Below are 104,019 nucleotides of genomic sequence, written 5' to 3'. Positions count from 1 at the left end.
CGACTCCACAGACGAGCCCCGCCCGAGCCCTGCAGACGGGGCTAAACGTGCCTCGTGCCCGGAATGTAAGAGCGTCTTTAACGTCTTCACGGAGGGGCCTCGCGGGTGGAATGCTAAGCCTCACCAGGTGTGCATCGGCTGCTACAGGGCCCGCCGACGACAGAGGCGTCAACAGCCGGCATCCGACAGTCAACAGGCCGCCATGGGGTCGGAGCTGGTCTTCCAGGTCTCGTCGGTGCGAGCTGGAGCCCGCCCTGGCCGGCGTCACGGGAGCCATCGCCGACGCCGCGCCCCTACGTCGCACGGCTGTGCCAACAGGCCTGCACCTATCAGACTCGAGCACCACATCTTCTCCAAGGGCGAATGGAGACGAGCCAGGCTGAGAGACCACCCCCGAGCATTAATCACCATCTCGATGGACATGCCAGTCGGGCTGAGGGATGGCACCAGCAACCGGGGCTCGGCCGACGGAGCTCGGATATCCGCCGTCGCGGACACTGTCGTGCAGTCGGACCTTTGGTTTCTGGAGGAGTTCCTGGCTTGCGGTTTCGCGCGGGACGACCTGCGACCCGTCAGCCTCAGCCTGTCGGCCGCCAACTGCTCTCCTATAGCCATCGAGGGAGCGTTCTTCGCTAGGCTCTCGACAACCTGCAGCGGGGGGCGTGTTACATCCTGCCGTTCCATGGTATACGTGAGCAGCTCAGTCCGGGCCATGTACCTCTCCTACGAGTCGTTGCTCAACCTCGGTCTCTTGCCCATGAACTTCCCGTCGGACGACGTTGCAGGGGGGCCTAAGGACAGGCGTAGCCCTGACACGGCTGACACGCCAGACCAGCCCTTGTCCGTCAATGCGACGAGGTCAACCAACGGCGGCTGCGTGGGGCCAGGTGACCCCCAGGACGCCCAGTGCTCATGTCCTCAGCGCACGGTCCCCCCGGCGCGCCCCGCAGCACTGCCGTTCCCTTGTACGCCAGAGAACAACAACCGGATGAAAGGTTGGCTACTCGGGAGATATGCCTCGTCAACATTCAATACTTGCCCCCATTGGGCACTACCATGCATGGAGAGGCCACCTATCGAGATGCACGTGGACCCCGCAGCTACGCCTAAGGCATGCCACACCGTAGCTACAGTGCCTCTACACTGGCAGCGGAGGGTCCACGATGACCTCCTGCGGGACGAAGCCCTTGGGGTCATTGAACGCGTGCCATACGGCGAGCCAGTGGCGTGGTGCCATCGTATGGTAGTTACTCGGAAGCACGACGGTTCCCCCCGCAGGACCGTGGACCTCTCCCCCCTCAACAAGTTCTGCCTACGTGAGACCTTCGCCACTGAGTCCCTGTTCCACCTTGCACGCCGCACCCCGAAAGGCACCTGGAAGACCGCTACGGACACCTGGAACGGCTACCACAGTGTCCCCTTGCGTGAGTCGGATCGCCACCTCACTACCTTCATCACACCCTTTGGCCGTTGGCGCTACACCAGGGCATCACAGGGTTTCCTGTCATCAGGGGATGGCTACAACCGTCGGTTTGATGCCGTCCTCTCGGACTATGAACGCAAGGAACGTTGTGTGGATGACACCATCCACTATGATACCGACCTGGAGCAACACTGGTGGAGGACTATCGACTTCCTGACGCGTGTCGGCTGGTCGGGCATCGTGTTGAACCCGGACAAGCTTCAGTTCGCGGAGAGGTGCGTCAATTTCGCTGGCTTCAGGGTGTCGGAATCTACCATCGAACCGCTCCCGAAATACTTGGACGCCATCCGGGACTTCCCCACCCCAGGCTCCACGACGGACATCAGGAGTTGGTTCGGCCTTGTCAACCAGGTGGCTAACTACGCCCAGTTGCGTGACACGATGGCTCCATTTAAGCCGTTCCTCAGCCCACGCTGTGTGTTCCTATGGTCCCCCGTTCTGGAGGAGGCCTTCCAGACGTCCAAGCAAGCCATAATGGAGGCCATCTGGGAAGGGGCGTGGAGATCTACGACATGCAGAAGCGTACCTGCCTCCGCCCTGACTGGTCCATGCGTGGCATTGGCTACTTCCTGCTCCAGCAACATTGTCACTGTGCCTCGGGCATTCCGGACTGCTGTCCAGGAGGATGGAGGATCACCCTCGCAGGTTCGCGCTTCCTGTCCCCTGCGGAGCAGCGCTATGTGGCCGTCGAGGAAGAGGCCCTAGCTGTGGCCTGGGGTCTGGAACAGACGCGGTACTTCACGCAGGGGTCCGACAACCTCGTCGTGGTCACCGACCATAAGCCATTAGTGAAGATCTTTGGCGACCGTACGCTGGATGAGAAAACAAACTTGCGTCTGTTTAGACTCAAGCAGCGCACCCTCCCATGGCGCTTCGACATTGTGCATCTGCCTGGCAAGAGCAACTATGCCGCTGATGCCACGTCAAGGCATCCTTCCCCCTCGGGCTCAGCAAACGGCCTCTCACTGGGGCTGCCGAGCGGGCCTGACGCCGTGGAGTCAGCACTCATGGCCTCCATCCGCGACGACGCACGGGAGCTCGGAGCCGTCTCTTGGCCCCTCCTCGCACGGGAGACAGCGGCTGACGAATGCCTCGGCCACCTCCTCCAACTCATCGAGCAGGAGGGTGGGATTGACGTTAACGACCCTGCCCTGGCGAGTCTGTCATCGGTCTGTGAGTCCGTCTACGCACAAGACGGCGTCCTGTTCTATCGGGACCGCGTCGTGGTCCCCCCCATCCCTCCGTGGGAAAGTCCTTCGGCATCTCCATGCCGCTCACCAGGGGACCTCAGCGATGGGGCAGCATGCCCGTGCCATAGTTTACTGGCCCGGGATGTCCGGGGACATTCAGGCCACCAGGGACGGGTGTGCAGATTGCAACCACAATGCTCCGTCACAGGCGGCTACACCCCCCCGGCCGTCCTCACCCCCGTCTACGCCATTCGAGGCGGTGTTTGCTGACTTCTTCGCCTATGGGGGTGGCCACTACCTAGTTGTCGGGGATCGGCTCTCGGGCTGGGTAGGGGTCCTGAGCTCTACGGCGGGTACTGCCCTGGCGGGCTCAGCTGGCCTGGTCCAACACTAGGGCTGTGCAATTAATCGTATTTTAATCGCGATTACGATTATGGCTTGCGACGATTATGAAAACAGCATAATTGACAAAATACGATTATTTTGCTGGGTGCGCTTCACCCCTCCCTAAAAGCCCACTCGGCCACGTAGGAGTGATATGTGTTGTGAGTGTTCAGCGCAAGCGCAGATGTCAGAACAAGAGCAGCAACTCGTTAAAAAGAAGGGTACAACTATTTCCACTATTTGGAAGTACTTTGGCTTTCAGGAGTCCGACGTGGAGCAAAAGAAAGTAGGCCTACAGTGCAGGATTTGTTACCAGGTTGTGTTGGCACCACACGCTAACACAACCAATCTCTTTAATCATCTGAAATACAACCACAAAGTGCAATACGACCGGGCAATAATACAATAAAAAGCAGACCAAAAAGCAGATGCCGCTCGACTTCATTCACAACATCATCACAGTCATCGATTCAGGACGCATTGTACAGAGCAACGGCCTACGCGACGAGCTCGCAGAGACACAGAGATATTACAGGTGCCATTACATTTAACATCGCTAAAGATATGTGCCCAGTTAGCACTGTTAGCAACCAGGGCTTTAAGCAACTTGTCAACACGTTGGACAAGCGTTACGCGATGCCGTCTCGGTATTATTTCATTCGGTATTATTTGACAAATGCCGTGGGGAAGTTGAGAGAGATGTGGCTTCAGCTGACTACTTTGCCACCACAACGGACCTATGGTCTAGCCCAGGGGTGCCCAACCAGTCGATCGCGAGATGTGTCTAAAAATAGAACAACAATATTCTGTTTTATCGTTAATGTCCTGTAACATAATCTTCCTGTGCCAGAATAATGCACTTGAATGCATCCAAGCTTGGCCGGCGTCACCCATGTGTCGGGGCGTGGCTGAGGGTCTTCAGTACAGGTGGCAATATCGTCACCTGCCTGCGCTCATCTCTGAAACCAGACCATGTAAACAGCCTGGTGTTTCTTGCAAACAATCTTTAAGAGATGACATGAGCAGCCCTACCAGCATTTGCCATGGTGGCCTAAACATTTTTATTTGGTCTTAAATTGTATTTCAACATTTATTTCCTGTTACTTCTGGACCATGACGGTTGGCCAGCCTTCAACGTTTAACTGAGTGGAATATGTTGAATATGTTTTACCAAAATGTTGGCTATATGTTAAGGAGTTTTCAGTAGGTTGTGACAGTGCACTGCAACAATTTATTTTTATTTATCATATTAATAATATATGTTTAGTATGGTTTTGGAAGTGTGCTCCAACATATTTGTTGATCTTGTTTATTGGTAAAATAGTATTTGTTTTAAAGTTCAATAAATGGTCAATGAATAATCGTCAAAATAATCGTGATATCAATTATTGACCCAAATAATCGTGATTATGATTTTTGCCATAATCGCACAGCCCTATCCAACACCTCCGTTCGTTCTTCTCCACCTTCGGCGTACTGGAGGAGCTCTCGAGCGACGGTGGTCCGGAATTCAAGGCGAGCCACACTGAGGACTTCCTCCGCTTATGGCACGTCAAACACCGTGTGTCTTCCGTTAGCTTTCCGCAGTCGAATGGGAGGGCGGAAGTTGCGGTTAAGATTGCAAAGCGCCTCCTGATGTCCAACACCGGCCCGTCGGGCAGCCTTGATCAGGACCGCTTCCTGCGTGCTATGCTGCAGTTGCGAAACACGCCTGACCCCGACTGCAACCTCTCGCCAGCGCAGATCATCTTCGGCCGCCCCCTTCGTGGCTCGCTCTCCTTCGTGAACCGCCTCGAGAAGTTCTCGAACCCGCATATCCGCCTGCTATGGCGCGAGGCATGGGCGGCGAAGGAGGACGCCCTTCGGACCCGTTTGTCCCGTACCACCGAGTCTCTGGGGACTCACTCAAGACCGCTCCGCCCATTGGCACTCGGCGAAAGGGTATTCCTCCTAAACCAGCAAGGCCCGAGCCTTCACAAATGGGACAGGTCAGGGATTGTGGTGGAGTCGCTGGGCCACGACCAGTATCGGGTCAGGGTTGACGGTTCGGGACGTCTGACACTGCGCATCCCCAGGGGATTGCTCAGCGGCCGGCTGATGGACCCCGCGACTCGGCTATGGGCGCTTCCCCACCGGCGCCTGCTGATGAGGCGTCCTCTGACCTCACCGTTCCTACGGGTGCCTTCCTGGGCACACCGCTCCCGGTGCCGCAGTCGCCGCCGACGCTGCCCAAGCCTACACGGCCGGGCCGCCTGAGGAGGCCGCCTGCATGTTACGAGCCCGGCAGCTTGATACGGGATTTAGACCGTTAATCTATTCCAGCCCATAGCTTTCCGGTCTGGGGGGGATGAAGAGTTTATCGCCGGCCACTAGAGGGCAGCGTCTCACTGCTGTCGCTGACCGGATATGCCGTGCTCTGACCCGGTAGTGCCGAGCGGCCATTTTAGTTCGAACATTGTTCCTTCACTCCACCTCGAGTTGAGACGTTCATCCACTCATTCATGTAGGATTGTTTCCACTATTGTTTGGTGTGTCTATACTTTGTGTCGTTGTATATATTTGTGTTGTGTTGGTGATGACATGCATGGATGTAGTACTTATCGTAGCTTATCTTGCTGCATTGCTCTGTTTCAGGGTGTCATCCTTGTCAATAAACTGAAAACTGACATTGAGGAGTGTGTTTCTTCAATATGTGTAATTCGTGGCACAATTCAAACGGGATCGAGAGATAATCTTTCTCTCTCCATTGACTTCAATTAGGGATGCACGATAATTATCGGCCGATAATTATCGGTCCGATATTATGAATTATGACGTCATCCCGATAAACCCGATACCAGTATTAATAGCCCCGATAATATACAATGTCTTTTTTGGGTAAAAAAAAAGAAAAAAATACTGCGGTGTGGGTGGATTGGAATGAGGGGCGCTTGTTTTTCACTCGGCGCCTCCCGTTTTGCCAGTACTGTGGTATTAGTGGTTTAGGAAGAGGGGAGTTCTTCACAAATCCAGCGCTCCCTAACTCATGCCTGGCTGTAACGTAAATGGTGTGCGGCCGTGAAGCCAGGACAGTAAACAAACATGTCGTCGGTGGTATGGGCGTTGGAGCTATGTGCAACTCAAGGCATATGCTCGAACCGGAGCTGCCTGGACGCTGCAATCATGTTGCGCACTATCCGTGCTGAGTGTGCTGACTTTTCGTACAATGTCCCACTGTCTGGCTTCCTGCATAAAGTCAAGTGCTCGGCGCAGTTGTGGCGAAATGTCGCTCCTCTGTTTTAATTTAAACAGCTCCTTATATCCGTTAGCACAGCTAGCTAGCACCAGATGCTAACAACAACAATGCACGTAAGGTCTCTCGCTCGCTCGGGCCACACATACACACACCCTCCCGGTCCTCCAGATGGCCAGTCGGTGCCTGCCGGTGAGCGTGGAAGTGTGCTCTGCCACAAGCGGGCGGCAGGAGCGGGGCTGTCAGCATCAGCTTGTAGATGGTATTTTAAACTTGATGCGCTTTGAAACTACGGGGCGGCCAAGGAAAAAAAATACACATGCGTTAATCGCGTTAAAATAATTAGTGGCGTAAAAATGTTTTTATTATCGGTTATCGGTATCGATATCGGTCTTGAGAAGCAGGAAGTTATCGGTATCGGTTTCAAAAAACCAATATCGTGCATCCCTAAGTCTTCAATACTTTTTCCGAAATAGAGTGGCGAAGTCATGCCCATCTACTTCCGGTCCATGGGACCTTATTTCGGAAAAATAATGTATTGAAGTCAATGGAGAGAGAAAACGTATCTAAAGACTATGAAAAATACGCAACTAGAAAGACTACAAATCCCAGAGTCGCGTAAGTGATGTCACAATTGTTTTCCTCCACTAAGAGATAGCTAAAATCAGCGCCATATAGATATAATCTATCTATTACCTCATTCACACCAACGGTGTTTCAGGTCCGGTTCGAAGCTGGAGCTTGAAAAGCACCGGGTTTTCCTGTTCACACCGCAGCAGAGCAGCCTCTTAGCTCCGGAATCCGGTTTGTTTCAAGCACCAACAAATTGTCCGGCTAGAGCAAAAGCACCGCATACGTCACGCTTACGTCGAGGCGGGGGCAGGGGCGGGATCAACTCCTGAACAACAACAAAAAGCCGGCGTTGTATCCAGTTTGTACACAACAATGGAGAAACTTAACAAGCAGCAGTGGTCCACTGAAGAGACCAGCTACCTACTGGGAATCTGGTCTTCCGAAGAGGTACAGAGGAAGCTGGAGCACAATCGGCCATTGTTGTTGTTGTCGGTGTGAGCTGTGAGCAGTGGCGTTTCTAGGTGTACAAAACTGGGGGGGCAGAAAGAGGTCGGGGGAGAGAGAGAGAGAGAGAGGGGGGGGGACAGAGAGAGGGAGGAGAGAGAGAGGGGGGGAGGAGAGAGAGAGGGGGAGTGTCAAATTACATACTGAAGACCACAGGAGCAACACTGTGAGCTCATACATTTACGTACACAGCGTGGGGATGTCATAGTAATGCACCTTCATACATGGAGTAAAGGTCACCATCACAAAGTAATTCTTAACAATAACAACAACCGTAATGCTTTAGCATTAAAACACCATAGACTGTAAATATAAGGAAAACACAGACACTCATCATCGAGGTCACAATATCAATCGATCCAGCAGAGGCCAAACACAGAAGATCAACAAAATATATGACATAAATGAACTTACCAAAGCTGAAGGCTCACTTGAAAAGAAAAGCGGCACGGCGGTCCTTCCTCTGACAGAATGTGTCTATCACTTTGGGGATGAAGTCCTGTAGTTGCTGGATCAACTGGCTTTCAATTGAAAGCATGGCCAATGCGTTAAGTCGCGGCTGTCCCATGGTGTTGCGAGTGAAAGTCTTTATCCTTTTGAGGGTGGAAAAGTTCCTCTCTGACTCGGATGTCGTCATCGGAGTTGTCACTATTATTTTGACCAAAATAACAGTCTCAGCAAACGTTTCCTCCAAGTTGTTCTCGTGAATGGATTTCAACAGAGACAGGGCAGTGTTTCCAGTGTGAAGCTCACTGTGGCGGTAGAGCGTGGTCAGCTCAGACTTCAACTTCTCCTTGTTTCCCAACGCAGGCCACAGTTTCACGGCGCAGTCAAGCTCAGGTGTAGGAAATGACAGGACATGCTGTGGGAAGAATGAGCTGTCAACAAGCTTTGCAGCGATCAAATGGTCACTCTGTGAGAACCTCTGTTCCACCTGTGAGATGACTGTGTCACAGGCCTCCTTCATCACCGGCGCTGTGCTGCTGACTCGTCGGCCTGGCTCGTCTGTTCCATCATGAGCAGTGGCGGCCAATGCATCAGTTTTCTGCCTCATTTTCTGAACATTTTCCTTGAAACGGCAGAGCGCGCTGTTGATCCCAGGTGCATCGATGCTTCGTTTTTGCAGAGTGTTGTATAGAACATCCACTTCTGGCATAAGCAACGAAAAAAACTCCAGGAGCTGCATAAATGCTCGGTCCCGCAGTTTCTTTGACAGGCCGTATGCCTCACTTATGGTGACCGCATCCCATCCTGGTTGTGCACGTATATACTTCATACACTGAAGTAGTGCATCTCGGGTCTCCCAAACCGCGTTCACAGTTCTGCTTTTAAAGTTCCATCTCACAGCCGGTGGCCGTGGGATGCGTCTCTGTGTTGCCTCTGCAAGAGCTGCAACACGTTTTGGAGCACCGGAGAAAAAAGTGGAAAAAGCAGTTAGATCTGCAAAAAACACCTTCAGGATGCTCATCCTTGCTGAACACAGTTGCTGCAGGGTCAGGTTCAGTTGGTGGGCGTAGCAGTGAACAAACTGAGCGTTTGGGTACGTCTCCTTCATCACCGTCTGTACCCCGCGCACGTTACCGCTCATGACGGCCGCCCCGTCATAGGTCTGAGCGATTAGCTTTTCTTTCAGCTTCAGGGGTTCCAGAACAGCCTTGATGCTGTTAGAGAGACCTACACCAGTTTTGTCCTTTACTTCCACAAACTCCAAAAAACGCTCTGTAACTGTGAGGTCAGGCATAATGTATCGCAGCACAATCACCATTTGCGATTTACAGGAGACATCGGTTGTCTCGTCGGCCTGAACGGCAACAAATGATGTGTTGTCCACTTGCTTGGCTATTTCCTCCCTGTACACATCATACATGCAGTCCAAGAGTTCATTCTGTATGGTGCTTGATGTCCCTTTGAAAACAAGCTGAGCTTCGTAGTGCCGTTGAAGCCTGGAATCGCCCTCACACATTGTCTCGAAAATTGACCTGAATATCCCTGGATTCAGAGAGTCCGCCGACTCGTTGTGGCCCCGCAGTGCTGTCTCACATTTCCCACAGTTTAATACAGGTGATGATCCGACCAAGCACGTACCTGTTTTCTTCCACCTTCCTATTATGAGAATCAATGCCGCGTCTGTAGGCGCTGTCAATCTGAGCTGCAACATTCACCCTTCCAAGTAATCCCAATTTTATGGCATTTTCCAAATGACTGTTGCTGCTCTCATGCTTCATTGTCCTCTCCGAAAGATGCTTTAAGTCCTTGTAACCTGTCCTCGACCAAGTACCTTGATCTTCACCAAAAAGCAGGCAAGGAAAGCAAAAGAGGGAATTCTTCTGGATGCTCGCCGTTAGCCATTTCTTTTTAGCAAACCACTCAGCGTTAAACCCACGTTTAACTTTGCCCGCAGTCTGGACCATTTGGAAATCCGGTGGATGGTGGGCACCGAGGCGCTTTACCTCCAGTTTCTCTCCGAGACTAAGTGTCTCAAATGTGTGCTCCAGTAAATGGTCAACTTCATTCATTTTCTTTCAGTTTTTTACTTCTTTTAATCGCTGGTGATGTTAGCTACGAGATGTTATCTCTCGTCTCCTCTTCAAACTACACGTGACGTTTCGCAGCACTGCACACGTGAGTACTTACAGCCAATCAATTCTGAATTATGTGAGATGACGTATGGTGGGGATGGGAGCACTATGCCCCTACGGTCATTATTTTTTTGCCACACACATTAAATAGAAAAATACTCTGAGCATGCGCAGTGTAGTTTTTACAATCACCGTTCACTTAGACTGTGAGAGGGAGGGGCAGGATCGGGTTTTGTCCCACATGGCTCTAAACAGCTCAAAACGGCACTCTAGACACTAATTAGAAGAACACAGACTAAAACAGAAATGTACAGACGAATCAGATTATTAAACATGACCTTAAAATATATTTTATATGTTTTTTTATTTATTTTTTAGTATTTTTTTGTAATCATTATTTGTAATACTTTCTTCTGACACTAGGTGGGGCTGTGCCCCACCTGCCCCTAATGACCCGCCGCCACTGGCTGTGAGGGGTTTCCGCGCGGTTTGGTTTTGTGAAGCAGGCACGCAAACGGTTACGTCATGACGCAAAGGATGACGCAATGACGCAGCACCAGTGTGGTGTGAAAAGAGCCGGAGCTAAACCGAAGAACCGGTTCAGAACCTGAAAAGCTCTAGCACGGAGCTTGAACCGGAGTTGCGTTGGTGTGAATGGGATATATGGCGCTGGCTAAGATAAGATAACTTTAACAAGATGCCTGTGTGCTTAGTACCAGGTTGTTATCATACCAGCAATGGGTCTTGCTTGTTCTTTCGCTTCCCGTCTGATGAAAGGACCAGGAGTGGCTGGATTAGGTTAGCTACATAGCTAGTAGCTAGCACGTTAGTTAGCATTACAGCCATGTCATTTTTATTAGCCTTAATATGAAGTAACATTAAGTAACCCAAAATGTTAAACAGTAAGAATAGTAGCCATATTTCGTGAACCCTTTGAAGAGTACTGTCACCGGTGTGATCATTCTATAATACACAATTTAAGCCCGGGGGAGAAATGCTAACGCTAGCATCGGCGATCGCCGATCTTTTCTACTTCATGCTATCTGCACAAATGGTTGACTTTAAACATTAAAAAGACCAAGCAGTTCAGAGAGAATCAAAGGAAGGCAGGCAGGCAGCTTTGCATGACATTCTTCTGGACGTGTTTCATTGTGGTGATAGTGAGGGTAGTCAATCGTTTTTTGTTGACAAGATCGTGACGGCCATCTTGGTGACGTGTGTTGTTTGGGGAGACCAGAGATGTAGTTCATTGAGCGTTTCACACAAACAAATGTTTTACTTCACAGTTTTACGACACATTTTTTATTTGCAAAATTATCTTTTCAATTGACAAACATCATATGTGTAATTCGTGGCACAATTCAAACGGGATCGACAGATAATATTTCTCTCTCTCCATTGACTTCAATACATAATTTTTCCGAAATAAGGTCCCATGGAGGTCCACCGGAAGGGGAGGGACTTCGCCACTCTATAAGGTCCCATGGGTCGGAAGTAGATCGGCGGGGCTTCGCCTCTCTATCTTCTTATTATACATCCATGCTCTCTATAGACACCTGCAAGGGTTGCTAATTATGCTATCCTCCTAAAATGGTCACGATGCACTGCGGTTCCCATTTCCTACACGTTAAACAATACTAAACACATTTTTTTCAGCGGATTAGCTATAACACCATGTTGTGTATTTTTCAATCAGTCAAAGTAAATAGTAGCTTCGGATATTCACGGTTGGCAATCAATCAATCAATGTTTATTTATATAGCCCAATATCACAAATGTTACATTTGTCTCAGTGGACTTCACAGTTTGTACAGAATATCAGTATGACAATACGTCACCCTCTGTCCTTAGCTTAGACCCTCACATCGTACAAGGAAAAACTTCCAGAGAAAACCCAGTTTAAAGGGGAAAATGGGAGAAACCTCAGGGAGAGCAACAGAGGAGGGATCCCTCTCCCAGGACGGACAGACGAGCAATAGAAGATGCCATGTGTAAATTGAAAGTAGTGTATTTACTGACGTATTTTATATCGTAGGACAAAACGTGTAATCTCTTCAGTTTTGTTAACACCAGATCTTATGTCAGGCATTTAACGACAAACACGTTCAATAAATTGACTTCGAGACGAGGGAACAGGAAGTGGTAAAAAGTATGTTGTGGGTTTTCAGGACACATTTGTGCTCCACTTTAATACATTGCCTGAAATCATGTAGGCTATGTATAAAATGATCCAGTTCTCATACAGACAGAATAAGAGAGGTGGAGGACTTGCTACCATTTTCTCTAATGACTTCACATGTTCCAATTGCTGTTTTGGAGACTTTTCTAGCTTTGAATACTTAACTGTTACAATCTACGTGTCGACCCCCTAAGCACAACGCCAATTTCATCTCTGAGTTTTCAGATTTGATGTCAATAGTAATTACCAGTTAGTTACTATAGGATTACAGCTAAATCTCAAAACATTTTAATATCGTGGAAAAGTTGATTAATTTCAGTATTTCTATTTAAAAAGGGAAACTCATATATTATATATGATGTGTTTTAATCTTGATGATTACGGTTTAGAGAGAACCCAAAATTAGAATATTGAAAAAATGCTCTCATTGATTGAGATTCGTGATGACGCCCTCCCTAAGCCAATACTGATACACACACATAATAATAAATAATTGTTGGCATTAATGATTTAACGCCTTAACGCGATAATAACGCGTTAACTTGCCCAGACCTAATTATAATACTATGCTTGAATCAAAACAATTGTTTCAGATTTAATGAACACTTTTCCACTCTCGCACGCTGGCTCTGTTGATCTATTGCACAATAAAACAAAAATACAATATTATTATTATGTTCAAACATAATAAAACAGACAGACAAGAAGTCTCGCATGTTTTTAACCACTTTTATTATCTTTATCATTGTCATCGTTATAATTTCAGTCATTAATTTACAGCAAAGGACTCAGCGAGCTCCTTTTATTCCACCGACTGCATCTCAGTAACATAGCTCTCCAGAAAATAGAATTATAATTGACTTTCTAAAACAATATCAATACACTTGGAACAATCAAATATACAACAATAATCCTTTGCATGTATAATCAAATATTTATCTGGTGTTTAACGTGACACTGGCAGGACACAGAACACACTATAACCAGTTGCATTTACACACACAAGGAAATCAGATTTTTGAGAGAAAAAATCACATTCATAACTACATACTTACAATTTGTTCAAAATTCATTTTTGTATAGGTTTTTACAGCACTTACATGAAATTGCAACATTATATTATTTCTGTTTGACTATTTGCATTTGGCACTCTTATGTGTTCAGTTAATGGGACTATAGCTGCTCATGCTATAAAATAAAAAACATACTTTACAAAAAATAAGTAAAACATGTACAATAATTCAAATGGAAAAGGGTTTTATTTTACAGCAACATTTTCACATTTTGGGAAATATGCTTCTTTCACGAGAGTTAGATGAGAACATTTATACCAAAGCGTTATTCACAAAATGCCTTTAGCTTTGAAGCCTTTTTTGGAAAATGTTAATAATATTGAACATGTTAGGAACATATGCAAATGTATAGAATGTCATGGAAATATCAGTAAACAAGGGAGTACACTCGACCTGCAACGATTGGTCGATTGACAGTAAAATAATCGTCAACTTTAGGAAAAGGGCCTTATTTGTATGTAGTGCCTCTACTCTCACATGTCTCCATGCTTTAATGTTCAAAAGCTCTTAATTCTTCTCATACTGCCTGTGCTGCAGCACCTCTTTTCACCCTCTGTCTGAAACCAGAGCCCAGTCTGCTCTGATTGGTTAGCTGGCTAGCTCTGTTGATTGGTCAACCGCTTAGATATACATCACGTACAATGTGTTGGAGAGCTAGCCAATAGTGATGTCACACTTGTTTGAGCCTTTGCAGACCCTTTCCGTAACACAGTAGAAGAAAAGGGAAACCCCCAAAAAGCACAACAGGGCCTCTTTAAAATGGATTCATCTTTTTAATCTGCAATTTCTCATGCACAAATGTCACAAAAACCTCTCAAATCCAGATGTTCTTATTTTCTCTGTTTCAAATCATATTACATTGATTACCCTTGAGATATCAACTGCCATAAAACTACATTTAACATTTAAATATTGGACTAAACGATTTAGCTCATAAGAAATTGTCAGATTAATCGACAATTTAAACGTTTGTTAGTTGAAACAGATAAGACAACATGTGCTTGAACGAAAATAAAAAAAAGAACAGCCATCAGTTTGACATCAGCAGATTTATATCTCATGTCCTGTGTGTATGCAGCCGGTGTTTTGGCATTTAGACCTGGCTGTGCTGAGTCAGCAACACAGTAACCATGAACCTCTCTGTATGATCAGCAAGGTAACCTGTGTGTGTGTGTGTGTGTGTGTGTGTGTGTGTGTGTGTGTGTGTGTGTGTGTGTGTGATCAGTAATATTTGGCTAATAAAGGAAACATTAACAGACTAAATAACATGTAAACAAAATGTAAACATCTGAATGCTAGCGGCGCCAGAGCGGGAACTCAAGTTGGATTTTATTTACGTTTACTTTCAACGCGCGCACACACACACACACACACACAAATATAGAACATGTTGGCACACATTACAGACATGCACAGACACAGACAGTCTCACATACACAAGCAATGTATGGCCTCACACACATGGTCAGGGGTCACAGTTACAGCAAGGCATTGTGGGAAGAGTGGGTGGACAGGGGGAAGCGCACATGTTTAATTATGTTTACAATTTGTATACAGTGTGTGTGTGTGTGTATTTACAGTGAGGGTACAGGAGAAAAACCTTGTGCAAGTGCATGCAGGTCCATCATTTGTGCCTTAGTGTGTGTGTGTGTGTGTGTGTGTGTGTGTGTGTGTGTGTGTGTGTCTCAAAGTGCTCGGGGGATGATGGTGAAGGGCAGGATGGGGCTGCTGGCCTCCAGCTCCAGCGCGGTCAGGAAACACTCGGTTGCCGCAGCGGCGTTTCCCTGAGCCTGCAGCACCTCCCCTAGACTGTTCCACACATCATGAGCCGTACTGAGGGGGGAGGAGAGAGTGAAACAAAAGAGGAGAAGAGAAAGCAGGAGTATGGGAGAGAAGGGGAGGAGAGGAAATAAGAGGAGGAAACAGGAGTCGTGATGTTATAGGAGATGAGAGGAGAGTTGTATAATCGGAGGGAAGGGGAGAGATCAAGAGAATTAGGAGAGGAGGAAAGGAAGAGAGAGAATGAAAGAGGAGAAATGGAGGTTGGGAGGACGTATGAGAAGAGAAAACAGGTGTAAAAGGAGAAATGGGAGAAGAGGGGGATAAGGACGAGAGTAAGAGCGAGGTGACATGAGAGAAAAGGAGGCAGGGAGAGGATAGGAGGAAAATAGAGAAAGAATGAAAAGGGAAACCGGTGTAAACAAAGGAGGGAAGGAAAGAGGAGAGGAGGAAATGGAAGGAAGTGAGAAGGGAGGAAATAAGAGAAGAGGAAAGAGATACAGAGAGACATCAATGTAAACAGGGTGAGGACAGGGGAGAGGAACAAAAGGAGATGAGGAAAGACGGAGATGAGAGTAAGGAAGATGAGAGGGGAGTACAAGAAGATCAGAAGGAGGGTAGGAGAGGAGAAGGAGAGATAAAAGGAAGCAGGGAAAAGGAAAAGATGGGAGGAAATAAGAGAAGAGAAAACAATATTACAACATTTGAGGTGAGGGGAATAAAGCGGAGAGGAAAAAGGAGGTGATATGAGAAAAGGGAAGCAGAGGAGAAAAAGAGGAAACAAGAGAAGGAAATAGAAGAGAGGAAAGGGAAATATAAATGTGAATGACATTAAATATAATGATAACGTCAATTCCAATCTCACACACACACACACACACACACACACACACACACACACACACACACACACACACACACACACACACACACACACACACACACACACACACACACACACACACACACACACACACACACACACACACACACACACACACACACACACACACACACACACACACACACACACACACACACACACACACACACACACACACACACACACACACACACACACACACACACACACACACACACACACACACACACACACACACACACACACACACCTGTTGACCTGCACAGCGTCCCGCAGCACTTTCTCTGACAGACTGTAGCGCTGCAGCTGGTGGAGGATCAGACCCTGAGCAGAGGATGAGGAAGAGGAAGAGGAAGAGGAGAGTGAAATAACGACTTATATCAGTTTATCAATTTGGTGTACACACAAAGGACTCCTGAAAACCACTCACTTTGATTTTTCTTTTACTTTTTTTTGTGTATTTTAAAAAAACATCCACGTTTATATAAGGTCTGGGCGATATGAAGTATCACATTTTACAAGATTCTTAACCAAATACAGCAATATCGATTTTGGAACGATATACTGTACTGGGGTCGACCTTTAAGTTCCTTGATGAAATATTTAGACTTTTTTACATTTGATAAATATTCATCAGTAATGTGGAATAATGCATTTGTGGGTCAAGAAGACAAAATGTTAAATTACATTACTGTAAAGCAGCTTTTAAAACCAGGACACTTCAATTCAATATTATGATATCAATGTGAGGAAAACCCTGAGGCCTGTACTACGAAGCTGGTTCAACCTATCCTGGATATATTTAAATTAGCCGGTTGGCCTAATCCAAAACATACGCGTTCTCGCTAAACGGTACTACGACGCGGGTTATCAAGTGGATCGCTCAAGCCAGCCGTTTCCTATCTAGTTAGGTGCGCGTTCACATGAAAGGGGTGGTATCTGGAGCATTCGACCAATCACAGACATGGAGAAGCGTACTGACAGCGCAGCGTCATACTTCCTGAATGAAAAGTGAACTATAATATTAGACATATGAAGAAGTTAAACTTTAAACATCCATGACTTAAACACTTTATCCAGGATCAAAGCCACATAGCTGCACCTGCAAGGTGAATACAGCTGGCAAAAGAAAAAGTGTTTGAATGCATACATTAACAGGTTTATGATATCACTGCGCCGTCTAAGACACGATCTGACTTTAATTACATTTGAGTGTTTCGTCAACTTAATGTGTTGCTTAAAATAATACTTCTGCATACAGTCTGTGACACTGTGAGTGTTGCACGGCCAGATACGGCTCAGCTGACTCAGATAAGAAAATATATGATACATTATGAAGTGATATGCCGCGGACTGTACTTAATGTTACTCTGATCCGGTTACTTATGTTGTGGCATATATTTAAGTAAGCTTTCTTAACGCTAATGTTATAATAGTCAGATTGCTCTGAAGATGGGAGGTGATATTCTATTAATGTTCACGTTCACACAGTCGGTGATTTTTGCCGGCCGTCTTTCCTGCGACGGCAGCTTTTCTGTATTTCCTTTCTCCTGTAATATGACTTGATCGCTTTAAACTCCGCACACTGAGCTCTGATTGGTCAGCAGGCAGTGCTTTCACTGAGTTGAGCTCTTAGCCTGCAACCTAACCTGGTCCCGACCAGGTTAGCCGCTAAGCATAAGTTACCATGGAGATCTAGCCTGCTAAAAAGAGAACCAGCTTCGTAGGACCGGAAAGCCGGAGTTTTCCCTGAATTTAGCCGGCTAAGCGAAAATCCTGCTTCGTAGTAAACCCCCAGGTGTGTTTGTTGTGGGATGTGTTTGTGTGTGGCTGTGTGTGTGTGTGTGTGTGTGTGTGTGTGTGTGTGTGTGTGTGTGTGTGTGGTTGAGTGAGTGTATGTGTTTGAGTGTGTGTATGTGTGTGGTTGAGTGAGTGTGTGTGTGTGTGTGTGAGTTACCAGTCTCTGCATGGTCTTGACGTGTGTTGGGTTGATGGACAGCGACTCTTCGTACCAGCGCTTGGCCTCCTCGATGTTCCCCCGGAGCTCTGCGATCTGCCCCCTCATGTACAGTACATTATGGGACGTGGGGAAGAGGTTGGAGGCTTCCTGTGTGCAGGCCGAGGCTTCAGCCGGCTTCGACATGCCGGTGTACACCTCCGCTGTAAGAGAGGGGGGTCCAAACATCAGAGAACATTTCCCGTTTCTAAAGTGTAAGATTTGCAGCCTTATTAACATCAGTGTATTTGAGTAAAATCCACAAATAGCACGATACTGTTCCACACATCATGAGGAGGAGAAACAGGGGGAGGAGAGACAGGAGGAGGAGAGAAGGAAAGATGAGAGGGGTATTATTGGAGGATTGATCAAGAGAGGAAAGGAGAGAAAATGAAAGAGGAGAAGGGAGGGAATAAAAGAAGAGGAAACAGGAGATGAGCTGGAAAAGGAAGCAGGGGAGGATAGAGCAGAAGTTAAAAAAAAGAATGAAAGAGGAGAGGGTGTGTAAGGAGAGAAGGAAAGAGGAGATGAGCTATTAGGAGAGGTGAGAGGACTGGTCGATAATCAGAGGGGGAAGGAGAGATTAGGAGAGGAAGGAGCTTAAAAAAGACGAGAAGGGAAGGAAATAAGAGAAGAGGAAATGAGGTATGAGAGACGGGAGGAGACGCGGATCAAAAGAAGAGGGAAAGGGTAATGAGAACTAAAAAAGGAAGCAGGGGGAGGATAGGGGAGACCAATGTAAAGAGTAGGCAGGAAAGAAATAGGATGGAAGGAAAATAGATAAGAAGAAACGGATAATAAAAAAGATGGGATAAGAGGAAAAGGGAGGTGATGAAAGCAACACAAAAGAAAGCAGGTGGAGGATAAAGGCAAATAGGAAGCAGGAAAACATCAAGAGATGAGAGGAGGAAGTGGGGAGAAAAGGAGAGGGATTGAAAAACGGGGGGTGGGTAGTCTGAGAGATCGGCAGGAAGGAGAGGAATAAAGAAGAGAAGAAGAGCTGTATACTTACTGAACAAATAGATAGCAGTCGATATAACCACCACCTCGTCAAAGCAAGACTGCAATTCCCATAAATGCTGATATTGTGTGGCACAACGTGAAAGTGCTCCATCTCAAGTTACATTTTGAAACCTCTCAAACTGAAATGATGCATTTAAAAATAAAAGCCACAGACAGACAGCTTAGTGTAATAATTGTGATGACACATTCGCAAAAGAACGAAGCTACATTTTTTATAATGTTTCAGCATCAAGGTGGCCTAATGCACCGTGCGCAGAGCCACAGACCAACCAGAGGAGGGGACGGAGGGAGGAGATGACTTCTAACCGTCTGCTCGTCTGGCCTGTGATTGGATGATTGTATTAGCGGTGTCGTCAGGCTGGAAATGACCACCTCAGTGATAAACAGTGTGTGTGTGTGTGTTTGTTTATTATACTCTTCAGACTGCTTATGTTTGTGTCTGCTGGGGAGGCAGACATGAGAATGGAGTGTACTCTAAAAGTGATTTAATCTGCCTACGCCCTACGAGCTGATGTTAGTACTAAAAGACAATCATTCGGAGAACTAGCAGACAGACTGTTTGTGTTGTTGTGTAAAACCAAGGGCGTAGTTTGGCATTTGGAGGACGGTCCCTTTCAGTATTTTAGAGGACAGAATTGTCCCTACCATTATTTGAGCAAAATAGTTTCTGTATTATCTTTGATGCTTAAGTCATATTAGATCATTCGCATGTGCTCTTCCGGAGGTTTCGTCTTTATTACTGCCTAAAATGGAGAAGGCTATGCTTTGACCTGTCCACCTGTTGCAAATTAAAATCATGGCGAAAAAAAGATAGAAACCAGATAACGTTGATGACAAAATGTCGTTATCGCAGATAACATCAAAGCTATGGTGGCCAACATGTGCAAACGCGCTACAACAGCCCAATACACTTTCATTAGGTGAAACGCGCCACAGCTTAAAATACGATGCAAATATAAAAACAAAACATTTGCCAAAACACATGCAAATGAAGAAACATCTTCACCTACTTGACAACGCATGCGCAGCATTTAGAAAACACTAACCAAATGCACTGCATAAACGAAACATTGCAAATACAAAACGCTACAAGAAGCTTAAACACATGTTGTCAAGTTGGGGAAGATGTGTTTTTATTAGGGCCGGGACTTTAACGCGTTAATTAAGATTAATTAATTACACAAAAATTAACGCATTTTAATCGCACTTATTTTTGCACCGCGGAACGTTTCTCACTGGATGAGTTTCAGGCGTACCGATTATACTGGAGCACCAACTAACGTTCGTGACTTCAGACAACAACAAACCACAGTGAACAACAGTGGGAAATGTTGTTTTAAAAAACGGACGGATGGAAGCGTCGATAAGAGCACGGTTGTGTGCAAATTATGCAAAAAGGAATTCGCATATCACCGCAGCACATCAAGCCTCAAGTATCACCTCAATGCAAAACATATAGCAGCTAGCGTGGAAGCTAGCGTGGACGTTAGCCTCTTTTATCGCGTTCACACCAAAAAGAGCCGGTACTAAAATTAGTTCATGAGAACCTTTTTACCCCCACGAAAGTCCCTGCTAGAGAGCAGAGAGCTGCTAGAGAGCAGGGACTTTCGTGCGGCTCTGAGAAAAGAGCTATATTTCTGATTGGCTGGGCGGTTTGCAAACCACGCCCCGTAAAACTCCCAAAAAGTTTTGTGAAGCCGCCATTTTATTATCCTCGCATTAGCATTATTAGCATTAGCCCAGCGCAGAAACGCAGAGAGACTAACTTATGGCAACACAAAATAAAACATGGGAGCGGTAGAGATGAGGAGGTGTCGGCGTTCTGGCGATTTACTCGGAAGGCTTCAGTAGAAGCTGCTGGGACTCCCAGCAGCTTCTACTGAAGCCAGTCCCCAACTCCGGGGACTTTGGGCGGCAGTATACGCCGTGAAGTGGTTTGCGGCCTGCCAGTAAACCTAAAGCAGAAGAAGAAGAAGTGACGTCAGCGGCTTCATTTGCCTAATCCTCCCCCAGGTTCAAAGAGTTCTCATGAACTAAGTTCTCATGAACCTTTGTGGGAAAAGTACTGCGGTGTGAATGCGCCTAATGGTGTACTAAAATCCATGTGAAAAAAATTGCTTCTCACTGTTCTCAGGTCAAATATTTATATGTGATTAAAAATGCGATTAATTTCGATTAATTAATTACAAAGCCTCTAATTAATTAGATTAATTTTTTTAATCGAGTCCCGGCCCTAGTTTTTATATTTGCATCGTTTTTTAAGCTGGGGCTGCGTTTCTCCTGATGGAAATGTTTTGGACCGACACAAACATGTACACACTTGCCAAACACTTGAACATCTGTTGCACTTCCATGCGTGTAGCGGCCTGTTGGTTTGCCTACATACCTGCGTGCAGCCAGATCTGAGCCAGGGTCATCCAGGGGTGCATGGGTCCGTGTTTGGGGGCACTGCTCTGCATGGAGGAGGCCACCTCGGACAGAGCCTGCTCTACGCGACTGGCTGCTATAGACGTAGCATGAACTGAGCCTGGAGGGAGGACATCCAAACATTATACACCATCATCTCCTGCAGGTACTGACTAACTACTGCAGCACACAGCAGCTTTTAATTCTACCAAACAATATCAGATTTCCCAGAAACAGGAAGTGAAATCTGGAGTGTTTGGGTAAAGCTCACAACTCTAGGCTCGCAGCTTCCTGTTCCTGCTCTAAAGCCTTCAATCAGTCCACACCATTCCACACGCTGCAACACACAGTGTTATGCCCCCTGGATTAACCAGGTTTAAATGGATTAATTTCTGCACAACCATGCATAAACACCGCATCAACCTGCACTCAGATGATTAGTAAATGCGTCTCACATTTTGTCTCTGCAATTGGATTACATTATAACAGGGAGGCAAAATGGCCACCACACGGGACTGCAGGAGCACACTGCAGATCTGTGAAAGCCAAGCATAATACGTCTTCTGGTGTAATATTTGATCATATCCTGCACAAAACAAATGTAGTTAAAATGACCATTTATGGGTTTTCTGATTCGTACGTTAACCAAAATAATGTAAAAATGTCTTGAAAAGGTATATTTTTATCCATGACTTTGATCAATTTGACTGAAAATGTATGAATAAATCCACTTTGATCTGACCTTTTATGAAACGTGTTTTGGCACAATTGTGTGCTTTTTTATTTGCAGCGTTGTTGAAACTTCAGGGCATTTCTCCTAATGGAAATGTTTTGGGCAGTTTTTTGCACTTGTTGGCCACCGTAGATTAGGATAAAAACGTCTAAACACGTATATTTTTAATACATTGCATTGATAAATATTAACTGAACGTTGATGACTAAATCCACTAAGATCCGTTCTCTGTGTGCAAATTAGATTTCGTTACATTTTGAGAACTATACAATCTTTATAATTTGAACATTTTAAATCGTTTTGTTCTTTTCAATAAATGCTGTAAAATACAGACACTGATTATGCTTTACATTTGTAAAAATGCTAGTGCTAGTCTAATGTGGTAGACGACCTTTTTGGTTTTTAAGTCACGTCATTTACAGCCTGCAGTGATTATATAACTATATAAATATGCGCTTTTTATATCCTGAACATGGACTAAAATAAAAATGGGGAATGGTCGAAGCTCGCCAAAATAAAAGCTTTACTTTAATAAAACATCTCCCATCCCCTTCTCCTATTATTCTGTTCTCTATGGTCCAAAATACTCTTTCAACTACAATGACATGAGCTGTGTGTTGGGGTGTTAAGGGACAGGAAGTAACCATGTGTAAAAGACAAGTGAGACGAGGATAAAAAGAGAAGATTTGAATATGCACAATGTGTTTTAGAAGTAATATAGTTTTACATTTACATTAGCAAGCATCACTAACACTCAGAGCTAACGCTGTACTGGAGAGAATATGTGTAAAGAAGCCGGATATAAAAAGTACTGTCCTTATGGTCAACCGGCGAGAGAGAAAACGTTTGAGCTCCATACTGTTTCAGAAATAATGCTTGATGTGGTTTGGAACATAATACAGCGTTTAATCACGGCAGTGTTCAGCTGAGTTTCTGCTGGTAGAGAGTCTTCTCTTCACAGAGCTCACTGCTTGCATGTGGACGCTCCAAAGGGGCGTGGCCAGCAGCAGCTCGGTTACATTTAAAGGGCCAGACCCAGAATCAGCACTTTTGTAACAGGGCTGAAATAGAGGGGTATGAGGCATGGCCACAATGGGTGATCTGTTTGGTACTTTGAGCAAAACACTTCAGAGACATTTTTCTAAAGATATGGCCCTATAATATATTGTTCAAATATAGCATAATAGGTGAGCTTTAAAGTTGAGCAGAATTGATATTGAGAGCATGAGCGTCTCTTCTACATAATTATGAGAAGACCCTGCCTTGCCTATTGGAGACAGTTTTTTTTTGTTTGTGACCTCTATAGGCAAGGGACTATAAAAGACTATTTTTCCCATGGCAAGCCTTTAATTGGCTTGATTTGATAGCTGGGTCTGTTGTGATTGGTCAACTGCTTAGAGATGTCCCGCTTATCGCGTACAATGTGTTGGAGCGCTAGCCAAGAGAAGCCCGAGTGATGTCAGTATCTTACTGAAGTAAACAAAGGAGTCCAATGGAGGCCTTTAAGGCAGGGGGGTTTTGGGGTATATAGAAGGTAGGTTGAATAATACAGAAGAAACCCAATTTTAAGTGTTTTATCAATCTCTCCATTTATCAATATCCAACATGTTGTTTCCCTCACATCCACCCCTTTTACTTTTCTACACTGTTGTTGTTGGCTTTTAGTGATACGCTTATAGACAGACGGTAGGACATATGGCCTTGTCAGTGAAAGAACAAAGTGCTATTACATCAGCGGTTAGTTGGAGTTGTATTGAGAGGAACAGAAGTAGTGATGCTGTATATTTTCTTATGAATTGCTTTCACTCTGACCATTTTGTGGCCCTTATATTCAAATCAATCTATGAACTGGATGTTTTGTAATACTGACAAAACCATGAGACTTTCTTTAGAATATATAGAAGTTTTCACTTGGTGCCATTAGAGATCTGCTAGCAGACTACGTAGGAAGCCTCCTGCCGTGCCTTGTGCCTAACATGTGGGCATTTCACACAGCAACACATGCACCAAAGCTGCTCACTGAATCAAAGGAATACACTGACTGACAGGAACAAATGTACAGATGTAAAAAAAACAAAAACGTTTCTCTTTAAGAAGATGATCAATTGGCTATCGCTTGATTTAAAAACCTTTCCATTAGAGTTTGTTAGATATGCACTAATTATATGACTTTGTTAAAACGACAGAATTCAGATCCTTCATATCAGATCATAGTTATTCACTAAAATCACTGTTAACTTGTTTTCACACGTGTGCAACAAATGTTTGTTTCTAATCAAAAAGTAAGGTAAAGTGATTCCAGTATGTTTAGTGCCATTTTATTTTGACTAGTGAGAATGGGTTAAAATACCCTTTGTTGAGAATGTTAACATGTCATAGAATACTAATTTATTGTGTTTTTCACAATTTGATGATTGTCAGGATAAGATCGTGTATGTCTACCACTATGACCAGGATATTGTGACCTCAAATGTTCATATTGCCTATGCCTCTGTCAGCATTTGCTCTTTTTTTGCTTTTATCACGTTATATTCCTTTAAGTCGTTGTATTCCTTTCAAATCAAATACCATCAACTTGATATCAATTCAGTACAATTCTCCTGAAAACTGGCTGCGGACATCACGTTAAAGCAGAGGATATATGTACATTTTTCCTTCCTAAAGATAATGTACATATATCGGAACCTCATCAGGAAAGAGAAGGTCAACTGGGACCGGAGGATGGACGGAACAATGGATGGAAAAAAGAAGGTCAGATGGAGGTTACATGGCTACTTACAAACAGAAAACATGGAGGAAAAACCAAGAGTGCTAGCGTCCTGAAAGCCGCCTTGACACAATGGAGGATGGGAAGAAAACAGAAATACGATTGTTAATGATTGAAAAAAAGGAAGAGACAGAGAGGAAATATCCAAATAAGTACGATATCAAAAGATTGCCATAAAGACGATAGTAGTGCAGGTCGAAGAGGTTTTTATTCTTTACTTTTAGATCAAATGCTGCCTCCACTTGATCTATAATATGCTGTAATCTTTTCAAATAAATGCTTACTTATGAGCACATACTGTATGTACATATACAGCCATAAATGTTGAATAGGATATATTCTGCTCATTTTCAGGTTAATATTTGTATTTTCTGCTTTGACATGTCTCCATGCTTTAATGTTCAAAAAGATCTTTACTTTTCTCATACTGCCTGTGCTGCAGCACCTCTTCTCACCCTCTGTCTGAAACCAGAGCCCAGTCTGCTCTGATTGGATAGCTGGTCGGCTCTGTTGTGATTGTTCAACCGCTTAGAGATCACCCGGAATGACATTGTATCACGTACAATGTGTTGGAGCGCTAGCCAATAGAAGCGCGAGTGTTACACAGTGATGTAGTGTCGAAAGAGGATTCTTTGGCTTGAATTTTCTTAGGTTCATGATATCTCAAAATGAGGTAGTGCAGAGTAACTATATATAATAATATACTGTAATTATCCTCTTGCTGACTGAAAAAAAATCAAGCTCTGGAGCCAATTACAACCATTATTTTCAGTCCAAACATCATTAGTATAAGAGATGGCAACATAGAGAGACAACATAAGGTTGGAAACAAGACAAATTGATGTTGGCTCAAATGTAATATCCTCACAGAAATAGAAAGAGAAAGGAGGAGGATGCAGAAAATGAACACAAACAAGAGACACATATCCAGGGGAGAAGTAGATAGATGTGAAGAGACAGTAAAGCTGTATGTAAAACTATTGTGTATATCCACAATGAAAAGAGAACTCAACGGATTTCAGTATCCTTGTGTTCATTTAAAGGTCCCATGTCATGGCCATTTCCACTGATCATAATTCCATTGTTGAGGTCTACTAGAATAGATTTATACTGTGCGATTTTCCAAACTCACATTGGTTTCGCATACAGCATCTCTGTAAAGTATGTGTATTCAGCAGTATTCACTCTCTCCACTAAACGGCTCGTTGCAGCTCTTGCCCCCCCTCCCTGTGAGCCCAGTGTGCTCCTATTGGTCGGGACCAGTCGGGACGTTGTGAATCGCGCTAAGCTCCGTGGAGGTGTGATTTCCTTGTTTAGTGATACACAGCGAAACACAGCCAAACTCACCCTGAGCACACACAAAGTCACAGCCGAAGTAAAAACAATAAGTGTGGCTTGATATTGAGTAAGAAAAAGGTTGATAAACGCTGTGAGAATGGGTCTGCAGAGGAAGTCCGTGGATTGGTCAATTTGGACCAATCAGCGGGGGCTTAACGTAACGGCTCCGCGGACGTAACGTAACGGCTCCACGGATTGGTCCATTTCGTTCCGGGGACGACATGACATCATGCGTACCCGGAAGAATCAAATGGATGATGACGTATCACCAACGAGGCGTTTTGGGGAGGTATTTTCTGTATTAGAGTTTACTCGCTACAGGGTGTACTTTGAGGGTTTTGACTCTGCACACCGTTTACATGCATAAAAACCTTCATAACACACAAGGGGACGGGTAATAACCGGAAAAGCATGACATGTCACCTTTAAAGCGACAATCTTTGTTATCTATGTGGAACGTAGTGGTGTGGAGATAAACTAAAGTGCCTAAGTTCACCTGAGACCTAAGTAGTAAGTAGAGTAAGCCGAAAAAACACAAAACTACAGCAGCATCAAAGCTCAAGCTTTTGTTTTCCATGTTAACACGCGGAGATTCACAGCACGACTGAGAACTACCTGTGAAGCTGAAGCACATCCAGTATTAACAGTTAGTCAGTTTAGTTATAGACTTGTCCTCCATGAAGACTCAAATTCAAGATTCACCTATTTAATCACCTCAATAGGCTGGATACATTCTTTAATCATTTAGTCATCATGGCTGTCGGGCAGATTACGGTGTGGGTTATTGCAATTTGTTTTATAATATCCGGAAATACTCTGCGAGGTAGCTATCATTTCATAATAAACGTATATATGAAAATATATATATTCTCTCTGTTGAATAGCAACAAAGAATGTAAGCCATTATACGATAAGATACACTTATACAAAGATGGTACTTTCCTCTTCAGTGTAGTGAGGAATTTAATAATACAAAATAATATTTTTTTAATAAAAACATCTTAAATGCGGAGGAGCACTGAGTGAGAAAATTAGGGATAAAATGAACTGATTTAAGATTAGTCAGAAAATGATCATCATAATATTAGTTTTGCCTCTCAGGGCTTCCATACATCAGCAACATCAGTAAGATCATTCGACAGTTGCTCAACTTTGACAATGTCCTGAGCCGCAGATCCTCTACGTATATCAACATGCTGTGGAGAACCAGCGTGGAACACACAAGTTCATTAAAAAGCCGATCACCAACAGGTTTTCTTTTAGGTCACTCTCCACACCATGCTACAGGCAGAGTGGACGCAGAGGGGGATTACAATTGGAGAGCTGACGGAGATTGATGTGGTTGCAAAAGTAGTGAGTCCTGTCCTTGGTGGGCGCAGGAGGAAGAGGAGGAGGAAGATGGGGAGGAGGATGAGGAGGTAAAGGGCCAGCAGGAAAGAGGAAGGATACGTTTCTGTGTGGAGGGAGAGGAGGAGGCTGGAGGATGAAGACAGGGGAAGTGGGGGAGGACAGAGGGGAGGAGAGTGTGGAAATGGTGGAAGGGGAAGTGGGGGAGGACAGAGGGGAGGAGAGTGTGGAAATGGTGGAAGGGGAAGTGGGGGAGGACAGAGGGGAGGAGAGTGTGGAAATGGTGGAAGGGGAAGTGGGGGAGACGGGTTCACAACTACAGTGGGATGAAGAAGAACCTGAGACTACAAAAAAGAAAGGAAACAAAAACAGAGTTCAATTAATAATAATTCTTGAGAAAACTGGTGTCGTAGATAAAGCAAGAATTATAACTTTATAAAAATAACGTTACTGAAGAGGCAATCAATTAAACCAAGAGCAGGAAATGTTTTCCTTTGATATAATAAGTAGAAAAAGGTGATACATATAATAACATGAAGGACCTCTTTAATTCAATTTTTATGATTATATCATCAAATAAAACTACAAAAAAGATGAATGAACTGTGCACAACTGGAGTTTTTTCACTGGGGAAGTCTTGAGGTCATCTGTGTGTGTGTTTATTAAGTGTGTGTGTGTGTGTGTTTCTACCTGTGTCTAGGTCGCTGAAGTCAGGCAGGGTCATGGCGTTGAGCTGCCGTCTGTCTGCTATGGCTCTGTCCAGAAGACTGCTGCCACGGCCAGAATCACTGCATCAGGAACATGAGGTTACACACACGTGTACACACACCTGGGTTGATAAGCAATTGAGTTCTTTGCAAGTTCAACTATAGGTAGGGCTATAGCTCGGCTATAGATTAGATAATGTCCTACATTTTGGATATTGTTAATCTCATAAATGTCTTTTCCTTGTTTTCAAAATCTGCATTACAATAAAGTGATGTCATCAGAGCTCGCCTTACTGTTCTGGTTGTTGCCATTAGTTGCTCTTACCCAAATATCCATTATATGCACATACCTAATATTTTTTTGTCAAAAATCCTTGTTTAAATATTTTGTGAAATATTATCACCGATAGTCAACCCTAAAATATCATTGTAAAATCGATTTGGAGGTATTAGATCAGAAATATTGGGATATTTGATTTCCTCGATATCCCCCAGCCGTAGGTAGGGCATCTTAGAAATATAAATATATTTTAACGTTGCACACAATAATAAGCAATACAAATATTTATTTATTTACAAGGATTTGAGGTCATACTATCATAAATGCTATATTACCTTACATTTTATTTAGCTGATGCTATTATTATTATATTAATATTTAGCTATCCTTAATCCCAACCAATGTAAGTGCCACATACAGAACAGAGACACATTCTGAAATGAAAGGTAAATTAAATGGTTTTTTTAAGCATAGGCCAAATTATGTTTGCTAATAATATGCTGCTGTTGTGTGATTTCAACGACATATTTGACATAATAAATCATCTTTTACAACATTGTGAAAACATCATTTTGTAACCATTTGCCTCCTTGTCTACATTCACAAAGAATCTGCAGAGCTTTATAAATTACAAATTCAGTCTTCATCCTCGAAGACATCCTTTACATTTGTTTGGAGCAAACCCAATATGGTTAATAGCTACTGAATGAATGAAAGCAAAACAATTGTCAGGACTGGAATTTGCATTGAGGGGGTGTGTGTGTGTGTGTGTGTGTGTGTGTGTGTGTGTGTGTGTGTGTGTGTGTGTGTGTGTATACCTGGGGTTAGTGAGGTTGTAAAAGCTCTTCCAGATCTGCAGCATGTGTTTACAGGTGAGCAGAGCTTCCTCCGGTCCTCTACACATGGACTCCAGCTTCACCTTGGTGTACAGCAGACTACAACACACACACAATCAGAGAGCAGCCACAGAAAAAAGACACTTTAATGTGTTGCGGTAAGTGTGTGAGTCTCACTTGAAGTTCTCGGGGTACTCGGACAGAGCCATCTCTATGATATTGAGCGCGTCGTGGTAGTGTTTCTGAGCGGAGAGCAGCAGGGCGAGCAGGTGGAGGGAGTGGACGTCATCGCCCTGGAGCTGCAGCGCCTGTCGGACGTAGCCTAGAGCCTCTGGGATCTACGCACACACACATATACAGACTACAGGTTGGAACTACAGTTGGGGTAGAAAAACACTTTGTAAATGGACAGGAATGTCATTTTCTGACTTCCGTTGTCACCACATGAGAGGTGCTACCTGTCTGGAGACGGCGAGCTGCAGCGCCAGGTAGAAGGCTGCGAGATGGTCAGTGGGAGACAGACTCTGAGATCTGGAGAAAGAGAGAGGAGTTGAATTAATACGTTAAATAAGAAGATATGAAACGTTAAAAATATCTCCGGGGGGGAAATTGGGTTGCTGCAGTAGCAGAACAGTATAAAAGTAGCAAACATTGCATAACAATAGATTGGTTTAGAAAACCAAACCGAGGGATATCTTCAAATGTAAGACTCAGTTAGAAACTCTCACGCCATCAAATCAGCAGAATGACCCACTATAAGACCATGTTGTATTGCAGCATTATACAAATGTGATAAAAGCACATTCTGCCTAGTACTCAGATAGTAGAAACAATATGGTCTTAAAATACCACACTACAAGTAAAAGTCCCAACGTTTTTTTTTACATGAGCAGAATAATATAAGTTTTATCAGCAAAATGTACTTCAAATATCAAAAGTAAATGTACTCAGTATGCAGAATTGCTCTTTTCACAATATTATAAAATTATAAAATACTAATATTTTTTTTTGTATCAGCAACAAATGCATATAATAATATCAGGTCATTTTGATATAGTGCTTTGTCACGTTGAACCAATTGCACTTTTAAAAACGCAAATGTGCCAGCGCACGTGTTGTCAAACTGGTAAAGATGTTTCTATATTTGCAATGTGTTGGTTTTATATTTACATCGCTTCTGAGCTGCAGCGCATTTCTCCTATCTGAGATATTTTGGGTTTTTGAAGGGCGTTTTCACCAGTTGGCCACCATAGGATGCAGAATCAAATGTACAACTGGATCAAATTCTACTTTAGAGCAAAACTTGCATAAATGTACTTTGATACATTTCACCACTTGAGTCTATATATTCAATTATTTGTTTACCTTATTATTAGATATTATTATAGCTACAAATCACTCTTCAGTAGGATGTGTCACATGTGTTAAAATAGCCTCTGTGTTTGAGCTATGGGTGTGTTTCCTTCCGCTTGAGGACATGTTTATGGAAAGACAGTATACCCATATATAGTGTGTACACAGATGACAGACATAGGGTTTGAATAACAAACAGGTTGCGTTCTTTTCGGCTGAGCAGCAGTTAGTGCTGCGACAGCGTCCTTCTGAGGGAGGTGTGGGAGTGAAAGAGAAAAGAGAGCGCAGCGTGGCTCAGGCCCAACCTCTGGAAGGCTCCCAAAGCTTTCCTCTGGTACTCCTCCTGCGTGCTCCGCAACGAGGCTGAGGGGGGGCAGAGGCACAGAGTCAGGGAGAGGAAGAGGAGGCAGGATGCAGGCAGGAAGATGTATACAGTAATACAAGTGCGACAGTCTTATGACCATTTCTATTGTAGCATTGGATGTCTTGATGTGTATATGTGGAAGCATTTTATAGAGAACAAGAAACAAAAATGGAGGCAAGCTCTATCGTGTGTGTTTTTAAAAATCATTTTTACATGAGATATGAGACTTCCTTAAGGGTTGTAGCAAAAAAAAGACTAAATCACCTAATCTAATAATCCCTATTTTGAATAAAATGATTATTTTAGGGGGCGGACATCATAATATATAATAACAGAAAATCCTAGCTAGGTTTACCTCAACAAAAGATTTCAATGCAAGACAACCTTGCTTGCTTTACTTGTTGTTATCATTCACAATGACACTATCTTTAAGTAAGGTGTCATAAACCCACAGAGACTTACCGTCAGTGGCTTTCAGGCTGTACACCAGCCCAATGGCCAGGTAGCCTTTGGCTCTGAACTCTGCTGCTTTCTCCCCCATGTCAATCACAATGTTGGCAAAGCACTCCCCGTCATCCAGCTGCATTATGGGAGAAGGTAGATATATAAGGAGAGAAGGAACGGAGAAAGATTTGATTATTATAAAGGTGTTTAGGGTAAGCTAACATATTAGCTAAACGTGGTATATTATACAATGACAACAAACATTGTGAGTAAAACATGAACAATATTATCTTGTAATGAAAGACTACACATTTTATGAAGTGAAGATCGAGCTCTATATTGAAGGAGAGCTCAATATGCCGCAGTTGCTTTACATTGGACACTAAGGCGGCACAATGATTCAACATTGTGGCTGTTTTGACACAATTCTTCACAAACTATAAAATATTATTTGAGATTTTTCTGAATAAATCAGAATTATTAAAGTAACAAGTAACTCAAGCTTTAAGATAAATGTATCTGATCAAATAAACAGTTGTGGCTGGTAATAAAAGAGAATTGATTAAAAAATAAAATGTATGGCCATTTTGACACCATTCATTTGAATGTATAAATATCGAGATATTCTACTTGGCCCAAAGAAAACTGAATATATATTAAAACTAAACCTTTCACACTCTGTAAACTAACTAAAACTAATCTAAAAATGTAAAAGAAAATTCAAAATGTAAGAAAAATTAGAACTGCTGAAAATAAATATTCAAAACTATAATATCAGCATGGTAGCTTGAGAAAACTTCACCAAAGATGTGTAGAACATGTGGGTTTAAGTGTGCAGGAGGGTCCTCCTTACCCAGTGTAGGGGTCCGATACACAGCTTGACAGCCAGCAGTGGGATGGTGGGGTCGTCGGGCTTCAGACGGATGCACTCCTTCAGGACTTTAACGGCCCGCGCTGATTTCCCAGCAGCCATTAGCGATAGAGCGAGCTGGTACCACAGGTGGAACTCCTCGAAGGCAAACTTCATGGCTCTCTCCAGACACTGCAGAAACAGGACACATCTCAATTGGATTGTAATAAAACATTATTTGTTTGAGGAATGGACCAAAAGGAGATTTAGGGTGTTTTAATGTGGGTGTATTATTATGGGATTGGGCTTTAACACTTTCTCTATCACCACAGAGGGACAGCTCACCTCTGACAGCATCTCGTACTGCCCCCTCCTGCCCAGAGCGATGGTCAGCAGGTCGTACACCACCGAGGCCGACTGCAGGCTGATGATGCGATCATTGTTGTGTTCAGGGATCCTGCTGAGGACGGCGTCCCGGTTAGCCTGAAACACACACACACAAATACAGAGATTTAGAAATGGAACATGGTTTAACGAGGTGAGTGGAATATTATTTCCAACTATTTCCAGTCTGAATAGTGTTGGAGAAAGTATTCAGATCTTTAACTTAAGTACAAGTACTGATACCACACTGTAAAATTACTATATTACAAATAAAAAAGTAGTAATATATGTATTTTTTAAGTATTTCATTTAAAATTACCCAATGCAGAAAACATTTAAATAAAATTGAAAAAAGGACACAAAAAAACTCAAAATTATTCTAATTTTTAAAAAAATACTTAAATGTGTACAGGTGCAAAATATTATTGTTTTAATCTGCTAATTTATTAAATTGTCTTTTTGTCCAGGTGTTCTTGAATAGGGCTAGCTAATTTGTTTTATTTATACATTTCATATTTGTATTTTAAGAAATCAGAATACATAGAGTAACGAATAACTGAAGCTTTAAGATAAATGTAGTTGAGTAAAGTATTTCCCTTTGAATTGTAGTTGAGTAGAAGTCTAAAGTGGCATTAAAGAAACCTACCCATCCAAGTAGAAGTACCTCAAATTGGCACTTAAGTACAATACTTGAGTAAATGTACTCTGGTGTGTCTTACCATGGACTCGCTGATCAGCAGCAGCAGCAGAGCCTCCTCTGTGTTCTCCTGAGGGCAGAACAGACTGAGAGGAAAGACAAAAGACAATTAAGGAAAGAAAAAGATGGACAACTCGTTTGGATTCATTAGGGTTGTTTCCCACAGTTTTCCACACATTATCCCTTACTTCCAGGGCCGTTTCTTCCTATAGGCGGACTATGCAGATGCATCCAAAAAACAAATAAAGTATAATTCATACACACAAAGATGAACAAAATTAGTAGAAGCGGGAGGGCTGAAGCATAGCTTATGGGAAGTAGCCCTCCCGTGCATCATCCTAATACAGCGGCATTATTGCGTCAAAAACGTATAGAAATTAAGGAGTACAAAGAAATAAAGAAAACAGGAGAAAAAATTCAATAAAAGTTAGGGCAGGAAAACAATAAATGCATATATATACGAAAACTAGATATAGGGTCATTTTCTGCACATGTCAATAGCAGTTTCAACTATCTTTTTTTGGAAATGAAAATACTATATATAAATATATACATATGTACACATGTACTTGGCAAATGAATAATAATATATGCATATGCATATAATAATATATGCATAATTGCATATAAACATTGTGAACACTTATTTTCAAGTGACTTTTTTTACATTCATATGTTCACGCTGTGGTTTGGAACTGCTTTTGAATGTTAGTAGGCATTTTCTTATGGAAAATAATCAGTACTGTTTTAAGCTATACTATCTCAACACATTTGAATATATTGAGTTTTTTTAAATATGGGAGTTGTGTGTTCATATTTACCAACACCACAGACTATTCGTAACACTTTTTTTTGGGATGTTATTATTCTTTGTAGATTTATTGAGTACGTGTTTCCCCATATTTCGGAGCAGTATTAAAGGTAAGGGAGAAATAGACTGTTATAAAGAGTATCTTTTCTTCAAGAATGTTCTTAGTATGATACAAAATACCTATTGTTTTTGACAGTTTAGTCTGTACATAACTTATATGGTGCTTCCAGTTGAGTTTTTCGTCAACAAGCAGTCCTAAAAATGTACATGCACCAACTTTTTCAATCTCGGTATTGCAAATCCGTATAATGCAGTCATTTCTACTCTCAGACTTTGTATTGAATAACATGTAATTTGTTTTGGCCAAATTAAGGGATCATTTATTAACTGCAAACTAGGGGTGTAACGGTTCACAGAAGTCACGGTTTGGTTCGTATCTCGGTTTGGGGGTCACGGTTCGGTACGGGTTCGGTACAACAAGAAAAAGCAAAAAAAAGTCCCAAATGCATAATTCCAGGTTTGTTATTTATTTTTGAACAGTAGTGCAAGTTTCAGTTTAAAAATAAGGAACTCTGACATTTTGAATACTTAACTGTATTAAACAGTTAAAAACAAACCACAAACAGAACCACACACACTCAGATGGCCATATTATCTATAATGGCTGATGTCAAACAAAAAGGTTTCATCAAGCTGTAAAACTAAAAAGAATGTCTTGAAAATATTACATCATAAATAATAAGAAGGTGTTTCAAGAGCGCATAGTCGTTGAAAAACATATGCCAGAAGCTTCCGTTATTTATTTTGGTCTCTCGGCTCTCACGTCTCTTGGCTTCTTAAAAACAGCGGGGATCAGCTGTTGAACTGCTGCTGTCTTTCGGCCGGGCTCCGGTGATTGGCAAATCTGGGTGATGCCTTCTGATATGATTTAGCATGTTTGGCGTTTGTTGCCATTAGCATACCGCACCGCTGTCTAACAACGCCGACACACCGTCCTCGTCCAATCCACCACTCGTCCGATCCACCACTCGCACACTTCATCGTTATTGTAGTCCACAGGGAACCCGAAATGTTCCCACACTGCTGATTTAAAAGAAGCAGGTGGGTTCTAGCTCCTGTGTGTTATTTGAAATCGCCATACTAACTTTTCTTCTTCTTGTATTTTGTTCTTCATTTGTTGTTTAAGGGCGACTGGCAAACAGGTTTTAGGCGCAATACCGCCCCCTGGATTATATATAGTGTAGTGGATACTGCCCTGAATGACAGACTTTTTTCCCACTCGTAAAAAAAAAGGCGTATTCCTCGTGGACTGCGTGTGCTGAACCGTGACGTCCGAACCGTGACGGTACGGGACGAATACGGATACCGTTACACCCCTACTGCAAACCAGTTACATAGTATTTCTAATTCTATATTCACAATTTTAACAAGATCGCCAAGATTATGATGGGAGCAGAGAATTCAAAGTTCAATATATTTGGGGAGAATTAAAATGAGCCATCTTTATTTGTAGACAGCCAAGCCCCCTCCTGTGAGTGTTCGGTGAAGCATTATATGCTTAAAAATCCAATGTAGGATATAAACACGACTAAACTGCAATGATAGCAAAGCTGTGGCTTGTGTTTTTGGGGTAATAAAGTCCAAATCATCGTTGGGCTGTCAGCCAATAAGTGACCTCTGAGGAAGATGAAAAATGTAAATTAAACATTGTTGAGAAAATGCTGCATCTCTTGCATTTATTGACGTAGAGGAGCCTTATTGTTTACCTTTTTAATATCATTTTTTGTAATTTTCAATTGCTTCGTTTTCGTGAAATTAGCCTGTTTTCCTATTAAAGTGTAACAGATTGATGCATCTCCACAGATCATCTTAAAAGGCATCGGAATCCCCCCCATTGTAGTTAAAAAAACTGTAAAAACTAGGGCCCCCAAACAGCATCTTGCATCGGGCCCCCAAAAAGCTAGAAACGGCCCTGCTTACTTCTCTCCCGAGTAGACCCGGGCGCGTCGGCTCAGGCTGTAGTTCTTGCTGATGGTGTGTCCCTGCCGTGTGGGGTCGTCCAATGGCGACACGGTGGGCGGGTCTTCCAGAGGAGACCAGTAACTCTGTTCACACATCCCTCTGAGCAGGATCTCTGCTAGCTGTCTGGCTATAGTCTGAAACACATACATGCACATTAGGAAAAGGCACTCTGGTAGGAACACAGCAGCAGTCTGTTTACTCTGGGATCACTGTATACTGTCTACTTCAAAGACAGAAGAAGAGGTCATTCTTTTGCCACTATGGATCTCTAAATAAAAACAAGATGGGGTCTGGTGGCCTGTAAGTGAAGCAGCGATGGATCATGGGAGTTTCTCATGCAGTCAGCTTCTCCTGGTTAGGTTTCCTCCTCTCCAAAACAAATGGACCGACAAAGACAACACTGTTTGGATGCCGCTAACGTTAGCTTAGCTTCTGAAATGACCTAAAATCAAGTCCCATTGGTATTACCTTTGATATGGTGTAAATATGGCGTTAAAAACGATCAAGATCAAAAGATCGTATTGTAAATCTGTGGCTTAATCTGTTTAAGAAATACATTTATATCAGTAAGCTGACGTATGCTCAAACATGACAAACAACAAACATTAACCGAAACAAACTCAACATAAATTGATTGAAATTAAAGACTTAGATCTAGGTTTGAAATATGTAAGGAACATTTGGATATAAATATACAGCCAAGTGAGATGTAAACCATAGGTCTTTGTACATTGTAATGCTGAAATGTTCATAGTTTACTTTCTAACAGACTTGTCGAAGAAGATTCTCCTTGAATAAACGAAATGAAAAGCCCCCCCTCACCATGCGCAGGCTCTGGGTGGTTCTGTTCTCCACAGCTCGGAGAATCTCCCGAAAACGGCCCACGCCTCGTGTCAGGTTGCTATGGCAACATAGTGAGGAGAAACAGGAAGAAGGACACTTATTAGAGTCTGTCGTGCTTGTATGTGTGAAGGGAACATATTTTAAAACAGTCTTATCTTATTTTTTTACTGTTTTCGTATATCTATCTTTTAAAATAATTTGCCATTTATTTTCTTTTGTCATGTTTTCTTTCTTTGCTTTGTAGAAACAGCTTAAAAACTGTTGACAAAAGTGTGAATATGACTTTGTCTTATTTTCTATCAATGTGTGAATCAGGGTATAACGTAACATCTGTCTGAACAAGGACCATGCATAACGATACATTAGTCTCAAAGACAGAAATGATGCTATATACCATCTGCAGTCCTTGGGCAGGTAAACAATAACAATCAACAAACAGTGAAGTGCCTGTCACACCAACAATTCAAACAGATCTAAATACAGATGTATATATATATTTTTTAATTTAAGATTGTTTATATTTTTTAAATGTTGATGCTGTGCACATTTTGCATGCCGGCAGCTTCCAATGAAAACAAACCCTTTAATGTGTCATGGTCAGAAATGATGTGATTTGCTTTCTTTGTTAGGGTTTGTTTTAACTGAATTGAATTTCAGGTGAATGAATAAGAAACAGCTTCACTAGCCGTTTCTCAAAGTCGAGGGCGCTTCCTTGGTAGGACATGTCCTTCCGAGTCAGGTCCTTCAGAGGCAAGGCAAGAATCCTTCCTAGCATTCGGAGAACGAAGAACAGGCTAGCAGGTGTGCGTCATATGCAAGGCCCCGCCTTATTGAGCGCGATTTGTTTGAAGACTCATAACTGATTTGCGAAGATGGACACGTTTTTGATGTTGTCTTTTATCCATCAATTTGTTGAGATGGAGGAAGAGATGGAGCGGGAGTATCGTCGGCGTCTGTCTGCTCGGAGGAGGAGGATGTTCTAGTTAATTAAGTCTTCCCGCTTGCCTTCCGTACGAGTTTTATTCTCTAATGTAAATCAAAAAAAAATGAAGCATCCATAATAACTCCATAGTTAGTTTGTGAGTTGTCCTGATGATTTGAATCCCCCTTGGTAGACACCCCTTTCTATTCCCTCTATTTCCTGCTTCCCGCACAACACTTTACTTCTGTTTCAATTTTGCATATATAGTTTGTGCATGTTTGTAGTCGTTACAGTCGTTATCGATGCAGAGAAAATGTGTAATCACATTTAAATTGTATTTTTAATAATGTAAACACACACACAAGCAAATTGCAGATTTAAAAAAAAATAACCATTAACAATTATCAAATGTCAAGTAAACTGAAACTGCCCTCTATTCTTGATGTCGTGCAGGCCCATCATCACTGCATTATTAATGCCACAACGTGGAAATTGGTCCGTGCGCAAAGAATTGTGGGTAATTTAAGACCGCCGAGGATACACATGAGCAGCCTTGAAATGTTCTGCAACGAAGGACTCAGTCCTCGGTAGAATTCCAAGGATCCAGTACATTGGAACAGTCCTTCGGCGGGATTCGATGACGTAGCATCCTTGAAATAGAGGCTCTGAAGGATCCTTCCTTGACATTGAGAAGCAGCCACTGTCTTTAATTGAAGTCACTTAATACTGAAGTAATAGCAAAGCCAATGAGCCAGCACTGAGAAGACACTTTTCAGATTCCCTCCAACCTGCTGCTGTGCTGTAAACAACACTGTGGGGACGACTTCCTGCTGCACTGCCATTATCAACCTGTCCGCTGCTTTTAACACGACACCTACAAAGTGGGTGGGATGTGTTCACAGAAAGTTGGTATTTGTTTTGGGCAACTCATACCTTTTCAAAACTCATTTAAAACATGTTTTTTTATTTAAAAATCTCTGTTTAGTGATTCTCTCGGATGTCTCCTGTATTGATTTGTCCTCCACCCGTTTCCCTGTCTTACCCGTTCTTGAAGTGGATGACGTGTGCCCTCTGCAGGCCCGTCTCCAGGAAGTAGCCCAGTTCCAGGTCCTGGGCGGTCGGGCCAGGCTTCGGGCTGCGGTTCTGAATTCCTGCTGACAACGCCTGCAGAAACACACAGGGGGGGAAAATAAGAAGAAGTTAACACAAAATGCAAGGCAGCTGAAAGTATATTAATGATATGTAAAATACTGCTTCTAACTGTCATTGTATATCAATAAGGAAAACCTATTTTCATAACAAATATATTTTTCAGTGTACCAGATATGTTTATTTAAATAACAGATTGTCTTTTTGTATATTAATTTTGGACAGTTTATTCTCAGAGGAAAACACTACAGTCTAGTTGCAGCAGAGTGAACCCAAAATGTATGGAACGGCCCCAAGCACATAGAAACTGCTGGATGCAAACTTGCATAAGTTGGACAATTTGTTCATTAAAACGAAAGGCATTATAGCATATGTTAGAAATATTTAAAAAATGACCAGGGGGAATTGGAACATTTTAGAGTGGTTTTGGAGGTTATTGAGTCCATTTCTGACATGTTCAGGATCAACAATGGCAAATGGTGTAATCAGTCCCTTAAATCTTCCAAATCAACCCAAAATTAATCATGGTCCAAATCAGCCAAGCCATTTTGAAACTATTGTCCATGACTTTCTTTATGATAATTAACTGAGTATTATTGGGTTTTGGACATTTGAACTTTTACTTGTAAGAATTTGTGATGTGTAGTTCTCACTAGTATTTGGTATATTATAAATAAAATGATTAGTTCTAACACTATCCTAACTTAATATAACTAAAATACTTCAAAATATCTCTATAAATCATGTTGCTGTCCCTCCAAACCACATTCACTGTGTATTGAGGTAACATCATCATACCATGTAATAAAGCTACAGTATGACACCTTCCGTTGTATAAAGCCATGAGTTTATACAATTCATCTCACAGGAAATGAAGTGTCATTAAAAGGTTGAGACGGTTTGATGTTTGCCAACCCAGCCTGTGCATCCTTTCTCCAAATCAACAGGAAGGGGTGAGTTTGCCAGTTGGCTGTCATGGGCGCTGACACATTTGTCAAACGTGCACGCTGTCAGCAGAATATTCCATTTCACACACCCACAGGGGACGGCAGGGTCCAGGTGCTGACAGGTTTCTAATGAGTGTTTGTATAACGACACTGCAATAGAAAACAAGTACGCCACACTCTTAAAAGAAGAGGCCTTATTTAAGACATAAGATCACATGACACACCTTCTCAGCCTCCTGCAGGTAGAGCAGCGCGATGTCTCCAGACTTTTCATAGCAGGTGATGATATCCTGCTCCCGGTCTGTTGCGCTCCTATTGGACGCTGGAGACCCAGTGTTCTGATTGGACAGAGCCGGAGAGGCGGCCGGGACCTTCTCCAGGCACAGTCCTAAAGGAGACATACGGAAATTAAAATGATTTAAGAGTGACAAACGCCATGAGTTAATTCTTCTTTTAATGTTTATCTCAAATGTATTGAACCACACAAAGCCTCATTAAGTTCAAAAAGACAATATCGCAACAAGTGTGCCTTTGAAATGAACGAAAACCCCACCTTAGCTTCAGTGTCTTCCAAAATTGCTCATGTTGGGGCTGTTTATTGATTTGTATTTTGTTATAGTTAAATCCTTATTGTATTGCTGTTTGTATAAAGTAATTTGATCAGTATTCAAATTCATTTTAGAAGTATTTTTGAAGGCAGCTTCAGGCACCGGGTGATTTGGATATTTAACTGGAGGAATGAGGGGAGGCGTGTGACACAGTGGATAGAGCCTTGGTGTTGGGATCAGGGGTGCACAGGTTCAAACCCCACTGCTGTCAGCATGTCGTTGTGTCCCTGAGACACTTCACCCCAAAGTGCTCCTGTGGGGATTGCCCACAGCATTGAGTATGTGAGTCGCTTTGGATAAAAGCGTCTAACAAATGACATGTGATGTAATGAATGATTGGGCACCGAGAAATAGTGTATGTTTTAATATCAGGAAAAGACATGACGTGAAGCCTTCGATATTTGTATGTAAAATATATTGAAACCAAAGGGAAACCAACCGGATGGACCTGGACAATGGGCTTCATCCTGCGTACGCTTGGCTAGCTGGTGCCTCTGTGGCCGGTTGATTTTGTTTTGTTTGTTCTTTGGTTCAAGGACAAATCGCCACTACAGATAAATGCAGGCTTCAAAAAGAGAACAATCTTTTAATGTATCTTTTTTCTATAAAAGTATATAAAGATTCAGTCTTAATCACATTGTCCTTAAGTATAATAATCAATGGAATGTTCTACTTTGGCTTGTTAAACATCACACATTTTATTTAGTCAATATTCAAATTCTGTTTTTTCATGAAAGGTATGTGTAAAGAATCAAAATCCAATCTTTTTAAACTGATGAGGGTGATAGCGTGAAGGATTACACGTGCCCCAAATTAATTTGAGTCTTTTAATCTATTGATTAGAATATATATATTTTTGACACTTGGAAGATCATCTTCTCTTATAGATTATCTGTTTTTGTCTCAAAATATAATAAATCATTTATGTCGTTACATTAATATCTTATCAATCATAAATGACAGGCAGCAACTGTCCGAGCAACTCGTGTCCAGTCACATGGATGAATGACAGCAATACAATGATTCAAGAGGAGCCACAGATGCTGCTGTGTGCATTTCTTCATATCACACTCTACTGCCATCATGTGGAGGAAAGCAGTAGTGCAGAAATAAAGATCAATTATTAGAAAGATTAGGAAGCACAGGACAAAAACGATTGTGAGTGTGTGTGCGTGTGCGTGTGTGTGTGTGTGTGTGTGTGCGTGTGTGCGTGTGTAGACCTTTAGTAGCGTACGCCTCTGCTATCATGGACAGCCTGTACACAGGAGCCCCCCCCAGCTGCATGTCCTCCAGGATCACCCCTGCTGTAGTGACCTGTCAATACATCATTATGGAGAAATATGTAAATACACCAGTATTATACACATACAACTAGGGCTGCAAAAAATTATGAAACGCAATTATTTTGACTGATTTGCAATCGCGATATGATTAACGATATTTAAAAGATTGATAATTTTGCCTCATTATTCTAATTTACATTAAAACAAATATATATAAACATCTCTGCAGATCCACAATGTGTCCTTCAAATGGTATCTAAGAAGTATATATAGCCTTTTACAAATATTATGCTTCCTGCTATGTGACAATTCTACAAGCCCTTTAGGCGATAAGAAAAAACGATATAATTATGCAGCCCTACCTTACAAAAACCTGTCTTTTTTGATGGGAAAATTAATCCCAAATGAATAAACACATATTTTTGCTCTTACCTTTAGCGCTATTTATCAATGTATATTGTTTTGGTGCGCGCTGCCCAGTATTGGCCATAAAGGAATATGCCTTTTCTCCAATGTAATGGAACTGAATGGCACTCTAGTGGTGCTCAAAGCGCCAACAAATTAATTAATTTGAACTAACAGCAATGTCTCTTTTCAGATATAAAGACTTTGTTGTGACAGTTTCATTTAGGAACTATTTTCTTTCTACCGAACTACATCCACCAATGAGTTAGCATGAGCCCCTTGTCCATGAGTAGGATCACGCTTCTTCTGAGCAGTGATACGGTTGGCGCCTCGAAAAATAGTTCCTGCATGAAAAAGCTCACAACAATGTCTGTGAATTATCACGAGCAACTGGGCGTGGATTTGTGGGACGAGACATTACTCAGAACTGTGTCAAATGTTCATTGTTGCGCTTTGAACACAAGCCGAGCGCCAAGTAGTTCTATTATATTTGGAGATAATGCAATTCAGATACCAAGTGACACACACTAAAATAGTCTATTATGATACATAGAACTACAGGAAAGTAAAACACATTTGAGTTATTGATGTGGTCCGTCCCTTCAATGACATTACACTGTGAGCAAACTGTTGATATATGTAAATAAAGCGAACCATAGGAGCATGTAGGTTACCTAAAGCGTCTCGGTGTTCTCCCTCCACATAGCACAGCTTGGCCATCAACAGGCTGGCTTCCTGGAGGTAATCGGCCTGAAAGAGAGACAAATAACACCATTTATCTCTCTTTAATGTCGTCGACTTCAATGTGCTTGGTTTCCGTCTGCAGATGTTTTTTCTACCGATGTTAAAACCTTAAATGAATCCTTTCTGTGGCCCTAAATATGTTACAGAAACCAAAACTCCATAAGTAAAATGAATAAGGAACAATATGAAAGAATACATCCTCCACAGTTACCTTGAGGTTCCCTCTGTCCAGAGCAGCAGTCAGGTGTTTCCTGACCTCCACCAGTTTAGGTCGCGGGCCCCTGGGACTGGCCCCCTGTTTGATGGGGTTCTCCTTCAGGTACGTCTGAAGCTTGCATTCTCCCAGCAACAACTCCCCTAGGTCATCTACACACACACACACACACACACACACACACACACACACACACACACACACACACACACACCACACACACACACACACACACACACACACACACAACACACACACACACACACACACACACACACACACACACACACACACACACACACACACACACACACACACACACACACACACACACACACACACACACACACACACACACACACACACACACACACACACACACACACACACACACACACACACACACACACACACACACCACACACACACACACCACACACACACACACACACACACACCACACACACACACACACACACACACACACACACACACACACACACACACACACACACACACACACACCACACACACCACACACACACACAACACACACACACACACACACACACACACACACACACACCACACACACACACACACACACACACACACACACACACACACACACACACACACACACACACACACACACACACACACACACACACACACACACCTGTTGGTCTCATATCTTAGTTCATTAAGTTGCAATTGAACTATAATCTTCTACAGTCTTCTTTTGTCATTCCAACGACATTCACTTAAATATGATATCAGAGAAAAGCAGAACATCTCCTTTATTAAGAGGCATTTTTCTTTCATCATTTTGGAGCAAATCATCTTTATGATTACTTGATTATCCAAAAAGTTGGTGATTATACTTCTGTCAATCCCCTTACTGTTTAGAAGACTAACTGTTGTATCTGAGGTTGATATATAGTGCAAAGTTCGAAGGTCAATCTAAGGGTAAATAAAAAAACATGAATTTAACATTTGAAATCAAAATAAGATCGCTTTCTAATGACAATGTGACCACTTTAAGGTTCAGTGTATTCATGTAGTATATCTACAATGTAGGTATTGTTAACACTGCAGTGCTTACACACATACCGGGCAGATGAACGTACGGCCTAAGCTTCTGAAGCGGGGTGTGACTGTGGTGAGAGGGTCAGAGTATGAAACCAGCAGTAATCCTGTAGCTCATGCCAGCCAGTGACCGGGCTCATACCTCTCAGGAGCCACATTACATTCCACCATGGCAGCATTTGTTCATAGAACCACTCTGCAACATTCACATGTCCACAGTTGTAAATGTGTCGGTAAGGTTGGTTTTGGTAACATATCTAACAAATAATGAGTAGTCTATAATATAATCACATGTATTCTATGTGAGAATAACATTTTGAAACGTTTTCTCTTAAATATAAAGATGGGAAAATATGTTTTTTCAAGGTTGCAAAGCTTTATACAATTATTTGAATGCAATCTTTTTGTCATCAGGGGATTTTCTGTTACAGTTTAAAGCTCTAACAACATTTCTGTAATGGTGACACAAGCCCGCATATGAAATGTGCGATCGAACATGAGCAGTTCCGAATATTTGCTGCTTGGCTGTGACTCACTTACCATTTGATTCAATCTTTTGCGCTTTTTATTAACAATAGTGATGTCACAGGGTCTTTCACACGTACACATCACTGCAGTACGGTGACAAGTGAAACCACTGGAGGCTAGCAATGAGGACACCATATAAACAAGGCTCTACCATGACTTATATGGCAGAAACCTATGTCAATGGGTCGATTTAAATTGCATGGCATGATGGGATATCATACTGTTTACATGTTTTTTTAATTTATTTGTTAGCACTCTTTCAAATTAGCCCTGTTTCTCACTTGAGGCCAGGAAAAGGCTAGTCTCTGTGACCTTTGTACCTGTGCTGGAATATGATGATCTGCCCATTACCTGCACAAGTTAGATGCCGCCTATCACAGCGCACTGAGATTTGTCACTAACTGTAAAGCACTTACTCATCACTGCACCCTGTATGCCAGGGCAGGTTTGCCATCACTAACTGTACGGAGACTCAGTCATTGGTACATGTTCATTTATAAAGCCATGTTGGGTAAACTCCTGTCTTACATCTGCTCTCTGATCTGAGAGGTGCAGGGAGCTATTGTCTGAGATCTCATGATGTGGTTTTGTTACATGTGCCAGGACTGACTTAGGTACGAAAGCTTTTATGTGCGCAGCTCCACTTGCTTGGAACAGTCTTCAAAAAGATTTGAAACTGAGCAAATGGGTTCCACTGCCTGTTTTTAAAGCTAGGATAGGTGCAATGATACTTGAAACTGTTGGTACTTGTCAATGTCTCTAGGTAGGTAAATGTGGCCCTGTAAATACGATGTCCTTTAGTGTTATCTGTTGTTTTGTGTTCATGTTGTAACCTACTTGCTGACAGGTCTCCCTTGAAAAAGAGATCGATGATCTCAATGGGACCACCTGGTTAAATAAAGGTTTGAATGAATGAATGAAAAAATGCCGTTTACAATTCAGCATCAGCATCAGCGAGGAGTTTGACAGCTATCATGTAGCATCACGCCTGCTAGCCACACAGCGAAGTTAAGTGAAGCTAGACTGCGAGGCGAAACCATCACGGCAATTAGCGCAATTTAAAAAGTGTGTACGATACATATGGGCAGGGCTAATGTTAAAGCATACAACTAATACATAGAATATTCTAGATACAGTCAATTCGACATTATCAAGTTCTCAACTGAAGGACATATTACCCACTTTAAGAAAGGTAAAACAATATTGTAATTTTGATATGAAGGTTTTTTGAATGTCGATAATAGGCGACTGAATAGTTTATCATTGAAGTAAAGTTAATACATTCACCTAATGACAGGTGTTTATAGCTCCGCTTGACAGGAGAGGGCAGAACTATAACAGGAACTAAGCTAAGTTCTCCTTATCTAAAAATCTAAGTATCTCATTGTGTACACACACCATACTGCCCAAATGTGGTTAAATCCTCTGTAAAAAGGAATAATTCTGGTACTTGACCTTTGCTAGCTAACTAGCTGTCACCACAGCACAGTGCAGTAAAACTCCCAGGCTCGGCTTCTTCTGTCAGGAAGTGCCGAGGACTGAGAGCAGGGAGCAGGCCTTACAGACTGAATGAACCAAACACCCGCACACTGCTTACCGTTTGATATGAGTTTGGCCGAGAGCTGTCGTACTAGCTCCGGTATCTTGTCCCATTGACTCTCTGAACGGCACCGCTCTATCTCGGTCTCCAGTCGTGAGCCAGACTTCCTTGCTGTCATTTTTGAGAGTGGGCTCGCCTGGACCAAAACACCACAGGAGGAGAATCCCTCTCGCTGTACAGGAGACAAGCTACCGTGAAGTACAAAGACGGCTTCCGCTCAATACTTTCAAAAATAAAGCTTCAAAAACCAATGGTGCCAAGTTTATGAAAATACAAAAAATGACTGATTACTTTTTATATTATATGTAATATATATATTATAGAATATTTATAACCAACATCCACAGAAGGGTTCAGATTCTTAATACAATTGTGTGTTTAAATTGATCAAGTTACTTTCACACACTGTGTATGGTTATAGTTTAAAAACATTATTGATTTAGATTTTTTTTCTATAACTGTTTATGCTTGCTCTCTTAATATCTAACTAATTACATTATGTATGCGTTGTTTTCTTTCTCTAGAGTCTAGATGCACACAGTCACACTCACTAAATGTCCCCAAATATTGATCAACAATTAGTCTAATACATTTTGATTTATTGTTACTTGTATACAAAATGTGCAGCAAAACAGTTATTTTTTAGCAAGGAAGGCTTTTATTCTGAAAAAGTCAGATAGGAAGTGAGCACGCAGACAACCACATCGTTGTGAGGTGGAAGGAGTGACTGCGATGGCAGATTTGTCTTTGTATTTAACGAATGTGAATGTTTCACTGGGGCAAACTATGGAAACTGATAAGGTGAGTCCGTGTTATACTACTTTATTCGGTTTTCTTGTTTGTGAATGATAAAACACTGACTTTTTGTATTAACAGTGGATTACTTCCTTAGCCGCGAAGCTAACCGTCAACAAACAAACAAAGTAGCTAGCTAATAAGCTAACTTAAACTTTTGTTAAAACATTTGAGACTATTTACTTGACTTACCGTACTTTGTAGTTACACCATATTAGGATTTATAATTTACTTCTTATCAAGTTAGTAAACTACTTTCTAGGTAGTTGAGTTTGTCATGTTTTACTTTTTACGAGTTCATTGTGCCAAATATGCAGCCAGTGTGGGAGGGCACATCAAACACCATGCACACATATCTGTTAGCATGCTCGCGCCTTGTCTAAAAGCAATAACAAATAACTATTACACAAATATTCTATATTTACTAATTACACTGGTGATGAAATGATATACACGTATGGTCTGTCCTGACAGGGTCTAAAAGGAGAGACAGACCTTGAGAGGGTGGAAATGGGAGACTCTGCGGGGAGGCAGGGCAAAGTGAAGGTTCCTCGCAGGACCATCTTCTTTGCCAGTGGAGAGACCATGGAGGAGTACAGCACCGATGAAGAGGAGGAAGTGGAGGAGCCTGTGAAGAGAGATGTCTTACCTGATACGGTTTGAAACTCACTTTACTGAAACCAACAGGATTGTACAGACTCTAAACAAGCCTCAGATCTACGGCATATCCCTTGTGAAGTGTTAGAGCAATCTTACTGACCTGTCATATGCAAATCCATTACAATGTGGCTATTAACCTCAATACAGAAGAAGCCTAAAACATCAGCAAATAGCCTCAAATGTGTTGGATATATTAAATCAATCTGACTTTGGCTTCTGCTCGAGATGTTATTTGGAAATACAGTGGTGGAGTCAGCATTATAAACAGGGCTGCACATAACTGGTGCGCATGCGCACCTCCGCCAAAAAAAGAGCACCGGGTCATTTGAAACAAAGCGCATTTGCGTACCAACATTGGGAGAGGGAGAAGAGAAAATAGAGGAGAGAGAGAGAGAAAGAAAGATATTTGCGAGTTGCATATGAACCATGATATGAACTCAGGGCCGGCCCGTAGCGCTGGCTAGATGTTCGCCTCGGGCGCCAGATCTGTGGAGGTGCTGCGCTGGCAGTTCTGGGAGGGAAAAAAACATTTTGACCGTTGGGGCTCATCCTAATTTTCGGCCTTGATGTAACAATATTCATAATTAAGTAAATGTAACACCCTTTTCACCCCGGTTACACGTTTAATTTACCCTGTACGATGGGCGCTGTAAGTGATGAAAATGGGGGATGTTGGCTTATCTGGCGCCCGCAGCTCACAGCCAAAATGCGAGTGAGCGTGGGAGAGAGAGAAGGGCGCACCGCCCGGTACCGGCGCTGTTGTTATTAGAATCTGGTGCTAGCTGCTCTAACGGATATAAGAAGAAGATGTTTCTACAATAATGTGGAGGGAGAGTCCTCTCCAGTCAGACTGAGAGGCTGATACTACAGCTCAGTGAGGTAAAGGACTCTTAGTCTAAGTTCAAACGGTTTGGTCACAATTTATGTAAACACATATTTCCAAGGCACCTTTATAATTATTGGGATAAACAGGTTTCAAATAATTCCAATGTATACTATAGGACAGTAACCAAAAATATCCTTTAAAACTGGAGAGATAAAAAAAAAGCATAAATGTTAAGGTAAAATAAGATATGAACAACACAAATAAAATAAGTTACATTAAATTGTTATTGGCTATGGATTATTGGTTATGTTCACATACTTATTTGATTACATCCACTTGTCTAAGATGACAACAGAGACTTTCGACCCAAACCCAGCTGTTGACTTGTGGATGCAAGCATCTAATCACAGACTCAACCAGAGAGAAATAAGTAGGCCTACATCATCAGCTACCATGTCTGACCGAGAGGAAGACAGTGAGGAGAACAGTCAGGAGGGGAGTGATGACAGCTTGTAGGATTACTGGTCGTGCTAATGTTGTCTTGTGTTCACCTCTGCATGTGTGTTCTGTGTTCACCTCTGTGTGTTCTGTGTTCACCTCTGTGTGTTCTGTGTTCACCTCTGCATGTGTGTTCTGTGTTCACCTCTGCATGTGTGTTCTGTGTTCACCTCTGCATGTGTGTTCTGTGTTCACCTCTGCATGTGTGTTCTGTGTTCACCTCTGCATGTGTGTTCTGTGTTCACCTCTGCATGTGAGTTCTGTGTTCACCTCTGTGTGTTCTGTGTTCACCTCTGCATGTGTGTTCTGTGTTCACCTCTGCATGTGTGTTCTGTGTTCACCTCTGCATGTGTGTTCTGTGTTCACCTCTGTGTGTTCTGTGTTCACCTCTGCATGTGTGTTCTGTGTTCACCTCTGCATGTGTTTTCTGTGTTCACCTCTGCATGTGTGTTCTGTGTTCACCTCTGCATGTGTGTTCTGTGTTCACCTCTGCATGTGTGTTCTGTGTTCACCTCTGTGTGTTCTGTGTTCACCTCTGCATGTGTGTTCTGTGTTCACCTCTGCATGTGTTTTCTGTGTTCACCTCTGCATGTGTGTTCTGTGTTCACCTCTGCATGTGTGTTCTGTGTTCACCTCTGCATGTGTGTTCTGTGTTCACCTCTGTGTGTGTGTTCTGTGTTCACCTCTGCATGTGTGTTCTGTGTTCACCTCTGCATGTGTGTTCTGTGTTCACCTCTGCATGTGTGTTCTGTGTTCACCTCTGTGTGTGTGTTCTGTGTTCACCTCTGCATGTGTGTTCAGTGCCGTGTGTCTGGCAAATAATGTCAAGACCCCCTCAAAAGTTACGGTTTATTTCATTTTAAGGATGAGCACCAAGCAACATCTCCAGGTGCTCCTTTGAGAACCAGGGCAAAAAAGTTATGTGCCCCCCTGATTATAAATCCTTTATTCACCCGGCAGCAATCATTTACAGCAATACAACAGTCAAATCAAAAGGCTGTTAAGTTCAATTGTGCAGTTCATTGATTTTTCTGGCAATTATTTCCTTAATGAATGGTTTGGTTTATAACATTTAAGAAAATAGTGATAAATGTCAGTCGGAAACAAAAGGCATGTCCTTTATTATGATATCAAACAGAGAGAAACAGACAATGTTCACATATGAGAAGCTGAAAAAAGCCCTTTTGCTTTAAAAACGATGTTTATGATTAAAAGTGAATATAATTGTTGTTGTTTTTCCCTGTCAAACAACTAATCAATTATTCATTTTCAAAGTGGTATCCTCAGCAATCTGCCAGGTGGTCCACAAAATAAATAGTTAAAGTGTGCAGTATCATAAAAAGTGCAATGTGTTTAAGTGGAAGAGTTTTAATTTACAATAGTTCCAATGTGTTTCAAGCCTAAGCATACTTGTTATTACAATTATGACGGGGTCCTTGGAAAATGTCCCTTCTTCTAATCATGGGTCCCGGCCCCCTCAACATTTGAGAACCTCTGCTTCAATAATGTGATGATGTGTTCTTAGGTCACTGGTGTTCTTTTGTGTTTTTAATTTTCATGTTCTCCTAATTTTAGTCCAAACTGACCTGGGGTCCATACTTCTGGTTCCACATGTGGAGAATGGGCACTTCTACTATCTCAGGTAAAGAAGATCTGTCAGTTGGCACTCATGCTAGCAAGTACCAATCGCACCTGGTTCGGAAATGTCAAGAGATTTTTAGAGTTGTTCCAGACCGAGTCAATCATTACAATGTTATAAATACTCTGCAGAAATACTGGGAAATTAGCAAACGTTCAAATAAGATGCTTTAACTTCAAACGTTTTTAGCTTGAATTTGTATTTGTATTCCTTCATATCAAAGATATATATATATAATGAGTGTATGTTTCTGTTCTGTAGTGTGTGACTTCATGGGAGAGAGACTGGCTTCACTGTTCGGCATCACTTCTCCTAAATACCAGTACGCTATAGATGAATACTACCGCATCAAGAAAGAGGTAGGACACATGTGCACACACATCCTTGAGTTTCATTGCAATGTATATGTATTTATATAAGGGATGATTATTTTCTCAATAATGACCAGCTCGCTGCAAATGACTCAAATTATTACACGTCTTCTTACTTAATAAAATAATCATTTGACTCCACAATAGTCAATTAAAAAAGATTTGATTGATTTTAAAATGATAGTATTTTGTCCCTTTGACCAAAATAGTCTGTTGTACTGTGCATGACTTTTTCTTTTCTTTACTGGGGACAGTTTAGCCATCAATAATACAAAGTTTCATGCTGTCCACAAATATAAAAATGGATATTGAAAAAGTATTTCATGGTGTTTTCTGGTAGAGGAAAACAAATTATGTTTTGGGATATAACTGATGTGAAATTGACCGGACTTCTTTTTCTGCGGATTGATATGACCACACATAGTCTTTTGATCGGAGCATCCTTAGCAACGGTCTGCTATCGAAAAAGAGCAGATGGCTGAATGTCCAAATTGACAAATCAGAATCAAGTGTTCAACTAAGCCGTATAATAAGTAAATATATATAAAGTCACACCTTTTGAAACCTGTTTGCGCAATGGCTGGAGCAGGAACACAAAAAACAAATGTCAAACAATACATAAGTAGTACTAAAAGCAACACTCTCCACTGTCCCGCAGGAGGAGGAGGAGGAGGAGGAGAACCGTCTGGCTGACACTGCGGAGCGTCGCTTTGCGGACCAGCGCAGTGTCGAGCAGGACGACCCCCACCCTGCCACCATGGAGCAGCCGGAAGCTTCCAGAGCCTCCTTTGTAAACATTAGCTTCGAGCTGGAACCTGAAGCTCCTCTCAGCACCGCAGAGACCAACAGAGTCCCCTCCCCCCTGCCCTCATGAAAACTCCCACATTTCTCTCCGTTACAAGTCTGAAAACATACATTTACTTTGCTTTATAGATTATTAATACTGTTATTTGTTTATTTGATAGTAGTCAGTGCAGGGAGAAATACAAAGGGCTGTAGCAGTGACTGCACTCGCTGTACCTGTGAATTTAAAGGGCATTTCAATCCTATGCAAGACCGAGAGGTATCTTTGAACTGTTTTGTGGACTAGAAAAAGGTTCAATTGAGAAAGGGAAATAAAGGCTGGATGTTAAACTGAAATAGATCCTTCCTCCCTGAGCATGAACACACACATGATTCTACTACTGGATATATGCAAAGTCAGACATTTCACAACATTAGCCACGTTTGTAGAGACACCACCCGAGTTATGGCATCCAACATCCAAAACATCCAACATCTACATTCACAGGAGTAAGATTTGGTTTCACATATTGGCTAATAATATCTACCTAGCATATGCATCTTCCTGCAGGTGTTCTATAATGTCTGTACTTAGCAGCATATACTAACTGATTTCGTGGCACTCCTGCAAAGAATTATCACTAAGATCCAATTCATCTCTGTGCCTAGTGTATTGATAGACTTAAAAAACCTCCTGGTCACTATAGTGTCTTTTAAGATGAAGATGAGTGTTGCACCACTATTGTGCAGATGGATCTATGTCATTGAGATTTGGAGCCGTGTAAGAAGTAGCAGTTTTTGTTCAAATGTCCTTTAATACTCAAAGAAACGTTACAATTTCTTTGTACTTCTTTCTATGTAAACGTTGTGATTCTGTGATGATATCAATTGACAAAAAGAAACAACCTATGGTAATTGTTTTCTTCAAGAAAGGGCAAATGTTGGCAAATATTGATTTAGTTATACAATCTGATGGTACTCAAATGTATTGTTGGCGAATGATCTAGATTCTACACTATTGCCTTCATGTTGTTATTGAGGGTTCATCTCAAAGTGTCCTTGTTGAAGCGTCTGAGTGTAGCAGCGTAATGCTGACACTGAGCTATCGTAAGCTGCTTATTGATACTTGTATCCTCCCACGTGGCTGAGTGTCATCACATCTCAGCCTGGAATGGTTCAGATTCACAGAAATGACAATGATCTAGTTCAAGAAGAGATTTATATATGGGCTTTAAAGAAGTAGTGAGAGCTAGATTGCAACGTATCAGTATGTTAATAACTCTGTGGGTGAAGGTCTGTCTGTAGGCAATGAAGGATGTTAGTTGTGCTTTTTAAATGTATAAAAAGTTCCAATGTGCTAAAGTTATTTTAACAATCCTTTATTGAATATGTGTGTATACATATTTATATTTTCTGTGTTAATAAAACCGTTAAACATTCAAAAGGTTCTTCTGTTTTTAATTTTATACACAATATTTCAAAAAAACAATATTAAAGGTGAAAAGCAACTACAGATACAACATGGATAGAAACAGGAAAAAAACAATATATATATAAACGGAGAAAACAAGGTGACTTACAGAACTTCACATTAGATTTATATATATATATATATTCATATGTTTCTCGCCTCTTCACTAACAAAACAAACCCTGTAACACTGGGGGAAACTGTAAAGAGAGAAACAATTAAAATGGTGGGATAAGGAAGAAGTGAAAAAGAAATAGCTATCCCATTGTATTCTAAAGGAATCAAAACCCTCTTTTTACTACAGAAGGTTTGGTTTCAGCCTTATCATTTACTATTTTCAATTACTGAAATATAGAAAAGGAAAATCTCAAGGAGTTACAAATATATATATATACACAAATATGTAATTTATGAAGTGGTTGTTTTAGGTTGCCATGGCAACCTACATATGTATGTCCAATATTCGTCCACCTTTTTTATCTTTTTTCTGTGTTTTCAAATGAACTTAAGCAAAACAGTGAGCTATCCATTATAGCCACTTTCAATTGAATTTGACAGTCATTTAAAGGACATTTCTATTATACAAAGAAAAGTGAAGCATGTAGGCATTGTGAGGAAAGGAACTTTAAGGAAACATTTATTTAAAAAAAGGTCAAAGACAAAAACACATGTATGACATTTTCCATACAGGAACATAGCAGTCGGGAACAAAAAGCACTGTGTCTCCTCCTTCCATCAATCCATTCATTTCTCCAGGCTCTGGGAAACAGGAAGTGTTCAGTGCTTTCAGCTTGGGAGTGAAACGTTGGTACCAGGAGCGTCGCTTCTGCCACATAATCTTCAGTTGTCGTCCAGATCTGCCATGCTGCTGCTGCCGTCGTTGTCGCTGGCAACCAGCACCTCTCTGTTCTCGTAGGTCCAGAAGCCGTTGAGGTCGATCAGGATGCTGGTGACTGTGTCGCCCTGGCAACTGTTCACCAAGTCCTGGAGGGTGATCTTGTAGGGGTCTTTAGGCTTCACCATGTCGTAGATCTCATCCTGAGGAGAGGCAGCGATCAGAAACGGAATTCTTCACCCAAAAACCCCCAAAAGTCTGGATTTGTGTGAACTTTACCTTTACATCCTGGAACGTGACCTGCTCCTGTCCGTGGAGTTTCATCTGCTCCTGGATGGCCTGGAGAACAGAACATGCAACAGCATCACAGATGTGTGTATTCTTGTATTTCTGACGCCCATACAAATATACAAGGAATGTAGTCTAGCCTTAAAAAAAAAAAATACAAATAAATAAGGAAACTAATAAAATAAATAATAATACCATTTTTTTTTTTTAAAGGAATGAGAGGATCTAGGATGACAATTTACCCTGAAGAAAAAGTTGAGGGAGAACACGTTGAGGTATCCTCGATTCTCCATGTCCAAAAGTTTGAAAATGTACTGCAATGCTGCCGGCTCCTTCCTGTTCTCCAACGCCAACACAAAGTCTAGATAGGTCTTATAGTCCTGAGGTAAAGGAAGAGACACACAATTATTCATTCTTAATCTACATGTACAACTTAGACCCAGGACACAAGAGTCCGTAACATAAAAGGATGCATAAGAGGAGAGGTGTAGTAATTTTCAAATGAATAAAAAGTCTAAACCCTGTTCACCACTTATGTGCCATTTCAGTCTTTTTGTTAGACATCGCTCTGCAACACTATTGATTAGAAACCACTAGAGTAACAATTGAGTTCCAGGACCTTTGTATGATAACTCTGTTTCTGATCGTACCATTTCCCCGTCGTAGGTGAGGCACTCCTGGAACACTCTGTCCAGGAAGACGGAGGTGAGCGTGGCAGTGCCGTAGCGTGAGAGCTCCTCTTTGCTCAGCATGCCGTTGTGGTCCTTATCCAGGTTCAGGTACTGGCCTGTAATGATACAACACATCATAAGTGGAATCAACTTTGGTGGATGTTTGGTTCTGCAAAACCAGCCAACTTGCAGTTTACTGTTATCTATGTCAAAGAAATGTCATCACCTTTGACCACAATTTCAGTACAACCGGCTGTGAGGCATACAAGTCCACAAGTAATAGAAACAAAATCATGACCAGTGACTTGCTCTAGTCTATCGTTTTTCCGGATTCCCTACACTGACAAAGCCAAGCTACTCTATTTCTAATGACTCAATATCCCAGTTTCTGCACCCACAAAAGTATTTTAGTTTGGTTAGTTCATGTAATATTTGATTTATAAGCCGATAACATTCCTTAGGATCATCATGAAGACTTGATGAGAGACTGGAAGCCTGACATTCACGCTTAGACATTTTCTCACCGTAGACTCTGAGAGCTGAGGGGGCAGAGAACCAGTTGGACTCCTGACTCTCTTTAGACAGCTCCTCGTCTCTCAACTAGGAGCAGAGAGGAAGAGGAGAACAGAGAAAGAGAGAGGAAGAAAAACATGACATCAGCTGGTCTGTACACTGGTGGGAATATTGCCCTTACAATTTGATATAAGACAGTATTAATCCAGATAAAGAGCTACGATCCTCTTTTAAAGGTCCCATGACATGGCCATTTCTACTGATCATAATTCCATTGTTGAGGTCTACTAGAATACATTTACATTGTTCAATTGGTTTCTCAAACAGCATCTCTGTATAGTATGTGTATTCACTCTGTCCTAAACGCCTTGTTGGAGCTCCTGCCCCCCCCCCTCCCTGTGAGCCCACTGTGCTCTGATTGGTCAGCTCGCCCACTCTGTTCTGATGAGTCCACCACCGTTACAGCGGAACATCAGTGATTATGTGTTACAATGGCGTTAGCAACCAGAAAATGACACCAGTAACGACAAACAGATGAGAATGCTGCGTGGGGTCTGGGTGCCGTGTTGGCGGGAGGTTGCGCGGCTCGCTGCTGCGAGGAGCGGACAGTGTGAACAGGGTTACTGGTGTGGTTTCCTGGTTGCTGCGTGGGGTCTGCGAGACAGCGCGAAACTCATCCTGAGCACACACAAACACTCACAGCCGAAGTAAAAACAATAAGTGTGGCTTGATATTGAGTAAGAAAAAGGTTTATAACGCTGTGAGAATGGGTCTGCGGAGAGCATTTCTCTGCGATCCCAACTCGTCTATTACCAACGTTCACTGCGTTTGGTAGTGACGCCAAGGGATCCTGGTGTGTGAGGAGCTCCACGGATTGGTCCATTTTGGACCAATGGCTCCCCGGGCGCCGTACATAATGGCAGCCCACTGCTCCTAACACTAGGATGGGTCACCTATTCCAATCAAGGTTCCAGTGGGGACCTTGCTCCCTGCGTGTGCCTCTCCACCTCGGTTCCTTACTTCTTACTTGCTACCCCTTTCCCTCAACCTATCCTAAGGGAGTGCATGTACGTAGACACGTTAGTTTTGCTGCTATAGGCTTGGACTGTCGGGGGACACCTTACTTCTTCCTTCTGTCTGTCTGTACCTGTGTACTCTCATGTTCCGATTAACCCAGTTTCCCCCAAATGTATTTGTTGTGTCTATCTATGCCGGGATCCTGAGTCGTGGCTGATCCTGTTGCTGTGGTCCTGTGTCCTGGATCCTCTATCCTGAGTTCTGGATTTGAGTCGTGGACTTCGGGTCGTGGCTGAACCTGTCTCTGTGGTCCTGCCTGACTCTCACCATGCTGCTTCCCTGATGGCTTCCACAGGATTGTTGACATCCTCGTGGATTCATCTTCTTATTACAGACACATGCATTTCCTAACATTCGGTCTATATGCTGTAAAATGTATTATCTCTTATATTTGCACACGGCATCTATTGCACGTCTGTCCGTGCTGGGAGAGGGATCCCTCCTCTGTTGCTCTCCCTGAGGTTTCTCCCATGTTCCCCTTTAAACTGTGGGTTTTCTCTGGAAGTTTTTCCTTGTACGATGTGAGGGTCCAAGGACAGAGGGTGTCGTATTCTCATAATGATATTCTGTACAAACTGTGCTGTTGTATTTGTTGTAAAGTGTCTTTATTGTAAAGTATTTTTATTGTATGCACAGCACTTTGGCTCGACCAAAAATCGTTTTAAAAATGTGCTATATAAATAAAACTTGATTTGATAAAAAGCTACATAACACACAAGGGGACAGGTAATAACCAGAAAAGCATGACATGGGACCTTTCAAATATGAGGTTTGGTCCTTTTACTGCTGGCTGGTAGTGTAGAAACCAAATCAACTTGTCACGTTTGATCACATATACCTACAACAACCAAAACATTGACTTCTTAAAAAGAATTAGAGTAATAAAAAAGGTTCTACCTCCAATAAATCATCCAGAAAACTGCAGGCTAATATATCCTGGATTTTGATCTTTCCTGAAAAACAAAACAGACACACTCTCAGTAAAGGATAAGTAATGTATTATTTAATATTTTACTTTAGAGATACATTTGTATAATGTGTGTGGTTCACACTCACCTGTTCGGAGGGGGTCGAGGAAGAAAAAGAACTTCCTGACAGCGGTGCAGACGTAGAAGGAGTAGAAGGACTTCTCCAGTCCGTCCAGCTGAGGCAGAGTGGGGATCAGCTCCAGGATGTAGTTCTCCAGATCCTATTTCACAAAAATGATGGCTTTTTAAGAATCATTTCAGCGCATTGAAACTGTTTAAATGTGTCTTTAAGTGATGGAAGTGCCTACCGACTCTCTGAGGTGGCCCTGTCCTGCTACATCATACAGACTCAGGCCGATACGGGTCTGATGCAGCCACACTACAGACAGAAGAGAGTACAAGTTAGTCACCAGTTCAGATGAATCCATGTCAGTAAACTAGGCTGGGAGATACTTAAACAAACTAATATAAAGGGAAATATCCTAATGTATGCTTAGTTTTGAGTTAAGGTAAAGGAGCTTTTTGACATTTGTTGTACCTTCTAAAAGGTATTTTATATATTAAACATGTAAAAAGAGGAAACATATGAAGGTCCGGACCTTTCCTCATGACGTAGTTGAAGAACTGCATGATGGAGATCCTGCCGTAGGGGTCGCTGTGGAGCAGCTTGGCGTACACTCTGGCTGTGAAGAATTTACTGAAGTAAAGAGAGGAGAGAAGTGGAGTGAAGCTCTTATTTGATTTGATCTTACTCTATTTGATCTGAAAGCCCTTTGAATCTTCAATATTAGGTTTTTTCCCCTGGATACAGAACTATTTTAACGGGACCTTTTTCTTGACTTTTCGAGATTCAATTAATCTTCTCTATTCACATCAAAGACCGATTTCTATTAACATTAAAAAACATTTAAAAGAACATTTTTAATTAAACATTTTTGGTTTAAGATAATGCATAATTTGCAATTGTAAACACTACATAATTCCTAATTAAAAAAAAGTGTCTTCATGGAATATTTCAACTGGGGAAATCTATGGTGATATATATTAGTTATTTGTTTACTCTATTCACCTGTAGTGTCTTGCAACATGTAAACAACTCATACATTATTCATCAATGGATACTTTTAAACGTTGTTTATTCTTAAAATGAGTTTTTTCTCAAACTCCTCAATCTGTACTTCAGTAGCACAACAAAATAACTTTCCAGTAGTGACACAATTGTTTTGTTTTGCCTGAATACAGTCGTACCCAAAGGCAAGACACATAGACGGCGCCTAAGGGATCTAAGAAGTGACAGCAGAGGGATTTCCCATAATGAACCTTTGATCCAGCATGAATCCTTGGTGCAAACAGGAACACATCAAAGACTGGCACAGGGAGGGGTGTTACCCAAACTGTGCAGTGCCAGTAAACCTCTACTTCCTGTTCGTCACCTGCACTTGGGCCCGGCCTGCTCCCCCACCTGCAGGTAGGCTTCATAGCTGATCATGGCCTCCTCCCCGCTCACTGGAGGCACCTGGTGCTTATCGAGCAGGAACCACAGGTTCTACAGGAACACAAGGAGGAAGAGAATACAGAAATAATCAAATAAAACCCTACAATGTTGTTACTCATGTAGAAGTAGGTCATTATGTTGTGACTGACTGAAGTGTTTACCTGCAGTTCCTCATTATCCAGCAGCTCTCTGCTCTTCCTCTGCAGGAACACGGCTCTGGATTCCTCTCTCAGTTTCTGAAGTAACACTTCATCCTCTGCTGGTAGCTGCACAGCAATATAATCCTCATCATCACTAACAAGTGTTACTGTACCCTTCGGTATTGTACTGTATGAGCATTTTCATCACAGTTATTATCAAAACATCTGAGTTACAGTCATTAGACACCTTGAAGGAAAACTGCATTCACTAGTTTTCTTCTTTCTAATGTAATATCTTTTTGTTATCGTCATCTCAATGTGAGCTTGCCTGATAAACACGTCTTGAAAGACTGCGATGTTGCACTTTGAATATCCCAGTAAATCAAGTGTCGTCACCATATATTAAATCGTTCTTCTGACAATGATAACATATTTACAAATATCACAAAGTGTGCAACAAATCCATTTTGATTAGATTGCATTTTGGGGACTGAGATGGATACTAGACATAGTCACATGCCAATTTAACACAATCAGCTACATTTGTATCAACTCACAAAAGCAACTAAAATATGATAAGACAATGTCATCACTGGAGTCTCCAGTAGGGGAGTGCACTTGGACAGAAATGGTGATTCAGACATACCATTGGAAACTTTCAAATAAAAGTGTATCTTAAAGATGATGATATGTATCGTTGATCATTTCATCCGTACAGCAATCAAGATCAATGTATTGTTATGCCGGTACTAGTAACAATGTATTAGATTACATTCTGTAAAAAGGTACTATTTTGTCTGATGTGCACAATCCTGTTAACTTTGGGACTTTTTGTGAACATCCAGATGTTCAAGAATGTTTTTAATGACCTTTTGTGTTCAGTTGATCAATTTGTTCAAGAATTTAGTAAATCATTTTTGAAAATCACTGAATACTTTGTGGGAAATATTGGCAGTATACTGAATGCAGCAGAAAGGTAGAACTGGGTACACCTTAATATCTGCCCACTTATTGCTATTGATATTGTTAGTGTGATATTCAACAACAAATTGGCATTATTTTCTATTAAGCGACAATACTATTTATATGACTTTACATATTGTTGTTCTTACATATTACTCTTTGAAATGTAATATTTAAGTGCACTTGTTTGGCAGATTCTGTGATTGGGATTTAGTGATGCCAAGGGTTGAATCATTGGTCTTGTACCACAACACAATCAAAACGACATGAATGCAAACACTTTTCATTGGGTTTGTATGTTATGTATCAATATAATACCCTGTAGTAAAATCGTGGGATGGTCTTGTAGGACTTGTCTTTGTCGCCTCCTTCCTTCCACTCTGTATAGTATTTGGTGAACAGCTCTGTTTCTTCTGCTTTCTTTTCCTCTTCGCTCCTCTCATCTGTAACGTCACACCAACAGTTCATGTTGACTTAGCTAACCGGTGACTTAAGCTATCAATCCACAGTAGCTAGCTTTAGCCGCCGGTATGTTACATTAGTTTACATTTTTGTCTCACCTTTTTTTGCGTTTGCTAATCTTCTTTTCAAAATATCCGACCAATGAGGTTGTTTTTCTTTAGCCATACTTGCTAAGAAGCCAATTAAATATTTCGTCAGTATATTTTAGCCATTCCAAAAGACAAAAATATGACAAAAGTAGACTTGTGTACTAAAGTAGCCAAGCTGCCCAAAAGTGAGACAACGTCAAGTAACTGACTGAACAAGAGTAAGGCTTCCGTTTTGAGTTTAGTATTTCAAAATAAAAGTCTACTTATGTAAACATTTGGAATATGTCATAGTCTAATGGTTGAGGATTAACAAAAAGGCAACGTATGTGAATTGATATTTATTCCAAAAATGCTGTAATAATGTGTATTTATATTTGTTATCTTTCTGTTTTAATTGACAAAATGTTCGCCTTTATTCTACCGCCAAAATCGCGCATTCCGGTCTTTCTCTGGCTATTTTTCACAAACTTGACACACGGAGCTGTCAAGCGTTGATGACGTCAATGTGTGCGACATTAGTCCATGCCTACAGTTTACAGTTGCATTTGTCCATGAAGTAATTCAAAAAGATATATGCTGTTAACTTCTGATATCAAGGGAATGTGTGAGTCGCATTTAAAGACATAAAGGTATGCGTCGAGCTAACGAGACAGTGATAGTAATCTTCAGATAGCAAGTAGCATTTGGAAACGGCAAGGTTATTGATACATGTAGCTAACAACATGTGGTAGTTTTATAGTCAGTTTATCTGGGAAATACCTGTATATGTCATGTCAGTTAAGGAATATAGCTGATTTATAACGGAAGTGGATGTGAAGTGTAGTAATAGATAATCTAAGTTAAATTCAGAGGCTAACATGGGCTCCACATTGATGTTTAAAGGCAGAATATGCTTGAAGCCTTTCTATCACCAGGGGAGTTTCTTCACATTAAACTCTTCCATTTTCAAGTCATCACACCTGCCTCTCTCAGCACGCTCCCTGTGCACCAGAGACCCTTACCCCAAACCTGGAGCCAGGCACACAGACAGAAGGTCTGATGCGCAGGGGGGAGTAAACAAGAGCACCTCTCAAAACAGGGAAGAGGATTGTTGGGATGGTGCTAGAAGAGGTCAGAGCTCCACTATTAGGCAGAAGCCTTCCTTCCCCAAATCTGTGTTTGCTGCCGGGAATGCAAAGAGAACAGCAGAGATCCAGAAGAGGAAAGCAGCGTTGTTCTTTCAGGAGGAGGAGCAGCATGGAGGGGAACGTGAACGGAGGACGAGTAGAGGAACAGGTAGGACACACTGACGTGGAGTTCTGATTTGCTCACTAAAGCTGTCACACAGACAGATGTTTGTGGTGCAAAAACATTTTAAAATACAAATTGTTTGCAGGAACAGAGCACTTTTAATCTGTGCACAAATAATTGTTGTTATACTTTCTTAATAGGCATTTTGCTAGGGCTGTGTATTGGAAATAATCTGATGATATGATTCATATCCTGTAAAAGGGGTTACAATTCAATATATTGCGACTCATCATTAACAAGGTGATGTATTGCAAATGTAATATCTTATTTTAGGAATAGTGTCATTACAATGAACTCATCACCATATGCATTACATCGTTTTTTATCCAATCAGGACAGTGGGCGCTGAATGTGCATTTGTTAAAGTCCTTGTAACTTTTAATCGTTGCACAATTCTTTTTTGCAATCTGAGCAAAGCTATTAAAAAAGGAAATTTCAGATTTGTGTTTTGTTCAAGGTTCAAGGTTCTTTATTTGTGCCTACAGTTACATGTTTACATGCTTAAGTGTTCAAAGATGTCTTTACTTTTCTGTGAACCTTCAGGTTTGAGCCTTTGCAGACCACTCATGCACAAACGCCTATACAACACACTTAGGAAAGGGGAAATCCCCACAAGCCTAATAGGGCTCCTTAACATTTTCCTATATCAATAAAGACAAAGATAGGGACAAATAATCTTGCAGTAAAATAAGTTCATTAAAAATGTAAACAAACAGTGAAAATGACTATTTATTATTTAGCTATTCATTAAAATTGATCAATTGTTTTTGACAATTTATTCCATATCGCAAAACACCTTTAAACTCTAAGTTTTGGTTAACAGTGTTTTTTATTTTTTGCTTTAGTGCCTAAATCCTAAATAAGTCTACCAAAGTGTTTTGGAATAATAATTGAGCTTGATGTTTACAGCATTTCTGCAACCTCCCGATCGGCCGCTCTCAGCTGCTGAGTGGAGGGATCTGAAGGAGTCTCTGGGAAATATACCCCGCTTTGACATCCGCATGATGTGCACACTGTTCACCACCGCGGCAGAGCTGAATATCGCTAAGTAAGAGGAGGACCAGTGTGTTTGTGTCAGTGATCTTGACAACTCTTATTTAGGTCTCAATTGTCCTCACTTTAATTATATATCTTTTTTTTTTGCTGAATCAGAAAACATTTTCTTTTCTGATAGGGAAATGTACTGTCCTCTAGCAGCAAGGTCGGGTGTCTGACAGGTGCAAACGTGCTACAACTGCCCAAAACATTTCCCTTAGGAGCAACGCGCTGCAGCTTCAGAAACGATGCATATCTAAAAACACAAATGTGCCAAAACACATGCAAAAGAAGAAACAATTTCACCAACTTGAAGCAACATTCGCAGTGTTTACAAAAACTCTACGCATGTGTTTAAATGTTGCGTTTTTTTATTTGCAGTGTTTTATATTTGCAGCTTTTCGTTAATGCATCGCTTTAAAGGTCCCATGTCATGGCCATTTCTACTGATCATAATTCCATTGTTGAGGTCTACTAGAATAGATTTACATTGTTCAATGTTCCAAACTCACAATGGTTTCTCATCCAGCATCTCTGTATAGTATGTGTATTCACTCTGTCCTACACGGCTTGTTGGAGCTCCTGCCCCCCCCCCCCCCCTCCCTATGAGCCCACTGTGCTCTGATTGGTCAGCTCGCCCACTCTGTTCTGATGAGTCCTCCACCGTTACAGCGGAACATCAGTGATTATGTGTTACAATGGTGTTTGTTAGCAACCAGAAAATGACACCAGTAATGACAAACAGATGAGAATGCTGCGTGGGGCCTGGGTACTGTGTTGGCGGCACGTTGCGCGGCTCGCTGCTGCGAGGAGCGGACAGTGTGAGCTGGGTTCATTTCCTGCTTGCTGCGTGGGGTCTGCGAGACAGCTAGACGTCGCAAATGGACGCGGGAAAGAGGGGATGCTGAGGGGGCTGCAGCACCCCCATCTGCGAGGCTCCACTAGCACCCGCACCCGCACCCCCATACGCGGCACACCTACAGTGTAAGCGCGCCACAGTTTCGCTGCTGCGAGGCTCCACTAGCACCCCCTCCCCCACGTCACTGTACCCAGGAAGAACACAATGGAAAAAGAAAAATGTCCAACGAGGCGTTCTGGGGCAGCAGACAGGTATTTTCTGTGTTAGAGTTTTACTCACTACAGGGTGTACTTTGAGGGTTTGTGACTTTGCAGACCGTTTACATGCAGAAAAACCTTCATAACACACAAGGGGACGGGTAATAACCAGAAAAGCATGACATGGGACCTTTAAGTAAGCATGTTTCGTCAAGTTCGTGAAGATGTTTCTTTATTTGCATGTGTTTTGGCACTTTTGTGTTTTTATATTTGCATCTGATGTAGTTTGGGCCGTTGTCCACCTGTCAGCCACCGTAGAAAAGGACCTTTGCAGATGAAACACAAAAATAAAGAATAGAAAGTTGAAAAGAAAGCCAGTGCTAGCCTACTCTATATGTTAGCCTATTTAAATCTCAAGAACTATCCCTTTGAATTCATCGCAAATATACAAATAAATGTCAATGACAGCTTTTCGTATGTTACTAAATTGAACTGTACCTTTCTACCACAGGTCACTACTGACTTTGAAGCCACGGAAACAGGGACGCTCTCCTATGAGCTGTTACTACGGTACCTGACGTTGTGTGTGCACGGCGGACACGATGCCGAGGTGTTCGATGTCTATGAAATAATGCGAGGAAATTTCCCTGCTCTGGACACAGGAGCCTCCAGCCTCTTTATCCAATCCTTCAGCCGCACAGAGAGGTGGAGGGAGGCCATCAGCGTCCTCGACAAGTTTAAGAAGGTGAACAGCGTTTCGATTTTTACCTAAAAATCACATAAAAGGGATAGTTTGGATGTGTTACAGTGCGCTTGTATAAGGTCAACTTTTTTCCAAATTCTGATATGCTGCACATATTTCATTTTCTAGTAATTTTAAATAGTGTATAAAATATGTATATGTATGCACTGTTATACTCCAAAGCAAATTATTTAAACGTGTACAGTACACCTGGGTAAATGACCTGATTCTGTTTAATAGGGTAAAAGTACTGTTTTTTTTATGGAGTCTGGTGGCTTAAAAGAGAGCTAGATACCTGTCAAAAGCATAGACTGTATATCTGTCTCAGAACAAGGTAAAGTATTGAAAAAATATCGAAATATTGCCTAAACTTGAACTGATACTGGGTTTTTTACGGTGGCTTGAATTTGTTTTATTGCCGTCCGCATCAGTACATTGTTTTTCTTCCTGCTTGTAGACTGCCATCTACTGTAAGTAATACACTGACTATGGATAAGTACTTCACACAACCCCACTTCAAACAGTCCGAACTATCCCTTTAAATCCATATTGGAGCTGGAGGACATGGCATCCTTACTTTATCATCACCTAGTTTTTCCGTTATCCTAACAGGTGTTTACCCCTTCACCACGTAACTATGGGGAAATTATCACCGCAGCGATGTTGAATGGAGACACCACCACCGCCTGGGCCCTGTATGATGAAATCATTGAAAAGGGTCTGACCCCGCACCAGGAAACCTGGGAGGCTCTGTTTAAGGCAGCGGGGAACCCTAAGCAGGAGGAGGCCATGTCTGCCTCTGAGTACCAGGAGAGGCTGCTGGGAATTCTGCTCCACATGAGGGACAACCAGATCTACCCCCAGCACAGCCTCACCAGCACCATCAAGGCCTCGTTTGAAAGGTATTGGAGAGTGGGGGGAGACTTTCAGGGTTAGATGGGAAACTAAGGATGGATATACATTATTCTAATTCCTAATTTCAGCAGCTTCTGTTCTCTAGACTTTTGATATTAAAAATGGGGTTTGTGTGTGTGCAAAGATTTCAATGCAGGGTCAGAAATCCTATATTCATCCCGAAGTGGGGAAATGTATGACGCTACAGCAGCAAAGGTATAGTGCAGATAAAAGAAGAAAGGAAACTGATAGGCTTACATAAAAAGGCAAACACAAGTTATTATTAAGTTATTACATTTTTTAAACAAATAAGCAAACCTAAAAACGTTAACCAAAAATGATATATGTATTTATTTAAATTAAATGGCATTCAAAAACAGAAAAGGTATTATAGTTCAATCTATAAGTCTTTAACAGTTCATAAATTAAATTAACAAATCTGTTTGTTTAAATCTGCGATTATGTTATTATTTTAATATTATGAACTTATTTCCAATATCTTTTTCTTGTGTTGCTCTTTCACATTACGATCAGTGAAGTGTTAAAATAGGTCATGTCACATTATTCCAAGGCATGAGTGGGTCCCCAATATATTTTGATCTTGCAAGGGGTCCTTGGCTGCTCTATACTTTCATTATGACATCATTTATTGAAAAAACTTGAGTAAATTATACTAAGAATAAGAACACAACAGGTTGACTGATGAAATTATGTTATTTGAGAAGGTTTTTTTTCACATGGAGGAAAAAAAGGCTGGTTTTAACATCATCATGATCAGTAGACTATAACTGTTCATTTTCACTGAACTTTGGTCCCCTTACTTCCTCAATTGATATTAATAAAATATATCTGCAAACAAAAATTCATACCTCAAGTAATAATTCCTCACTCTCATTCCTCCATTCTCTTTTCGTCTCTTCCTCCCTGTCTCCAGACTCTCAGGACAGAAATGGACAGGAAGTTGGACCAGCGCCCCCCCCAAAGTAATTACACCACCTTCCTACCTCAACATGAATCTTCCTAGATTAGTTGTTGTCATAGATATTAGTGCGAGGCCTGAATAGTGTGTTCTGTATGTATTGTTTATGAATATTGATGTGTGTTTTTAGGGGTGTGTGCAGCTGTTGTGGGTCTCAGTTGGAGTCAATCAAGCTGACTGATGAGGAGTACCAGCATCTGAAAGACAGAGTGATGGCTGACATCATTCAGGGACGAGATGTTTTTAAAAAGACCACACCGGAGGTAAACACACACACACACATACAATTGTTTCCATTGGTCCATAAGATCTCTGAATAAGTGTGTTATAATTTTTAAAAAAGGCCATTAAGAGCATTTATATAGCTTAAATACACCTATACTTTGCCTTTTAAGATATAGTATGCAAGTAGGTTTTTAATATTTCCTTGTATTCAGTGATATAAATACAATCTAAATTGGTAATAACTTTTTTATTATTATTTAATTATTTTACAACTGTATGCAAATATTTAAGAACTCTCCCGAATTAGAACATATGGCACTATATAAATCCACAAAAATAAATAAAAAGTAAAATAAATAATTTAAACAAAAAAAACAATTAAAAGACGGTCCAACCGAATACTAATGATATATTTCATGATATTGACTTGTATTAATTCATTTGTGCTCGCAGTTTACCCATTACATATGCTCTACATTTATTTAAATACAGGACATGATTAATAATAAATCATTCTAATCGTGGTGGGTGATGAACATTTGGGAAGTTTTAAGCTATATTCAGATGGTAAGTTTCTAGTTGGAAATAACTCATCCTATATTACAACTCAATGATGTTCCAAATCTCTATTTTGAGGCTCATCTATAAATAGCATGGCACATTAGCTTTCTATCTCCTTCTCCCTAACTTCTGCTAGATGGCGTCATCGGTACACACGCAGCACCGCGCTGCTAAGGTTTCAAACAGCTTCTAGAGAGTGAAACAGAGGCATGTGGCGCAGTGGATAGAGCCTTGGGATCAGGGGGTCACAGGTTCAAACCCCACTGCAGTCAGCATGTCGTTGTGTCCCTGGGCAAGACACTTCACCCCAAATTGCTCCTGTGGGGATTGCCGACAGTATTGAGTATGTAAGTCGCTTTGGATAAAAGCGTCTAACAAGTGACATGTAATGTAATGTAAAAAAAACAGATTCTGATCAGATCTCCTTTTGCTGGTGTTTAAGTCGGTTTTTCCAGGTTTTTTAGGAAGTTGAATGTACAGGAAGTCTTCTGTTATTCCATGTAACTTTGAGGTATTCTGGCCTTTAAAATCCCTTTTTTGATAGAGATTGAGCTAACATCTGGAAGAGATGAAGCCTACTTGTTTCCAATCTTCATGTTTGGTAGCTTAACCATTTTCTTTTTCCTTTAAGTTATTTTTTCAATTGTTTAAATTGACAACTTTACAGTATTAGCGTCCAATACTGCTTAATAATTTACCATAGCTACATTTTAAGCTGTATTAACATAATAGAGCTAAGTAAAGTACTTTAGCCACATTATTAATATGAATTCATAAAGTTAATTGTGCTAAGTAATGTACCTTAGCTACATTAATAGGCTATCTTAGCATCTCACAGATTGTAATGTAATGTAGCTACATTATTAAGATATTAGCATCTAATTGAGCATAATAATATGCTTTAGCTTCACTATTATTATGAATTAGCATTCAATAGAACTAAATAATGTACCTTAGTAATATCATTCAATTAATCTAAATAATATTCCATGGACCTTAGCTACGTTAGTAAGCTGTTTTAGCATCTTCGAGAGCTAAAATATATAACTTAGCTACATTATTAATATGTAATTACATCTAAAAAAGCGTAAAAGTGTAACTTTGCTACATTATCTAGCGACGTCTTAGTCTTTAATAGAGTTTAATATTGTATTTGAATTACATTATTAAGCTGTATTAGCTTCTAACAAAGCTTAATGAGGTACTTTAGCTACATTACCAATATGTATTAGCATTAATACAGCTTAATAATGTCATTGTTCCACCTGGGCAAACATGTTGTTAAGCTTCAGGGTATCAGTTGATTACCTCATGGTTTTAAGTTATTCTCCCACCACCTGTTAGATAGCAGCACCACACACATGCTCGCAGTTAAACACAAAGTCAGGTCTATAGTTTGTATGGCACTCTCATAACAAAAGAGAGCAGCCTTTTCATGTTGCATGCATATTATGTACGTGGACTGTCTGTTAAAAGAGAGCCAGGAGACAAGCTTTTCATAGGATTGGAATGTTCCGGCTGTATCTTTTATGATGCCAACGATAATAAACTTAAAAACAAGGTTATTCACTTGAAATAGTTCCAAAAATAAATTTGGTAACATCAGAAACGTGTAGTTAATAGTATGTCATATATGTTTATGAACAGGGAGACAGTTGGCATAGTTTCCTTTGTGTTTTTTTCAGTAGTCAAGGGGAGTTTGTTGGTGCAACAGTTAGTTAAATTGCGGGGATTTCCAGCATGTAGAGCACCATGTGAATCTGGACCACAACTACCTCCCGCCGATGAGACAGAGCTAGGAAGGCAGACAGACATATGCTCATCAGGACTTTATTATTCCCAATTTAAGGCAATTCATTTAAGGTCAAACAGGGTGCTTCAGACTACAGTGGGGCAACAGTGCAAAGAGGAAGAGGGGCTGTGTTAGAATGGATGTGCTAGTTACAAGGTTACAGCCCGCAGGGAAGCATGATGTAATTTAAAGCACAGCTAGATATATAGATAGATGTTGCATTTTGACACTATAATAATAAAGACTTGTATAGTCCCTTCCCTCACATACAAAGACAAATAAAAGAAAGCAGGAGAGCAATCAAAGACAAAGTCATAGAAAACTCATTAAACCAGCAGACGTAAAAGAAAATGTGCACAAAAAAGAGAAAACAACGCCGGGAGATATGATCATGCTCTTGAGGTTCAAGAGAAAATCTGATGGCTGCTTTTTGGACACCCTGAAGCTGTTTAATAAAATGTTGACCAAGGCACGCAAACACAGCATTTCAATACATCCTGACAAGACGTGATTAAAGCATTAATAAAAATCTAATTTTAGCCATATCTTTCTGAAATTCTTGGCAACATGTTGAGCTAGATTGTCTAGACCAGGCAGATCTTGGCCATAATAAGGAGGTTGACTTTGGAGGAGGTACGCTGGAGCTCACCCTATTCAGGCGGTTTGCAGGACAAGTATACTACAACGTTGCATTACATGGTATTTAGCTAATATGCAATTAAATACTGAAGACATGCCTACCGGAACAATTCTTTGGGAGTCAAGTATCTTGCCCATGAACACTTCACCATGCTGACTGCAGGTGGTGGGATCGAACCACTGACCCTAAAGGAATGCCCAGATCTAAAGAAACCGCTGTGTAACTTGTCCGTGACACACACAAACAACCACACACATTAATATCAATATTAATTAACTTTTGCTTTTTTCCACATGTATTTATTAACACCCAAACAAAACCTGTATGTTTTGTAAGTTTGTAAATATGTAAACTTAATTTAACTAGTGCCTTTTGTTTTTGTATTCTCCTTGCTGCTATTACTGGTTTCATTAATGTTTTCGTCACTGCTTTTATTGATTTGTTTCTAATTATAAATGCATAAAGAGAGGCGTGCAAAGATTTGTTGTACCCGAGGACAACGACAAAAAAAAACTCCTTTTCCTGGTCCTGAATTTATTGCAAACTAACTGAACTGCCATTAATTACCACCGTTGGGAAAACTATAGTGTTTGACTCTTCTTTAACGCGCAGTTTTAACAAATTGCATTCTGACGCTGTAGTTTCTAGTGGTGATCTATACCGTAGCATTGCAATATATTAAAGGACATTTCTCATATTTCTTTGCATTTTGTTCACCACTAGTAACGCTTAATGATTTATATACAGAAGAGCAAAGAGCTTTGTGTCATAATGCTTCATAAGTAAGCTATTTTAGACGTGTGTGTGTGTTTTAAGCAGTCATATCATCCACAGCAGCACAATGAGCTGGTTTCACATATCAGCTGTGGAAAGTCCCTGGATAATTATACTGGACTTTCTCTCTTCCTCCTTCTCCTTGCTCTTATTCTTTCGTCCTTTTCTTTAACAAACTGATCCATTTCCTTCTTTTTAGGCTTGCTGCACCCTTTCTCCATCAAACCCAATCACCTTCTTCATCCCTATACTTCCTTTTGTCAATTATCCACGGATTATCTTGTCTTTTAATACATTTATTTGTATTATTATTTTGCCTTCCACCTGAAACACACGTCATTCTTGTAGACATTAATGACTTCCCCGTTCTATTGGTTAAACAATAACAATAGACAATGGAGCATTCACATATTTTATACAACTATTTTATCAGAGGAATATTACAGCCTTTTTAACATTTTACAGTCACGCTGTGCATTCGTGAGAGCGCACAACTTTCACGTCCAGGGGAATTCACTGCAACCTATTTCCATACGGCTGCTATCTAAATGTGAAAGTACCAACCATGTTCCTGTGCGGCAGGCCTATTCTAAGCATCATAACTGCTTTCCTGCTATGGTACAAAGCTCTAACAGAGATGGAGCCTTCATTTTACCCTAAGAGTGAACTTGTGGTATTTAAATTCGACAGATGACTCAAAACATTTAAACATATTTACCATGAGCTCCATTTTCAGGTGCTGAAGTATACTAACATTTTGATTTAATACCTGTAGGTGTTTCCAAATCAGACTTTTTACTTAAATAATGTAGATTAGTCCCTTTAAAGTAGATCTAAAATATGTTTTGTCCAATATGAAAGAAAGTCGCAAATCCTAATTGTATACAACATCAAACAGCGTATCGTCAGTAGCCAGCTGGCACTCGGCCATGTTAGTGCAGAGAAGGAACGGCCAGGTAGATTCATTCCTGGCAGACTTGGGATCAGTCAGCCAACCATCAGGCCAGTCAACTCACAGCTACGCTCCTCGGCCACAATAAGGAACAAGATCCTGATGCTGTTTTTGGAGAGTTCTGCAGAGCTTTTCTGTACATTTTCAGGACTGTGTCAATTTGGTCAGACATCCAGGTCATTAGCAAGTGAAATTGTCAGCTTTTAAGGCAGCTTCACTCACTGAAAGTTAACCCTAAATATGTTGGTCCAGACTGAAATACATAGACGGATTTCCGAAAATGTTGTACAGACATTCACAGTCCAGAGAGGATGACTACTTCAGTATAAAAAACACTTACAACTTGTTAAAAAAGCTGTCTAGCTCGCCGTAATGTAGAGAAGTACAAATGTGTTTTTTTAAAATATGCGAATTATCATTACAATATTCTGTAATTACTTTGCTATCTTTTCAAATCAATTTCTTCTCTATGCTTCCACTAACTATTATTTTCTCTATGTATCACTTTTTGTCTGTTTGTGTGTGGTCAGGAGTTGGAGAGTTTCAAGGCGTTCGTGAAGAAAAATCCAGCTTTTGATGTGGTCGTGGATGGACTGAACATTGCAAATCTCAACAATGACAAAAATCTGCAGTCAGTGACGGTGAGAATAATGCATAGATGCACATGCATGCTTACTGTGGTTTAATATTTCACAGGGTCAACCAGGTGCTCTTTCAGAATCCCCTCTGCACACACACAGTTTTACAGTCTGGATTGTACTGGTTTCTTCCTACACATGTCTGTCCAACCCCGGGGCTTTTTTTGCTGCTTTCACAATGACTAACCTTGCAGTATGTGTGAGTACACGTGTGTAGGAGGTGTCTTCATAACTGGTCAGTACCTGCTTTTTTTAACAACACCTAGCCTACTCGTCTACCCACATGTGTCTGTCTGGATCAGCATGTGTCAACTAGTACTTCTGGGTCTGCATTCAAATATGTCTCAACATTTGTGATGCTGTCAGACAAAGAAAAGTACAGACAGATACACTTATTTCCCTATATTGTCATCTATTACTTAGGAAAGCTAAGTAAGTTATTTAAATAATACAAAAAGTCATATAAATTCCGATCAGGAAAACCACACAAACCTCTAGTCAAATGCCTGTATGAATGAAATCGTTGAATGAAATAGGTCAGCAACATGGCTATATATAGAATATGAAATAGCTGCTAAAATTACTAAAATCACGGAAACACTAGACGCTAGTTATCAACACAGTCAAATTTGCCAAGATTTACCAAGTTCACTTTCTATATTTAGCATTTTAGCATTTTTCAGTTAATGTTGTTTTATATATTTTAGTATGTTGTTTTAGTTACGTTTTTTTGTGATTTTTTTGTTTTATTTATTGGACATTTTAAAACTTTTGAGGTGGGAGTGTGAGTGAACTTTGGGATTTGAGCCTTTACAGACCAAAAACCTATATAACACACTACAGGAAAGGGAAAACCCAAAAAGCATAAAAGGGCCTCTTTTAAACTTTTAACGTGTTCTGAACTCTGAATGGGACATAAATATTAGGACTGTTGATTCATAAAACACTGACTGTGTTTCCTCTCCCTTTAGCATATCGTGAAAAAAAGTTTCAATGTTTAGATAAATAACTGTAATGAGCTGTGTACATGTGTGTTTCAGTTGTTGGCGGTGGTGTCGGAGCTGGAGCGTCAGGGCCTGACGGTGCTGGTGCTTGGGAGGAAACACATGCTGTGCCCCTCCAGATCCTGGAACAGATACAACATGAAGCTGATCCAGCAGAAAGCTCACTGCTTCTTCACTGAAAACATGTGAGCACCTGTTCACAGAGAAGAAAAGCATGAAATATTCTTCATAGAATAGAAAACTCAGATTACCTAATGAGAATTTTTAAGGAGAACATGTGGAAGGCTGATTATTAAATTATCCAAAACAGGGAAAACCTTCAGTACCGTCATCCTCATTTAAACATGATATAATATATATCACTGTAATAATAACATAATTATAAATAATACAATATTTTAATATTATATGATAATTGTATTATTTTAATAGTTTCTAACTCTCAGCACCCACATATACGTGTCAACTCTTGACTGATGTTATAAAACACTTGTGAATGTCATTTTTTATAAAGACATTCCCTATTAATACCAGGTGGTGAATGAGGCCCAATGTTATCCCACTTTTTATGAATGTATTTGTGGGGGAAACTTCTGAAGCAATTGGAGTCAGGACTCAGAGAGACACGAGGAGAGCTGGAGCTTTGATGGCAAACACTGATGGTTTATTTGGAGCTTCGGCCGGAGAATTCACAAGACAAGTCACGGGCCACGGTTTGACCACAGGGTTGAGATGCCACAATCAATTCTGAAGAACTCTACCCCAGACCCATGTATTTAGCTAGTTCAGAGAGAATAATCAACATTGTGCATAACAAGATAGAACTATAACACCTCTATCAGCTGACGCCAACAGGCAGGAACAGGAAGACAAAACACTGAGAGCACAGCAGAAGGGTTACAGGTGCCTGTGCTCAGTCAGGACAGTATGAACTGATAAAGTAGGTCAAAGTTATGGGCCTTGGGAAATATTTCCCCAACAGTATTTACAACCTTGAATTAATGTGTAAACAGTTAACCTCATACCCTTTGCTCTGTGCCTCTCTCAGTTCGGAGGATGACCCCTTCCTGCTGTATGCCACTTTGCATTCTCGGAACCACTGTCGGTTTGTGAGCAGGGACATGATGAGGGACCACAAGGCCTGCCTGCCAGACGGGGCCAGCCGGCGGCTCTTCTTCAAATGGCAGAGAGGCCACCAGCTGGTGGTGGACGGGTTTGTCACGGCAGGCAAGAGGGTCCGATTCCAGGTGAGAAAAAGAGAAGGGTATATTGGAGAGATTGGGCACCAAAAGAATAAGCATACCCATTAACTGTGTGTATATGTGTGTGTGTTTTAGAGTATTCCCACCTACGACACCATTGTCCAGACTACAGCGGACTCATGGCACATTCCCTATGACGACACAGAGGACAGGAGCACCTACGAGGTGCCACAGAAATGGCTCTGCCTCACCACAAAGCACTGAACTCACACACACACACACATCCACACACACACACACACACACACACACACACACACACACACACACACACACACACACACACCACACACACACACACACACACACCACACACACACACACACACACACACACACACACACACATATACCCGTATACACACATATTACTCTGCTTTGATTATAACTGTTGACTTGTAAATAAATCATTTACCACAAGAAGTGTTATTCTTTCATTTAACCACAAAAAGTTGCATGTGATTAAAACACATTTGTATTAATTTATTATAAAAAGTAATTTTAAAGGGCATTTCTTAAGTGATGCGAAAAATCATTCAAAATTATTAATAAACCAAACAAGTCTATTAAAGTCTATTTCTCGATCGACTAGCTACATGAATATGATATTTACACATAGGACTGATCATATGAATCATGTCAGGAGATTAGTTAATGATTTAAAAAAAGAAAGAATTAAATGGCAATAGTCTTAATGGCATTTTAACCACAAATATGTATCTACCACGCATTTTTTTGGTACAGTATGAACGACCTGTTCTAGTGTTGACATATTCCACATTTTAAGCAATTCTCAAGCCATGTCAATTTTTTGGAATTAATTGTTTAAACCGTAGACTTTTGTGAAATGTGCCATTTATAGAAATTCATCATATTCAATACGTGTAGTTGTAAGTGGTGAAGCCGTTCTTAAATATCCACGGTGAAGCCATGGATGTATAATAAGAACCATGAAGCCCGTAAAGTACAAAACAGAGAAGTTGACCCGGAAATATAAGGTTTTACTCTGAAAGAACACATCCGGTGTAGATGTTTCCCATGTTTTGACTGTTGCCTCTCATTTTAGTTTCAATTTAAGTCTATACACGTTTACATTAGATATATTAAGCCGCCATGTCCCGGGGGTCCAGTGCAGGGTTTGACCGCCATATCACCATCTTCTCTCCGGAAGGAAGACTCTACCAAGTCGGTAAGTAGTGAGAATGATGAACAAAACTCAACCTGCTCTGTCATCACAACAGGCTAACATGCTAACGTTAGCAACTTATATGTTGCACATTCGTACTTCACTGTTATTTAAAAAAATTCACTACATTTTTAAATGGTCATAATGACTGTTATTAATGTATGTCTTTATTCAACTATAATGGAATATAGTTATTGAGTAGTAACTAAGTAACTGAATGTTTCGTTATGTTGCAGTTTTGCTAGCTTATCAGCTATCTTAATTTAGCTGTGAGGAGCTAACATAAGCTCATGTTTTGATAACTATTTGTTATTCAATTGTAATTATATTATTATTTAACAACTACTCAACTAACTTTAGCAATATATTCACTTGTGTTCGGACAATCCTTATGATTAATTTCCTAAAATACGTGTTTTAACTGTGCTGTATTAAATGTAACTGTTTTAAACCTGTTTCACTAAAATGCCCCTATCCATATGTCACAAAGGTATTGTGTAATACTGGGTCATGTTTGTGTACAATTAAATGTTAAACAACTAACTAGGTTGAACCAGGGCCGGACTGGGACAATAAGTCAGGCCGGGAATTATACACCCAGCCAGGCCACTACCAGTTTTTTTTGTGCCATTTTGCTGGATTTATTTGTCAATATTTACAGCGTTGCTGCCCATAGTGATAGCCCTATAGTTTAAATCTACTACCCCAGAATAAACATATGGACATGGGTTACTATTAAGAAAAATTGTGCAAATGTATTTGGGAACCTATCCATGTGAACATGTTTTAAGTGGGGGTCGACCTCAAATCCTCTAGGGGGGTCTGGGGGCATGCTCCCCCGGTAAGATTTTTTTTTTGGAGTTAAATGCATCAATCTGGTGCACTTTGAGGGGAAAATAAAGAGACTAGATCTATGGAAACACCCATATGAAATATAACTGTACATTTCAATAATCATACATGGCCATAACCAATAACATACCATATCCAATATGAAAAAACATTGAAACTTGTTCATTTATTTATTTTTGGTTCATTTATAGTTGTGAGTGTGTCTGGGCTCCTGAATCAGCTTCTCCTGTCTCCCTCCTCTCCCCCCTGCTCATCTTTGAGGCAGCAGCAAAGACTAGTTTTAGCTCTCAACAAGTTTTAAAAGTTTATCTTGCCTTTTTTCACCTATTTAAATATATTTTTTGTATTCATGCATATTTTACTAATCACTCCCCCCTCAAATGGAAATATGTGTTTAAATAAATGGTGACCAAACCGTTTGAGACCCACTGAGATAACTTAGACTAAGTTAACTATCTAAACACTCAGTGAGTCCTTTAGCTAACCTGAGCCTCTCAGTCTGACAGGAGAGGACTCTCCCTCCACCTTGTTGTTGAAACAGCTCCGTATATCCGTTAGAGCAGCTAGCTAGCACCAGATGCTAACAACAACAATACAAGTAACCGGTGCGTGCTCTCTCTCGCTCGCGCCACACATACACACACACACAACACAACACACACCCTCTCGAGCTTGAATGACACAGAGACCAATCGAGGGCTTTGATGTATGATATGTATGACAGTGGCCATGTCGGCAGGCCACATCATGTAGACCAGGGGTGGGCAAACTTTTTGGCTCGGGGGCCACTATGAGTTTTAAAATGTAACAGACGGGCCGGGCCAGTAGCAGATCGGTGAAAAAATATTTAGCTGTCCACTCCTCATTAAACACTCGGCACTCATTGTCGACTTTTATTTTCTTTGGTTCACTCATTGTTACAGATGCAGGTTCAAAGGTGAATTAGGTGAGTTATTGCGTCATCGTTTGCGTCATGACGTAACCGTTTACGTGCCTTCTTATGACCCACACAGCGTTTTACGTTGCTGATTTTCTCCGCAACACCGCTCACAACAACATCAATAGAGAACTGCGTCGGGTAGTTTTTAATCATACGAAGCCAGATTAAATAAAATAACTACTTCTGCAACCTTATACCTTTCTCCAGAGTGCCGTGGTGCATTGTTTATTAATGTGGTTCAGCGGCATTACCGCTGCTCGTCCACCGGAGTTTATTCTACTGTTAACTCACGGCAGCGGCCGCTGTAAAGTATTCACTGTGCCACTGTCACACAAGCAGCTGATACATATCCCCCATCCCCATCAGTGAATGTGTTTCAGTATGAATTGACGCTGTTTGGCATCACAACGCGGTTATGAAAGTTTCTCTGGCATTCAACAGGTGATGTTAGCATAGCAACCAAAGCTAATCAGGCTCTCGTATCATATTGTGGCATAAACCGTTTTCTACACAAAATAAACAGAATCACACTAAGCTGGTTAGTGTTGCCTGACTTTATATAAGTGTTTTTAATAAATGTATGGTCGCGTTCTAGTCACTTTGCTCAGCGCTACTGATTGTTACAACTTGTATTTCGCTGTACTAGCCATGAACTGTTATTGCTCAGGTTAATCTCGACCCCCTCCAATGTAAGCGTGACATATTAGGTTCTTAGATCTTGGGTGGTATCAGAGAGTTACAAGGGTCTGTAAATGCAATGAAAACATTTGGCCACAGCAAATCATTTATATTAAACATGTAATTTTCACTTTTGAATACTTCAGTACAAAGGATGTATTGAATAATTTAAGTGATATATGTGTACACATATACATCATTAATTAGTCAAAACAGGGCTACATTTGATTTAATTAAAAGGTATAATATGTGGTAAACTGAAGAGCCGTTTGGGAGCCGAAAGAGCCGGCTCTTCTTGGTGAGCCGAGCCAAATGATCCGGCTCACCAAGAAGAGCCGGAATTCCCATCACTAATAAGGGGTACTAACGGAACTAAACGGGAACGCGCCTATAGAGTGGCGAAGTCCCTCCCCTTCCGGTGGACCTCCATAGGACCTTATTTCGAAAAAATTATGTATTGAAGTCAATGGAGAGAGATAAATATTATCTTTCGATCCCGTTTGAATTGTGCCACGAATTACACATATGATGTTTGTCAATTGAAAAGATAATTTTGCAAATAAAAAATGTGTCGTAAAACTGTGAAGTAACACATTTGTTTGTGTGAAACGCTCAATGAACTACATCTCTGGTCTCCCACAACAACACACGTCACCAAGATGGCCGTCACTACTGTCTTGTCAACAAAACGATTGACTACCCTCACTATCACCACAATGAAACACGTCCAGAAGAATGTCATGCAAAGCTGCCTGCCTGCCTTCCTTTGATTCTCTCTGAACTGCTTGGTCTTTTTAATGTTTAAAGTCAACCATTTGTGTAGATAGCATGAAGTAGAAAAGATCGGCGATCGCCGATGCTAGCGTTAGCATTTCTCCCCCGGGCTTAAATTGTATAGAATGATCACACCGGTGACAGTACTCTTCAAAGGGTTCACGAAATATGACTACTACTCTTACTGTTTAACATTTCGGGTTACTTAATATTACTCCATAGTAAGGCTAATAAAAATGACACGGCTGTAATGCTAACTAATGTGCTAGCTACTAGCTAGGTAGCTAACTTGATCCAGCCACTCCAGGTCCTTTCATCAGACGATCGAAAGAACGAGCAAGACCCATTGCTGGTATGATAACAACCTGGTACTAAGCACACAGGCATCTTGTTAAAGTTATCTTATCTTAGCCAGCGCCATATAGATAGATTCTATCTATATGATAGATTCTATCTATATGGCGCTGATCTTAGCTATCTCTTAGTGGAGGAAAACAATTGTGACATCACTTACGCGACTCTGGGATTTGTAGTCTTTCTAGTTGCGTATTTTTCAGTCTTATATTTCAACAGTTTTACGACAAACTCTGACTTTTTTGACATGGAAATTATTTTTTAAGATTGACAAACATCATATGTGTAATTCATGGCACAATTCAAATGGGATCGAAAGATACGTTTTCTCTCTCCATTGACTTCAATACATAATTTTTCCGAAATAAGGTCCCATGGACCGGAAGTAGATGGGCGTGACTTCGCCACTCTATTGGGAAACCTCCCCGATGGCCAGTCCGGGCTTGGGTTGAACCCTGAAATAAAGAAAGGTTTGCCAGTATCGTGAAAAGGGCACTACTGTAACTAAATATGTTGTTCCCCTTCCATCTATCTTCAGAGTATGCCTTCAAAGCCATCAACCAGGGAGGACTGACCTCCGTAGCGATCAGAGGAAAGGACTGTGTTGTGGCTGTCACACAAAAGAAAGTCCCAGTCAGTATACACAGACACACACATAAGTTTGTTTTTCTGTGTTTTTCACAAAGCATCTGGTCAGATTCCACATCTGTAGTAATGATGGTCATTGCATTACTATGTTGTGTACCTTTCTGTGTTTACAATGTCTTTGTCTTGTTTTTCTCAGGACAAGCTATTGGATGCGATGACGGTCACACATCTGTACAAAATTACAGAGAACATTGGCTGTGTTATGACTGGCATGACTGGTAAGCAATGTCCACTTGAATGCATGCGTAACAAAAAAATAAGTAAAAATAGAGTGTGCTATTTCAGTCATTTGACAACTCTAGCTGCAGCAGAACATAACAGAAAAGTTGCAAAAGTGTCGTAGCTAGCAAAATAAAAAACTAAAGTATTCCAAAGCTGACCAGAGAAACACATTATTTGCTATTATTTATTAGTTTATTTTATTAATTTTATTTTACAGTGCACAATGTATGTGCACAATAATAGACATTTCTGTAAATGCGCCTGAGTTAGCTAAGAGGCTTTTTTTCATCTGTAATTCCTGGACAGATGTTATCCCTAATAACAAATCATTAAAAACATGCAAAATAGAGGCTCACAATAAATTTAAAAAAACATACGTAGCAAAAATATAGACAAATGTGGATTGTTCTCTTTCTGTAGCTCAAATTCATTGGACATCAGCCTCAACAGAAAAATTAAATTGACTAAAAATAACTTCTCCTGCACGGGATAATGCAATTTCCTCTACCCGTTTTCTTTTGAACAGAAATTGAAAGTGATTTAATTGGGTCAGTGACAACCATACTACGCCTATGATCCGTTTACATAAAGAAGAGTATAATTAGATTAAACTGTATTGTCATTGCACAGAGTACAACGAAATGCAGTTTGCATCCAACCAGTAGTAAAGTGCATCCAGTTACAATTAATTTGCATAACAAACAATGTTATAGTAATGTAAAGAAAACGTATTGATATGAATTGAATGTACATGGAGAAAGTTGTCGGCTCTATGATGTATACATACAGGTGTGCCGGGGAAGAAACTTGGTGACGTATTTCTTCATTTAAATCGATACATTATTCATTAAAATATGCCCTTTTTCTGCCTCTTCCTCCTTCCAGCTGACAGCAGGTCTCAGGTGCAGAGGGCTCGGTATGAAGCGGCTAACTGGATGTATAAGTACGGCTATGAGATCCCTGTGGACATGTTGTGCAAACGCATGGCAGACATCTCTCAAGTCTACACACAGAACGCAGAGATGAGGCCCCTAGGCTGCTGTGAGTCTCGTGTGGATTGTTTGACAAACATAACTTTAATGAGTTTCCAAATCTTATTCTTATTCTCAATAATGTGTTACTTTGTGAGGAGAGCTGTGCTGGTGCAAGTGTTCATATTTAGCGTTACTTAGTGATCTGAATCTGTTTTGTAAGGAGTGTAATAAGCAGTGTGAGAAAAAGTTTTTAGAGAGTGCTTGTCCATGGACAAGTGAGTTTGACAATTTATTTGTCCGAATACATTTTTCACTTGTCCAGAATGGACAAAAATTGGGGCCACTGGAATCTTCTTCTTCATCATCATCGTATTTTACACTTTCCCACGGTTTTTACGACACCGCTAACGTAAGTGAGCGGTAAGATTTTACTGCATCACACATAGGGTTGGATTTGAACGATTCCGGTTCTGCTTTTCGATTCCGGTTATTTTCGGTTCTCCATTCCGGTTCTTTGAGAGGGTAAAAATAAGTCCCATGACAAACTGGGAGAAAAATATATTTATGAAAACATTAAGTCAAATCTGTATTCCTATTTACAAATCACTTCATACTCTTTAATTTCTTACGGTTATTGAATACAATTATATAAAAATAATCTCTGCATTGTTTAGTTAGTTCTAAGTGGTGCAGTTTGAGAATGTACAATTGGCCCAGTCTCCTCTGATGTTACACTGCAACCTGCCTGTGAGACAGAGTCCAACCACACATGTCCAACACATAGGACATAACCTAATAATAATAATAATACATTATATTTATAGCCTATAGGCCTAGCGCTTTTCTACAACTCAAAGACGCTTGCACGCTTACACATGTCCTGCAATACACATGCTGCAGCTGCCCAGCTGCTCACTGTTTGTAAAAGTAAATAAATAGTATTTTCATTTCAATAATGTAGCTACTTTCTATACCCTGCTTCATAAACAATACTGACATCCCTGTGCTCCTCCGAGTCTGAGGGTCCGGGGACGTGAGGACAGCGCGAGGACACAGACAAGGAGGCTGCTTCACTTCATAAAGGAAATGGCGGTCAATATTAACAACACAGGAGCTAAAACGCTTAATAACCTTCATTACGTGTTAGAGAAAGAACATAAGAAAGTTTGACAAAGATGAGGCTGTTAAACGGGCAGCGGATCCGCTGTGTGTAGAAAGAGAGAGAGAGACGCTGAGCTGCACCGTGCAGCGATCAGCTGATACGGAGCATATGAGAGAGCTGCAGTTCGCGGGGCTCGGCCTCGCCTCCTGTCCTCACAACTCTTATTAATCCCGGTACCGGACAATTGTTATTTGTTCCTACTCGGAACCGAGTTGTGCTTCCCAACCCTGCCACTGTGCTACACTTCCCGCCCCGCCCCGCCCCGCCCCCGTCTAACTGTACAGAAAGCGGCGAGATGCATTTCCTTAGGAATCGACAAGCAGAACCGAAACTAACATTTCTAAACGAACAATGGCGGACACGGACAATTTGCGAATGAGTTCTGCCTTTTGTAAACTGAATGTATCAATAATTTGTCAATAACGTCACTTTTCCGCCGGACAAGTCAATTGACAGATCTACTTCGGTGGGACGTGTACTTTTTCGCACACTGAATAAGTCAAGTTAAAAAAAGTGTCAAAGGGTTTTAAAACAAAATATCTAGAGCTACAATCAAGATATTATATCTATGAAAACAGATATTTGTGTAAACATTGAACAAGGTTGTTTAATACTGTTTATAAGTTTCTTTCAAAGTGCTGTTTAGAATATTTATCAGAATCCCTTTGGTAAATATGTATATCCCTTTCTTCACTCCATCCCCTTCCAGGTATGATCTTTGTGGGTCTGGATGAAGAGTTGGGTCCTCAGCTGTATAAGTGTGATCCAGCCGGATACTACTGCGGCTTTAAGGCCACCGCAGCCGGAGTCAAGCAGACTGAGGCCACCAGCTACCTGGAGAAGAAAGTCAAGAAGAAACTGGATTGGACTTATGAGCAGACCATAGAGGTATTGCACACACATAGTGTAAACACACAGAATTAACAAAGTGATTCAAGATGTGTACATGCCCCTGGTGTATCCCCCTGGGACACTGGCCATTCATTTTTGTCCAATGTGGGGAGACGTGAGACTAAGGCCCTTTATTTCAAACAGCAATGTAAGCAGTTTGTATGAATCCTGTGAAAAGCACATCCTTGGCTTTCTATTGTCCATCAAAGCACAAATTCTGTCTTTTAAATAGTCAGAATTGACCTAAGTGAGTGAGGGGGTCAAATGTGTAGAGATATGTTGTTACTGTTGTCTGTAAGGATGTTGTTATTTAGTCTTTTATAAGTGTGTGTTTATTTTAAGCCATTTCAAATACACATTTTAACCAATGTGCTTTTAAGAGACTTGCTTCTTCTGATTTTCAGAAAATGTAAGATCTTGTTATTTCCAAGTCAACTTGAAACATAGTTAAAAAGATTGTTCCGTATCCACTACAAGAGATATTGTTATAAAACAATTATACATAAAACATTATTCAAAAAAATCTATACTTGCGATATGTTTCTTGCATCACAGTAACTTAAACTATGTTAAACAAAAATCATATTTTACAATTTTATTTTTACGTTTCGTAATATTCCGATACGCAATGCAACATTGGATTTCTGTCATAAAACTGACCTGCTGAATATCTTGTCTTGGAATTTCAGTTGGGAAATTCAGGGAGTTCTTTGGATGTCAGAACAGCAGGGAGTTTTACAATTGTGTAACCAAACTAGAATGTTAATGCATTACTTTGCAAGTCAAAAACCAAACGGTTGAAGCCATCAAAAGGACCAACATGTAAATAATTGATGTGGCTATACAAATCAGGCACTGATATGATAAAACTGATATTATTTTTAGATATTTTATTTCAAAAAATAGGGCTGCAACTAACAAGCTCATTGTTGATTATTCTTTTATTTATTGTTTGGTCGGTTAAATGGTAAATACAATGTCAATCAGTGCTTCCCAAAGCCCAAGATAATGTCATCAAATGTCTTGTTTTGGCCTGAACTCAAATATATTCATCTATTATCTATTTCTCCGGTGGCGCAATGTTTATTTTGTTCCCCCTCTCTCCTTTCTTTTCTCTAATGCTTATTGTGACAATTCTCTTCTCAATACAGACGGCTATCTCATGCCTGGCCACCGTTCTGTCCATCGACTTCAAGCCCTCTGAACTAGAGGTGGGAATTATCACTACAAAAGGATCTGGATTCAAGTGAGTATTTGCCCTCCTACAAAGAAGTAAATCAATAGAAATCCCTCTTTTAATTTCAAACCCTTGATGAATTATGAATCGGTATGAATTGAAGCAAAGGTTAGCAACTGGAAGACATAATTAAGACATACAGTATCTAATATTACTACCTTGTAATCAGCTTAATGTAACCTTAAATTCATATCGTTTTCATTTTGTATTACTACTATCATTTATTTCATTTGTTTATTTTGTTAGTTTTTTTGTTCCATTGCTGTGTTTATCAGTTTTACCTACACTTTATGTAAAAACACGAGTTTGTATTCTGAGACAAATGCATCTGGTAAATAAGTCAATAAATAAATAGAAATGATCAAATAAATATAAAAACCTGTGTAGGGAATATAATGCTGACCATGAGTAAATTACCTTTTTGCACTTTCTAGTTTATTTCAACTTCCTGGATGCATTTGAAGAACCAATCTTTGCTGTTTTATCCAAACATGCAGCCTTAAACCGTCGCCACTACTCCTGCAGAAGTCTTGCATCTTTGTGCTGACACTGACAAAAGTGAAATCCTTAAGCATGTGTTGGCTTTGTCAATATCTCCTCAGGGTTATTTCTAAAAATGGATAAGAACAGACTAATGGAAATTCCCCTTAAAACAAAAGCAGGGATAAGATCAAAGGAAGGGCTTAGAGGGTTCAAAGTGTCCGTGTTTGAAGGCCTAAAAACATCTGGCATAACAAAAAAGGATGCCCGTTAACTTTTGTGTGTTTGTGCTCCAGGATTCTGTCAGAGAATGAGATCGATGTCCACCTGGTGGCTTTGTCTGAGAGAGAATGATGAGACTCTGAAAAGGATGAATGGCAACATCAGAAAAACCCCCTCCTCCACCTCCTCCTCTGCAAAAGGTCTCGCCTACAGGGAATGAGTGGTATCATCTTGTTCAAAGAGGTGGCGGTGAAATACAAAGATAAACAGTTATTAGCAGGTGGGTGGAAACGTTACCCATCTGCACCAACACCTCCTTTAGCATCGTCTCTGACTGGACACGATATTCTCCACATATCCACCCCTCCTGTATTTTCTGGAAAGATGCGGAACATTCACATCAGTACCGCCACACCAGTCTGATATCTCCTCCTCTGTCTGGATGGAGCCCAAACGACTTTAGTTGATGAGTGCGACATGAGCAGATTGAAAAGATGGGGGATAGTAACAGGACAACAACAACAACAACAACAACAACAGCAGCACAATAACCTCTCAATACCTCTTAGTATAGAGTAGTGAAGGATTGAGTCCTAAAACCCGGGAACGAGCAAGCATTTTTGCAAAACAAAACGTGTTTTTATTTAGATGCCTGAAATAAGGTCTGTGGTTAATGAAAGTTTCCAGAATATTCACGTTAGTAGTTCACTTCTATGCACCCTAAAAATGGCTGCAGCTAAACCGGACTACCAAACGTCATTTTGCTGAACATTAGCCGCCTTTAGCTTAGCGTGAGTGATTGCTTGAATGTTTCGAAAATCATAAAGTTGTTGTTAATCTGTGGAGATTATCCTGCTGTACAAAACGTGTAAGTATCAAACGTTTGTCTGAAATAAGTTCTATGGGTATACTATAGAATCTTTCGGGATTTTCATGCTTTGATCTAAGACATAAAATACGTCAATAAATACCCGACTTGTGAATGTCCGGAGCTTCTACGTGTAAAAAAACTGCGTTTGCTAACAAGTTGCTGAACGAGGCTATTAAATGTCATCAAGCAGAAAATTAGCCGCCTTTAGTTTAGCGGTATTCAACTAACTGTCATATAGTTTGTTTAAAGCCTAACGTTAGCTTTTTTACTTATTGCGATTGCATTTATGACTCAAAAATCATTAAAGTTGTGTTGATATTTGGAGATTATCCTGCTGAAGAAAGTAAGTATCATAAACACATTAGCCACAGATCTTATTTTATTCATGTTCCAAAAGCCGATGGAAAAATCGGCTTTTGTCGAGGGAGCCGTTGCGATGCTAACTTCGGGGTCAGCCTACAAAAATACGTCACCACTGCACCATTTTTTACTTAGCTTCTTGAGTCACTGTATTTCAACAGTGCTTCCAAACTTTACTCAGGGCTGCCACATACATTATTTTGATCTAAATTAAAGTGCCACCCCCTCCTCTCCACTGTTTGTAGTTCCAGGGTGATTTCTATGCTCTGATTTAGGACGGTCACCCCTGTCTCACCCTAAATCAGAGCATAGAGGTCTGCTCAGGTCAACAGGAAGTCGCTGATTATTTCATTCTCTCCCCTTGTGTCTCAACCCCCCTTCTCTCTGCTGCCATTGTTGTAAATTGCACTTCTAATAAACACAATGTTTTTATTGAACATCTTCCCTGTTTTTCTTTTCTCCACATATGAATTTGGGTTATCAAGAGACCGTCTGTCCAGCTCAGCTAACATTACATTCACATTGGTGAAAGGGGCTATAACAATGACTTACTGGAGTTTGAATCAAGAGGATAAATATCACAAAAGTAGATTCAAATGAAAATTGTTTCTAAAATCATAGATGCCTGTTTGATTGAGAAAAAACACATGTTGTTTAACATAAGAATAAAGGATCAAATTCAAACAATTACAGAAACAACGGAATTGAATAAACCCTCTATCACACGGTTGCTTGCTCAAGGACACCATGGCAGTGAAATGGGACCTTTCCAAGTACCAGTCCACACTCCCTTCTCTTCTGGGACTTGAACCAGCCACCCTTTGGTTCCCAAGCCAAGATTCTGCATTTGACCCATCCTAATAGAACGACCATATTAGCTGCCCAAGGAGGGGCAGCTAATATGTACAGTGCCCGGGGAGCATAGGACTTTAACCATCGACCTTTCGTTTGCACCTACAGACTGAGCCCCCACTGCCCTACAATTGTTTGATATGAGTTCAACTGTACAGTCCAATGTATTTACAGCTGTTAGAAAGTCATGCTATGTCTCCATAGTAAGACTTGCAGTGTGTAAAGCCAACATACTTGGCATGATCTGCGAAACAATCACAGATTTGCATAAGTGTATTTAACCGTGACTTCTGATATGTATGTTACAGGAACTAAGTAAGTAGGAGTAAAACCCCCTTCCTCGAACTTGACTGAAGCATCCTGTTGTTCCGTGGAGATTCCCTTCTTTTGGAGGAATGAGAAGCAGGAATGTCGTGAACAGCTGAGTGTTCTGTTCCTGGGAATTTCCTGTCCCTTCTTTCTGAACCCCACCCTCCCAAAAACGTCCTGATGTAGATGAGGAGCAAATCCAACACAGAATTCCCCGATGCTCTTATCTCTTTCTACACACACACCCAGCTGGAGGAACTGCTGCGGGGTCTTATGCCCGCTACTTCCTCATTCAGTGAAAAGGAGTTGTTGAGTTATCAGTCACTTCCTGCCCGGAATGCATTATATGGAAATAAAAGGACTGAAAGTCAGCTGTCATGCTGCGATGGAGGCATTTATAGCAGCAGACACCGTGACGGCAGAAGGAAGGCACATGGTCATTTCTCGTATAATTGCAACCTTAAAATATCATCACGCGCCGACTATTATTTACTGGATCTTCTAGGATCTTTCTTATGTAATAAGAGAGAGCCTCCTTCTAGGACCAAGGAGCTAAATGCATATGCAGTTTTTCTGAATTTCAGATAATGAGCACTTTTCTTGTTATGAAGAAAAAAGAGAGATCTAAGGAAGAGGGTTTTGACTTATTTTAAGATCCTACCAAAAGTGATTTTGGTTCTGAGGAATAAGTCCCAATTCTGAGTTAAAATACAATTATTCTGATTTTAATCTCAAAAAGGAAATTCACTTTTCGTCAGATCTCATATCTTTCACATGTGGCCCTGTTCTTCTTCCGTAGAAAACGGTGTGTTGTTCTGAGTTAACATTATTGTATCTGAATTCTGAGTCATTAACCAGATTATTAAAATTCTCTGAAAACTAACATTGAAGCTATTTTCCTGAATACACAAGAGTATCTCTGTTGTCTCAAAGTACTGAGAAATGGGCTTGTTTTACTGAAATTAGAAGCTCTAATTCTAAACTTCATGGGGTTTCTTTTACATTTGGAGGTACTGGTATCCTTTATTTATATAGATCATGTGTTCATATTGGCAGCATAAAACATATTTCATGCATGTAAAGCCTCTTTTCTAACGAGAACAGATTGAAAAGCCTTCAATTCAGAAAATTGCCTCCATTTTAACCACCCCAGTCCCCACAAATATACCAACAAAGTTCTTCTGTTAAATATGAGTGTTTTTAATTTAACTGGAGTGTGCTGGACTGTTCGCTGTCTCACATATACAACCTGCTCAACTGTACACGTTCACAGCTTCCATAAAAAATACATCTTTGTATACACAGCATTTACAATATCGTACAACAGAGCTGCTGCAGGTCCAGCTGTGTGGATCCATGTTTCTTTGTGACAAATGATTTTCACAGAATACAAGCAACCCTCTCAACATCATGTATTCACACATCTCGGCGCCTTTTCTCCCCCCGCAGCCTGGAACGGCCTGTCCAATCTTACGCGTCCACGCCCGCGCCGTGTCACTGCACTCCTGGGCTCATGTGACGTCACTTTCTGGAAGAAGTCGACGTGCCGAGCCGTTTCTTTGTGTCCTTTACCGTCACAGCCTCCTGCCTCTGTAACTTCCTCTCTCTCCCTTCCTGCTAATGTCCGTTCCACTGGATGTCGTCATATCCCACCTACAAACACAAAGAAAGTGGTTACACACTTGCTAGAAAAATGCTACTTTTAATTCTACATCTCTGCTGTTTCGACACACACCTCCTCATCAGACTCCTCGTCCACTTCTTCCTCGCTGTCGTCTGATTCGCTGTCAGGCAGCTCCCTCAGTTCAGGATTGGTGAGAGAGTACAGTTCTTTCCGGATTTCATTGTTGTGGCGGCCGTAGGTGAGGTGGAAGGGGGTGTGGCCTCCAGAGGTCAGGAGGTTGGGGTCCCCTCCTTTCTTCAGCAGCAGTTGGACCAGGGGGAGATTCTGCAGATCCACGGCGAGGTGCAGCGCACTGCGACCGTTCCGCTGTTCCTGAAGCACACAGAGAGGACACAAGGCTTTATTAGCAACAGGAGGGTGCTGTTCCAAAAAATACTAAGGGTGGAAATCTTTCATTCTCTCACAATTCGATTCTTTTGGATTATATTCTAAACATTCTTCTGGTTTCGTAGATAGAGGAACTCATTTAAGAAGCTGTGGCCTTATAGGCCTTTATGAAACAGTTAAAAAGATTAAAGGAGATTTTATGTAGGGAAGATCATAACCTTGATTCTTACATACTTAAATGTATAATATGTGATTGTATAATTGTGTGTGTTGTTTACCTTCGCATTAATGTCAGCTCCTAGATCCACCATGTTCTCCACCAGCAACAGGAAACCCTGAACTGAGGCCAGGTGGAGGCAGTTCTGACCTGCAAGACAAAATCAAAGAATAATTAACAACTGACACCAGACCAGTACAAGCCATTTAATTTCTGAAGATTGACTGTGGACAAAGTATTAACTTTAATTGGGATTTACATTGTTTTGTACGGAAGAGGATTAGGGCCACATAAAACTTTTTTTTGTGAGGATTTGAAAAAAATATTATTATTTTTTGTTCTGAGAAAAAAGTCAGAATTCTGACTTTAATCTCAGAATTCTGACTTTTTTCTAAGAACAAAAAAACATTATTTTTTTTGGGAGAAAAAAATCAGAATTCTGACTTTAATCTCAGAATTCTGACTTTTTTCTCAGGACAAAAAAACTTTTTTTTTTTTGGGAGAAAAAAGTCAGAATTCTGACTTTAATCTCAGAATTCTGACTTTTTTCTCAGAAATACCGGTAACTGTAGAACCAGCTTCACTGCGATTTACACATTGCAGTAGGCAACAATGGAGGACGTGAGTGAATTTCGCGCGCCAGAGGGGTCCAAGAGGGAACCATAATAAGTCATTTTACAACCATCTGCAATGTGTAAATCGCAGTGAAGCTGGTTCTACAGTTACCGGTATTTCTGACTTTTTTCTCCCAAATAAAATGTTTTTTTTTTGTTCTGAGAAAAAAGTCAGAATTCTGAGATTACAGTCAGAATTCTGAGATTAAAGTCAGAATTCTGACTTTTTTCTCAGAACAAAAAAAATAATATTTTTTTTGAAATCCTCACAAAAATTTTTTTTATGTGGCCCTAATCCTCTTCCGTAGTTTTGCCATGTTAACGCTGGTTATTAAACGTTTATATAGTCCTATAGTGGCAAAATATGTTCATGTTTTTAATTTCCACTTTTTTATAAATGTGGTTGCCATAAAAAAAATTCTGACTTTAATCTCAGAATTCTGACTTTTTTCTAAGAACAAAAAAACATTATTTTTTTTGGGAGAAAAAATCAGAATTCTGACTTTCTCAGAATTCTGACTTTTTTCTCAGGACAAAAAAACTTTTTTTTTTTGGGAGAAAAAAGTCAGAATTCTGACTTTAATCTCAGAATTCTGACTTTTTTCTCGCAGAAATACCGGTAACTGTAGAACCAGCTTCACTGCGATTTACACATTGCAGTAGGCAACAATGGAGGACGTGAGTGAATTTCTGCGCGCCAGAGGGGTCCAAGAGGGAACCATAATAAGTCATTTTACAACCATCTGCAATGTGTAAATCGCAGTGAAGCTGGTTCTACAGTTACCGGTATTTCTGACTTTTTTCTCCCAAATAAAATGTTTTTTTTTTTGTTCTGAGAAAAAGTCAGAATTCTGAGATTACAGTCAGAATTCTGAGATTAAAGTCAGAATTCTGACTTTTTTCTCAGAACAAAAAAAATAATATTTTTTTTGAAATCCTCACAAAAATTTTTTTTATGTGGCCCTAATCCTCTTCCGTAGTTTTGCCATGTTAACGCTGGTTATTAAACGTTTATATAGTCCTATAGTGGCAAAATATGTTCATGTTTTTAATTTCCACTTTTTTATATAAATGTGGTTGCCATAAAAAAAAGGTGCCAACAATGCGATATTTAAGGCACAACAGGCCTAACTATATTTGGAACCTTAGCATCTAACAATCATGTTCCATATCACTGATAGTTCTTGGATAGGAATGACTGACATTCCCCATTCTTGCTTAAATGTCTTCTTCCTCCTAACCATTTCTCTTTTCCTGCCCATCATTCCTCTATTGAAATAGCAGTTCAGTGTCTCGCCTGTTTCCATGCACTGAGGGTGGGCCACCACAGAATGGAAATGACCACCACAGCCACAGAACATAATATTCTAATAATGTTAGAAACATAATAATTTAGCCAACCGCAGCTAAATCCAGACATTTTGGTTTCCTACCATGTAAATACGTATCGTTTGGAAAAGCAAATGCTCTATGTCTCACCATGATAGTTGCAGGCAGCCATCACCGTGTGCAAATGCTCTGGCCGACAGTTATTTGTGAGGACGCTGAAGCACAGCAGGTTGCCATGGCGACAGGCTATGTGAAGAGGCGTGTCCCCGCTGTCGTCCACCAGCGTGGGGTCGCACCCGGAAAGCAGGAGTTGCTGGCACACTTCTGCCTGTCCTGTTATTACCGCTAAGTGGAGAGGAGTCTGTGAGGGGAAGAAGTTCAGGCGCGTCAGAAGGGGTTTCATTGTTTTATGAGATAAAAGACAATATTTATTGTTTGCTACTACAGCCATAGGTCCTATAGAATTATCACATTCACAGACTAAAACAAGAAGCAATATTTTAAATCTTCTTCAGTACCTGTCTCTGGTCATTTAGTGTATTGAGGAAGTCTGTGTTCTTGGACAGGTCTATAATTTGTTTGATGTAGTCCTTGGCCTCGTGGATGATGGCCAGGTGGAGCAGCCTATAAAGATAGAGAATGAAGGTAGAAAACCTGTTACAATACATACACACCTCACAGTTTAATCTGTATTATTGTTTTTCTTCCAACTGCAAATACACAAACATCACCCATATCTGTTACTTTTGAAGCTGTCCTTATTTATGTCATTTTTAGTGGTTTATAAAGGCAGAATATTTGCTTCAAATTATAAAACCGGACAATTGTACGATGCTACATCAAGTAGGCCTACAGGTAAAGTGTTTTAATACTTCTGCATCCTATTTCTACTGATATCTTCTGGAGAAGACAATAGAATTATGATACCTTGTATGTGTTTAAAAAAAAAAAAAGAAACTTAAATCTGATTAGACAGGAAGTATATTCCTCAAAGATATCTCTGGATATTCAATACAGTAGATGGTCAAGTTTCCCATCTCATGTCCCAAAATATTCACATAAAATAATGTTTTCTTTTGTATCAACACTCGGAGCAATTTGATAGTTTGGCAAGTGCAAAACGGCGACCCTTTTTACACTTGTTGTAAACATGGATGCTGTAATTACTCCATGTTGGGGATAACTTTTTGATGCAATGGGGATACTTTCCTAAGAATGACGTTACAGTAAATGAGTGTAAATAAATACAAATGATCCCCCTTTTGGAGTGTTCCCCAGGGCCCAAATTGAGAAGCCACTGCCCCTCTGACCCAGGTTGAATCTCTGTAACACTGACACGTTCTTGTCCTCAGTTCTGATGAATTAAGTCAGTGTACAACTTTGACGGCCATAGCACCGTATGCATGTGCCCCAAGAACAGTAAGTCTTGAGGTTTTACTATATTGTCATGCGGATAAATAGTGTTCTAACGAAAACTTCCCATGGATTTACAATGGGAACAAATTGCAAACATGTATTCCAAACGAGAGTTACTCGCCAACTTCCAAATATTTGCGTTACTTTTTCTAGGTTTTCCTTATTCTTGCTTCACGGGAGCGCGCTTCGGTAGGATTCCTTGGCGGCGCGCCCGGGACTTTCCCAGTCTGACCCACGGCCAAAGTAGGATCCCTCCTGATAATAGCCTTTTGTTTACGTCCGATTCCACTGAGTCTGACCGCAGCTAGCCCCATTATCAAACCGGACACCCTTTGTGTGTATTTTTAAAACTGCAGCAGTGTACTTTTATAAGCTATAATGCTAAAGTAAGCCTAAAACATTGAATAAGTTAGTCCCGGGCCTGTGTTTTGTAATGGCAAGCTGGAGGAAGATAGTTCCCGACAGGAAAGGGATCAAATTACCTCCGAAGACCCAAACTAGGCCTAGCAAGGCGATACTGCAAGACTTCCGAAAACTCACAAACACCGCCTTGTTTAAATCTGTAGGATTATTCCTGTAGTGACTTACGTGTCTCCGTCTTCTGTGAGTTGTGTTTCCATTCCTGAAGCTCTCCGGTTACATCTTGTTTGTGCTGCGGAGGCTCACACTCCAGCTGCAGGCCGACGGATCTCCGCCGCCAACCGCCTGGTACTACTCCTCCTCCTTCAGGGAGTCCAGGCCGCTGTCCAGCCGCTCTTCTGTCGACGTAGGCGGCTTCCCTTCTTTAGAGTCTCGACTGTAATCCATTTGGTTTAATATACTGGTCCTGTGAGGTCCATGGTTGGTTGTTTCTCGGGCCGAGGAGCGCTTGGTTGTGTACTAGCAGAGAGTTGTGCAGGCAGTCTGTAATGCCCTCTGTGTGGCTGCCTGCAGCGGGCGGAGCTAACAACTAGGTGGGGGATTTCCAGAAAACTGTCACTCAGAATAACACAGCACACAGATTGCTGCTCCAAGAGGGGAATTCTATTCAGACACATATAAATACACTCCTCAGTTTGTCACCTAACCGAGCAAAGTCTTTTTGCAGACTACATTTGCTGCAGTTAAAATATACATTTCTGCAGTAGATGTATTAATGGCACACTTTCTCAATAAATAGGCATGTAATCTCTATGTGCAGCTCAAACTAGAAATCAGTAGCTGCTTTGAAAACATTCTCATTATTATGCAAACTAAATAGTATTTAATCGCAAAAGCATTGTTGGGCAGTATGTATTTTGTATTTGTATTTATTTATAGAAGGACCATGCATACAAAAAACATTAATCTCAAGCAAAATGCAATATGCCAGATTATAGCTAATAGCTAATTTCCATCTGTGGTCCTCAGACAGGTTCATAACAATCAATAAACAATAATAACATTGCATGATCTCCATCAGTCAAACAATTTTAAAGCCTGATTTAAATACAGGTTACGAACATAATACTTAGTACACTTCAAATACACTTAAATAAAATATCTAAAATATAGTATGACAATACAGTTCAAATAAAAAAAAACAAAACACAGATTACAGTGGTGTAATTCATGTTGGCATGACTGGTTGCTTAATATCATTTTCTTTGCACCATAGGAAAACGAGTTAAAATCAGTACAGGTTTTAAAGTTCAACTGGAAGAGTATTCCAGTGCTTGATGGCCGTAAACCAAAATGCTGATCGTCCAAAGGCAGTGCGCCTCAGAGGGAGGTTAGATCTGCATTTGATGCAGATCTGGAGTTTCTGCAACTCTCTGCTCACGGCGAAGCTGAAAAAAATCCCCTCAACGGTAGTGTTGTAGAATTGTGAATGATTCTGAATACCAAATCGAACTCAGGAAGTAGAACAAGACTATCAAAACTGAACAGTTTTGTATTTGGACAGTATATTGCAATGATGGTGTTTTAATGACTTTCTATCCATAACTTTTAAGGCTTGTTTAAAAAGAACCTCAAGTGGTCTCATAGCAGTCAGTTGCTTGGGACCAGCAGGTTATACAGTAGTGAAAGTGTGATAGTATCATGGCATGCAAAAGGTTTTCGATGCTTCTATGGTTAATGAGTTCCTAATATGTTTACATTTGAAAATGTTATATTTCATGCTTGTAATATGGCTTTCAAAAGTCAAATTGTTATCCAAGATCACTTGGATGTAGATAGTTCCCGACAGGAAAGTAGTCCTCTTCAATAAACTAGAAGATGAACTATATTTTGCAGTATTTTGCTAGTTTAACTTCTTAATATCTGGTTTCAGACAGAGGGTGAAAAGAGGTGCTGCAGCACAGGCAGTATGAGAGAAATAAAGAGCTTTTTGAACATTATAGCGTGGAAACATGTCACATTAGAAGTACCAAATACACATATGACCTGGAAATTAGCATATAAGCATATATAAAAATAAAACAACATAGACTAGCTCCATGGCATAATGCCGAAACTCGCAAAATAAAGCAAAAGTCGAGACAACTTGAAAGGATATGGCGTTCTACTAAACTTGAAGAATCTCGTTTAATTTGGCATATTACTCTCAATGAATATAAGAAAGCACTGCGTAAAGCGAGAGCAGCTTACTACTCTTCATTAATAGATGAGAATAAGAATAATGCAAGATTTCTTTTCAGCACTGTAGCCAGGCTGACAGAGAGCCACAGCTCGATTGAGCCTTCTATTCCCATAGCACTCAGTAGCAATGATTTTATGTGCTTTTTTAACGATAAAATTGTTACTCTTAGAAACAAAATTAATGACCTCTTGCCTTGACCAGTATAGTGTTATCAACAGCTCCCGGAAACGTAAGTTCTAATATTACACTAGATAGTAAACTAGAATGCTTTTCAGCCATAAACCTTGAACAATTAAATTCAATGATTCTCTCTTCTAAACCATCAACGTGCATGTTAGACCCAATTCCAACTAAGCTGTTGAAGGAAGTTTTTTCCATTAATTAGCACTTATTTATTAAATATTATGAATATGCCTTTATTATCAGGCTATGTTCCACAATCATTCAAAGTAGCAGTGATAAAAAACCGCTTCTTAAAAAGCACAACCTCGATCCAGAAGTTTTAGCCAACTATAGACCTATTTCTAATCTTCCGTTCCTCTCAAAAAATTCTTGAGAAAGCGGTCGCAAAACAGTTGTGTGATTACTTAAAAAACAATGATTTATTTGAAGCTTTTCAGTCTGGCTTTAGAACACATCATAGCACAGAGACAGCTCTGGTTAAAGTCACAAATGACATTCTAATAGCCTCTGACAAGGGACGTGTCTCTATTCTTGTTTGCTCGATCTCAGTGCTGCATTTGATACTATCGACCATGATATCTTATTGCAAAGACTAGAGCACTTAGTTGGCATACAGGGAACTGCTTTAGACTGGTTTAGGTCCTATCTATCTGAACGCTCTCAGTTTGTACGTGTCAATGATGAATCTTCCACGCAAACCAAAGTTAGCCATGGAGTGCCACAGGGCTCAGTGCTCGGACCTATTTTGTTCACATTATATATGCTTCCGTTAGGCAATATTATAAAAAATCATTCTGTAAACTTTCATTGTTATGCGGATGATACTCAACTATATTTATCAATCAAGCCTGATGAAATTAATCATCTAAATACAATTCAAGACTGCCTTAAGGACTTAAAAACGTGGATGACCTTAAACTTTTGATGTTAAACACGACCAAAACTGAAGTTATTGTACTTGGCCCGAAGAATCTACGAAACAAATTATCTAAGGATATACTAACTATGGATGGCATTAATTTGGCCTCCAGTGAGACTGTAAGGAATCTTGGCGTTATATTTGATCAGGATTTATCCTTTAACGCCCACATAAAATCAATTTCAAGGACCCGCCTACTTCCATCTACGTAACATTGCAAAAATCAGGCATATCTTGCCTCAAAACGATGCAGAGAAACTAGTCCATGCATTTGTTACTTCAAGGCTGGATTATTGTAACTCTTTATTATCAGGGTGTACCAAGAAGTCAGTCAAGTCGCTTCAGCTGATTCAAAATGCTGCGGCTCGTGTACTAACCAGAGTTAGGAAAAGGGACCACATTACTCCTGTTCTGGCTGCCTTACACTGGCTCCCTATAGAACACAGGATAGAATTTAAAATTCTTCTTCTCGCCTACAAAGCCCTTAATGGGCAGGCGCCATCTTACCTTAAAGAACTCATTATACCCTACTGTCCTACTAGGGCATTGCGTTCCAAGAATGCAGGGTTGTTGGTTGTTCCTAGAGTCTCTAAAAGTACAATGGGAGCCAGAGCCTTTTCTTATCAAGCTCCACATTTGTGGAATCAGCTTCCAGTTTGTGTTCGGGCGGCAGACACCCTATCCGTTTTTAAGAGTGCGCTTAAGACCTTCCTTTTTGATAAAGCTTATAGTTAGGGCTGATTAGATCCAGCCCCTAGTTTTGCTGATATAGGCTTAGTTTGTCGGGGGACATCTTACTTCTTCCTTCTCTCTGTCTATACCTGTGTACTCTCATGTTCCCGATTAACCCAGCTTCCCCAAATGTCTTTCTTTTTGGTGTCTATATACGCCGGGATCCGGAGTCATGGATGATCCTGCGCTCCTCTGTCCTGGATCGCGAGCCCTGGATCTTGAGTCGTGGCTGTGGTCCTGGATCATAGGTCCTGGATGGATATCCTCGTGGATTCATCTTCCTATTATACACACATGCATTTCCAAACATTTGGACTACCTATGTTGCAAATGTATTATCTTTTCAATTTACACACGGCATCTATTGCACGTCTGTCCGTCCTGGGAGAGGGATCCCTCCTCTGTTGCTCTCCCTGAGGTTTCTCCCATTTTTCCCTTTAAACTGTGGGTTTTCTCCGGAAGTTTTTCCTTGTACGATGTGAGGGTCTAAGGACAGAGGGTGTCGTATTGTCATACTGATATTTTGTACAAACTGTAAAGTCCACTGAGACAAATGTAACATTTGTGATATTGGGCTATATAAATAAACATTGATTGATTGATTGATATAAGTGCCCCTAAGGGCTAATATAATTAGCTTGCAAAGCTTTCCAATTAGCTCCCCAACACTGGCCAAAAGCATGAGGAGGAACTCAGACAATTCAAGCCGCATCACACCACACATCACGCCTCAATTAATCTTATGCAAATTCTTCAAGAAGGGAAAGCCCAGGAGGAAATCATAATAACTTCAAGCACAGGCTTCTATGTGTTATATGGTTGCACAAGTGTTGTCACATTAAAGAGTTGCTGTCAGTGAGGAATGTTTGCATGGAAAGTCCTATAAATACTGCACAATGATTCAGCACATTTGTGCTGAATCATTGAACAAAAAGGAAATGTTGCTCAGCATCCCGCTGACCTGCAGGGGGGCTTGGGGTGAACAGGAGTTTCTCCAAACCTCAAATGTTAGCATAATGTGATTTCAGTTTGTTTATGAAAATAATACGATGAACAAGAGCAGGCCTGCAGTGGACTTTTCCCCCGAACACCCGCAGATGTTGACCACATGGTCACGTTTATGTGATTGTTGTTAAAGATTGATTATTTCCCTTTGATTTATCATTGACAGCTTTTATTCTTTATGGCTAACTGTTCCAAATAATATTTGCATTATGTGTGTATCTGTTTTTGATTTATATTCTTGCAGTGGTACACTAACTGTGCTGCCAAATATCTCCTAACATAGTGAATGACAGCACTGCTGGTTTTATACCGAGAAGAGGATTAAAGTCGCAGTGCCTTTTTAATAACCCCGGTATCAAATCCCTCACTCAGTTCCTCTGCAGATAGAATGGAAAGACTCCAAGTTCTGGATAAGGCCGCGAGACTTTGCGAGCCTGTGACCTCTCCCTTTAACAACAAACATGGAGTTGAACGTGATGTTCCAGAGGCCTGAGGGAAACTCCGGGCTTGTTTTGCCTCCCATTGTTCCGTCTGCGTGACCGGTTTAGCTCAGGCTCTGCTCTCAGCACATTATCACCGTCACGTGAGCCACTGTGGAGCAACACATTAGGATTCATGCACAAAAACAAGAGAATGTTAACTAGATTTAGGTATTTGCCATGTTGCATAATGTTGAATAATTCACTCTGGCAATTATTGCACGTCTTAGTTTACCATTCTGCATCCAGATGTATTAGTTTCGGAAGCAGGAATGTGCAAAAACAAACCACAGGCCACACGTACACCCACATTTCATTCTGAATTCATGTTATGTATCTAGCCTTCTTATCACAGTCAGCTGTGAAAGAACTCTAATAAAACAGGACCCTCCGTCTGAACCATGATAAGGAAGATGAATGAAGGAAAGGAATGCTAGCAGGAAGACAAATGCTAAACAAGGCACACATTTGTACAGAACTGCATTCATTAGACATTTAGTATTTCAAGAATAATACTACATATTTGCAAAATGTTTACAACCCTTTTACATAATTCAACCTTGATTGAATCAGTGTATATTGTAGTTGCTTTGGAGTTTATTGGAGTAGTGGACGAAACAGACAAAAGTAATTTGATTAAGTTCTATCAAATCGATTTTAAAGAGGACTTATTATGCTACATTTTAGGTTCATATTTTATTGTGTGCCTCTACTGCAGTGGTTCTCAAACTTTTTCTTTTCTCCAAAGGGGGGCCTTTGGAGTCGGGCCCCCCCCAACATAAATAGTCAGGCTCAGTGGCGGCGCCAGAGATTTATTTTGGGGGTGCTGTGGGGTAGCTTGACGTTTCATAGAGGGTGCTCAAACATTTAGGGTTTAATGTACCGGGCGCTACAGTGGAATTTTCTACTGCAACACTCCCCACGCAAATACACAGTGTACCCGCGACTGTTACAATGAAGGCTCGATAATCAGCTCACGGCATATAGGTGTAAGCAGGGGTAAAGTGCTATTTTTATAGGTGGTGCGTGGACCCTCGCATAGGGGTTTCCGGGGGCAAGTTCCCCCGGGAATATTTATTTTTAAATATTTAGGTTAAAAGCATCAATCTGGTGCACTTTGAGAGCAAAATGACGAGATATATGGATACATCTCTCAACACCCATTTGAAACAGACCTGTTAACAGATTTACTTTTTATTTATGGATATTTTACAAATCACCCTTTTAAACTTTATTCTTTTTTTACTGTCATATAGTATTTCATACCTGTTTTTCATTTATTCTCTTATTTTTGTATAACCATAATGATCATTTAAACGTGTGCCTCGGAAATAATTGTTTACATTAATGGTGACCAAAACGTTTGAGACCCACTGAGATAACACTGAGAGTCCTTTATCTCACGGAGTCTCTCAGTCTGACAGGAGAGGACTCTCCTCCACTTTGTTGTTGAAAAAACTCCTTATATCCGTTAGCTCTCTCTCGCTCGCGCACACAAAATGGCTCGTTACACACACGCACGCACGCACGCACGCACGCACACACACACACACACACACACACACACACACACACACACACACACACACACACACACACACACACACACACACACACACACACACACACACACACACACACACACACACACGAGCTTTAATGAAACACAGAGACCCAGACGTAATAGTACTGTATCATATTATTTTCGAATCAATAATCTTTCAAATTATGATTTTTTTTTTTTTTTTTTAATTTTTTTTTTTTTTATAACCATTTTTCCTCCTGGTCTCTCGCACCCCCCCTGGCATGCCTCTGCGCCCCCCAGGGGGGGCGCGCCCCCCACTTTGAGAACCACTGCTCTACTGTGACATGTCTCCATGCTTTAATGTTTAAAAAAGCTCTTAATTCTTCTCCTACTGCCTGTGCTGCAGCACCTCTTTTCACCCTCTGTCTGAAACCAGAGCCCAGTCTGCTCTGATTGGTTAGTTTAGCTGACTGGCTCTGTTGTGATTGGTCAAATGCTTACACATGTCCCGCCCCTTAGCCTATCTTCTACAATCTGTTGGAACACTAGCCAATAGAAGTGCGAGTGAGATATTGTGACGTCACTTTGAAACATATAGAAACTGAAATAATTTCCTAAATAGTATTTTACTAGCAGCCGCAAATACAAAAGGATGCAGCTGTGTGTGTGTGCGTGTGTGTGTGAGATCAGAGTTCTTCTGGGATGCTGCCAGTTGTTCTTTCTGGGATTTTCAGAAAGTAACCTGAGTCACGAACACTTTGTTTACTACTTATTTATGGTTGGAGACTTGGAGTGTGCTCTAACTGGAAAAACCCTTGGCAAGGAAAATGAGATAGTGTTATCCAGTCTGTGATAAGCTCCGTCGTTAGGATTGTTTTTAACTTCTTAACCGTATTTCCCAGCATGCCTGTGTAGAAAATATTGTATACAAACTACTGTATCTTTGCTAATTTAACAATGGACTTTGCTGATGTTATAGACTTACATTACATGAACTCTATGTGTTTACTTATAAAAGAGGACACACGTTTAAGCCATGTATCAAATAGGGTATTAAATAAATGAGTCGTTTATTTTGCTTTGGGATCATGCCTTAAGATTCTAAAGAAGGTAATTGTATGTCCTGTAGGACCATCCGCTTATTATAAACTTTAGAGGGATTAATGCATCTTCCAACTCATGTGTAATGCTTTTAATATTGTACTTTTTAAAATCAAGCTTGTAGATTTGGGAGAGAGTTTATTATGTTTGCTAAAACGTTTGGACTGTCTCAAACCATAGAGATATATCGTGTATGAATTTGTAAAAAGGGCAAAGCTCTCCTTTATACCATTACAAGTTTAAACGAATACATTAACATCCATACATGATATCCCTACGGTCTAAAAAAGTCTAAAAGTATTATCAAGCATAAACAACTCCCTGCCAAATCCAAAAACGTGAGCCCTAAAAGTCAAATTTGTGATAAAATATAAAGAATGGAACTGCGCTCCATTGACAATTAATTGGAAAGAATGTTAAAGACGATAGCAACAAGGGGAACATTTTTGGTATATACGGGTACATTTACTGTTTCACATCTGATAAAACTACAATAGAGAAAGCTAATTTGTGCAGAAAAATTATAATAATTCTAATTATTGTTATCCTTTCAAAATAAAAGTTTTCTTACTCTAAAAATGTATAGATTCCCTTTGTGAGCTCCAGCATTCCTCTTAAATATGACATAAGAGAATAGCCATACACTAATTTGTGTCTGTATGCACACCTGCTTGTACAGAATCTGTGCACGTGTGTATGATTGTGCCGTGGGAATCCCTGGGAATACTGGACATGAGTAGACATGTTTAACTCAGCATGAATCACTTAATCAGCCACACATAGTGAAATACATTATGGTGATAGTCAAAGTGAACACTGACTCATCAAATCACGTTCCTAACATATGACTTTGTGGAGTTTGAAAGTATGTCGGTGACAAAAAAAAAATCCCTGTTCCCTTTGGAACACTTACGGGCTTTACAGTTTTACCTGTTTCTTTACGTGCTTCCCCACTTCCTGCTTCCTGTAGCTGAAGCTTTATGCTGAATTTCCTGCAGGACTTCACACTGTCACATGCTGTACGTTATGTGGTGTTGCTGCAGTCACTCCCTCAATATTCGTCTTTATTTCAGTCAACAGTCAAACATTTTATAATGACGCTGAAAACCAAAAATAATAACGTGTAATTAAAATACATTTTAGTCAAAGTACATGCCTGTGCTATTTAAATATCTTTTAAAATTAGATTTGTTTTTATAATAAGCGGTTGTAACTAAGTTGATTTACTTCGCCACAGTAATTTTTAAGAAATTCTTTCTCTATTAGGGAACTATTACATAATATTACATTTCAGATAGGAATATTACATTTCCCCTCCCCTATATTCAGTGACAGTGATTCAGGTTTTACATACAAAACATTAACGTTAGCATTCATTTACAACCTATAAATTCAACTCCATTACACAGATACTGTTTAAACCAAGTCCAACAATGTCAATGTGATAATACTACTTCAACTGTAGCTAATTCATAATAACAAGACTCAATGCTAAAATGTATAATAGTACAAAAAGGAATGAGTTATTTCTTTTTTTAAATACTCATGTGCCTTAAAGTTTTTAAATTGAGTAAGAATTAAGAACTTGAACCCTTTTCTAGATTATTTCTATCAAGTAGTATTGCTGAATATACTTAAGTAAAATATCTGAATATTATAATCTATTCTTACAGTCAGAAAACACATATGATTTTCTATCGTGTCACAAAGGATGAAAACACTGGGATAAAGGTAGAGTCAGAGGTTAGGTTTAAAATATTCTTCAAAACACGAGTATATGTAGATATCAGGGGTGGTTCTAAGGAGGGGCCAACAGGGGACAGTGCCCTCGTAACGTTGACCTAGAACCCCCCTGTGGCGGCCCTCCAAAAGAAAAGTTTATAATATTACGAACTAATGAAACTCAGCTAGCATTGTAGTCGGACCCCTTAGAGTGGTA

General features: G+C 40.9%; 6 protein-coding genes across 7 annotated transcripts; 3 read left to right on the top strand and 3 right to left on the bottom strand.

The window, feature by feature from the left end:
- Positions 1-12,839: 12,839 nt before the first annotated feature.
- On the bottom strand, positions 12,840-46,729 carry ttc7b (tetratricopeptide repeat domain 7B). The gene is given in 22 exon segments (XM_034205974.1): positions 12,840-15,030; positions 16,110-16,183; positions 17,817-18,019; positions 21,265-21,405; positions 28,160-28,257; positions 29,275-29,391; positions 29,470-29,630; positions 29,751-29,823; positions 30,951-31,008; positions 31,472-31,589; positions 32,307-32,495; positions 32,649-32,786; positions 33,407-33,470; positions 36,176-36,351; positions 37,040-37,118; positions 39,025-39,146; positions 40,303-40,466; positions 41,907-41,985; positions 41,987-42,000; positions 43,049-43,124; positions 43,330-43,484; positions 46,547-46,729. Coding segments are annotated over 22 exon segments (2,568 nt in total). The 5' UTR covers positions 46,668-46,729; the 3' UTR covers positions 12,840-14,882.
- Positions 46,730-47,214: 485 nt separating this feature from the next.
- fam177a1 (family with sequence similarity 177 member A1) lies at positions 47,215-53,565 on the top strand. Its single transcript, XM_034205961.1, has 5 exons — positions 47,215-47,350; positions 47,819-48,001; positions 50,904-50,970; positions 51,229-51,326; positions 51,997-53,565. The coding sequence occupies exons 1-5, from the start codon at positions 47,282-47,284 to the stop codon at positions 52,210-52,212; spliced, it is 633 nt and encodes a 210-aa protein (XP_034061852.1). The 5' UTR covers positions 47,215-47,281; the 3' UTR covers positions 52,213-53,565.
- Positions 53,566-54,202: 637 nt separating this feature from the next.
- On the bottom strand, positions 54,203-61,279 carry ppp2r3c (protein phosphatase 2, regulatory subunit B'', gamma). Its single transcript, XM_034205958.1, has 14 exons — positions 61,255-61,279; positions 61,102-61,217; positions 60,860-60,984; positions 59,600-59,704; positions 59,377-59,489; positions 58,543-58,640; positions 58,252-58,322; positions 58,032-58,164; positions 57,873-57,928; positions 55,910-55,985; positions 55,365-55,501; positions 54,957-55,094; positions 54,706-54,765; positions 54,203-54,629 (listed from the first exon to the last, which is right to left on the bottom strand). Exons 2-14 carry the CDS (start codon positions 61,166-61,168, stop codon positions 54,432-54,434), a joined length of 1,377 nt encoding a protein of 458 aa, XP_034061849.1. The 5' UTR covers positions 61,169-61,217; positions 61,255-61,279; the 3' UTR covers positions 54,203-54,431.
- Positions 61,280-61,570: 291 nt separating this feature from the next.
- On the top strand, positions 61,571-75,355 carry prorp (protein only RNase P catalytic subunit). 2 transcript variants are annotated; one of them, XM_034205960.1, is made up of 11 exons: positions 61,571-62,367; positions 63,292-63,430; positions 64,544-64,563; positions 65,004-65,218; positions 65,828-66,117; positions 67,044-67,091; positions 67,219-67,351; positions 72,563-72,673; positions 73,711-73,859; positions 74,723-74,921; positions 75,012-75,355. In XM_034205960.1, the coding sequence occupies exons 1-11, from the start codon at positions 61,950-61,952 to the stop codon at positions 75,138-75,140; spliced, it is 1,851 nt and encodes a 616-aa protein (XP_034061851.1). In that variant the 5' UTR covers positions 61,571-61,949; the 3' UTR covers positions 75,141-75,355. The 2 variants fall into 2 exon arrangements, with proteins under 2 accessions (XP_034061851.1, XP_034061850.1); XM_034205959.1 differs by lacking the exons at positions 61,571-62,367; positions 63,292-63,430; positions 64,544-64,563; positions 65,004-65,218 and having other exon boundaries at positions 65,875-66,117; positions 67,044-67,092.
- Positions 75,356-75,928: 573 nt separating this feature from the next.
- Positions 75,929-87,227, top strand: LOC117539704 (proteasome subunit alpha type-6-like). Its single transcript, XM_034205963.1, has 7 exons — positions 75,929-76,124; positions 80,258-80,352; positions 80,504-80,585; positions 81,475-81,630; positions 83,435-83,613; positions 84,768-84,862; positions 85,630-87,227. Exons 1-7 carry the CDS (start codon positions 76,049-76,051, stop codon positions 85,685-85,687), a joined length of 741 nt encoding a protein of 246 aa, XP_034061854.1. The 5' UTR covers positions 75,929-76,048; the 3' UTR covers positions 85,688-87,227.
- A 1,899-nt stretch (positions 87,228-89,126) lies between these two features.
- nfkbiab (nuclear factor of kappa light polypeptide gene enhancer in B-cells inhibitor, alpha b) lies at positions 89,127-94,469 on the bottom strand. Its single transcript, XM_034205962.1, is given in 7 exon segments — positions 89,127-89,600; positions 89,683-89,943; positions 90,237-90,325; positions 92,269-92,479; positions 92,637-92,742; positions 94,123-94,248; positions 94,250-94,469. Coding segments are annotated over 7 exon segments (921 nt in total). The 5' UTR covers positions 94,342-94,469; the 3' UTR covers positions 89,127-89,564.
- Between the last annotated feature and the right edge of the window lie 9,550 nt (positions 94,470-104,019).

Source organism: Gymnodraco acuticeps, unplaced genomic scaffold (genome assembly GCF_902827175.1).
Source record: "Gymnodraco acuticeps unplaced genomic scaffold, fGymAcu1.1, whole genome shotgun sequence".
Classification (NCBI taxonomy): domain Eukaryota; kingdom Metazoa; phylum Chordata; class Actinopteri; order Perciformes; family Bathydraconidae; genus Gymnodraco; species Gymnodraco acuticeps.
The sequence above is the reverse complement of the archived record's forward strand: the minus strand, read 5'-3'. Positions and strand labels throughout refer to the sequence as shown.

Bases quoted from the DNA above. Each gene is read 5' to 3' on its own strand.
- fam177a1 (XM_034205961.1), top strand. From the start codon at position 47,282: ATGGCAGATTTGTCTTTGTATTTAACGAATGTGAATGTTTCACTGGGG. The intron at 50,971-51,228 runs GTAAAGAAGATC...TCTGTTCTGTAG, and splicing joins GGGCACTTCTACTATCTCAG to TGTGTGACTTCATGGGAGAG. The intron at 51,327-51,996 runs GTAGGACACATG...ACTGTCCCGCAG, and splicing joins ACTACCGCATCAAGAAAGAG to GAGGAGGAGGAGGAGGAGGA.
- ppp2r3c (XM_034205958.1), bottom strand. From the start codon at position 61,168: ATGGCTAAAGAAAAACAACCTCATTGGTCGGATATTTTGAAAAGAAGA. The intron at 55,502-55,909 runs GTGAGAAAATGT...GTATCATTACAG, and splicing joins CTCAGCTCTCAGAGTCTACG to GCCAGTACCTGAACCTGGAT. The intron at 55,095-55,364 runs GTACGATCAGAA...CCTTTACCTCAG, and splicing joins TCACCTACGACGGGGAAATG to GACTATAAGACCTATCTAGA.
- prorp (XM_034205960.1), top strand. From the start codon at position 61,950: ATGGGCTCCACATTGATGTTTAAAGGCAGAATATGCTTGAAGCCTTTC. The intron at 73,860-74,722 runs GTGAGCACCTGT...TGCCTCTCTCAG, and splicing joins TGCTTCTTCACTGAAAACAT to TTCGGAGGATGACCCCTTCC. The intron at 74,922-75,011 runs GTGAGAAAAAGA...TGTGTGTTTTAG, and splicing joins GCAAGAGGGTCCGATTCCAG to AGTATTCCCACCTACGACAC.
- LOC117539704 (XM_034205963.1), top strand. From the start codon at position 76,049: ATGTCCCGGGGGTCCAGTGCAGGGTTTGACCGCCATATCACCATCTTC. The intron at 83,614-84,767 runs GTATTGCACACA...TTCTCAATACAG, and splicing joins CTTATGAGCAGACCATAGAG to ACGGCTATCTCATGCCTGGC. The intron at 84,863-85,629 runs GTGAGTATTTGC...TTTGTGCTCCAG, and splicing joins ACAAAAGGATCTGGATTCAA to GATTCTGTCAGAGAATGAGA.